The sequence below is a fragment of the Trematomus bernacchii genome, unplaced genomic scaffold (assembly GCF_902827165.1).
Source record: "Trematomus bernacchii unplaced genomic scaffold, fTreBer1.1, whole genome shotgun sequence".
Taxonomy (NCBI): domain Eukaryota; kingdom Metazoa; phylum Chordata; class Actinopteri; order Perciformes; family Nototheniidae; genus Trematomus; species Trematomus bernacchii.
This window is the reverse complement of record NW_022987621.1, coordinates 1,337,707-1,450,770: the sequence shown is the minus strand read 5'-3', so window position 1 is coordinate 1,450,770 and position 113,064 is coordinate 1,337,707. Positions and strand designations below refer to the sequence as shown.

General features: G+C 42.8%; 6 protein-coding genes and 5 non-coding genes across 13 annotated transcripts in view; 9 read left to right on the top strand and 2 right to left on the bottom strand.

Annotated features, from left to right (window-relative positions):
- The first annotated feature begins 15,087 nt into the window (after nucleotides 1–15,087).
- Nucleotides 15,088–20,745, top strand: LOC117484316. Its single transcript, XM_034132792.1, is given in 4 exon segments — nucleotides 15,088–16,021; nucleotides 16,024–16,837; nucleotides 20,047–20,513; nucleotides 20,516–20,745. Coding segments are annotated over 4 exon segments (2,184 nt in total). The 5' UTR covers nucleotides 15,088–15,348.
- Nucleotides 20,746–37,003: 16,258 nt separating this feature from the next.
- On the top strand, nucleotides 37,004–43,251 carry rps3 (ribosomal protein S3). Its single transcript, XM_034132796.1, has 7 exons — nucleotides 37,004–37,115; nucleotides 38,027–38,157; nucleotides 39,020–39,113; nucleotides 40,235–40,329; nucleotides 41,583–41,770; nucleotides 42,375–42,578; nucleotides 43,178–43,251. The coding sequence occupies exons 1-6, from the start codon at nucleotides 37,086–37,088 to the stop codon at nucleotides 42,572–42,574; spliced, it is 738 nt and encodes a 245-aa protein (XP_033988687.1). The 5' UTR covers nucleotides 37,004–37,085; the 3' UTR covers nucleotides 42,575–42,578; nucleotides 43,178–43,251.
- LOC117484338 lies at nucleotides 38,314–38,461 on the top strand. Its single transcript, XR_004556113.1, has one exon. It is a non-coding gene; the product is annotated as a small nucleolar RNA SNORD15 (small nucleolar RNA).
- On the top strand, nucleotides 39,823–39,971 carry LOC117484342. The gene has a single exon (XR_004556116.1). It is a non-coding gene; the product is annotated as a small nucleolar RNA SNORD15 (small nucleolar RNA).
- LOC117484339 lies at nucleotides 40,666–40,814 on the top strand. The gene has a single exon (XR_004556114.1). It is a non-coding gene; the product is annotated as a small nucleolar RNA SNORD15 (small nucleolar RNA).
- On the top strand, nucleotides 42,099–42,244 carry LOC117484341. The gene has a single exon (XR_004556115.1). It is a non-coding gene; the product is annotated as a small nucleolar RNA SNORD15 (small nucleolar RNA).
- LOC117484343 lies at nucleotides 42,742–42,890 on the top strand. The gene has a single exon (XR_004556117.1). It is a non-coding gene; the product is annotated as a small nucleolar RNA SNORD15 (small nucleolar RNA).
- An 882-nt stretch (nucleotides 43,252–44,133) lies between the features above and the next one.
- kctd14 (potassium channel tetramerization domain containing 14) lies at nucleotides 44,134–62,063 on the top strand. Its single transcript, XM_034132786.1, has 4 exons — nucleotides 44,134–44,215; nucleotides 60,483–60,707; nucleotides 60,837–60,971; nucleotides 61,445–62,063. The coding sequence occupies exons 1-4, from the start codon at nucleotides 44,162–44,164 to the stop codon at nucleotides 61,757–61,759; spliced, it is 729 nt and encodes a 242-aa protein (XP_033988677.1). The 5' UTR covers nucleotides 44,134–44,161; the 3' UTR covers nucleotides 61,760–62,063.
- A 3,169-nt stretch (nucleotides 62,064–65,232) lies between these two features.
- On the top strand, nucleotides 65,233–83,790 carry ints4 (integrator complex subunit 4). Its single transcript, XM_034132785.1, has 24 exons — nucleotides 65,233–65,589; nucleotides 66,676–66,870; nucleotides 67,280–67,397; nucleotides 67,906–68,012; nucleotides 68,275–68,389; nucleotides 69,041–69,126; nucleotides 69,212–69,262; nucleotides 69,666–69,754; nucleotides 70,259–70,379; nucleotides 70,859–70,930; nucleotides 71,039–71,213; nucleotides 72,841–73,046; nucleotides 73,314–73,456; nucleotides 75,470–75,585; nucleotides 75,968–76,101; nucleotides 76,184–76,338; nucleotides 76,958–77,051; nucleotides 77,472–77,552; nucleotides 77,667–77,797; nucleotides 77,891–77,950; nucleotides 81,464–81,623; nucleotides 81,705–81,848; nucleotides 82,413–82,533; nucleotides 83,081–83,790. The coding sequence occupies exons 1-24, from the start codon at nucleotides 65,536–65,538 to the stop codon at nucleotides 83,293–83,295; spliced, it is 2,943 nt and encodes a 980-aa protein (XP_033988676.1). The 5' UTR covers nucleotides 65,233–65,535; the 3' UTR covers nucleotides 83,296–83,790.
- A 12,039-nt stretch (nucleotides 83,791–95,829) lies between these two features.
- On the bottom strand, nucleotides 95,830–98,148 carry aamdc (adipogenesis associated, Mth938 domain containing). The gene is made up of 4 exons (XM_034132791.1): nucleotides 98,138–98,148; nucleotides 97,600–97,741; nucleotides 96,844–96,939; nucleotides 95,830–95,970 (listed from the first exon to the last, which is right to left on the bottom strand). The coding sequence occupies exons 1-4, from the start codon at nucleotides 98,146–98,148 to the stop codon at nucleotides 95,830–95,832; spliced, it is 390 nt and encodes a 129-aa protein (XP_033988682.1).
- A 9,002-nt stretch (nucleotides 98,149–107,150) lies between these two features.
- LOC117484324 (pannexin-1-like) overlaps nucleotides 107,151–113,064 on the bottom strand; it is a 9,456-nt gene continuing 3,542 nt past the window's right edge. For all 3 annotated transcript variants that reach the window (XM_034132800.1, XM_034132801.1, XM_034132802.1), the window contains 5 exons: nucleotides 112,576–112,763; nucleotides 111,107–111,385; nucleotides 110,727–110,949; nucleotides 109,200–109,431; nucleotides 107,151–108,601 (listed from right to left, as the gene is read on the bottom strand). In XM_034132800.1, the coding sequence (XP_033988691.1) occupies nucleotides 108,465–108,601; nucleotides 109,200–109,431; nucleotides 110,727–110,949; nucleotides 111,107–111,385; nucleotides 112,576–112,763 (1,059 nt within the window). In that variant the 3' untranslated portion in view covers nucleotides 107,151–108,464. The remainder of the gene's footprint in view (nucleotides 108,602–109,199; nucleotides 109,432–110,726; nucleotides 110,950–111,106; nucleotides 111,386–112,575; nucleotides 112,764–113,064) is intronic.

Sequence of the window (113,064 nt, the reverse complement as noted above, 5' to 3'; positions counted from 1 at the left end):
GATGGCATTTATTAAGGATGGTATTGTTAGATACCAGTACAATTCCATGATTCTCTACACAGCGGATCCTAATTACTTCAATATACACTCCTTTATCTCGTTTGCATACTGTCTAATATCTACTTTATGTTGTAGTAAAACATCTCCTTAATAAAACTGTATTAATTGATATTTCTCGATAAAGACTGCATTTTACTGGACTACATAGAACACATCCTGCTGACGTTATAAATGCATCCTCGCCCAATACACACTTTTACTGAATTGCGCCTGAATGCACCTTAACTGAAGTCACCTCCGTCACTTTCTACTGAGAGCTAACGTTAACTCTCCTGCAGATTCCAACATGGATGTGCATCTATAGCGTTGCATAAGCATGAAAAATATAGTTTGCACTTCATATTGTATAATAACAACTTGATGCTGTAACTGCAGACTATGAGTTTAAATTGGGTACACATCTAAGATTGTAGAAATATAATAAATAGCTCACAGTAAAACAAACGGTGAAATACATACAGAGGAATTCATATCAAATAGGAGCATTGGTAACTTACCCCGACATAACCGCTGGGTTATAAAGTAGTAGGGAATAGTTTTAGCGGAGGTATTTTACCGCACAACATGCTCGAGCCCTGCGGCCGCATGACGGAGCCCTGCCAACGCTACGCAGCGTCCACACGGCAGCGTGCGTTGAAGCTTGCCGGCAGGCGTGTCTGAAGCTCGGCCAACAACCAATCACATGAATCTCCCGCCCCGGACACACAAGCACGCGGTTTGATTGGCTAGAGCTTGTACTGGCATATGATTTGATTGGCTGACGCTTCCGTCGAAGCTTGAAAAGTTGAACTTTTCTCAACTTTTGAAGCGAGCAACAAATGCAAAGCGAAGCGACGGAACCACAATGCAGTTCGGCAAAGCGTGACGTCACCCCATTCAAAGTGAATGGGAAGCTGCGTTGAAGCTTCAACGCACGCCGCTGTGTGGACGGGCCGTTAGAGCGGTACAGGGGAACAGTTTGCGGAGTTGATTCTTAATACTTACTCTTAACTTAACCACTTTTAACAGAATTGTGTCGGTAAGCACTTGATGCAAACTTTGCCAAACACCATTTGCGCGAAAAAATAACTTCACAGTGTATACTGCCACCCGGAGTCCCCGGCCGGAAGTCCCCGGAGTTGGGGACTGGCTTCAGTAGAAGCTGCTGGGACTCCCAGCAGCTTCTACTGAAGCCTTCCGAGTAAATCGCCAGAACGCACCTCCTCATCTCCACCGCTCCCATGTTTTGTTTTGTGTTGCCATAAGTTAGTCTCTCTGCGTTTGTGCGCTGGGCTAATGCTAATGCTAATAATGCTAATGCGAGGATAATAAAATGACGGCTTCACAAAACTTTTTGCGAGTTTTACGGGGCGTGGTTTGCAATTCGCCCAGCCAATCAGAAATAGGAACCTTTTTCTCCCACGAAAGTACATGCTCTCTAGCAAAGGGGGTAAAAAAGGTTCTGATTAACTAATTTTAGTTCCGGCTCTTTTCGGAACTATATCGGAACTAAAGTGGGAAAAGTACTGCGGTGTGAACGCGGCTATTGGCCCACCCAAAATTGAAATCCTGGCGCCGTGGCTGCTACATGAGCACGACAGGGCTGAGTCTAACTTCAACAGCAGTAATGGTGCTGGCATGCATTAAAATGTCGATGTTCCGTTCGAAAAGTGAATACAAGAAAAGTAAATAACACTTGCTAGTTAAAAAGCAGTAATTAATAACTCAGGTGGTATGCTTACTTGTTTTACGATGATTTTAAGTAGTTCAGAAGCAAGCACATGTACAGCTGCCGAAGAATAGCTGTAAAGAGGAACAGGAAGTCTCACACCGCGGTATTCTCGTTTGAGGGCGTGTCATGACCATGGCGTTGACAAAAGCATTTTTATGAAGTTTTCCAAAACGTATTTATAAGAAAGTTCAGAAAATGTGACTATTAATTTATAAATTAATGAGTTCTTAAAACAAGTTCTCATTGTTACTTAAGTGTTACTTATTTAAACGCACATTGGAAAAAAATCTATTAAAGGTGGGGTAGGTAAGTTTGAGAAACCGGCTCGAGATCGCTAGAATTTGAAAATACACAACCGGAAAAAATCTGCCACTTCCTTATAGAGCCCCTCCTCCAACACACACGAACGCGCACATGACCAATGAGGGCACGAGATAAGTTTGTGCACAGATGGAACATGGAAGGCTGACAGGCAGGTAGGCCATCCAGTTATTTTAGCCGGGCCGGCTAAAATGATTGGTCGTGCTTTTTACAGTACTACGGCTTCCACAGATGACATTTTTTTATGGATTTGTTGTCAAAGCACTTAAGATATTCATTGCTATCGGGATGTTAAGAGCATTCCATGGAATATAACAAAAAGTGTATCTCGAGCCGGTTTCTCAAACTTACCTACTCCACCTTTAAGGGCAAATAAATTACATTAGAAAATAGAGTTTTATTGACTTCACCATCGGAACTGTTTTTACAGTGTGTTACTTGTGTTATTTTCTGCTTATTGTGGGCTGATTGCGCTCCTTGGTTGCAGTGTGTCTGATTGTTTGTTGTTACAGTCTCTCTGATTCTACTTACAGCTGAATTGTGCCACTTTGATTCCCAATGGCACCTCCTGCTGCAGAGGAGCAGTTTGTCACATCCTACACACACAACAGAACCGAGCACATAGCCCAGGAACAGCATCTCAGTATCTACAGTGTCTGTAGGGAACTCAAAAATCAACAGTTCAAGTCCCCTCATGGACAGGTACGAAATGTGAAGTGGAACCAGTTTCCCTCCTGAGGCTCTCTGAGCAAGGCCACAGAGCCCCTGTACATTTAATAACTTTACTGTGCTTCTAATACTTACATGGGTTAAACGCAGACTCTAAATTTCACAATCTTTGCAGATTCAATTTAAAGCACCAGTGATGTCAAGTAACTAAGTACAATTTTGAGAGTCTTGTATTTTACTTGAGTATTTCCTAATTAATGCTACTTTGTACTTCTACTTCAATACAATTCAGAGGTCAATTATGTACCTTTACTCCACTACATGTATTTAATAGCTTTAGTTACTTTACAGATGTGGATGAATGATGTGAAATATAATCAAGTGTTAAATCAGACTTTAGTTCCACCTGGAGTAAATTCACAAGCTACCCTGCAGTATACAAAGTCATTCAAACTAGCTGCACCTTTACCAGCTTTGAGAACAATTTAATGATCAATATTTATAATCAACACATATCATATACTTTTACTCAACTCCAAGATGTGAGTACCTCTCCCTCCACTGCAAAGCACTGTAATAAACTGTAATCAAACACAGCGTTTTAACTGTTAGCTGATATCATCTCCAAGCAGCAGTGTTTCAGTACATCCGGTACCTGCTAATACAGTTTTTTAGGAAATGAGTAATGAGAAATGTCTCCTGTAACCCATGAGCATCTGTAGAAACAGTACAGACACTTTGTTGAACTGCGCATAAACCTACTCTTTAGCAGCAATAGCATGTTACCTAAGGTTTTAACTGACAATAACTGTATTGCTGGTACATTTTTAGTTTTCTGCATAATTATAGAGCTTCTATAAACACATAACTAATTATTGTACAAGTACTGATGACCACACATCAGCAATGAAGAGTAAAAGACCCTGAGCTGAGCGTCTGCCAAGGAAAGATATAGGGAGGGAGGTCGCCATCTTGTGGAAGCTTTTATTATTTAAACATTGTTTGAAGCCACTTTTTCCCTCTGCTATAAACACACACAGTAGAGATGCACACATCCACAGGAACCACACACATTAGGTCTGAATACACAAATCACCTGCAATCTTTTATTGATCTGTGTTTGAGTGAAAAGACTCAGGTTCTCCAGGGTGCAGTTGGGGATTTGGTGGCTTGCTCAAAGACACCTCGGCAGGGCCCAGTTGAACTGGCATCTCTCCAGCTAGCAGTCCACTCTCTGTATATGTTTTGGTCCGAGCCAAGTCCCTGCAGATTGAGCTACCGTCACCCCCTTTATTGAAGCTAGTTTGTCCCACAACAGTGCTGACACAGTGTCCAGACATGCTTTTTCAGCACCAAGGCCAATATTTAGATGCCACCACAGTTTAAAGAACAAACAGTCACACACCTAAACCAGCTCTGCTCAGTGTTGAATGCAAGTTGAAAGGGTTTGTTGAAAATGAACAGCAGCATTTGCAAGTCCACATAAAGCTATACCACTCCAGGCTTCTTGAACAAAACGCTAACATAAACTAACCTATTTTTCAAAGTTAGACAGACAAAGTCCTTTATTTATTCAAGAAAAATATATGAACATCATATATTTGGTATACAAAAAAATACACATCAGAGGAAGAGATATAAAATAAGAAGAAATTACATTAAAGAAAAAAAGAAAAAAGAAAAGAAAGAAAAATACAGTTTCATATTTCAGATTAAATATTTGTAAAATACACAATTAGTTTTGATCACGCTATTGCTTTTCTTTTCTTTATTCAGAGTCCAATAAAGACAGGCTGACAGGGCAGGTCAGCGGGACAGCGTCGTGCCACATGTCTATGAAGAAGAGTGAGACACAAGCAGTTTGAGTGGAGGCAGGAAGCAGGGAAACTGTTCACCCCTGGGTGGGTTCAGTTAAGCATTAGCTGAATTTCTTCAAAGGGCTCCCCAACTTGAACGTTTCCCACGTCTCCCTGCTTTATAACAACTGATTAGTCACGCAAGTATTACATTAATAACATGGATGTGTGTGTTTGGATGATCAAATACAAATGTATGTCAAGTCAAAACTGCTATAATACACAATAAATCTTACTTTCCAAGGAAGGTTCATTAGTTTTAGTATTGTAGGGAGAGAGGGAAACACTACGCATTCAGGAATACAGGCTTCTACTAGGATATTAGTTCAGTAACAAACGTTTCTACTAATAATCACCTCCTGTCTCTTTTCCATGAGGAAGAGGATACATTTATCATCAGTATTGTTTTCTTTCTTTCTTAGATGAAGCTTTGTGACTCATCACCAGTGGTATTAGTGCACAACTAGTGCTCCTGTGTGGCAGGGCTGTTTTGTGCAATCAGACACTGGCATTCAGAATCAGAATTCCTTTATTTGTCACACAAAGTGGAAATGTACATTGTTGACGCAAAGTATAGATAGAAACCAAAAAAATAGAACACTACTATATAAAAAGGCATGCACATAGTATTTAAAATAAAACATTATTACGTTGTTCTCTTACATTGTTCTCTCTCCACGATCACCCCCTTCCTCCTCAAATCCCCCATCACCTCTGCAGTGTTCTGATAGGTAACTGGACAGTTGTCATAGAAAAGAGAGTTTTGCAGAGTGTGGAAGCGCAGACATTTTTATTTTGGTCGTTTTGTTAAAGGGGCATACGCCTTTCTTTTCTTCTGAATCTCCACATCTTATTTCTTGGGTTGAGCTGGTGTACTCCTCTCCATGAGCCTCTGTCAGGACAAATAATCTTCAATCTGAATACTTTCGTCTTTATCGTTCTACTAGACAGGGTTGTCCTTTGAGTCCATTGTTATTTGCGTTCGCTATTGAGCCCCTTTCGATAGGAAACCTGCCCATTTCTGTCCCTGCTGCTCTTACCACTCTTCAATCATTTGGTCAAATCTCTGGGTACAAATTGAATTTGAGCAAAAGTGAGATATTTCCTATTAATACAGCTGCTAAGAATGATCCTTTGCACAACTTCCCCTTCAGAGTGGCCCAACATAGCTTTGCGTACCTGGGTATCAATATTACACATGTGCTTGAGGATCTTTACAAGGCTAACTTTGCTCCCTTGTTGACCAGAATACGAGAGGAACGCTGGTCGGTACTCAATTTATCTTTGGTTGCAAGAGTCAATTCCATTAAAATGAATGTTCTTCCCCGGCTCTAATACTTATTCCAATGCATACCACTTTTTCTCCCTCAGACCTTCTTTCGATCTTTTGATTTTGGACTTTGTCTGGAATAAGAAGGTTCCTAGAATGCGCAAACAATAACTGCAGAGGCCTAGGTCACTTAGGGTTGTCTTTACCAAACATCAGGTTTTATTATTGGGCTGCCAATATTAGGATTCTTAAATATTGGCTTCAATATGAGGCCCTCGATCCTCCTTTGTCGAGGCTGGTTATGGAGGCAAACTCTACCAAACCTGTTTCTTTGAAGGCTCTAGTACACTCTCCTATTCATTCTTCCCCTTCTCCGTATACTAAGAATGTGATTGTCAAAACCTCCCTCAGGATTTGGGTCCAGTTTACGCGTTACTTTGGTTTACAATCACTTCCACTTTCTGCAAATCATGTCTTTCCTCCTTCCCTGGCAGATAGTGTTTTCTTAAGATGGTCCAATCTTGGTATCAATACTTTTAAGGATTTGTATATTGATAAGGTTTTTGCATCCTTTCAGCAACTTGCAAACAAGTTTTCCCAAACAAAACATTTTCAGATATTTGCAGGTTCGTAGCTTTGCTCATAGCAGGTTTACTATGTTTCCCAATCGACCAAATGATTCCACTTTGGATGTTTTCTTGACACAATTTCCAACTTTGAAAGGCTCAATTTCCAATATACAACCAAATTCATCTCTTGCAGCCGGAGTCATTAAAGTCTATAAAGACCGCTTGGGAGAAGGATTTGAGTGAAGCAATACCGGATGAGGTGTGGGACGAGATTCTAGGACGTGTACACAAATCTTCAATTTGTGCAAGACATGGTCTTATTCAATGTAAACTACTACACCATATTTATTATACTAAGGCCCGTTTGGCTAGGATCTATGACAGTGTATCACCAGCCTGTGATAGATGTCGACAATCTCCTGCAGACCTCATCCACGTGTTCTGGCTTTGCCCATCCCTACTTACGTATTGGGCAGAGGTTTTCAAAACTATTTCGGAGCTAATTGGGGCCCCAGTGGCATCGAAGGCTCTTACTGCATTGTTTGGGGTCTCCCCCTCTACACCTTCCCTCCCTAAGTCCAAGAGAGACGTGATAGCTTTTACCACTAGAAGGTTGATATTGATTAAATGGAAAGATACTGTACACTGAAAAAAAAGGCTGTTCACATGATTTTAATATGGACATCGGTTGCACATATTAAAAACATGTGTACTTAAAACTATTCCATTATGTTAAAGACACACAACTATTCTATGTCAAAGAAACATTAAATTGTTATGTTAAAGGTGGGGTAGGTAAGTTTGAGAAACCGGCTCGAGATACACTTTTTGTTATATTCCATGGAATGCTCTTAACATCCGATAGCAATGAATATCTGAAGTGCTTTGACAAAAAATCCATAAAAAAATGTCATCTGTGGAAGCCGTAATACTGTAAAAAGCACGACCAATCATTTTAGCCGGCCCGGCTAAAATAACTGGATGGCCTACCTGCCTGTCAGCCTTCCATCTGTGCACAAACTTATCTCGTGCTCTCATTGGTCATGTGCGCGTTCGTGTGTGTTGGAGGAGGGGCTCTGTAAGGAAGTGGGAGATTTTCTCCGGTTGTGTATTTTCAAATTCTAGCGCACTCGAGCCGGTTTCTCAAACTTACCTACCCCACCTTTAATGTGAATATTTCCTTTAATATTAGGTATATTCATTTACCCTATGTTTAACCAACATTACTTTTTTATGTTCATTTTAGGCTTTTAATATACTCAGTATATTTCATTTGTACCTGTTAAAGCCATATGAATGTTTTGTTTGAACTACATACTATAGTTTTCTGTTTAATCTACCTAGCCTGCTCAAGGGGTACATAAGATTATTTATTTCATGTGAATAGAGGCATTTCCTACATTCTTCTACAGGATCCATCCTAATCTCTTATCTACAGCATTTATCATAACATTTTAAAACAAATAGTCAATAAAGGCAAACACATTTCTTTGTATTCATGTATTTTTCTCAAAAAATAAAACAATATTAACAACCACCTACACATCCAGATGAGCTTTTGGTTTTTCCATCATGCAGCCCCAGGAGAATTAACAAATACATTGAAAATAAATAAATAGAAAATGTTTATGATGCATGTATATATACATTATTGTGTTAGAACACAGCAAGGAAGCTTAAAGGAAACTATTCTCCCGACCAAAATAAAGGTTTATTGTGCCAAATGGCAAAGAAAGGCTTATTTCTGTAACTCATTAGTAAACAATTAACAGAAAATGTCAAAGCCGAAAAAAGGAAATGTTCTTGCAAATCCATGATTGAAATAGTAACCTGCTAATATGAAAGGGCACTTTAATACAAGAAAGCAATGGCATTGCTTTGGAAAGATACATGAAAGTATAATAATGGCCTGGTTTCTCACCACATGCAGTAAAGAAAGTATTACAAATAAAAACAAGAACTGACATTTTGAAGTAGCGCAATTAGATAAAGACAATTCTGCAAATGTGACAATCTGACTTCGATGCAAGTGGTACATTCTGAAGCACATGGAAGAACACACCTTTCTGAAACATGCAAATCAATACAGCACAAAGCATGAACAAAGGAAGTGCAAAAGTTGTATCGATGAAAGTCCAGTATAAATGCTGTGAAAGTGCACAATGGTCCATGGCAACAGCTCACTCAAATAGTTTGTTTTTAAACGCTTGGGCTTTCTTGGAGAGCATGTTGCCGTCTAGCTCCATTAACGACTTCTGGAGCACTTCGAACGTGCACTTCAGTTTAGGGGGTAGTTCAGGTTCATGGCATACATTAGTCCAAATAACATGGTAGCAGCTAATGCAATGTTGTCCTCATCAGTTAGTACCTGTTGGCCTTCCAGGACAGTCTGTCCTCTGGTCTCATCTGTCCTCTGGTCTCATCTGTCCTCTGGTCTCATCTGTCCTCTGGTCTCATCAGTCCTCTGGTCTCATCTGTCCTCTGGTCTCATCTGTCCTCTGGTCTCATCTGTCCTCTGGTGTCATCTGTCCTCTGGTCTCATCAGTCCTCTGGTCTCATCTGTCCTCTGGTCTCATCTGTCCTCTGGTCTCATGGTGGAATTGTGTTTGACAACATAAAGTCCCACTGTAATCCCCTGAATGGACCGCAGAATGAAGTCTTCATCTTCTGCCTGCAGAGTGCACAGTCTGCCTGCAGAGTGCACAGTCTGCCTGCAGAGTGCACAGTCACAAAAGGAACAGAGTGAGATCTAACAAATCAATACATATATATACCCATTACTAAATCCCTGTGTTTAACAAGTACACTTGGTCAGATTTCAGTACTTTGAAGCCTCCTTGTTATCTGATATACTCCTGTCTGACCTGATAACAAATGTTTCATTTCCTGTATCCGTTTTAAATGAAAAGCCCTCTAGCTTATCAGTGTAGTCTGGCTATTAAACAAAAAACAGGGATGTTCACATACTTTTGGCTTTATACTATGTGGTGTTTCAATAAATACATATTTTAAAGCCCAAAAAAAAAATCAAAAGGTCAAATATGACTTCTACTGACCACAAACTCTCTCAGCAGATCTTCTGGGTCCTCATTGAGGTACACACAGAGGTACACACACAGAGGTACACACACAGAGGTACACACAGAGGTGCACACACAGAGGTACACACACAGAGGTACACACACAGAGGTACACACACAGAGGTGCACACACAGAGGTACACACAGAGGTACACACACAGAGGTACACACACAGAGGTACACACACAGAGGTACACACAGAGGTGCACACACAGAGGTACACACACAGAGGTACACACACAGAGGTACACACACAGAGGTACACACAGAGGTGCACACACAGAGGTACACACAGAGGTGCACACACAGGTGCACACACAGAGGTACACACACAGAGGTACACACACAGAGGTACACACACAGGTACACACACAGAGGTACACACAGAGGTGCACACACAGGTACACACACAGAGGTACACACAGAGGTACACACAGAGATACACACACAGAGGTACACACACAGAGGTACACACACACAGAGGTACACACACAGAGGTACACACACAGAGGTACACACAGAGGTACACACACAGAGGTGCACACACAGAGGTACACACACAGAGGTACACACACAGAGGTGCACACACAGAGGTACACACACAGAGGTACACACACAGAGGTACACACACAGAGAGGTACACACACAGAGGTACACACACAGAGGTACACACACACACAGAGGTACACACACAGAGGTACACACACAGGTACACACACAGAGGTACACACACAGGTACACACACAGAGGTACACACAGAGGTGCACACACAGAGGTACACACAGAGGTACACACACAGAGGTACACACACACAGAGGTACACACAGAGGTACACACACAGAGGTACACACACAAAGGTACACACAGAGGTGCACACACAGAGGTACACACACAGAGGTACACACACAGAGGTACACACAGAGGTACACACACAGAGGTGCACACACAGAGGTACACACACAGAGGTACACACACAGAGGTACACACACAGAGGTACACACACAGAGGTACACACACAGAGGTACACACACAGAGGTACACACAGAGGTACACACACACAGAGGTACACACACACAGAGGTACACACACAGAGGTACACACAGAGGTACACACAGAGGTACACACACAAAGGTACACACAGAGGTGCACACACAGAGGTACACACACAGAGGTGCACACACAGAGGTACACACACAGAGGTACACACACAGAGGTACACACACACAGAGGTACACACACACAGAGGTACACACACAGAGGTACACACACAGAGGTACACACACAGAGGTACACACAGAGGTACACACACACAGAGGTACACACACAGAGGTGCACACACAGAGGTGCACACAGAGGTACACACACAGAGGTACACACACAGAGGTACACACACAGAGGTACACACACACAGAGGTACACACACAGAGGTGCACACAGAGGTACACACACAGAGGTACACACACAGAGGTACACACACAGAGGTGCACACACAGAGGTGCACACACAGAGGTACACACACAGAGGTACACACACAGAGGTACACACACACAGAGTTACACACACACAGAGGTACACACACAGAGGTACACACACAGAGGTACACACACAGAGGTACACACACACAGAGGTACACACAGAGGTACACACAGAGGTACACACACAGAGGTGCACACACAGAGGTACACACACAGAGGTACACACAGAGGTACACACAGAGGTACACACAGAGGTACACACACAGAGGTACACACACAGAGGTACACACAGAGGTACACACAGAGGTGCACACACAGCGGTACACACACAGAGGTACACACACAGAGGTACACACACAGAGGTACACACACAGAGGTACACACACAGAGGTACACACAGAGGTGCACACACAGAGGTGCACACACAGAGGTACACACAGAGGTACACACACAGAGGTACACACAGAGGTATACACAGAGGTACACACACAGAGGTACACACACAGAGGTACACACACAGAGGTACACACAGAGGTACACACACAGGTACACACACAGAGGTGCACACACAGAGGTACACACACAGAGGTACACACACACATAGGTACACACACAGAGGTGCACACACAGAGGTGCACACACAGAGGTACACACACAGAGGTGCACACACAGAGGTACACACACAGAGGTACACACACAGAGGTACACACACAGAGGTACACACACAGAGGTACACACAGAGGTGCACACACAGAGGTGCACACACAGAGGTGCACACACAGAGCTACACACACAGAGGTACACACAGAGCTACACACACAGAGGTACACACACAGAGGTACACACACAGAGGTACACACAGAGGTACACACAGAGGTACACACACAGAGGTACACACACACAGAGGTACACACACAGAGGTACACACACAGAGGTACACACACAGAGGTACACACACACAGAGGTACACACAGAGGTACACACAGAGGTACACACAGAGGTACACACACAGAGGTACACACACAGAAGTACACACACAGAGGTGCACACACAGAGGTACACACACAGAGGTACACACAGAGGTGCACACACAGAGGTGCACACACAGAGGTACACACACAGAGGTACACACACAGAGGTACACACAGAGGTGCACACACAGAGGTACACACAGAGGTACACACACAGAGGTACACACACAGAGGTGCACACACAGAAGTGCACACACAGAGGTGCACACACAGAGGTACACACACAGAGGTACACACAGAGGTACACACACAGAGGTACACACACAGAGGTACACACAGAGGTACACACACAGAGGTGCACACACAGAGCTACACACACAGAGGTACACACAGAGGTACACACACAGAGGTGCACACACAGAGGTACACACACAGAGGTACACACACAGAGGTGCACACACAGAGGTACACACACAGAGGTACACACACAGAGGTACACACACAGAGGTGCACACACAGAGGTACACACACACAGAGGTACACACAGAGGTGCACACACAGAGGTACACACAGAGGTACACACACAGAGGTACACACAGAGGTACACACACAGAGGTACACACACACAGAGGTACACACACACAGAGGTACACACACAGAGGTACACACAGAGGTACACACACACAGAGGTACACACACACAGAGGTACACACACAGAGGTACACACACACTGAGGTACACACACAGAGGTACACACAGAGGTACACACACAGAGGTACACACACACAGAGGTACACACAGAGGTACACACAGAGGTACACACACAGAGGTACACACACACAGAGGTACACACAGAGGTACACACAGAGGTACACACACAGAGGTACACACACACAGAGGTACACACACAGAGGTACACACACACAGAGGTACACACACAGAGGTACACACACAGAGGTACACACACAGAGGTACACACACACAGATTTCACCCTGTAGTGAAGAGGAGACGAGAGAGAGTGACCGAACGGGCTTACAAAGCGGCGGCTTTATCTGTCAGGGCGCTCAACGTCTCGTCAATGCTGACTGCTTACCAAGCAGAGCTGTGCGAGGACATGGCGAATAAACCTGAGCCTGCTGTGTGGGACGAGATTACCGCGATCACGGGCATTTGCCTCCGCGTGCAGCGCTGTGCGGTCCAAGCCACGGGTAAATCACTTGGGATGATGGTAGTGCAGGAGAGAGCCAGGTGGCTTAACCTGACAAACCTACCAGACAGGGAGAAAGAGGAAACTTTGGACATGCCATATTCGGCACCGCTCTGGCTTCGATGCAGCAGCGGTGTGAGGCCAAAAAGAGAGAAGACGAGGCTCTCCAGCTCTGTCTTCCCCGGAAGGTCCAGCCGCCGCCTCCGACGGCCCCGCGACAGACCTTCGCTCAGGCTGCCTCGCGACCCTCCCAATTTAAGATCCCGAAACGGCCAAAGCCACATCCCGCCCCGGTTCAAAACCCGCCCAGGCATGAGGCGAGGACGAACTGGCCAAGGAAGTCCCCAGTCCCGACAGCAGGTGCACCGCAGTGTTAATTTCGTCAACGAAAACTATGACGAAAAATGTTCGTCAACGACCTTTTTTACATGACTAAGACGAGACGATGACAAGCTAAAAATAGATTCTTGATAACGAAAATTTGACGAAATGTATATTTAGTTTTCGTTGACGAGACGAGACGGGACTAAGGTGTTAATGGTGGACTATCGGACATTCAAAATGCAGGGTATTTCCCCCCAAGTGTCCGTCTTGTCTGTCAAAATGCATCTTACATTTCTAACTTGCAATATCATTATTTCCGCTCTCTTCACTCGAGAAGAGCGATCTCCCTGTCTATCTCTGATCTCTGTGTGTGCGGGGGGCGGGGCCTAACAGACACGCTGCGGCGGCAGAGATCTGCCGGGGACGGAGCGTTCAGAGAGTATAGAGACACTCTACACAAGACTCGATGTGGACAAAGCTTGTTTGCCATGTGTTCGCGTTAGCGCGTTGACACGAGTAGAGTAGTCTGTCCAAACAGCCGGCCAAAAGGCGTCATATTCAGTCGGAGAAATGCACAATTTTCGACTTCCTTAACTCGTAGCTCTGTTGCCCCAATCAGGTGCGCAGAGGTGGGAGAAGTACTCAGATCTTGTAGCTAAGTAAAAAAATACCATAGTGTAGGAAGAGTTCCTCAAGTCAAAGTATGATCATCAAAATATATTTAAAGTAGCGACAGTAAAAGTAGTCATTGTGCAGATTGGTCCATTTCAGAATAATATACATGATATGTTTTATAATGATTGATCATTAAAGTGTTCTCAAAGCTGGTAAAGGTGCAGCTAGTTTGAAGGACTCTGTATACTGCAGGGTAGCTTGTGGATTTACTAAAGTCTGAGTTAACACTTGATTATATTTCACATCATTCATCCACATCTGTAAAGTAACTAAAGGTATTAAATACATGTAGTGGAGTAGAAGTACACCATTTAACTATGAACTGTAGAGGAGTAGAAGTACACAGTAGCAAAACATTTAAATACTCCAGTAAAGTACAAGTACCTCAACATTTTACTCAAGTACAGTACAATATTTTAACATAATTATATATATTTCATTTATTTCACATGTAAATAAAGCAATTAATTCGGTTAACAATTTGTTCGTTTTTTCCTTTAAAAAATAACAAAAAGTACCTACAAGAATACCGTTAAAGTACCGGATCGATAAGCAATATTGATAAGACTAGTAGTACCGTAGAAAACCTTAGCGATACCCATCCCTATATATTACACAAGTAAAGTGTTAAGAGAGTGAAATGTTGCTTTACGAATTTCAACACTTGATGCTGTCACCTTGATTACAATGTCAGAAACCTGTATTTGCCCAACTGAATTGGTTTAAAGAGAGAAAACATTTTGACTAAAAGTTGACTAAAATGTAATTTTTCATCGACTAAAAGTAGACTAAAACGTTTTGAGTTTTCGTCGACTAAAACTAGACTAAAACGTTTTGAGTTTTCGTCGACTAAAACTAGACTAAAACTATGAAGGATAGAAATGACTAAAATGTGACTAAAACTAATAACCATTTTCGTCTAAAGACTAAGACTAAGACTAAATCAAAAACAGCTGCCAAAATTAACACTGGTGCACCGGCACAGCCGGCCCAGACTTTCGGTCATCAAGCGAGGAAGAAGAAGAGAGCGGCCTGACAGCCTTGCCTCCTCTCCTCGGTGGAAGAGCTGGAAGTTCCCCGTTCTCCAGCCCCACCTGTTCTGCGCTGGACTGTGCTTCCGGAGGCCACCCATGCCCCCGACTCCCCGTCGCTTCGTGTGATGTCCAAACGACATCCGGTTCGCGCCATGAGGAAGGTGGACTTTATGTTGGAGACAGCAGATTCTGCTGCCCGTTTAAGTCACACAAGCACATGTCCACGTTCTTTAATAAAGCATATTTCACTGTCATTTCCAGGCTTGAAGCCAAGGGCTGTCGCCTCCCTCAGCAAGCGGACGGTAACCGAGTCTGTCAATGCACTATCACCTCGCGCATGCGCAATGTCGGCCGAGGTTGTCAGTCAGGGGTACGATCATGTTCAGACACTAGAGGGCCCCATAACACAACTAATAAAGGCACAGAGAGCCGACAGCAGGGCAGAGGCTACCTCCCCTCTCACTCTCATGAGCGAGAGGTGGAAAGCGCTCACAAGCTCAGCTTGGGTGTTGAGGACGATATCGCGGGGCTACAGGCTCCAATTCACTGTCACCCCCCCTCACTTCTCCGACATTGTGCATTCACAAGCCCGGGGAGAGTCGGCCCGTATTCTAGAGCAGGAGATTTTCTCGCTGTTAGAAAAAAAGGCCATAAATATAGTGCCCCCCGAACAGAGTCAGAGCGGCTTTTATTCCAGGTATTTCCTCGTCCCCAAACGGGGAGGGAACGGAATTCGCCCAATCCTGGATTTAAGGGCTCTGAACAAATACCTCAGAAAATACAAGTTCAGGATGCTCACTCACTGCTGCGTCTCGTGCGTCAGGGCGATTGGTTCACATCAATCGACCTGAAAGACGCGTATTTTCACATCCCAATATATTATCCACACAGGAAATATCTGAGGTTCGCTTCTCAGGGTGTCTGTTACGAGTACAGAGTGCTTCCCTTCGGCCTGTCTCTCAGTCCACGGGTGTTTGTACGATGTACGGAGGCAGCAATCGCCCCGTTACGACAGCAGGGCATTCGTCTGGCAACATATTTAGACGACTGGCTCCTTCTTGCACAGTCGGAGCAGGAGGCTATTACGCAGACGAATATCCTCGTGAAACACCTGCTCGACCTGGGTTTTGTAATAAACACAGAAAAGAGCATGTTGTCCCCAGCTCAGACTGTACTCTTCCTGGGTTTATGCCTAAATTCAGTGTCCTTCACAGCCCGCCTGTCAGCGGAGAGAGTGAAAGCCTTCAGGGCTTGCCTCGCTCATTTCCGGCCACGCAAATATGTTCTCTTCAGATCATGTCTGCGGTTGCTGGGGCTCATGGCGTCAGCCATCCTGGTGGTACGACTGGGCCGCTTACACATGAGGGATTTTCAGCGCTGGGTAGCTGCCCTCAGACTGGACCCTGTGTGTCATGGCGCACGGAGAGTGATGGTCACTGTGGAATGCGTAATGGCACTGCGCCACTGGCTGCACCCGGTTTTCCTGGTACGGGGCGTGCCTATGGGTACTGTCCTATCACGGAAAGTGGTCACCACAGACGCATGTCTGTCGGGCTGGGGGGGTATATACGAAAGTCGACCTGTGAGGGGTCTCTGGAACAGAGATCTCCAGCGGTTACATATAAACAGTTGCGACTGGTCATTAGGGGCAGGTGGGGCACAGCCCCACCTAGTGTCAGCAGAAAGTATTACACATAATGAAAACAAAAAATGCAAAAAGATGCAAAAAAAGAAATAAAAAAATATATAAAATATATTTTAAGGTCATGTTTAATCATCTGATTCGTCTGTACATTGCTGTTTTAGTCTGTGTTCTTCTAATTAGTGTCTACAGTGCCGTTTTGAGCCATGTGGGACAAAACCTGATTCTGCCCCTCCCTCTCACTGTTTAAGTGAACGGTGACTGTAAAAACTACACTGCGCATGCTCAGAGTATTTTTCAATGGAATGTGTGTGGCAAAAAAAAAAAGGCCAAAGGGGCACAGAGCTGCCATCCCCACCATACGTCAGCTCACATTATTCAGAACTGATTGGCTGTAAATATGTCACGTGTGCAGTGCTGCGAAACGTCACGTGTAGTGTGAAGAGAAGACGAGAGAGCAGCATATAGCTAACATCACCAGCGATTAAAAATAAGTAAAAAACGGAAAGAAAATGAATGAAGTTGACCATTTACTGGAGCACACATTTGAGACACTTAGTCTCGGAGAGAAACTGGAGGTAAAGCGCCTCGGTGCCCACCATCCACCGGATTTCCAAATGGTCCAGACTGCGGGCAAAGTGAACCGCGGGTTTAATGCTGAGTGGTTTGCTAAAAAGAAATGGCTAACGGCGAGCATCCAGAAGAATTCCCTCTTTTGCTTTCCTTGCCTGCTTTTTGGTGAAGATCAAGGTACTTGGTCGAGGACAGGTTACAAGGACTTAAAGCATCTTTCGGAGAGGACAATGAAGCATGAGAGCAGCAACAGTCACTTGGAAAATGCCGTAAAATTGGGATTACTGGGAAGGGTGAATGTTGCAGCTCAGATTGACAGCGCCTACAGACGCGGCATTGATGATCATAATAGAAAGGTGGAAGAAAACAGGTACGTGTTGGGTCGGATCATCACCTGTATTAAACTGTGTGGGAAATGTGAGACAGCACTGCGGGGCCACGACGAGTCGGCGGACTCTCTGAATCCAGGGATATTCAGGTCAATTTTCGAGACAATGTGTGAGGGCGATTCCAGGCTTCGACGGCACTACGAAGCTCAGCCCGTTTTCAAAGGGACATCAAGCACCATACAGAATGAACTCTTGGACTGCATGTATGATGTGTACAGGGAAGAAATATCCAAGCAAGTGGACAACACATCATTTGTTGCCGTTCAGGCCGACGAGACAACCGATGTCTCATGTAAATCGCAAATGGTGATTGTGCTGCGATACATTATGCCTGACCTCACAGTTACAGAGCGTTTTTTGGAGTTTGTGGAAGTAAAGGACAAAACTGGTGTAGGTCTCTCTAACAGCATCAAGGCTGTTCTTGAACCCCTGAAGCTGAAAGAAAAGCTAATCGCTCAGACCTATGACGGGGCGGCCGTCATGAGCGGTAACGTGCGCGGGGTACAGACGATCATGAAGGAGACGTACCCAAACGCTCAGTTTGTTCACTGCTACGCCCACCAACTGAACCTGACCCTGCAGCAACTGTGTTCAGCAAGGATGAGCATCCTGAAGGTGTTTTTTGCAGATCTAACTGCTTTTTTCACTTTTTTCTCCGGTGCTCCAAAACGTGTTGCAGCTCTTGCAGAGGCAACACAGAGACGCATACCACGGCCACCGGCTGTGAGATGGAACTTTAAAAGCAGAACTGTGAACGCGGTTTGGGAGACCCGAGAAGCACTTCTTCAGTGTATGGACCATATACGCACACAACCAGGATGGGATGCGGTCACCATAAGTGAGGCATACGGCCTGTCAAAGAAACTGCGGGACCGAGCATTTATGCAGCTCCTGGAGTTTTTTTCGTTGCTTATGCCAGAAGTGGATGTTTTATACAACACTCTGCAAAAACGAAGCATCGATGCACCTGGGATCAACAGCGCGCTCTGCCGCTTCAAGGAAAATGTCCAGAAAATGAGGCAGCAAACTGATGCATTGGCCGCCACCACTCATGATGGAACAGACGAGCCAGGCCGACGAGTCAGCAGCACAGCGCCGGTAATGAAGGAGGCATGTGACACAGTCATCTCACAGGTGGAACAGAGGTTCTCACAGAGTGACCATTTGATCGCTGCAAAGCTCGTTGACAGCTCATTCTTCCCACAGCATGTCCTGTCATTTCCTACACCTGAGCTTGACTGCGCAGTGAAATTGTGGCCTGCTTTGGGAAACAAGGAGAAGTTGAAGTCTGAGCTGACCACGCTCTACCGCCACAGTGAACTTCACACTGGAAACACTGCCCTGTCTCTGTTGAAATCCATTCACGAGAACAACTTGGAGGATACGTTTGCTGAGACTGTTATTTTGGTCAAAATAATAGTAACAACTCCGATGACGACATCCGAGTCAGAGAGGAACTTTTCCACCCTCAAAAGGATAAAGACTTTCACTCGCAACACCATGGGACAGCTGCGACTTAACGCATTGGCCATGCTTTCAATTGAAAGCCAGTTGATCCAGCAACTACAGGACTTCATCCCCAAAGTGATAGAAACATTCTGTCAGAGGAAGGACCGCCGTGCCGCTTTTCTTTTCAAGTGAGCCTTCAGCTTTGGTAAGTTCATTTATGTCATATATTTTGTTGATCTTCTGTGTTTTGCCTCTGCTGGATCGATTGATATTGTGACCCTCGGTGATGAGTGTCTGTGTTTTCCTTATATTTACAGTCCTATGGTGTTTTAAATGCTAAAGCATTGGAGGGTGGGTTGTTGTTGGGTGGTAAGAATTGCTTTGTGATTGGTGGCCCTTTACTTATGTATTAAGGTGCATTACAATATGACAGATCCCCACGCTGTGTACCGTACATTTACTTACACAGTGTACTAATGTATGCGCGACAGTGTTGCTGCTCACGTGTGGTCTTCCAGTATGCATTTGACACTCCCCCTCCCCCCGCCGTCTCAGAGGAAAAAAAAAAGAGAGAAGAGAGAAAAAAAAAACTAAGGGCTACAAAAAGCGAGAGGCGATAAAAAAAAAGAAAGAAAAAGAAACCTGTTCCAAAGACCAGGCCCTCCTCTCTCCCCCCCCTCTCTCTCTCTCTCCTCCCCCCCTCCCCCCCCCCCTCTCTCTCTCCCCCCCCACCTCTCTCTCTCTCCCCCCACCTCTCTCTGCCCCCCCAGTTTTGTACACATAGAAACGCCACTGCATATAAACTATCTGGAGCTTTTAGCGGTGTTTCTCACCCTAAAACGCTTTCTGCCTTTTCTCAAAGGACATCATGTCCTCGTGAAGACAGACAACACAACCACAGTATCGTATATAAACCGTCAAGGGGGTTTGCGTTCTCTTCAGTTACACATGCTGGCACGCAAACTGATACTATGGAGCTGCGGCCGTCTCCTTTCTCTGAGAACAACGCACGTACCGGGGGTGATGAACCTCGGAGCACCACTATATGCAGATTGGGCTCTGCATCCAACAATTGTGAGTCAGTTGTGGATACGTTACGGCCGAGCCGCGGTGGATCTGTTCGCGTCAAAAGAAAACGCTCAGTGTCAGCTGTTCTTTTCAATGCGCGGTCTAGACGCGCCGTTAGGCGTGGACGCACTCGCGCACGTTTGGCCGCCGGTCCTTCTGTACGCGTTCCCCTGGCTCTAATACCTCCGACTCTGTCCAGAGTGAGAGAGCATCGCCACACGCTGATCCTGATAGCTCCGCACTGGCCTGCAATGTATTGGCTGGCGGAGATATATCAGCTGCTGTGCGGGCAGCTGTGGCATCTCCCGTTACGCAGGGACATACTGTCTCAGGCAGGGGGGACTATTTTTCACCCACACCCGGAACGCTTGGCACTATGGACCGTGAGTGGTATAATTTGAGTACAGTGGGGCTTCCTCAGAAGGTGATAAACACTATTCAGAGTGCAAGGGCTTCCTCCACCAGGTCTCTTTTGGCGCATTTCCACTACACGGTCGGCCTCGGCCACACTCGGTACGGCTCGGTACGGCTTGGCCGCGTTGGGCCTTAACAGGGCCGACTCACTTCATGCTGCGCTTCCATTACAGTTTAGGAACTGGGGTAGTTACTATAGTAACGCAGTGTAGGCGGAGCCGTGACGTCATCTTCAATGAGAAATCCAGAAACACAACACAGCCGTTAGCTGTGAGCACTCAGAACTCACAGCTCCTTATATATGTTCAGAAACTCGACAAAAGTTAAACAAGTACAAACCACAGACTGCCTGTGTCATGGTGAATACAGTCGCTGCTTTAGTTATGTCTGTATAGGCCGTTGTTGTGAGTGTGGACGGTCGGGGCATATACTGCGTTAGCTTAGCCAATCTCCATCTAGAAAAACACGAATTTTAAAAGGTTTTTCGCCTGCCGTCTGTCTGCAGACTTGACAAAGCATAAATTCATGGTTTTTACTAACCGGTATCAGTATGTTGTTACTTCGGCATCATTTTGAAACGTGTATTACAATTAAATCACGGTCAAATATGTCCATCTTGTTGTAGTTCTAGCCCTCTTGCCAGCGCTCCTCTCTCTAGTTTAGCATACTCAGCCCGACTCAGCCCTGTTTGTTGGCCCCGATAGAACCACAATTTTCTAGGGCCAGAAAAGAGGGGAAAAAGTGGCCCCGCGCCGTGCCGCGCCGGAACGAGGCCTAGTGGAAGCACAACCAAAAAAGGGGACGGCACGACACGGCACGCTTAAAGCGAGCTACGCGCTGCAATGGAAATGCGCCATTAATGACTGTAAGTGGAGAGTGTTTGAGGAGTGGTGCCTCCAAAAGGGACACTTTTCTCTTTTCAATGTCCTGTCGGTGTGATTTTGTCATTCCTGCAGGACTTGATTGATAAACACAGAGCTTTCTCTACGATTAAAGTGTACCTGGCTGCTATTGCTGCATGCCATGTGGGTTTTGAGGGAAAAACGGCTAGCCAACATCCCTTGGTCTGCCGTTTTATGAAAGGGGCTCGCAGGCTCCTCCCTGTTTCCAGGTCACTGGTGCCCCTATGGGACTTGGCAGTGGTTTTAGATGGGCTCACTCAACCTCCATTTGAACCCCTGGAAGAAGTTGACATGAAACACCTGTCACTGAAGACAGTGTTGTTGCTGGCTCTGGCATCCGCCAAGCGAGTCAGTGACATTCATGCGCTCTCTGTACATCCTTCATGCACTCAGTTTGCCCTGGGGCAAACAAGAGTGTTGCTGAAGCCTAACCCTGCTTTTGTGCCCCAGGTGGTTGGCTCATGCACCCCCATTGACCTTGCGGCATTTTCTTCACCATTATGTTCTTCTGAAGAACAGCGGTCGAATTTGCTGTGTCCAGTTCATGCCCTGCGCATCTATATTTACAGGTCTAAAGAGTTTCGATGCAGTGACCAACTCTTTGTATCCTGGGCTAACCCTCATAAGGGCAAGCCCGTTACCAGGCAGCGACTCTCCCACTGGATTATGGGAGCAATAGCTCTGGCTTATACGAGTCAGGGTTTGCAGGCACCAATGGGCCTGCATGCTCATTCTACTCGTGGCCTGGCTACGTCCTGGGCTTTGTTTAAGGGTGTTTCCATCCAGGACATTTGTGCAGCAGCGAGCTGGTCTTGACGTAGTCGTCAAGATCACCAGCCAATCAGGATTGGCGTAATGAGATTGATGCTTCTGAGGCATACGCGGGGAGGCGCATCCCATAGTGAGACATCTCACTCATGTTACTCTGAGAACCGGGGTTACGCTAGTAACCTATAGGTACAGTGTGTAGGTGTGTGTGTTGTACAGTGCGTAGATGCGGCGGACAGACGGGTCTCAGTTGGTTTGGTGTCCTATGCTTACTTTTAATACTTGTAAATACAACTTTTGGCCCGTAATTTCAATTCCCCATTTCAGCGACCAGAGAGATGGGGGGATATATCCAGTCTCTGATTGTGTGATTATACCGCACTGTGAATGAATTCAAAGTAAATATATAAGTCATCTTGAACACATCTGTCCATCAGACAGAGGGCTGCTGTGCCTCCTGTCATCATTAATGGACGTCTCTTTAAAATGACCGCTCAGAGGAGAGGAGTTCTCATTTCTCTAACCGCCTGCTGCTTCCCCTCCTCTCTCCTCGGCTCCCCTCCTCGGCTCCTCCGCTCGCATCTCCTGTGGGCGGGACTAAGTCTCGAGGATAGGAGTCGAGGAGGGGAGTCGAGGAGGGGAAATTAGAGTATTGAGAAGCCTTCATTGATACCGTACATGGCAGATTAAAAACGAATTGCAAATGTTATTGTAGCATTTTAAGCAACTATTAGGCTAATTAATAACCTAGTCTATCTGTTTGAGACACAACATTATATGACTTTAAGCACAAATCATTTTGTCTAATTAATATATTAAAACAAAAAGGGGGCTTAGTAAACTTTATTTTTTAGTACATATAAAATAGGTAATAATGAGATCATCTATTAATTATGTTTGTCTAACTGCTACACATGTATTTATACATAAATGTAGATATTTATGAACATCTAAATATAGTTGTTAAAGGTTTTAAAGGCCCTGACACACCAGGCCGAAATCGGCCGTCTTCAAGTCAGACGACGAAGCGTGCCTTGTCGCCCAAACTCAATTTGGTGTGTCCCGAACCGTCGGCCGTGACACGGCTTATTTGGCCGACGCATGGCCGATTCAACATGTTGAATCGGCCATGCGTCGGCCACAGGCAGTCGGACAAAGAAACCACTCTGATTGGCTGTTCAGCTAGCGAATGAGAAGCGAAATGGAAGTGAGGGACGTAAACAAACGATTTAAGAAGGCACAACACAGACGGCTATTCATTTCCATCTCATCGGTTTATTTGTCATCATGGCGATCTGGAATGAAGGAAACGAAGACCTGCTCATCACCTTGATCCAGGAGAGGCCAGCTCTGTACGACATTACAGAGACAAAGTACTCGAACCGAGTAGTGAAAACCGGACTCTGGCGAGAGATTGAAACTCAACTTGGTTTCTCAGGTAAGATTCTCTTTTTTCATCAATTGAGCTCTTTAGCAGAAACTGTTTTTTTTTTTATTGTTTGCCAGCATACGTGAAATGTCATTTGTTATTTCAACCTTGTGTTTTGTTGTTATCTTGTTGCTAGCTGTTGCTAATTGTTTGGCACTGCATATGATTTGGACATGCTAACTAGCCACAATGCTTACATCGTTTATTTGTGTGCTTCAGAGAAAGAGCTGAGGAAGAAGTGGGATTCTCTGCGAACCCAGTACACCCGGAACAGGAGACTTGCCCCTTCGGGTAGTTGTGGAGCACATAGGACCGGCAGACAGCAGTGGATCATGACCAGGCTGCAGTTTTTAGAGCCCTACACAAAAAGGAAGGAGAGTACTTCGAACCTCACCATCACGGTAACTATTTTATTTGTTGAGTACAAATAAGTGTTTCTTGCTTCTCTTACAAAAATATTATTTTCATTCATTTGGTGGTTACAGTGGTAAATATAACAATAACAGAATAATATATACATTATTGTATTATAATTATTGATGTGCTCATCACCTTAATGTTGCAGCTGGTAAAAGGAGGAGCTAATTTAAATTACATTATATACTGCTGGGTAGCTTATGAAATTCACCATGGGATCAATAACGCTTTTATCTTAACCTATAATAATACATGATAAAATATGTCTTGATTATATTTGTAGTGTTCTGAATCTTCTAGAAGTACGTTTTAGCATCTGAATAGAGCCATCACAATGTGTCTACAATGTGCCTCTCACACTTGACCACACCCCGAACTAATGGCACACACATTTCAGGGTATTGTTTTGTTATGAATGCTTAGTAAACAGTTTTAAGAAGCCATGGTATTAAATCCAACTAACTGTGAATTTATTTAACATTTTTTAAGGAATGTCCGGTGGCTGCAGAATCACCCCCCGGTGGCACCAGCAGTGAAACCTTGACCAGCACCACTGAGGAGTCCTTCCACTTTGATGCTGAGCCCTGCACTCCCCTGGCAGAATCCACCATCTGCACCACACCGGCACCGCTCAGAGAGAGGCCAAGCACACTCAGCACTCGAAGGCCTCTGGCGAAGCGCAGGATGATGCAGGATTCGCAGGAGGAGTCCGCCGTTGAGGCGTCAAAAACATTGCTGGAGGAGATAAAAATAAGTCTGGCACAGTTGTCCCCGAGTGGACTTGATGACGTAATCGCGGCTCATTCCAAAGTGTTTGAGCACAGACTGCGGCTGTTGCCACCTCATCAGATTAGACGCTTCCTGAATCAGGTGGAAAATACCTTCTTCGAGTACTTAGAGGAAAATGAAACCTCTAGTCATTTCACTTGTCTCTAGACATTTCACTTGTCTCTAGACATTTCACTTGTCTCTAGACATTTCACTTGACTCGTTTTTTGTACATAAAGTTCACTCATTTTTAAAGATGTGGCTAATTCTTTTTACAGACAGTTGTGGCAATAAAAAAAAAATTCTGTATTGCATAGTATTTTTATTGTATTGTATTTTTGTTGATTGTTTACTTTTTGTATTATTATTGTTTATTTTGATAATAAACCACTTTTTACCGATACTGCAAAATGCAAAACTTTATTTCGTACCTTCATACATTCATACCTCCATACATTCAATTTGCAAGAAGTGGCCATTATTCAGATGGGTGTTTCTGCAGGATAGGCAATGCAAAACTTGATTTCGTACCTTCATACTACAGCCATTAGATAACACAACATAGAATTATTTATTTCTGCTTCAGAGAGCTGAAGTGGAGGAGCTGATTTAAATTACATTATATACTGCTGGGTAGCTTATACAATTCACCATGGGATCAATAACATTTTATCTTAACCTATAATAATACATATAAATAAAATATGTCCTGATTATATTTTGTAGTGTTCTGAATCTTCAAAGTTAACTGAAGTTATCAAATAAATGTAGCGCAGTATAAAGTACACTGAATGAGAGTGGATCAGTAATATAAAATTGCAGGATTAGTCTCAAGTACCTCAACATTGTCCTTAAGTACAGTGCCTAAGTAAATGAGATACTGTCTACCGCTGTTCATTGTTCAAGATTGAAATGTAAATGTACAAGACGGTTTTCTGCCCCTCTATTCACATGTAGCCTTTCATACGTGATGGTTTCTTCATTCTCGAACTGTTGTGGAGCAGAAGTATAAAGTTGCAGGATTAGTCTCAAGTACCTCAACATTGTCCTTAAGTACAGTGTCTAAGTAAATGAGATACTGTCTACCGCTGTTCATTTACCTATTGTGAGTCGCCTCGGATAAAAGCATCACATGGAAATGTACATTTAGCAAGAAGTGGCCATTATTACATTACAGTGTTTCCCCTAGGATGGAGTCATAGCAGCGGTGCTAAGGCACGTGGGCCCAGCATAATGTGAGTGCGGAGCTGAATTTTTTAGTGTGTACACGTGCGAAGTGCGCCCCGCCAATTTGTTTCTATGTGTCTGCCAGCACAAGAAAGGCTCTTGAGGCCTAGTACCAGGGCCGGTTCTAGCCAATTTGCTGCCCTAGGCGAGATTTTATATATAAAGAATAAATGAAAAATCTCTACAAAAGACAAATACACTACAAAAACAGAAACTTATTGACATAGGTAATATATGTCAAAAAGGCTTCAAATGTATTCAGTATTGTATGAACATGTTTGAATTGGGGGGTGGACGTCACATCCTCTAGGGGGGTCCGGGGGTCTGCCCCCCCGGGAAGATTTTTTTGAACATAAAGTAAAATGCTTCAATCTGGTGCACTTTGAGCATGAGACCTGATCTAGGGGAACTCTAAAACACCCATATGGAAAAGATCGGTTTACATTTTAATAATCAAATAAGTATATGAACATAACCAATAACCTACCATAGCCAATAACAAATAAATGTAACTTATTTTATTTTTGTTGTTCATTTATATCTTATTTTACCTAGTTAACATTTATTTATGCATATTTTTGTATCTCTCCAACTTTAAACGATATGTCTGGTTTACTGTCCTATAGTATACCTTGGAATGATTTCAAACCTGTTTTTATTTATCCTAATAATTATAAAGGAGTGCCTTGGAAATATGTGTTTATATTGTGGTCAAAACGTTTGAGACCCACTGAGATAACTTAGACTAAAATGAACTATCAGAGAGTCCTTTACCTCCCTGAGCCTCTCAGTCTGACAGGAGAGCTCTCCTCCACCCTGGTTGTAGAAACATCTACTTCTTATATCCGTTAGCGCAGCTAGCACCAGATTCTAATAACAACAGCGCCGGTACCGGTGCACCCTCTCTCTCTCTCCCTCGCTCGCTCCCTCGCTCCCACGCTCGCACTTTGGCTGTGAGCTGCGGGCGCCTGATAAGCCAACATCCCCCACTTTCATCACTTACAGCGCCCATCGTACAGGGCAAATGAAAAGTGTAACCGGGGTGAAAAGGGTGTTACATTTACTTAATTATGAATGTTGTTACATCAAGGCCGAAAATTAGGATGAGCGCCAACGGTCAAAAATGTTTTTTCCCCTCCCAGAGCTACCAACGCAGCGCTATGCCAAAAATCGGACCTGCCAATGTCTCAAGATTGAGCAAAGATACACCTTTATTGAACATACAGTAACACAAATACTACAAATCCACATAACAAACAATCAAAAATGAGAAAGGGTCGCCAATTATTATTATTTTTGGGTACCTGGCTGGCGCCCCCTAGCAGCGGCGCGCATATTTCAGCAGCGGCGCTGCGCCGCCACTATTTGTATATAGGGGAAACACTGCATTACATACATTACTACATTGCTGACTCTAATAAACGACACACTCAGCAGAATACTGCGATCATCAGGGGCGTAGTAATCAGCAGCGAACCGCTTCAACACGTGTATTTCGGTGTATTCACGGCATTCATTTTGTTATTCTACAGTATTGTTGTTTTATAGTTATTTGTTAATGTAACCCAATTTGTGTTCTTTGAAATTGAAAAGGATATCGCATTGTGTTTGTCACTTTCGTTGCAGTTGTATATGTCTTAAGTGTAATTTGGCTTGGCTTCCTATTTATGGACATGCTTTTATTTTGAAGGAGAGTTAGAGAAAGTAAACGATAACGTTTATGGTTACTTAACCATAAACGTTATCGTTTACTTTCTCCGTCTTTATATGTAGATAGTAGCACCCCCCGAAGAGGCACAAGCTCTTTCGTTGATATTGGAGATTTCAATAAATTCAATTTGAAAAAAAAACGTGAAAAAAACGAAAAAACAAACAAAACGAATATCCAAATAACGAAATTGAAACCCGAATAGCACTCCAACGAACGAATATTCGGATATTCTGGTACAGCCCTAGTATGCACTACAGTTCTCTGTGTGCAGGAAGTTGTGCAAAGCACAGCAAGCCAAAACAATGGCCTTGGCAATGTCTTGAATGTTTATGGTGGTTAGGAAGACCCGAAAACGGTTGGCTAGGATGCCAAAGGCATTTTCTACCACCCTCCGAGCCCGCGACAGCCTGTAGTTGAAGATGCGTTGCTCTACAGCTAGCCTGCGGTTCGGATAGGGCTTCATGAGGTGCTCCTTCAGGGGAAATGCCTCATCTAACAAACCGCCTGGTCAGAAGCAGGAAGTGGTGCAGGTGCAGGGATGTTGAATGTCCTGTTCTCTAAGGCATCCTGCAGTGAGCATCCACCAAACACACCACCATCTGAAATCCTCCCATTACAACCTACATCTACATACAAGAACTTGTAGTTGCTGTCGACCAGTGCCATTAGCACTATGGAAAATGTATGTTTGTAGTTGAAGTAGGTTGATCCAGTACCAGTTCCGAGTCGGAGTGTCAACCATCCGGCAATTCGTTCCTGAGACCTGTACAGCCATTTACAAGGTTTTAAAAGAGAAATACCTGAAGGTATGTGTGGATACTTACTGGTTTTACTGTGCAAACTGTATGTAATACAGTGAGGTCTGTAGGCATTTGAACAGCAAATGTTTGGTTTGCCATATGAAACATGGCTCTTAAAGCTCCGGAGGAAAGGACGTCCCATTGCTCTTAAAACTCATTTCCCTGCTTCTCGTGGTTTCCTTGCGTCTCTCCATGCTTCCCTGGTGGGAGGGACTAAACGCAGGGAAACGACGCAAGTGAGGGACGCAAGGATTCCATTTAATCGACCTGAGAAGCAGCCCTAATCTTTTAAGAAACAAAATATCAACTTTGAACAGAAGGGTTTAAAAACACGTTTTTAATACAAATAAACTTGAAACATAAACCTATTTGTCATTTCAAAATTCACTTTTATTGTCTGCGTGAAAGGCACAGTAGGCTATGAGCGAATACATATCAACATTCAAAAATTACAAAGTCGTACAATATATACCATGTGCTACTGTCTAGGATTAAGTATGATGAGACTTTTCAGCCCGCGACGAGTAGTATGAAGCTGCAGCCTCGGAGGAGGGTGCACTCTCAGGACCGCATGCACTCTCAGGACCGCATGCACTCTCAGGACCCTAGTTGTTTTGCAACATCGCCACCTAGTGAGCAGGAGACATGAATATGAACGACAACGCAGAGAGTGTGAGTAGTGTGAAGTGCTTTTAAAGTTTTATTTGTTTAACATTAATAACAATTCCGGTGTCTTGAAATGAAGTGTGATTAGCTAACATTAACTATGATAGTCTTAAGGCAATACAAACAAACATCTGTTAGCTTATGATAGCTTCTAACAGTATTAAAGGCACTAAAAACAATTATTTGTTAGCTATAGCTTTCGGCAAAAGCTAATGCTAATAGCATTAGCTTCATTAGCATATTTGATTATTTGTTTAATGAAACTGTAGCGTGATTTTGGCAAGCCCAACTAGGTGTCCTACATTAATTGTTGATTTAATCACTAATTACAGTAACACGTGCTAAATGTTATCTGTTAGCCTATGATGACTCGCTGCAAAACCAACTGTTAGCCTTTTTGTTTATTTGTTTAATGAAACCGTATGTTATGGTTATGTTATTTAGCAGAGGCTTTTATCCAAAGTGACTCACAAAAAACATAAAAGAACCATAATTAGCATTAGATTATCAATACAAATAGTTACATAGTCAGTTACATTACGTATTACATTTTTAACAAGGTAATTAGTCATCTGTAACCTACATTTAAAAAAAGTAAACTTCCCAACCCTGATCATTAATTATAGTCAGCTAATTAATTAAACTTCAAAGGATGACAAAAGCATGTCAATATGATCTGTCTGTCCGCTACATTAAATCAGCAGTAGCCTAATATAAGTTCTGTATTCAGTGTAAATGCTTCTTTAATAGTCATTGTATTACTATTTGAATTCATTGTAAATAATCTTAACTGTGCTGACTGCCTGTTTACTGTTTATCAGACAGTCTCATCATTTTGACATGTTTTGTAATATTGCATGAGGTGTTTTAGTCAGTTATTATGTCGGCCTATTCTGTAGGTTAGAATCTGTTGTGTCAGAATCTAACAATTAGGCCTAATTTATGTCTGTCTGTGAAAGTATTTCAAAATGTTCAGTTTGACCAATTAGGCTCTCTCTTTTTCAAGATGCATATTTCAATCCAAGAGGGGAGATCCTTGCCCGATTTACAACGATGCACTACATGTTGCAAAGTCTATAAAGTGTCTTTACTTCTGCCTTCTCCTATCCTAGTATTATGAAGTTGATTGACTAAGAGTAAGGTCAGCTAAATTAAGGAAGGTTTTGTTGTTTTTCTGTCTGAATTGTAATTTTCTTATGACATTCTACTTCAGGTGTCGTCAACTGGAATGTCTTCTCAGAGGGACACAAAAGGGAATTTCGGAAGGAATACCAAATTTCCAGGTGCTTTTACTGCGACAACCTTTATAAGGACGTTGGCACAGGCTACCGGGGAAGTGGACGGCGAGGAGTGTTGCAGGGTTTTTACTCAGAAGAGGGCTTCCCGGGGTACTGCAGCTGGAGCTGTTGTCTGGTGGTTGAGGGAACAGCAGACCCCGCCTCACCCCAGTGAAGAATCCACAGTGCCCAATAAATAAAAATGTATTCTGCACTGAAATTCCTCTCATCAAATTGCATGTTTATCTTTTGCAGCCTGGTGCATAAACACACTAACAGTTGTTTTTGAGTAATCTAGCACCTCTTCAAAGACACATTTGATTTGATTTATTTCGTACGTGTAATACAATAAAAAATATATATATATAATAATGAAATGAAACAAGAGAATTATGATACTGTAGAAACATAAGCAGTATCAAATTGATTCAAAGGAGTTTACACTTATTTAACCCCACCCCTTCTCCCAAAAACTAAATTAACAGTTTTCTTTTAACAAAATATACATCTAAATGTATGTCTACATACAATATACATTTACAATTATAAATAGATTATATCATTATTACTACAATATATATATATATATATATTTATGTTGTATGTCAAATTTGATAAAGACAAATATAAAAGACTATCTTTTTACATCTGACATACAAAATACATTTGTTATTAAAAATCAAAAACATATTAACAACTTGTTGTTAATAATAATAATGTAATTTCAGTAAGAAAAACATATTTTCATGCATTTTTAGATGGTTAATAACAAGCATTACAATGTCTAAAGAGACTCGCAGTGTATGAGACTCAATACTCGCTGGTTGTACTTTTGCGGTCATCCAATCCGCTAGGTGGCGATGTTGCAAAACAACTAGGGTCCTGAGAGTGCATGCGGTCCTGAGAGTGCATGCGGTCCTGAGAGTGCACCCTCCTCCGAGGCTGCAGCTTCATACTATTGCCCGCGACCCCCAAAATAACAGTTCTGTTTGCAGCGGGGTAAAAAGGCTTTAAAAAGGCTCCCGTGTATGAATCTCACCATAGACATTAATGTCTAAAAAGCGATTTTTAATTAATGTCTATGGTGCTATTTTATGCAACATTGCATGGTGGCTAAATATACTGTCTATGCCTGCTGTCCATTCAAACGAAGTACACTGGATATAAACTCCCCAAACAGGCGAAAACCTACCAGTTTCACCCACTGTCTCTGCCACCTCCCTCCATGCCTGGCTCCTCCGGTTTGTATCCCGGTAGGTGAACAGGGACTGAAAGCACCGGGTGATTCCCTACCGCTACGATTATTTTCTCCTCCATTTTTTGGCATATGAGGAAATGAACTGCGGTCTGGCTCTCCCAGCATACACGCGGTTTGATTGGCTAGCGCTTGTACTGGCAGATTTGCATACACGGGATTTGATTGGCTGACGCCTCCGCCTCAGCTTCAAAAGTAGAACATTGCTCTACTTTTGCAGCGAGCACCGCGAGAAAAGCTACGCTTTGCTCCCACAATGCAGTTCGGCGAATCGTGACGTTACCCCATTCAAAGTGAATGGGCAGAAGCGTTGAAGCGTCACCGCACGCCGCCGTGTGTAGGGGCCGTTACGGGCGCATTACGGGCGCATTACGGGCGCATTACGGGCGCATTACGGGCGCGTTACGGCTGCGCCGCGGTGCTCACGGCGATCGCGGCGACTCTAGTCAATGGGTGCTATTCCACCACACGCGGCGCGTTACGGCTCAGAAGCGTCTCGGCGCAGGGCTCCTCTAAAATTAGGATGAATCCTATTTTTGACGCGGCGCAGCCGTAACGTAAGGTCGGGCAGGCAGGAAGTGGAACGTTCAGAGCATATATAGCATATATATATATATATATACACACACACACAAACTCATTTTGCAGACCCTATCCCTTCGTAGTCTTTCAAGTAGGAGGAGAAATGCCAGCGTTCTCCTCCGGTTTACAGGCACTGTGTAAATTATATATATAGAATAATTATGATGATGAATGCATTTTTTTACCACTAAAATACAGCAACACATCTTTGATTCATGTCGTTTATAACTGGAATATTACAGTTATTATTAACTTTGTCTGTACAAAGTAGCCTGTCCAGGAAATATGCCCAAATCAACAAAAACTGCGAGCCGGCAGGCAAGACGCTCCGCTTCTGAAATGCTTCTGAAACGCGCCTGGTAGGGTATGACGCCGGAGGAGGCCGGACCAAAACCGCGGCGCAGCCGTAACCCCTAGATTCCACCGGGTCCCCCCTAGATTCCACCGGGTCCGTCTGCGCCGCGTTGCGGTTTTGGTCCGGCCTCCTCCGGCGTCATACCCTACCAGGCGCGTTTCAGAAGCGTTTCAGAAGCGTTTCAGAAGCGTTTCAGAAGCGTTTCAGAAGCATTTCGCCGCGACAAAAATAGGATTCGATCCTAATTTTAGAGGAGCCCTGCGCCGAGCCGCTTCTGGGACGCTTCTGAGCCGTAACGCGCCGCGTGTGGTGGAATAGCACCCATTGACTAGAGTGGCCGCGATCGCCGTGAGCACCGCGGCGTAGCCGTAACGCGCCCGTAACGCGCCCGTAACGCGCCGCAGACGGACCCGGTGGAATCTAGGGTCTGCGCCGCGTTACGGCTACGCCGCTGTTTTGGTCCGAAAGACGATGCAGCCATCTTCACCGGCGCATCACTTATCAAGCTCTGCAAACTGTTCCCGTTATGATTATAAGTTATTTAAGATGATCAAATGTGCTCAGACTTTCTGCCCTTTACCGTTTGTTTACTCACTAATCACATCTCCCCCTGGATGTTAGGCGTGTGTGTGTGTGTGTGTGTGTGTGTGTGTGTGTGTGTGTCGTTTTTGCTTTCGTTTATTTTACCTTCGTAGTAGTCGTCGTTGGACAATTCACAGGCCACTGAATCCGCCGTTTCACCACAAGTGCCGGAGAATGAGGGTCTGTCGCAGAGCATCCAATCGATCATACCATTTACGGGTCTTCTGGCCGTTACCACTCTTGTTATTATGGTCTTTTATTTGTTTGTAGTCCTGCTTTAGTTTCTTTATTTTGTGCGCTGTGGAAGATTCCCATGTCGGCTAACTTTACCGAACAACGCTGATACATTTTGCAGTTGGAAACTGCCTTCAGTAGAAGCTGCTGGATCCCATCCTTCGAGTAAATTGCCAGACGTGCCGACACATCCTCATCACTCCACCGCTCCGATGATTTTCGTATTCTTATTGTTGCCATAATAACTGCTTTCACAAAAGTACTCTCGTTGGTGCGCTGGGCTAATAATGCCAGCAAATACAATGGCCGCTCCAAAAAAGAATTCAGAGTTAAACGGGGCGTGGTTTGCATTCCACACAGGCACAGCCAATCAGACGTATGAACTATTTTCTCCCACCACAGTCCCTGCTCTCGAGCAGGGACTGAAAAGCGGGTCAGATGAACTCATTTGAACTACTTTAGTTCCTGGGGCTTTTTGGTGTGAACGCAAATATATCATAGTTCTGATTAACTATTGTGGGAAAAGTACTCCGGTGTGAACGCGCCTATTGTCTGCTCAGTGAGTTCGTTCTTTGGCACAAATCACACCTCATACAGGGGACTTGTTACACGGAGCCCATCACCGGGGAAGCTGCCGGACCGAGAGTTTGATCCTGCCTGCGGCGGGAGAAGGCGGTCTGCTCGGCCTGCCCTTGGCTCTGGGGTCCCTCCTTAAACAAATACATAAAAACCTTTTAAATGAAACATTCATCTTAACAGATAAGATTTGATCATAAGCTGCTGACTCAATAGCCGCGTTCACACCGGAGTACTTTTCACCGTACTTTTCACGTTTAGTTCCGTTAGTACCCCTTATGTCGCGTTCACACCAAAAAGAGCACTTAATCTCTGGAACTTTTACCCCCATTTTTAGTGCCTGCTGAGAGATGATACTTTCCTGGGGGAATAAAGTGCCCCAGTTCTGGTTGGCTGGGCGAATTGCAAACCACGCCTCGTACAACTCTGAAATGTTTTGTAGAGCCGCCATTGTATTATCCTCGCATTAGCATTATTAGCATTAGCATTAGCCCAGCGCACAAACGCAGAGAGACTAACTTATGGCAACACAAAATAAAACATGGGAGCGGTGGAGATGAGGAGGTGCGTTCTGGCGATTTACTCGGAAGGCTTCAGTAGAAGCTGCTGGGAGTCCCAGCAGCTTCTACTGAAGCCAGTCCCCAACTCCGGGGACTTCTGGCCGGGGACACAGGGTGGCAGTATACGCCGTGAAGTTGTTTGCTGCTTGCCAGTAAACCCAAAGCAGAAGAAGACGAAGTGACGTCAGCGGCTCATTTGCGTAATCTTCCCTAAGGGAAAAGTACTCCGGTGTGAACGCGATCTGTACTAAATGCCCTGGGGTCATAAGTGCCGGGGCTCTGAGTGCCGGCACTAAATACGGCAAAGTACTTGGTGTGAACGCGGCTAATAGCTGCAGAGTTCCAGCTCTGGCATTAATATCAGCACCAAAACTGTGCGCCGGGAGCTTCAGGGAATTTTGGACAATTCTATGCTTCCAACTTTGTGGAAACAGTTTGGGGAAGGCCCTTTTCTGTTCCAGGATGACTGAGCCCCACAAAGCAAGGTCCATAAAGGCCTGGTTGGGTGAGTTTGGTGTGGAAGAACTTGACCTCAACCTCATTGAACACCTTTGGGATTAACTAGAATGGAGAGCCAGGTCCTCTCGTCCAACATCAGTGTCTGACCTCACACATGCTCTTCTGGATGAATGGGCAACAATTCCCACTCCAAAATCTTGTAGAAAGCCTTCCCAGAAGAGTGGAAGCTGTTATAGCTGCAATTATATTATTTATTGTTTATCACTGTTATCACACTTGCACACATGGGTCATTTTTTACCCATCTGTGCAAACCTGATGTATTACTACAAAAACTGTTTTAGTTCCTACATTTTGAAAGGTTGATTGAAAATAATGATGTGTGGTGATCAAAAACAAGATATTTAATGAATACTTGGAATATTAAATGATTAAATAAATGGATTTCCAAAAATATAGAAACACTCAGCCATGCATGAAATAACATTGTAAGTCAATATGGGTCATTTTTGACCCATGTTGTCCCTTAGAAGGGGTATGCATAGTTTGTGTATCAAATGGTTAATTGTTTGCAAACAGTTTTGTACGTGTGTGTTTTTTAAGCACGTTTAAGTACAGGCATTCGTAATTTCATTGTATTTTATATATGGAGAATAAAGGCTTCTATTCTATTCTTGAAATCATCCCAATGCACTCGCTTGCTGTGAATGTCCCAGAAACAAAATATAACGTCTTGTATGTGAGTTATATCATGATTATATTTGTAAATTAATTGATATTGCTTATCTATTTTATCACCTAGTTTTACTTTGAAAGTATTGGCTGGAAGTTATCATGTCACTTGACATATTCCTCACTCCCCTCACTAGAGGGCAGTATACCGTCACAGCCGGTCACAGTATGATCTCCCCAGAGCCGTATAATAGATAATAATTCTATCTATATGGCGCTGGATCTCCCCATCAACACTTTTTTTTATTGACCCATTTAGAACACCCTCCTCTACATTAGTTCTGAGGACCAGCGGCCTGAGGCCACTGTGTCGGCCAACCATCGTCCAGTGTGCTTACACACCAGTGTATTACCAGATATGACAATATCAGCATCAGCAAATGTGGAGATGACACAACAGTAACTGGTCATATGTGATGAAGACCGACGATAGAGCCATATCGGGGGAAGTGGTAGCTCTAAATGATCAACACGTCTCTCTTAATCCTGCTATATCATCCTCCATTATTAATCTCTTTGACTTGCACTTTGTAGACATTATTAGACATTTTTAATACACAGAAAAATAAAATAAACTTGAAATAACTAATGTCGTTTTGCAGTTCATCACTGTGACCACTGGAGGACATGGGTCTAAAGCATAGTCTAAAGCTTCTGTCAAGACAGGAAAATACCCTACCCAGACTTCCGGCGAATTAATTCAAAAATAAAACAACCAAAGGCGACAGGAAGTTTTCGGTTGTGTTTTTTTTGCTCATACTCTGTCCATTGCAAAGTTTGCAAATAAAGGTTACCGAAAGTGAACACGTTGCAAAGACAATTTAATATTTAGTTTGGGGGTATCTAGCTATATATCTAGCTTGGGGTAGGCATACCAGTAAAGAAATTAAGAGGGTTGCTTCATAAAAAAAAAAAACTACAAGTCCTAGCAGCACACTGGGCATGGCGTCACCGGAAACCAGTCGTTTAGGTATAAATTCATTTCCGCTTATTGTTAAGGTCCTTTCCTGTCAACGGCCTTTCCGAAGATGGCGGTGCAAATCTCCAAGAAGAGGAAGGTTAGCACAATTTTATCCTGTTTTACACCCTCAGTCAGACAGTTTACATAAAAATAGTGTAATGTCGGTGTGGATACAGTTCTCTACGCTACATATTGGTGTGTGTGGTACCCGTCCACCCCCGGTCAGGTGAGGATTGATCCAGATACTGCTGGCGCTGCGTCCTCATTTGGCTAGCTAGCATGGCTTCGTCCGCCGCGGCCTGCGACGAGTCACAAACCGGTACCTCCAGATACGATTCCTCTTATTAAAACACAACGGATATTTTCAGAGCAATTTCAACACTCGACAACCTTATATATCTGCTTACTCGAAACGGTCATGTGTTTGAGGTCTTTGAATGGGGTTAGCTTGATGAGTTAGCTTCATAGTCAAATGAGATAGAAAGAAGTTTAGAAACTCCAAATAGATCGTCGTTTTTTTAATTGTGATCATTACATATTTATAAAGTAACAAAGTTTGATTTATATCAACAGCACAATGCACATTATGATACTAATGACTGACCGTAGCAACGTATTCCAGTGCACCTCTACGGATCCGACATGTGGTTTCAATATTTTGATAAGTTCATGTAAAGGGGTATTCGCAGCTGACTAGAGTTGGAATATAATAATAAATGCTGGGGGTTTATTTAATATCTACATATCTGTGCAATAAATGTTATCATTGCGTCCGTGACTTCTCTGTAAAATGTGTAGTTTATTTCCCTTGCCTGTAACTAACTCACGCGTAATCGCGACATGTGCAGTGTTTGGGCCTTGGATTTCCCCCCTTTTTTATTTGTTCTAAGTCTTTACACGAGCACCTCTTCCCATTCGCTCCTCGGCTCGAGCCACTATTAAGACGAATGTTTTACCTCTGTGTAATCATTCTTTATCATGTGTAAGCTGACCCTTTCCTCTCCTCAGTTCGTGGCAGACGGTATCTTCAAGGCAGAGCTGAACGAGTTCCTGACTCGTGAGCTTGCTGAGGATGGCTACTCCGGTGTGGAGGTGCGTGTGACCCCAACCAGGACTGAGATCATCATCCTGGCCACAAGGTGAGTGCAGAGATTTTTTTTAATCGTTTTTACTATTAACCTATATGGTTATGGTTGACCTGCATGCCACAAGTGTTCACAATAGAAACTGCCATCTGTCGTACAGAGCTTTGGGTTCTATCAGGTAGACGTGTTTGTTCAGGGTCAGTTTGTGTCCTTCAGTGATGAGACGATGACGAGTCGGAGCAGGACTTAATCTGTTTTGGTGGTTACTGCTTCAGAGTCACGTTCTGTGGTTCTGCTGCAGTTCCTCAGAGCAGGGGGTCCTCTTGTGTGAAGACATCGAGGCATTTGTCTGAGAAGGGTTATAGCAGCACATGGGTGTGTGGGCGCTTTTGCCTGCTAAATGTAACCAAGTTTTAAAGTGAAAGCGGAGAAACCGACCATAATGTGTTGAATAGATGGATGAGGCTTCCCAAACGTAAGCTTAGAACATGCTTTTACGGGATTTACTTCAACCTTGTTAAAATTTAAAAAAGGTACATGCACGCTAGTAATTTCTTGCGTTTGACCTCTTAAACCGTCAATATCACTACAGAAAATGTTACCATTGTTGGATTCTTGACGGGAACACACCTGTGCATGTGTTCGCTTCTGTTGTGCAGTACCACAGCAGCTAAGCAGTAGTTGTACACTACGCTGTAGTATGATTTTAGTTTATGTAAATATTCCTGTGCATTTTTTGACAAGAGAATGCATTGTAACATGTGCTCAGAAAACAGCATGACAATGGCCTGATAATGATTTTCAGCAATTCTAAACCAAACTTTTAATAAGACCAAATGTTAGACTTGATGCTTTTGACTGCTAACTAGTATGCATAGGACTACAGTGTAATAATGAGTGTTTAACTTGTCTTCAGGACCCAGAATGTTCTGGGTGAGAAGGGTCGTCGTATCAGAGAGCTGACCGCTGTGGTCCAGAAGAGGTTTGGCTTCCCAGAGGGCAGTGTGGAGGTAAGGGAAATGCAATTACAAGTCAAGTGCCCACTCAAATATTTAAACACAGAAGGCTTAATGACGAACAGAAATCCTTTATTTGTCCCACACTGCAGTAATGTACAATGTTAACTGCAAAGAGGGACAGTGCGGATAAAGACAAAATAAGAGTACATACTTAAAACAAATTAATAAGTACACATTCAGGTTAAAAAGCACTAATTAAAGAAAACTAGCAGCCAGTAGTAAATGGTAAAAAGTATATATTGCGCTGTTTTACAAATAATGTTACAGTTTTTAGTAGTGCAAAATACAGCCAGTAATGACAATATTACATAACAAAATGTGAGTATTGCACATAATTACACTAAGGTAACAGGCTTTTGTGGTGACAAAAGTATTATATGGTTTAGTAAAGGAAAATATATTCATAATGCAGTCAATGATTTATTGCATCAAATCAGTACATGCAGCAAACTTGTGGCTAGCAAAAATAAAATGTTTACTTTTCTGCTAAACCCCTTACTTTTAACACTGACAGAGTGGAGCCCAGAGTCAGCCCACACTGAACTGGATTCCATTAGCCTATTTTTGCTGAGCAATCCAACATGTCTAACTAAACACTTCTACAATTGATAGTTAATGTAATTAAATATTGAGACTCATGCATATTTTTGGAGAATAAAATGTATGCATGTACAAGGCTTGAGAACCTTGGTTGACCCCCCTTCAGTGATGAGACGATGACGAGTCGGAGCAGGACTTCATCTGTTCTGGTGGTTACTGCTTCAGAGTCACGTTCTGTGGTTCTGCTGCAGTTCCTCAGAGCAGGGAGTCTTTTTCAAGTGAAGACATCGAGGCATTTGTCTGAGAAGGGTCAAAGCATCCGGCTGGAATTGTATTTACAAGAAATTGCTAAGAAAGTGTATAATCTCTCACAGTAGTGTTAAGATTTTGTATTTTTGAGCGAAGGATGCTATCAAGTCTGAAAAACATAGTGAATTCATGTCTGTTTTTAAATGAAATTAAAACACTGGTACTCATTCGTCTATGGGTCCAAGAGCTATTTAGGCCCTTACCTGCAGTTTTATATTGTCAGGATGTCTGACCTTTAACCTGTGCCTCTCTCCACCTGTTAGCTGTATGCTGAGAAGGTTGCCACCCGTGGGCTGTGCGCCATCGCCCAGGCAGAGTCTCTGCGCTACAAGCTGCTGGGAGGCCTGGCTGTCCGCAGGTAACAAGTGCCGTCTCTTCCATAACTTTTCAACATGTCTACCTTCTCTATTCTGAAAACATCTGCTGGGGATAGTGGTACAAATTAAACAAATAATGGTTGCTGTCCACAATTTTACAAAAACATATGCAGACATGAACACACTTTTTTGTTTAAATTGAATAAGGAAAACTAATGAGATCAACATAATAATAAAAAACACGACTGACAAGAACAAGGGTAGAAACCGATATGATCATCACAAGCTGCAAATATGATGCATTTCTATTGAAGTGACGTAATGGCATCAACGGGTTCATCCGTCAGAAGCTTGTTTGTTCAGGGTCAGTTTTTGTCCTTCAGTGATGAGACGATGACGAGTCGGAGCAGGGCTCACTCTGTTCTGGTGGTTACTGCTTCAGAGTCACGTTCTGTGGTTCTGCTGCAGTTCCTCAGAGCAGGGGGTCTTTATCAAGTGAAGACATCGAGGCATTTGTCTGAGAAGGGTCAAAGCGTCAGTTACCTGCTGAACATAACATAGTGGTAAAACTGGTTACAATTGTTTAGTATAGATCAGCGGTTTTCAAAGTGTGAGGCGCGCCTCCCCGGGGGGGTGGTCACCAGAGAGCTTCAGGGGGGGCGCAGCGTGAGAAAAAAATTACGGGAAACGGTGAAATCTAGCTAGTTAACTTCAGCTAACTGCGAGCGGCAACATAGATCGACTTTTAGTGAAGTTACCTAAAGTGAGAGAGGAGACAGCGTCTGGCAGAAAGCGTGTGTCACTTGCACACTTTTGGCTGTTTGTGGAGACCGAGTTCCCCCACCTCGCCAAAAAGGTTGTAAAAGTGCTCATTCCCTTCACCTCCACCTACTGATCAAAAGCAAGTACTGGTCAAGGCTGCAGCCAGAGGATGATCTGCGTTTATTCCTGTCTACATTGCATCCCCGCATCAAAGACGCACTCATTGTTCCCACTAAAGTAGGGGTGAGTGTAATGAGGCAAAGTTGATGTTCAGTGTGTTGCCGGGAGCATATAAGGATTTATCCACGATGTTGAAAATGTTAAAAAGTTGTTTAATGTTTTAAGGAGGTGACGCTACTCAGCCAATCAAATCGGTGCAGTCAGTGAGTCAGCACGATAGATTCAAACAGACAGAGGCGAGACAAGAGGAGAGAAACAGTCGGAGTCATTTCAAATGGTGTGCTCAAAAAAGAGAAAGGTAGACAGCGAAAACAGAGCATTTAATGACATGTTCTTTGTTCTCCCCCTTCAGGGCGTGCTATGGTGTTCTGAGGTTCATCATGGAGAGCGGTGCTAAGGGCTGCGAGGTTGTGGTGTCTGGCAAGCTGAGGGGTCAGAGGGCCAAGTCCATGAAGTTTGTGGATGGTCTGATGATCCACAGCGGAGACCCCGTCAACTACTACGTGGACACAGCAGTCCGCCACGTCCTGCTGAGGCAGGGTGAGGAACGCTCCAGCAGACACCAACACAATGCTAAAGAAGCACTTACTCACTAGATCGCTTTGGAAATATTTCAAACCTTTATTTAACCAGATGGTCCCATTGAGATCATAGATCTCTTTTTCAAGGGAGACCTGCAATTTGCCATTTTGAACCCCGATTGTTACTGAAACAATCAAAATTAACTTTGGCAGAGAAGATATACTTTATTAATCACCAACAGGGAAATTACCCTTTGATGGTTTGTTAGACTCATGCATGTTTTTGAGAATAAAATGTGTGCATGTACAAAGCTTGAACCTTGGTTGACCCCCCCCCCCCCCCCCCACTTCAGTGATGAGACGATGACGAGTCGGAGCAGGACTTCTGTTCTGGTGGTTACTGCTTCAGAGTCACGTTCTGTGGTTCTGCTGCAGTTCCTCAGAGCAGGGGGTCTTTTTCATGTGAAGACATCGAGGCATTTGTCTGAGAAGGGTCAAAGCATCATGCTGGAAGAAATGGCAAAGAAAGTGCCTAATCTCATTAAGGCATTTGGTTTGTCCTCTGTGCTTTGTAGACTTAGTTTGTTAGTGCTAATCTTTATTGATGTGCTTCTCATCCTCAGGTGTGCTTGGCATCAAGGTCAAGATCATGCTGCCCTGGGACCCCAGCGGTAAGATCGGCCCCAAGAAGCCCCTGCCCGACCACGTCAGCATTGTGGAGCCCAAGGATGAGCACCTGCCCACCACACCCATGTCAGAGCAGAAGGGGGCCAAGCCAGAGGCGCCCGCCATGCCCCAGGGAACACCTGTACCCACTGCATGAGAGGGTGAGCACATACCTGAGCCTTTTATCCAAGCAGGGTTTGTTCAGTTAGCATACTGCAGGCTTCAGAGGTTGGGAGAATAATTGGGTGTCCACTTATTTTGAAGATATCCTTGCAAAATCAGTATACTAGCAATAAAGACAAGAATGATCCTCAGTTCTTGACCCTTCAGTGATGAGACGATGACGAGTCGGAGCAGGACTTCTTCTGTTCTGGTGGTTACTGCTTCAGAGTCACGTTCTGTGGTTCTGCTGCAGTTCCTCAGAGCAGGGAGTCTTTATCATGTGAAGACATCGAGGCATTTGTCTGAGAAGGCGCACACAAACCTGGTTGAAATGATTTAGGAAAAGTGAATCTAGTGCCTCTAAATAATGGCCTTAAAATAGCCTACTGACCAGAGCAAGGTGGATCCATGTTTAAAAAGAAACTAAATTATAAATTAAGCTCAACAAAATCAGTTTTTACCATGAAAAGCTGAACCTGTTCACATTGAGTTGTACTTTTGGGCCCAATCATCAGAGGGCTTGACTTTTCATTGTACAGTCATGAAGAAATGAATGCACCATTATTCATGTATTCATTATGCATCATGTCTTTTTCAGGTTTTGGAGTGTTCTACAAGATGGAAGCAAGATCTGTTTTTTGTGTACAAAAACAATAAAATATTGGAAATACACTTATAGTTTTGTCACTTTACTACGTGTTGGTGAATCGCATCTAAAGTTGTCTGTTCCTCAAATGTTTTTAATGCTAGGATAAGCTCCTTTTTGAACCACTTTGGTTCACATTTTCACTATTTTCAAAAGGCATTCAATCTGTGCAGTAGACCCCGGAGAGAAGCATTGTCATTTGATCGTCATGATCAAAGACAATTTAAAATGTCTACATGATCAGATCATGCAACCCAATATATAACAAGTTACACATTGTCTAAGGGGGCATGACATACTGTAGCACTGGAACCCCTCTGTCCTTAAGACGTTTGCAGCGCACAAGGAAAATAATTATTCATACATTTCTATTTATCTTATCCGGTTGGATTTCTCAGGAATGACTTGAAATTTGCCACAATGTCAGCTTAGCTTCAAGGTTAGTTACTGCTTAGATTTTGGTAGGCCATAGAAACTACTGTTCTGTCCCTAAATCGAGAATCAAAATGACCATTTTCACAAATGTCTATAAAGATCAAATGAAGTATTGCCTCTTGGGTACAACCAGCAAAAGCAATCATTCTAGTGTATATTTTAAGTACAGCATCTGTATGTTTATAACAACAGTTAAGAGCATCCATACATGTGAAACCATAACGTACAACATTGAATTACCACCGAGTGGTCAAACTTAAAAATAACACCCACAGCGTAAAAAGAGTTGAGAGTGAATGTTATCAGTCTGGCACATTTATAGCGTAGCGTTCACCAGGTCTAATTTGCAAAAATCAAACGTGACTCAGAAAAAGGCTATAAAAGTAGTCGAAGATTTGATTACCGAGTGACTCATCTTCTCTGCAATAAAGCATTATATCCGGGTTAGGCCACGCCCCCTGCCTCCCACCTGCAGAGCAGCTAGCAGCTGGACACGTCAGGATGAGTCTGCCGGACTACAAACCCTCAGAGAAACAGTCTCTACCCACTCTCCCGGTAAGAAAATATACTTTTGATTCTGCCAGTGAGCGCTGAAGGGAACTTTGTTCCTTCTGAGTGAGCAGGTGGATGCGCGCTACACGGTTTTAAGGATAGGAAACTTCCTTGAGCGTGCAGTTTCTCCCGGACTGCTGTCGATGTCTCCAGTGTCGGTCCTTGGCATGAGACTAGGGGAGAGTTTGTTTAAGGCGGGTTCTAATTATACATCCATGGTTTACGGCCGCTCTGACAGAACATACAGTGAACTGCTGAGACCGGAGAAGCTTTTGTCTCGTGCTAAAAAAACGTGAACTCCTAAATCGTATAGAGTAGACAGAAACGTACGTGTATTTTTTTAAATAAATGCATTTGGGTAAAAATAACATTTGTTTTTTAATTTTGGGGATATAGAAAATTAAAGTAATATATAAAGCAATTAGGGGAGAGTGGGGTAAGTTGAGCCATTTTTTAGTTATGCTGTCCTCTAGCAAGGAGAAATGACAACCGCGGTGAAGTTAGTTTTAGGTTGGATATTCGACAGACATTCGCGTGAAAAAGTGTATGAACCCTGATGATTACGACGGGGAGATCTTCTCCGCAAAACGAGGCTTTCACTTAGGGACCGTCAACAAATGACTTTTCAATTACACAAGAAAAATGTTCTTTTTAATAAATCGACAGCTTCCCGATCGAGTTAATGTGAAGCAAGTCCACTCTAGAGCATACATTTGTTGAACACACCTCTTTTTATTGCATTTTAATACCTAAAATACGTTTTATTAATATTTTTTTTATAAACATTTGCATATTTCTTCAATCACTTCTAGATCATGTGACCTAATGACTCAAAATCAGTGCTGGATAAAATAACTAAACTTGCTGCATAGGACACACCTCTTTTTATTGCATTTTCACCCTCTAAATATTTTTATATTAACATTTTGATGGAAAAATTAGCTTATTTCTTCAATACCTTCCAGGTCATGTGACCTAATCACTCAAAATCAGCTATGAATCAAATAACTACACTTGATGCATAGGACACACCTCTTTTTATTGCATTTTCACCCTCTAAATATTTTTATATTAATATTTGTATGGGGAAATTAGCATATTGCTTCAATACCTTCCAGGTCATGTGACCTAATAACTAAAAATCAGCTATGAATCAAATAACTACACTGGCTGCATAGGACAAACCTCTTTTTATTGCATTTTAATACTCTAAATATTTTTATATTAATATTTTTGATGGACAAATGAGCTTATTTCTTCAATACCTTCCAGGTCATGTGACCGATTCTAAGGAACTGTATTGTCCATGTCACTGTTTAATTTTGCGAGCATTCTGATTGTGTTTAAGAATATGGCACGACATTTGGTAAAGATGTGAGTTTTTTTGAAACATTTTCTTAAGTGTATGTGTAATCAAAATAGTGACTTTCAGATCCCTAGCGACAAAAATAAAAATGAATGAACATTTGAGAATTATGATCAGGACTGAATTGGGTTAAAAGATGTAAGTAATTGAAAGTGGAAAAAATATATTAACATATATCTTTATTACAGTATTTTTAGATGCGGACATTTTTGTCGTTAGTGTTTTCAGAGTAACGTTTTTAAAAGGGTTGCACAAGGGTTAAGCTTCAACTTAAAAGCCTCTGGGGCAGAGTCCTGCATGGGTCCAGTTTTGCAAATCCGCACCCACCCGAACCCTCGCAGCTCAGTACCACGAACCGACCCGTTACACGCAATTATCTTCAAGTCAAATCTGGACCCGACCTGTTGATATAAGACCCACGACCCGACCCGTTGTGAATTTTGGAAAGGATTACATCTATCTTTTTTCATTAAATCTTGACTTTTGGACTGTCGGTTACATAGGAGCACTGCTGTGTGTGTTTGAGAGAGAGAGGAGGTGGACTATTGCATGCGATGTTGCTGTAAGTTATTAATAATAATGATTTGAATGAATGAATGAATGAATCTTCATTTTTATTTCTGATTTCTCCAGAGAAAAACCACAATATATTTTTGTTCCCACCCGCTGCTCGCCCGCATTACGTTTTTTTTTTTTACCTGTCCCCGCACCCGTGGTTAGATAGAGGCCTACATGTATGTTTTGCCCGTTACACAACTATTTTGCGGGTTATCCGCCGGGTATCCGAGGAAACTCGACCCGGTGCAGGACTCTGCTCTGGGGCTCATCAAAGTTATTTTTTAACAGTAACTGCTTGAAGCACTTCAGTCCGGACTCCGCGTCGGTCTTTACCCCAAATGACCCTGACCCTCAACCACTTAAGATGCTCTTTGTTATTACTTTTAAACACCGTAATGGCACGTTTCCACTACAGCGCGGAGCACGGTTTAAGAGGGCTGTGACGTCAGCGGCCCGTTTTTGGTTGCGTTTCCACTTGGCCTAGTACCGGCTGGCGGGTCCTAATTCACAGTTTTTCTGGCCTCATAAAATAGTGGTTCTAGGGCCAGAGACAACCGGGCTGAGTGTGTGACGTCAACACTCTCGGCTGCTGATTGGTCGGAGAGAATCGTCACAATCGGCGCGCAAGATAATCCCTAGCGTCGCATATATATAGCGATGCTTGCAGCATTTTTACAAACAGCATTTTTGTTAACAGAGGAGCTCCAACAATGGCGAAGAAAAGCACACCATGGTCGGTCGAGGAAGTGACGACGTTCCTCCATTATATTGCAGATGATAAGATCCAGCGGGAGCTCGACGGGACAACTCGAAATATTAAAGTATTTCAGGAGGTCTCTACACTGATGTCCACAAGCGGTTACTCAAGGACTGTCGTGCAGTGTAGGGAAAAACTCAAAAAGATGAAGAGTGAATATCGCTTGGTAAAGGACAATAACAACACGAGTGGTGCCAGTAGGAAAAACTGGAAATGGTTTGACCTAATGGACAGCATTTACGGCCATAGACCGGCTAGCGTTGGGAGGGAGGGAGGCCTGGACTCTGCAACCGCGTTACTGGAGTCCCTGCATGGTAAGTTTTTGCTAACGCTCTGTTATTTGCTTGAAACCTTTGTGTCCCTATCTATTCTAAAGCTCACTTCTAACAAACAAGTCTATTTTATCCTTACATTTATATTCTACAACCCATGCTTTTATGGAGCCCCGAAGAGCTACATAGCTAGCTAAGGCAGATAGCATTAGCTAGAGCTATTGTTTGCTAACACCATATGTGCCATTGTTTATGTTCAGTTTGTCTTTTCTATAGTTGTTGTTGCTATTTATAGTATTGTGCTGCAGTAGTTTGTGGAATTTACAAGTCATGTTTCTGTTCTAGATGATTACATTGGGACTAGCGAGGAGGAACAGTTCCGAACAACGTCCTCTGCATCGACATCCTCCACATCAACAGCACAAACTCCAGCTCGACCACAGACACCAACACAGACACCAACACGAGCACAGACACCAACACGAGCACAGACACCAACGCCGAGTGCCAGCTCGACACCGCTGCGTGCCATGTCTTTTTATGCTGCTGCAATACAAACATTTTTCTTTATTTGTATTGTACAATGCCATGCCTTTTTTATGCTGCTGCGCTGCAACCAACATTTCTTATTTTTTATTTGTAAGTTTATGCCATGCCTTTTTTATGCTGCTGCAAGAAAACACTTCCCAAATTGTGTTAAATAAAGTACTTTGACTTATCTTATTGCTTGTTGATAAATAATTGCACCCAACAGCGATCACACAGAAAGATGGCATCATCTAGGCGTCCCTCTGCAGTCAGAAATATCATAAACACCATCATCGTCCACAAAGCACTGCACAGTGAAACCTTTATCATCTGTTGCAATTAAAGCAAATAAGAGAATAAATACTTGGTTAAATAATACATTTTAACTCTTTAGCAGGACAACTCTGCATACTGTTTGAAATTGAGTTTGCTAGCTTGAGGTCCTCCTCTAAAACATAACATTACATATTTTGTAATGGTATTAAGAATACATGATAAATACATGTAGTAAAAATTACTCAATTGTAATACCCTCGTTGTGCTAGACTCAAACACATTGCTTATATATTTCAAAGAGAAGAGAACAAAAGAAAACACCTATACAAAGAGAGCGGTGCACAGCGCTTAATATTTACTTGCACTATATTTCTGTTGATCTGGGTTATTGTGTTGCACTGTTGGAGGAGCCTGTGACCTAAGATGTTCATTGTCATAACTACACTGTAGCTATGTTCGTATGACAAAATAAAAAACCTTGAACCTTGAGCCTGTGTCTTTCAGACAAACCATCATAATCATATTATTTTATGCTGTGGATACTTTAGCCTCCATCCATGTTAACAATTTTTTACACTTGCATTTATGAATATAGTTCTGTTGTGTTTTACACTTTTGTATTTATGTTTATAGTTTGCTTTGATATTTGCTTAATTTATTAGATTATTATTATTATGGGGGCAGTACTGGTGCTTGAAATTCAAATATTTACTAAATAGTCAATTCTGATAACATTTTTTTGGTTTAAATAATTTGACAAACACATGTATGTGAAAAAGAAAAGATGTATTTATGTTCAATACAATACAATGAATATTTAGGTATTACATTATACATTCTAGGTATTCAGGTAGCACATCAGACCCTCTCGTATGTCCCTGCCCTCCTCTGTACCTTGTGCCACTGCTACCCCTGGTAGACGTAGGTTTCCTCAGACATCCTGAAGTTCTCCACCCACTGAGTGTCTGTGAAAGATGGAACAATCACATTCCACCACTCGGTAGCTCGGTCGAGCATCCAAACACATGGTCTAAGGCGGCGACGTAACTTCTGAAATACACGCAACTTCTGAAATCTCAAACTTACCTACCCCACCTTTAAGTTTCGATAAATTATTGAGCCCACGTACATTCCATGAAGTTATCTTAAATTCTGTATTGGAAGTCATATTCTGTTATCTAAACAAAAATACAACAGTATTTAGAAGAAACAGAAAATAACAAAATCCCATAAACACCTGACTGAAATAAAACTGCCTATCAGACTGCTTAACACGACCCCATTTGCTGACCGCAATATGAACAGAAAATAAACACACCATGACATAAAACGAATAAAACAAAATACCCCATGTGAAATTCCCCAAACGAACCTCACCCCTCCCTTTGCTCAAACGATGAGCATCCCTTTCCCTCATAAAGACTCTAATCATGGAGCTATCTGGTCCACAAAACTGAGGAACAGAATAAATGTCCACAAACAAGTCCCTAAAGTGTCGCTCCGCCCTAATTTCCATACAAATTATAGAAATGTTAACAAAGGGAATGAATAAAACTAAAAACTTCTATAAAATATTTCCACTTTAACTTGTCGATGTTTTCATTCACCAGGCAGCAAGTTTAAAGCTCTTAAAATAAAATGTATTCATAAGTAAACACCAAGTTTAGCTGCCATTATTAGGATCTAAAATGTGGATTAGTAATTTGTTTTATATCTAATGAAAATTATATAAAATGTGATTTTGGGAGTGTAAAGGCATAACTTAGATTTAACCGTTCACGGACAGCACTTATAGCGACAGCAGGAAACAAACAAAGTCGCTGAGAGGCTGAGGCCGGGCCTGTTAGATATTGTGTGACACGCTACAAAAAAGTACTTGCTGAGATCAAAAACTCTGTTGCAAAATAATGTGGTTTAATGAAAAACTGGGATGATCAACTTATTCTCCTTGGACATGTACATCGTTATATTAATCAGAGCAATAATTTCAACTTGCGGTCAACAAAAAGTACAACGACCCTGTGTCACCCTCTCTTCCACACACACCTCACGCAGGTAAACAGGATTATAATGAGTTCCGCCCATATCCATGTGACCCAAGCCAACCAATCAATAGAGATCAAACAAATATCTTATATTAAAACAAAACGCAATACTATACATGTTTCATGGCTCCTACAGCACTTATTCTTAACAGTATCAATAACAGAAAACACACTTCTTCAACAGCGTAATATAATAAATGTAACACAGATATACCAGTGTATAGCCTACATAAATATTATTACTGCTAAATACTGCAAAGACAAAACTTTACTTTGACAGTGTATATATAGCAGATTTTGTCCTTTTACAGTAACAAGTAATATACTGTCGGCCATTCTTTATGGTAATCTCACCAGGTGCTTTCACAGAACTGTTCAATCTCTGGGCCTCTCGTGGATCTTTATCAGGAACGTGTGTACATCCGTAGGAGAAGTGAAGAGGTGAGAGTTGCCGTCATGTGTCACTTGGAAAGAGGATGGATATTGTATTCCATACCGCAGACCCATGTCTCTGCACCTCGTTTTAACTCCATCGTAGGCTCTGCACTTTTTATCCGTCTCCTTGGCGACGTCATGGAAAAACATTATATGATGTTTGTCAAAGTTGATTTTACCCTTTTCATATGCAGCCGACATCACTTTGGTTTTGTCCTTGTAGTTTAAGAACTTAATCAGAAGTGCTCGAGGCGGTGCGTTTGGCTTCGGTCTGCCAGATGGAACTCTGTGCGCCCTTTCAATAGCGAGCGGTGCTGAAAACGATCCGGTACCCAGAATTTCATGGATCCATTTTTCCAGAAAGGTGCATGCATCCTTCCTTTCAGCGTTTTCGGGCAAGCCTATCAGTCGCACATTAGATCTGCAGCTACGATTTTCCAGATCTTCCATTTTCGCCTCCAAACTTTCCACCTGTTGTCTCAGCTGTTTCGTTGTTTTATTCAGCGCTGAGGCATCGTCTTCCACCGCTCCAAGCCGCTCCTCAGCCTCCGTTAATCGGCCAGAGTATTGTTTTAGTTCGCCTTCGATAGATTGTATTGAGTGTATCACCGTATGACATTTTGATGCAAAGTCTTCCTTCAGGTCTTTCTTTAAATTGTTGATTGCACTCAGAATTCCACCTGAGGATTTATCCTGCGACAGGTCTTCTCCCTCCTCGTGTTCCATGTCGGGAGTAAGGCCAGGTTGAGACAGCGGTGGCCAATCTTCTTCGGATAAAGTTTCCAAAAGGTTGTCCTTTCTAGTTGTTTTCTTGCGTGGAGGCATTAGTAACACCGTTATGATGTGTAAATTGCGTTTTCCTTTTACCTCCCGCGTTCCAAATAGTTAATTTACAATATTAGGGCAGAGCGACGACTAAACTACGTCTGATCAACACCGCGCCATAACCGGAAGTCCTCATATCTATATTTACCATTGGAAAGAGCCATGGGGGTACACTACTGAATGGATTTGATGGTGAAAACTCTAAATCCTGCATGCTGTATGTCCTTATTTTTCCTTTACTTGTCCATCCAAACCCACGCCCCTGGAACTTGGAATATTCCCAGCACTCCTGTAATGTTTTGTTTGTGATATTTCCTTCCCCACTTCATTTTAACCTGACCCAATAAGCAAGAGCAATTTTCTCTCTTCTTAGCTCCAATGGAGTCTCTCCTGCTTCAACTAGTATTGCATTAATCAGGGTTGACTTAATTGCACCTATACACAACCGTAACGCTTTATATTGTAATCTATCCATTTGTAATGACGTTTTTGCTGCTGCTGCATATATTATACACCCGTAATCCAGTGTTGTCTCATAATTGCCCTATAGATGTCAATTAATGCCTGTTTGTCTGCCCCCCAGTCACATCCAGCCACTGCTCTTAATAGGTTCAAAACTTTTGGGGATTTTGTTTCCAAATGTTTAATATGAGTTTTCCATGTACATTTACTATCTAACCATAGCCCCAGATGTTTAAATGCATTGACCTCATTCATCGGCTTTCCATATAATGTAAGCTTCTCAGTCTCCATCTTGCGTTTATTTGTAAATGTCATGAAGCAAGATGTGCTTGCTGACAGCTTGAAACCCCAGTTGTATGACCACTTCTCCACTTTCTTTATAGCTTTGCCTATCTTTTCAAACACATATGGAACATTTCTTCGCCTTATCCATATGGCCCCGTCATCTGCATACAGCGCAGATTTGATGCATCCATCCAAATGACTAAATATGTCATTTATCATAACGTTAAATAATATCGGGCTGATTGAACTCCATTGAGGAATACCATTTTCTATACTGAACTCTTTCGAAACCTCTGCCCCTACTTGAACTCTGAATTTCCAGTCTGATAAAAAAGCCATGATCCAGTTAAACATTCTCCCTCCAACACCCATTTCACTTCATTTGATGAGTAACCCATCCCTCCACATAGAGTCATACGCCTTTTCAATATCAAAATATACTATTGCCATACCTCTTTCATTTTCAGTGTTTTTTCAACCTCATTGCTTCCTCTAACCAAAGCATCTATTGTGGATCTTCCTTTGCGAAAACCACTCTGAAAATGACTCAGTAACCCTCTCTGTTCTAAGACGTGTGATAGTCTATGCACTATCATCTTCTCCATCCATTTACACAAGTGTGATGTAAGTGCTATGGGTCTGTAGTGACTGGGATTAGAAGGATCCTTCCCTGGCTTATTAAATGGTAAAATGACTGCTGTTTTCCAACTACTTGGCAAGACTCCGTTTCTCCAGATTTTATTAAATAGTCTCAGGACTCATTTGAATGTTTCCACAGGTAGCTGCTGGAACATGGCAGAGCATAGCTGGTCTTGTCCTGGTGCTGAGTATCCTGTACCTTGTAAAGCTATTTTAAGTTCTGCTATTGAGAAGTCTACATCAAGAGCTGAATTATCATCCCGTCTCTTTTCCCTCACATTTTCATTTTCTCTTAAAACACACTCTTTGTGCTGTCTATGTTTGTCATCCAGGTGCTCCCCACTATGCACCGCGGCAAATGCCCTAAACATTCTGCCTTCTCTTCATTTGACACTGCCACTTTCTCCCCTTCAATCAAAGCGGGAATTTTAACAGACTTCCTTTTCCCATTCATCCGTTTAAACATAGACCATACATCCCCTAACTTTACTCCTCTTCCAATGGTGGAACAAAACTCTCTCCATGACGTCTTTTTTGTGTATTTTATTGTTTTACGGGCTACTGCCGTTTTCCTTTGATAATCTGTAATATTGTCTTGTGACAAGTCTTTCTTTAGAGACCTGAATGCCTTGTTTCGTTCTTTAATAGCTCTGCTACATCCCTCATTCCACCTCGGCACCACCTTCTTCCCCTCTGAGGTTCTTGTTGGTATAGTTTTATTTGCTGCTTCTTTAATGTGCATTGTGACTTGATTTGAGCACTCCTCTATACTTCCTTCTAATGCTAATAATTGTGCTGACTCCTTACAGTAAAGCCTAAATGTGTCCCAGTCAGCTTTACCAAAGCACCACCTGGTGAATACACTCCCTTCCTGTCTACATACATTTGTGTTGATGATTGTGAAAACTGGGTAATGATCACTTCCTATGGTAGAGTCACTTTTTACATACCATTCACATGATGTAACTAAACGACCCGTCACCAGTGTGAGGTCCAAACATGACTGTGTCCCCATTTCACGCCTATTCTTGTTTTCTGTCCATCATTAAGGCAAAACACTGATCTTTCCTCTAGCATTTCTTACTGTCTGTTTGAATGCTTCCCCACAGGCTATTGTGAGCATTCAAACCACCACACCATACTTCCCTTCTATGAGCCGTCCCTGCTATTGTCTGTAAAGTTTCAATGTTCAGATTTTTACACGGGTTATAGAAATTGATAAGCTTTATGTTTCCTTCTTTCCTTGGGCTGCACATTTCTACTATGACACATTCCTTGTCTTCCGGGGATGGGACTAGCCTATAGGCCAGCCCATCCTTTAGGAAAGTAACACTACCCTATAGGCCAGCCCATCCTTTAGGAAAGTAACACTACCCTATGAACATATAGATTCTGTAAAGTAGCATGTAACCGTATAATAAACGTATTATATTCTTTGCAAGCTCTTGCGGGGCCACATAAAATGAAGCCGCGGGCCGGATTTGGCCCCCGGGCCTTGAGTTTGACACCCCTGCTATAGGCCATCCTTTAGGAAAGTAACACACCCTATAGGCCAGCCCATCCTTTAGGAAAGTAACACACCCTATAGGCCAGCCCATCCTTTAGGAAAGTAACACTACCCTATAGGCCAGCCCATCCTTTAGGAAAGTAACACTACCCTATAGGCCATCCCATCCTTAAGGAAAGTAACACTACCCTATAGCCCATCCTTTAGGAAAGTAACACTACCCTATAGCCCATCCTTTAGGAAAGTAACACTACCCTATAGCCCATCCTTTAGGAAAGTAACACTACCCTATAGCCCATCCTTTAGGAAAGTAACACTACCCTATAGCCCATCCTTTAGGAAAGTAACACTACCCTATAGCCCATCCTTTAGGAAAGTAACACACCCTATAGCCCATCCTTTAGGAAAGTAACACTACCCTATAGCCCATCCTTTAGGAAAGTAACACTACCCTATAGCCCATCCTTTAGGAAAGTAACACACCCTATAGCCCATCCTTTAGGAAAGTAACACTACCCTATAGCCCATCCTTAAGGAAAGTAACACTACCCTATAGCCCATCCTTTAGGAAAGTTACACTACCCTATAGCCAGGGGTGCACATAACTGGTACGCAGGTACGCATGCGCGGCAACAATCTGAAATGCGTAACGTCACTTGTGTCACAACGCGCCTTTGCGTACCTGATAGGTCATCAAAACAAAAACACATATTTCGTCTATACGTGTTTCTTGTCAACACTCAGTGGAGTAAATTATTAGACATGTCCAAAAAAAACAAAGACATAAAGCAGCCACTTTGCCGTTTCGCTCCCTGCAAAAATCTTTGGACTTTCTATGACTGATTGAACTGGGTGCTGGCTGTGCCGCGCAGGACATAACCGACGGACCTGTGAAGCTTCACAGGAGAAAGAGGCTTAGATCACTGGACGACAGAGTTGGTCGCCGTGTGCACAGACGGAGCTGCTGTTAACGTCGGTGTGTACAACAGAATTGTACCAAAACTACATCAACTGGCTGCAGTGGGAGACTCCCCTGTGCACATTCTGTGCCCCGCGCACACACTGGAGAACTGCGCAAAATCAGCTGATCACAACGTTCACGCTCTGTGGTCAAGCTGCTGCAGTTTTATTTACAACAGTGGAGTAAACACACAGCTGCTTGCAAACTTACTCAGGCTGTTAATGGAAGAGTTTGAAATCAGACAGGGTTAGGTGGATGAAGTGTTACTCAAGTAAAATTAGAAAAGTATTATCATCAACACCTAGTTAAAGTAGCGACAGTAAAAGTAGTCATTTTGCAGATTGGTCCATTTCATAATAATGTATATGATATGTTTTATAATTATTGATCATTAAAGTGTTTAAAAATTAGTTTGAATGACTTTGTATAGGCTACTGCAGGGTAGCTTGTGAATTTACTCCAGGTGGAACTAAAGTCTGATTTAACACTTGATTATATTTCACATCATTCATCCAGATCTGTGAAGTAACTAAAATGTATTAACTACATGTAGTGGAGGAAAAGTACATGATTTACCTCTGAACTGTAGTGGAGTAGAAGTACAAAGTAGCATAAATTGTACCTAAGTACAGTATACTTGAATAAATGTACTTTGTTACTTCCCTCCTCTGAAATCAGATATGACTACAAGTCATGTGATAATTTCTTAGTATTTGATCCTTCAACTTGGCCTCAGGAAATGCAAGGACTTCACAGTTTTGGCAACAAGTTTTGGAGAAAGCAAATCGGAGGCTTAAAAAGAGACAGGGAGGTGCATCTTCATCATCTAGCATGCAAGAAGTGTAAATAGAGGACAGTGAAGGAGACACTGAGGAGGACAGTGAGGAAGACTGCACTTATTAAAACCACGCTTCATGTGGGGTGAGTACCAAACGCTGTCTCCTGGTACTCATCTGAGTAACTCACTAAAAAAGTTATGTGCACCCCTGCCTATAGCCCATCCTTTAGGAAAGTAACACACCCTATAGCCCATCCTTTAGGAAAGTAACACACCCTATAGCCCAGGGGTACTCAAACCTTTTTATTAAAGGTCCACTTGTGAACTTTATACAAGGTCACTGGTCCGGATCAATGCCAGTAAAGTCACCCCCCCCCCCCCCCCCCCCGGTGCGGAGCAACGAAACTGAAATTAAGAAAATGTTTCTTACGGCGCTCTATGCATGGGGCCCCCTTGAGGGGGTTTCCCGACATGTCATTGCAGTAAATTAAAGGGTGTTTCATGTTGTCGTTGCTGTGGACCTTCTTAATCTACTTTCTTTGGGGGCCCCCCTTCTGGTCCAAGCACTTGCCTGCCTTGCCTGTCGGCAAACGGCGCCCCTGTAATATACACACACACATTCAATACATACATACAGTATGATGGCTTGAACTAGTGGGAGAAATGGCACTGTTTGTCTGTAGCCAATGCCTTGAACCTCGGCAAAAAAGGCATTAGAAGCATTAGAAAGTCAAGGTAAACTTGCGGTTAACTTGCGGTCTGCAATGCGTGTCACACTCGCGCACACAAGTAAATATATATGCACGTTCTTTCTCACAATCAGACACGCGTCAGACACAAGACGCGCGTACACAATGATGTACATATATTTATCAGAATCAGAATTTTTTTTTTAATACTTTTTTTTATTTTTTATAATGGGACACAGGGTTTGGTCCGGATTGATTTGCAGTTCGGTCCGGATCCGGACCTTGGTCCGGAGTTTGAGAAGCCCTGCTATAGCCCATCCTTTAGGAAAGTAACACACCCTATAGCCCATCCTTTAGGAAAGTAACACTACCCTATAGCCCATCCTTTAGGAAAGTAACACACCCTATAGGCCAGCCCATCCTTTAGGAAAGTAACACACCCTCCACCATTTTGATTGCTAGCTCTATCATATCGTATAGAGCTGAACCTGGAATCACAAAGTCTAGATGAGGTTTTAACCAAGACTCTTGCACACAAATGACATCTGGCAATGTTTGTAACTCATAGACATATTTTTTAAACTCCTGTCCATTAGCTATGAGGCTTCTAGCATTCCACTGGAGTATGTGAATTACCATTAGTAACGTGCTAACCCTCATCCTGATTGTCCGTTTCTCCCACTTCGTTTGTTGCTAGTAATTCATGTATCTGGTCTGCTTTTATATCTCTAATGTTAAGGAATGTCCCCGCAGCCTGCACTATGGTTTTGATTCTGTCACTTTTCTTCTTCAGCTGTGCTGCGACATTAATGGTATGGCAGATGAAGGCCATAAAATTGACTTTCTTTACCACGAGAATGCTATCATCTTCTTTATTTTCCACAGGTACTTGGCTTTGATTTGTAACCTGACTTTCTGTAATGTTTCCACTCTGTACTAAGTTTCTTTGAACCCTTCCACTAGGAGCCTGATTGTTTGCTTCCGTTTCCCTAACCTTCTTTAGAGCTTCTGCATATGACACTTTGCTGAGTACTTTGACCCTCTGAGCTTCTCTGGCTTCTCTCTGCACTACACATCCACCAAACGCCGCACTGTGCTCTCCTCCACAATTACAGCATTTCATCTTTGCCTCTTTCTCACATTTCCCATACTCATGCTGCCTCCACATCTCGCTCACCTTAGTTTTCCTTTACACTGCTTTGCTGTGTGTCCCATTCTTTGGCATGCATAGCATCTTAGTGGTTTTGGGATGAATTCCCTCACACTGTACTTCATGTATCCTATTTGCACAGATTTCGGTATATTTTTCTCAAACTGAATAACTACTGAAAGTGTTTCCTTCAATGTACCATCTCGTTTGCTCATAAGTCTGTTGGCCTCAATAACTTTTCCTCCTTTAATCTCCTTTTTAACATCCATAGTCATATTTAATGGGACTCCAGATATGACTCCTCTCAACATTGCCATTGCTCCTGGGATATGAGCCTTCATTTTTTCCCCACTGAGTGTCGTCATTTTAAGTATTTCTTCTTGCTGCTGCTTGCTGGTTGCTTGTATCAACACTCGTTTGTTGTTCATAAACTTGGCGAATTTGATTTGACCAATTTCTTTCTCAATTCATTTTGTCAGTTGTATCGGGTGGTAATGCCCACCATCCTGATTGAATTCTAATATAACTTTCCACTCAGTGGTTCAGTCTGTAGGGGATTGGACTTTGGACCGAAGGGTCGCTGGTTCACGTCCCGATCGGACCAAAAAATACGGAGTGTGGATACTGGAGAGGAGCCACTTCACCTCCTGGGCCACTGCCGAAGTGTCCTTGAGCAAGGCACCTAACCCCCAACTGCTCACTGGCGCCGGATAGACTGGCTGCCTCCGCTCTGACCTCTCAACTGTGTGTATTTGTATATGTATGTGCATGTGCATGATGTAAAAAGTGTGTACTGTGTGTACTGTATGTACCTGTATAAAAACGCATGTGTGTGTATGACAGAGTGGAAACTGAATTTCCCCCTCGGGGGATTAATAAAGGTCCATCTTCTTCATGGTCTAGTTCTTTATTCGAAGTTGCTTGGTTTTCATTTTGACTGACTTTTGATTTTTTGTTTAGGCTAACCTTGTCTACTCCACCCGACCAATCCGACCAACTTTGCGCTCTTGCTGAGCTATCTCTTTCTCTCAAAGACCTTTTCTTCCTCCCGGCTTTGGATACCTTCCATGCCATATCAGTTCTGTGGTTACCATATGAGCTGGTTGACATGATTATACAGTCAATGTACAGTTTATGCAAATCCGCCAAAATAACAGTCCAATGCTACCGTTTCTGTATGTTTTCGATGTTTTCCGATTCTCTCTGAGCTTTCTGCAACGTGTCTCCGACTTCACTTCCTTCTTCCGGTCCGACCTGGCGCCAGGTCCCTCCGACGTAAACTTGACGTATGACGCAGAGAAGGTGAGCGGATGGTTTCTGCATGTGTGGTTCCCACCGTGAAGCATGGAGGAGGAGGTGTGATGGTGGGGGGGGGGCTTTGCTGGTGACACTTAAGCAGCATGGCTAGTACCACAGCATTCTGCAGTAGCAGCAAAATGTAAATCATATTCTGGATTTTTTAACACTTTTTTGTTTTTTTGTTAGATAATTCCTATGTGTTATTTTATAGTTTTTTATGTGGAAAAAGTAAAAAAAAAAGTAAAAAAACTTCGAGTGAGGTGTGTCCAAACTTTTGACTGGTAGTGTATATACTTGTACTGTGTACTGAATTTCTCCCTAGGGGGATAAATAAAGGTTCATCTTCTTCTTCACTGGAATTTGATCTACAGTATCAGTTATGTTCTCTGTTTTTATTTAAAAATAATGTAACATAGCCAACGCAACTTCTTCTGGTCAGAATCTACATTAAACCCAAACTATTCATTTCAGCTTGACATAAAACAAAGACATGTTTTAAAAAAATGGCTAGATATGAATGTTTGGCTTTTATGTAGCGCTAAAACTAACAATTGTTATTGAAAACTATTCATTTCTCGATTGATCCATAATGATATAAACAGAGAAGCATCTCCATTTTAGAGGCTGAAAGCAGCATTTTCTGCAAATTCTGTAATTAAAACACTGATTTTTTGTTTCCATGCAAAGATGAATTCAGTCAATACTTCATTTCATTTGCCCTCAGTGTTTGTGTGTAATGCAGTAAATACATTCAGATACCACTTTTCTGGTGGCATACAAAAAAAGAATGTCATGCACAACTATAACAGTTCTCCTATGATTTGATAATAAAATACAACACAATATATTGCTTTGTTTTAAAGTAACTCAGTCACCTGTATAATAATACATATTCTATCTACAGATTATTTCTAACACAGCCCTGCTCAACTGTCTCCAACAATAGAGGTGGATGGTCACAAGGCCAATACAACTTAATGGAACTGGCAAAAAGAAATGGTGTTGATAGGTGTGAGTGGAAATGGCCATATGTGGAAATGGCCATATTAGTCTGGATTTCATTGTATTTACTATTGTCTATTCCCAGTTACTCAGTTTGACTTTGTATGTATTTAGGTTAAGGTATTTTTTATTATACGTTTCCTTTCTTTCACATCTATGTTTATTTTTATCCATCTACTGTGTATTTCACAGCTATAATTTATATGTAGTTACAATTACTGTTTATGGTATATTGTGTTTATTTATTTTCAGGGACAATGCAAATCGATCCACATAACTGTAAATGTGCCGGTGCAATCTATTTACTCACTTGCAAATGTTTTCCCTCAGACTCCCAACATGAACATGATAGGACAAAATCAAACTGAATTTTAACGTTATTCACATTATTTAAAAGTTAATTATTACAGTTTACATGTTCTGTTGTTTCCCTCAGCACTCTCCTGTGGTGCAGCTGAACGTGGGGGGGCACCTGTTCAGCACCGCTCTGAGCACGCTCCGTAAACACCCCGACTCCAGGCTGGCTGAGTTGTTCAGCTCTCCGCCCAAACTACGCTCCGACCCTCAGGGACGCTACTTCATCGACCGCGACGGGTCACACTTCGGAGCCGTCCTCGACTTCCTGAGATCCGCCTGCCTGCCAACACACAGCACCAAGGAGGTTGGGGGGTGTTCCATTCAGTGGGCTGCTTTCTGTAGGAACCCGGCTGCCACTGACGTATGTGTGTGTGTGTGTGTGTGTGTGTGTGTGTGTGTGTGTGTGTGTGTGTGTGTGTGTGTGTGTGTGTAGGTTCACAGGGAGGCGGTGTACTACAACATCAGACCCCTGGTGAAGCTCCTGGAGGAGAGCCCTCCTCTGTTTGGAGAGCTGGTGGGCCGGCAGCAGTTCCTCTCCAGAGTCCCTCACTACAGGGAGAACATCGAGGTCAGACACTCCTGCTCATCTTGTACATTGTAAAGCATAGTTCAAAATTTGCACCGCAACATCTCTTAACCTTCTTTTGTGTGCGGACTTTTTTGTGAGTACTTTAATTACTGCAGATACCTTAAACTACACATTAAGTGGATGCGAAAGAGTGGTAAAGAAAATAAATGAGAGCTCATGATAGCCTTGACATTATTCAGTCTATATTGGATTTGTTTTCTGGGAAAGTGTTTTGGTTGAAATTTGCCTACAAATACGTGAGATTGTTACCAAACAAGCTATTCTCTGATCAAAGGGAATTATGCCTCGAACGTTCCCATTTATTTTATCCATGATGGCACATTTTTTCTCAGTTGAGCCTTGCAAAAACGTGTGCATCATGACGTCAAACTCTTACTAGGAAGTAGAAACATGTAACCATAATAGAAATGTATTTGACGAATGATAAACATATTGTCACTGTTTCCCTCCAGGTGCTGATTCGTATCGCTAGAGCCGAGGCCATAGCCGCCCGCCAGTCCACCATCATGATATGCGTGCTGCGCACAGAGGAGGACTTGGGTCTCTATGACAACGCCATCAACAGCCTGGAGTCAAATAAGGAGTCGGTGGTGACGTTCGGACCCTGGAAGGCCGCGCTGTCCGTCAAAGACCTGCTGGACTGTGTGAAGCTGGACATCGAGAGTCAGGGCTACAGCGTGAGCATCCAGCGCCACGCGGTGGAGAGGAGCTTCCTGTCCTCCAGGAACTACGACTACTTCCACAAACTCATCTTCACCTGGTGGTGATGACAGGGGCTGCTTTCAGCTGCTTCTTAAGAAACTAGATTAAAAACAACAGACAGCAATTTGATATTTTACAATTTGGAATAGACCAAGTTAATCCAAGTAGTTCCTGTCAGGGAATAATTTCCATACATGTTTACCTTTCGCCCTCTGACGCAGATGCCCAGCCTTGGGCAGCATGCTATCTCCCATACGGAGGGGCTGCCCTAGCAAGTTGTTGTTGTTACCAGTTTATGGACGGGCAACTCTCGGTCAGAGATAGTTATTGTTGTGGGACACCTGGAACACATCCTTCTCAGGGTGTAGATGACCCCGAGCCATAAGCGACAACAAATGTGATTCAGTGTCCTCAGCTGTTTAGTCTATCTATTGAAGAATGTTGATTATTACACTCTGAACTAGTTCAAACCTGGAGCTACAGGAGGGCTCTTCAGAATTGATTGTGGCATCTCAACCGTGTGGTCAACTCGTGGCCCGTGACATGTCTTGTGAATTCTCCGGCCGAAGCTCCAAATAAACCGTCAGTGTTCGCCATCAAAGCTCCAGCTCTCCTCGTGTCTCTCTGAGTCCTGACTCCATCAAAGCTCCAGCTCGTGTCTCTGAGTCCTGAGTCCATCAAAGCTCCAGCTCGTGTCTCTCTGAGTCCTGACTCCATCAAAGCTCCAGCTCTCCTCGTGTCTCTCTGAGTCCTGACTCCATCAAAGCTCCAGCTCTCCTCGTGTCTCTCTGAGTCCTGACTCCATCAAAGCTCCAGCTCTCCTCGTGTCTCTCTGAGTCCTGACTCCATCAAAGCTCCAGCTCGTGTCTCTCTGAGTCCTGACTCCATCAAAGCTCCAGCTCGTGTCTCTCTTGCCCCTTTCACACCAACGCAACTCCGGTTCAAGCTCCGTGCTAGAGCTTTTCTGGTTCAGAACCGGTTCTTCGGTTTAGCGCCGGCTCTTTTCACACCGCTCAGAGCCCGACTGGTGCTGCCGCTGCTGCGTCATGACGTCACAGTTTACGTCGCTGAGTTTCTCCCCAACGCCGGAGCTCACCTCACAATAACAACGGGCCGGGGACTGCGTTGCTTTTAATCATACGAAGCCAGATTAAATTAAATAACGACTTCTCCAACCTTATACTTTTCTCCAGAGTGCCGTGGTTCATTGTTTATTAATGTGTTTCAGCGGCATTTACCGACCGCTGCAGTGCTGGCCGGCTGCTCTTCCACGAGTGTATTCTCCCGTTAGCTCCGGGTTAGCTCACACGGCTCTAAAGTATTCACTGTCTGACTGTCACACAAGCAGCTGATACATATCCCCAGTTCCCCTTAAGTGAATGTGTGTCAGTCTGAATTGACGCTGTTTGGTGTCAGTCTGAATTGACGCTGTTTGGCATCACAACGCTGTTATGAAAGTTTCTCTGGTATAACATGGGTGATGTTAGCATAGCAACCGAAGCTAAACTGACTACTTGCTAAGCAGTTTTCTACAGGCACTTTTTACCGACGTATTTTTCATTATGATTCTACTTGTGATAGTCGGACATGACAACCTGTGCAGCCCATGTATTGATTCCATCCGATAGCTGCTATAATAACAAACAAAACGTCTGCCTGCTCTCCACAATGATCAATAACAGCGAACGGATGGTCAAAGTAAGGTACAAATAAACAGAATCACACGAAGCCTGGTTAGTGTTGCCTGACTTTATAAAGTGTGTTTTTTTTAACAAGTGTGTGGTTGCGTTCTAGTCACTTTGCTCAGCACTACTGCTTGTTACAACTTTTATTTGCCGTACTCGCCTTAAGTGTTAGCTCAGGTTAATCTCGCCCCCCTCCGACGTAAGCGTGACGTATGCGGTTCTTGCTTCTAGACGGACAACTTTTTGGTGCTCGAAACGAACCGGATTCCGGAGCTATGACGCTGCTCCGCTGCGGTGTGAACAGGAAAACCCGGTGCTTTTCAAGCACCAGCACCGAACCGGCCCTGAAACACCGTTGGTGTGAAAGGGGTATCTGAGTCCTGACTCCCTATACTTTTAAAGTCTGGGAGCATGTTTAAGCCTCCATGTGAAAGGGTCGCTCAAGCACGTTTATATAGTCACTATTATCATTATGTAGTAAATGTTGATTGCACAATGTAATGGGTATAAAATAATGACACTTTCAGCTTTTTGATTGGTTCCTATCAGCCCCGCTTTCACTGTAATTCTGTCTGCCTCTGCGTTACGCTCTTTTTTTTTCTCTTTTTTTTACACTTTTATTGTCATTACACAGTAGGCCTACTTACTATGTAACGAAATTGTTTCTCTGCATTTGACCCATCCTAGTGTTCCATTCACATAAAAACTCCTACACTCATACACTGCACCAATGCTCCCAAAGAGTAGTTCGCTGAGAGGCAACTCACTGCTTATCCTCAGGTAGCAGAAAAAACGTAATATTAGCTGTGGAAAATAAACAGAGCCCTGTTGAGGAAAAAGAAGGCAAAGAGATAAAACATTATTTCTGATTGCATAAATCAAGTAACAAACCTGACTACTTATAAACACAACCAATGTACTCTGCCTTTAATCAGCACAGGATTGGGGTTTCTAGTTCTTCAGCATTCTAATGATGTTCCTTGCTTTCAACAGTATCGTTAGCCAAGCTGTTAGCGAGAGCCATGTTGAAAAGTACGAGATCAACTGGCAGAATATGTCTTATGAATGTATCTGTTGCACATTTAGTGCTGTCTTTTTGTTAAAACAAACACTTGATTTTAGCTGCTTTATTATTGTACTGTTTTGTATTTTAAACTTAAATAAAACAACTACCCAGTTATATTTCTTTTTCACTCACAAACTTTAAATCTGGTTGTTTATTTTGTGCATTGACCATCTACAGGGGTTGGACACATACACACACACACACACACACACACACACACACACACACACACACACACACACACACACTTCAAAGTAACAGCACTGCAATGGAAACGACTTTAGTGCAGTGGTGAAAAAGTGTCCAAACCATTAACTGAAGTACAACTGCAGAAGAATTGCTAACAACATGAAGCGCTTCAAACATATTACAGTAGTTGGTCGAGGTGGAGCTGCATCTCTTTTGTAGTCTAGTTTGTAACAATGGTTCATGTTTGGTTTGGCAGATCTTAACTTAAAACATAACTAGTGAATATACAGTAGATCTTAAACAAATGAAGCAAGAGTACAGTAAAGACAGCAACAGCTGACAAAATCTTTGCTGAGCCTAAAGATAATCATAAATAAATAACATAGTGAAAATAAATATATTATGCTCAAAACAGCAGCATCCAACCGTCTCTAATCCTTGGATATTACATGTCACTGCATGCATGCACGGGCCAGCTGTTGCGCGGAGATCATCATATCATATCATTCTGTCTTGTATTACAACAACAAAAACCGGCTCGTTCGCGGGCGCGAGTCGGCCTCCGTCGTTCACTCGTTCGCGACTGACACGTCACATCCATCCACGGTGGTTGTTTTAAGAAACATGAGGATTCCATGCTCTCCTCTAGTTTTTTTTTTAACAAGTCTGTGTTTTTCTTAAACGAGTATCCAAACAAACTAGGATCCAGTTAAACATCAACTACAAGGACAAAAGTAATAGGTTCACATTTGTCAACTTAACCTCAATATATGCAGCCTACATTTAAAAAAAGAAAAACCGCGTTTTGGTTTTACCTTTTGACCGTAGCTACGGAAAGTGAAAGGGGACAAATGTATGTAGCTAGCTGAAGCATAGCTTAGCGAACAATATTTCGCCGAACATGGCAGCACACCTGAAGAAGCGAGTTTATGAGGAGTTTTCCCATGTCGTACAGGTGAGCACAACGCCCCCCTCTGTAGTCTCTTATCCCAGAGACAGCTCTCTGAGAGCTAGCTAGCCTGTTAGCTAATGCTAAATGCTAACAGTCACTAACACAACAACGCAGGTCATCTGTGTAATGTTTGTACAAAATAAATATTATTTATAAACGAATTATACATGGTTGTTTGATGAGACAGTTAGTCGGGTAACGTTGGTATAACTACATCAACCTGTACTCTACTGAGTTACGATAGCAGCTGTTAGCAAACATGTTTTTAAGCATCACAAGTAAGAGTAGTGATGCAGTAAAATATTCGCTATTCTATAAATGATGGCTTACAATTAATGATAGTCCTGCATTAATCTACATGTTGTATTTAACTGGTGTATATGTTAATGGTTGGACTATTTCATAATCAGTACATTAAGTACAGTAAGGGTATGAACGATTCTAATCTGCAAGGTAACTAAAGTGTCAGATAAATATGATGTTATAAACAGTACAACACACCCCTCTGAGATGTACCGGAAAAGAAGTACAAAGTTGCATAAAATGGAATTATTTAACTACCTCGAGTTTGTTCTAAAATACAGAAGTAGAGTATTCACCAGTTTCACTCTTTCCACTTACTGCTTTTAGGTTCTTCAGGTTCTATGTATCACTGAAGTATTATATCGTTTTTCAGCTTGATACTTTACAGTTTATTTGGCATGATAATGTTAAGATAGCAAAAGTTTAATGCTGAAGAAATATTTTCTTAGGTTGGAGTGGTTTCAGTTTTGACTTTAAAGAGCTCCCTGTGATTTGAACCTGTGAATGTGTTGTCATCATCCTCTCTACAATCAATGAAAAATAAAGCCACGATTCAGTGTAGGTTGCACTCAATACAGTCTAAGAAAAATAAATAAAGTCACTGTTGGGGATCAAACCTCCATGTTTGTTAAATGTTCACATATGATGGAATAATTCTGAACTATTAGATCAGCTTGAAGGTTTTGTCTGAAAAAGAAAGAGATCCCACACCATGAGGTAAAACAATATCCCCCTGCTTTTGTAGACATTAGGGTTAGATACATTTTTGTTGTTTTATGTTAACAGATTCCCCATGAAGAGGCGCCGGCCAAGAAGCTGCGTCTGTCCAAACCCAGTAAGTCTGCAGCGCTGCACATCGACCTGTGTAAGGCCACCAACTCCACCGACGCCCTGCAGTACCTGCTGCAGTTTGCACGCAAGCCTGTGGAGGTGGAGAGCGTGGAGGGTGTGGTCCGGATCCTGTTGGAGCACTACTACAAGGTAAAGAACTGGGCTGATAACCAGGGGCATGTTTGAAATACTCATTACTTTATGGAGAGCTTTGTAAATAAAATCTCTGCAAATGGGTAATAAAGTAGCACAGTTAACAAGGTCTGACAGTTACATTCTCAATAAGTCTTAGCTAAGTTGTATAAAGAAAACACCTGATGCTGCTGATACCTTAGTTACTTGTGTCACTTGTTTTTTTATTTAATTGCTGCTACTCTTTTTTTAGCCATGGTTGTGTACTTATTTGTCTTCATTTAGATTGTATTACTAATGTCTGGTTTTCTTCTCTGTATATAATAAGTTCGATATTTCTTTCTTTATTGCATGTCATTTTTTTATATGCTAAATTTCCCCGCTGCGGGACTAATAAAGGAATTCTGATTCTGATGTCCCTCCCCAGGAGGCGGACAACTCTGTGAGGCTGAAGATCGCCTCTCTGCTGGGTCTGCTGTCCAAAACACAGGGCTTCAGCCCCGACTGCATCGTGGACGACGCCATTAACACACTCAACAATGAGAGTAAGATATTTATACACTCTGTCCGAACCTTGGATTTGGTACATAATTACACAAATGCACTTCTTCCCTTCAACAAGCCATATTTACACGTTATTAAAATGTGTATTTTGGAAAGAGTTGCTTGAAATGTATTCTCTGATTTTCCTCTTTTTCGCCCAGCACTGAATAAACAGTATTTGTTAAGAAAAGGCTATATTGTTTCTATACACTGTACAGGGCTTTGTGTTTTCACAGAATAATATAATATTTTTGAGAACAGCTCTAATATTTTCCCCTTTAAAATGTGTAATTAACGATGATAATACAACTTTTAAAAAAGAATAAATTAGTTACTTTTTTAATGACTTCTCTTAAAATAAGAAATTCAATCTGCGGAATAGCATCTTTTAACTTTTAACATCTAAAATAACTTAAATGTTATTAGGAATCTTTGGCCTCCCCATTGAAAAACATAACTGTGAGTAGTTAACAAAGTACGTGTTTGCTCCATCTGTTTCTCTGTCTGCAGAGTCCCATCAGGTCCTCGCCCAGCTGCTGGACACTCTGCTGGTCATTGGAACACAGCTGCCTGAGAGTCCTGCAGTCAGACAGAGGCTCATAGAGATGGCTTGCAAGGTGACACTCACTCACTCACTCACTCACTCACTCACTCACTCACTCACTCACTCACTCACTCACTCACTCACTCACTCACTCACTCACTCACTCACTCACTCACTCACTCACTCACTCACTCACTCACTCACTCACTCACTCACTCACATACATAGAGTTTACTACAGTACTTACAATTAAGTCTTCCTTACCGACTCAACAGGACATTCTGGAGAAGGCAGCAAAACTCTTTATGTGTTTCTTTTCTCTGTCCTCCTCTCAGCACCTGTCTGATACGTATTTTGGGGTCAGGAACAAGTGTCTAAAGCTCCTTGGATGTCTCGGCATGATGGACACTTCATTGACCAAAGACAGCGAGGGACAGGGCACATCATCAGGTTTGTGCTGTCGCTCAGTATATTTAGACGACTTGGCTGTCACTGTTGGACGTAATGATGATGTCGTATTTTACTTATCAAACTTATCATAGGCAGTGTAGGTAGTCTACATAACTGCCGGCAGCAAGCTCTACTTTTGGAAAAGTAGACACAAGTTAGCGCACAGAAGCAAAGTGATGTGCTGCTGTGGAGGGGGGCAGCCGCACAGTGTAAGATATCCACCTAAAACAAAGCCCCACTTAAAAAATGTATATCAATGCCCCGGCCCGCATTAATAATATGCTGGCCCACCTGCCTGCATGCACTCTGCCTGTTCAGTGCACGTGACAGGAGTCTTTCACAAGCTGCTAACTTATCAGTTATAAGCACTAATAATAGCATTATGTTTGGAGCTGGTGCAGCTAGCTACTTTAATTGGAATTGGGTTTGCAACATTAGGCTGTTTTTTTTCAGTTGGATCATTTTCAAAATCAAGTTTACTCTTGGTGGCTTCTGCAAAGTTTATCTCCCTAAACTTTAACTGTTTTTGAAACAGTGCCTCCAATTTACTAGGGTGTTAAATTCACATTTGTCGGGCATGATTGTTCTGTGTGAGTTTTTGTGTGATCTGTTATGATGTTCCTGCTGTGTGATTGTACATGTTTGCTCCAGGAGGAGCGAGGGAAGTCCAGAGTCTCATCAGTGATTACTTTGGAGACCAGGAGCCCAGAGTCCGCACGGCAGCCCTCAAAGCTATGGTAGGACACTGCCAACACCAGAACCTTAACACACAAAATGCAAATAGAATCAGCAGTAACAAAGCACTGTGTGTTTGCTCTCCAGCTGCAGCTGCACGAGAGAGGAATAAAGATTCATGAGATCATTTATGACCAGGTAACAGCCCCATCTGTACTCAAACCGGCTAGAATAACGAAAAGAACACCTTCCTCACAGGGAGCATGTTATGTGTATGTGTGTGTGTGTGTGTGTGTGTGTGTGTGTGTGTGTGTGTGTGTGTGTGTGTGTGTGTGTGTGTGTGTGTGTGTGTGTGTGTGTGTGTGTGTGTGTGTGTGTGTGTGTGTGTGTGTGTGTGTGTGTGTGTGTGTGTGTGTGTGTGTGTGTGTGTGTGTGTGTGTGTGTGTGTGTGTGTGTGTGTGTGTGTGTGTGTGTGTGTGTGTGTGTGTGTGTGTGTGTGTGTTGTGTGTGTGTGTGTGTGTGTGTGTGTGTGTGTGTGTGTGTGTGTGTGTGTGTGTGTGTGTGTGTGTGTGTGTGTGTGTGTGTGTGTGTGTGTGTGTAGGCTTGCAGGTTGCTGTCAGATGATTATGAGCAGGTGCGCTCTGCAGCGGTGCAGATAGTTTGGGTGCTCAGCCAGCTGTACCCAGAAAGGTGAGAAGATGCTGATACTCATCCTTTAAGAAAAAAAATTGCCTGAATGAGATTCAACAAGCCATTTAGATTTTGCTCCCTTCTTAAGTCACATGCAGGTTCACTACAATACACTGCCCCCGCCCCCCCCTAAGGGAGCTTACAAAGACAGAGATATTCAGGAAGAGGGTGATACACGTATAAAAGGTGTACAAATGTTCTAGTAGAAATTTGAAATAATTGTATGAACCTGAACATTAGCATTACCTTTAATCAGAAGTCAGAAACTCAGAGCGTCTTTTGAAAGATAAATCAATTGTGTGACATTCTTCATATGCCATTACCTGACATTTCCCATGATGCCACTGTTTTGTTATGGTGATGGCTGGTATTTTGATTTAGTTAGTTAGCTACTTGAACCCTGAAGGGTAGCGAAAATAAGTGTCTTTACTTTTTTTATTTGCTATACCCGTTATAGTGGCCTTGCCTGACTTCTAGTTCACCGTTTGTTTTCTTTCCAATCAGCATTGTTCCTATCCCTTCATCCAATGAGGAGATCCGACTTGTTGATGATGCGTTTGGAAAGATCAGTCACATGATCAGTGACGGCTCCTGGATGGTCCGGGTGCAGGCCGCCAAAACACTGGTGAGAGGGATCAGAGAGTGTTCACAGCTGTTTCCACCTCCAGAAGAGAGAGAGAAATGGACACAAAAAATGACTGATTTTACGTTCTAGCATGTCTGGCTCATTTTAAAGCAGTTTGTCAAGAGAGTCCAATTAAGAGTTGCACTTTATTATAGTGAAGTCATATCAGAACCGTCCCTTAACATAAAGGTCATTATAGCACCTCAACGGGTCAGACATTCATAACGTTTTCCTAACACTTCCAAGTGAATCACAGCACAACATTAAATACACAGTCACATTTTAAAATGTAGGATTACAAAATGGGTTGCAAGTGGCCCTTAAAATATTAAAATGTTTAAAAAAAAAATAGAAATACATATTATCTAAGAATATGGAACTCTGAGGAACGCAAATTATTCTTGGACCTTATGTTGAAGACCCATGCTTTAACTTATGTAAGGTACCATATCTGTAAAGGAAAATGTCTTGTGTCTCAGGGCTCTATGCTGCAAGTTAGTCCTCACTTTCTGGAGCAGACTTTGGATAAGAAGCTGATGTCAGATCTAAGGGTGAGAATACAAAAAAGAAATCTACAATATATCTGCCTGTGAGTAGGATAAGCACTTCTAATATTGTTAATTAGCACACCTCCCCTCACTCTTCTTTTCTGTGTCCAGAGGAAGCGTACGGCCCATGAACGAGCCAAAGAGCTCTTTACTTCTGGAGAGTTCTCCTCTGGCAGGAAGTGGGCCGACGACGCCCCCAAGGAGAGACTGGACACAAACACTGTGAACCTGATCGCCTCGGGGGCCTGCGGGGCCTTCGTCCACGGCCTGGAAGACGAGATGTTTGGTACGTAAAACATGGTGCAGCATGTCTGTGTTTCTCAACAAAGAATATCAGAGCTGATGTAAACAGAGCCTGAACAAAAGGTGTTCAGCCCGCTCCAACTCAGGATGCTACTCATGACCAATGCTGATATTTAATCATGATTACGTTGAATTATTGTCAAGTAAGTAACACAAGATGGAGTTATCTCAAACCGCTTAAGTTATTTTCTTTAAATAATTTAGAATTCAAACTCTAAATATGTTTTCATGTACCCCTGAAAGAGAGACTTTTGGGTAAGGTGTTTAACCTGTTAAGCCGGAGAGACCCCGGTACCGGGGTACTGCCGCAACATCTTGCAGGAAACAGTGTCTGAGGGCATGTTCATTTAATAAAACTATGAATGTTTTATATCCATGTAACGGGAAGAAACTCATCTAACTGATCATTTTAATTTATTTTTCAAAAGAAAACCCACAATGCTAACACTGAGCCTCTGAATTAGCAACGAGCGAAAAATGCTAACACCTTACTGCACCGAAAATCACTCACAAAACCTTATTATTTATCTTTTCACCACATCTAACACATCGATTCACATCGTGAGGTGACACAGAATCGATTGACACCGACATTACCACTGAATTATACGTATTTGCGACATTATAAGCAAAAACGGACATCAAAACAGGTGACGCTAGGTAGCTAAAAATGCTAACATTTTTACCTTGGCTCTGTAGTCTCTCCAAAGTGGTCTTCAATGGCATTAAAACGATAAAAACGCTGCTGAAGTTAATCCATAGGTTAATCTAATGTGTCTGTGTCCTCTTTGAAATGATTTCTGATAATCCATAAGCATTAAAACTGCTTTTCCGTTTCCAGAGTTCAAAGCTAGAGATAGGTCCACTCTGATGCAAAACTGCATGCGTGAAGCCCCCACCTTTTCTCTTCACAACGTGTGTGTGGGACTCCCCCTTCGATTCTATTGGCTCTAACGGTCAGAAAGAGGTGTCAACCATCAAAATCGAGCAAGGGGGGCCAGAGATATGGAAAATCCACCCAAATGACCCCAGAAGTGGTTTCTTTTTGCTAAATCTCTCTAAAAAGGTCAAATGTCACTTGTTTTGCATCAATCTTGATACAGGGTACTTATTATATGTTGTACTTTGGATTCCTAAAGCTTTTAGTCTACCTTACCATCATCCAAGGGTAGTTTTCACTATAAGTAAAAAATAATATTTGGACGGACACTATAATTTACAGTTTTTTACGATGTAAAATCTGAATTTTCTTTAAAATAAAAAACATCTATATTGATTCTGACTTTTGAGTTTTTACTTTGAGAAAAAAGATTATTAATTTAACCCTTTTAGAAGGGAAGATATGGTCATTTGTTCTGGGAATGTCATTTTTGAGCCTGAGACCTGAAAAACAGGCTCAGGGCTTAACAGGTTAAGGCGTTTTATCACATGGTATGTTTGGCATGATTTAACAGTGTAACGTGTAAGAAAGTCAAATAATATCTTCTCCATCTTTCCTCTTTGCTATCCTTCCTCTCTTCTACTCAGGATTAGTTTTGTTCTCTTGTTGATATTCATGTAAAGCCCTTTGCTTTTCCCACCGTGTTTTCTCCATCTTCATATTCCTTCAGAGGTGCGTATTGCGGCGGTGGAGGCGTTGAGTCAGCTGGCTCGCTCTTCTGCCAGCTTTGCAGAAAAGTGTCTGGACTTCCTGGTGGACATGTTCAACGACGAGATCGAGGAAGTGAGGCTGCAGTCCATCCACGTGCTGAGAGAGATCTCCACCCATATCACCCTCAGAGAGGACCAGCTGGACACTGTACTAGCTGTGTTGGAGGTAACACACACACACACACACACACACACACACACACACACACACACACACACACACACACACACACACACACACACACACACACACACACACACACACACACACACACACACACACACACACACACACACACACACGTCAGACAATCCATCGCCCTGCCCTGAAATATGTTTTTGTCTTAATCAAGTATTTTGTGGGGAGTTATGAACAACACTTGTTATGCATGCCTGATATAGTCACGTATTGATGAGGTCACTGTGTGTGCAGGACTCGTCTCGTGACATCAGAGAGGCTCTGCATGAATTAATCTGTTACACCAACGTCTCCACCAAAGAGTGTGTTCAGCTGGCTCTGCTGGAGCTGCTCAAGAACCTCAACAAGTATCCCACTGACCGCAACTCTGTCTGGAAGTAAGTGTGTGTCTGTGTGTGTATTCTGCAATCATTATGAGCAGTGACGGTTGTTAACGGTCTCTAAAAAGAAAACATTATGGATGTTCATGTTCAGGATTATACCTAGGTGCATCCTGCGGGACCCTGGTGGCCTTAGGGGACAGGCCGAGGGTTTAGATAGATTTAGATTTATTATGTCATTGTACAATTTTAAAACTGTCCATTTACACTTCAGTTTACATTGAAGTTCATATATATATCCTTTGTTTAACCAGGTAAAAGTCTCATTGAGATTAAAATCTCTTTCTTAAGAGCGACCAATGGGAAAGTCTGCGTGCAGAGAAAGATGGCCAATTAGCAGCAGCATACAAAGTGCAGTGGTGTACACTAGGGCTGTGCATCTTCACTGGTCTCACGATTCGATTATGATTATCCTGTCAACGATTCGATTCAATTCGATATCCCGATGCATCACGATTCATACCAATGCGTTGCATCCTCAATTTTCTATATTACTGCACATGGCTTATTTTTCATCAATGAATACATGCAGTAAGATAAATATGAACTCTCTTTTTATTATTTAGAAAGTGCTTCAGAAATCAATAACATAAATGTCTTGACATTAATTTATAAACCAAAATAAATGAATTGTATAGCTCTAGCATGCCTACAGTATCTGTCTGTGAAATTGTTCCATCCTCAAAAACAAAAAACTAATACTTCTGCAGTCTAGCTGCAGCTTCTAGCAACGGTCTTCTGTTAAAAAAAGGACACTGAATGTCCTGAATGTGGCATCACACACAGGACTTGAGTCTGAACACAGCAGACAACAGGAGTATTTACAACAGCATATCAAAAATAGTGCATGTGGGTGCACACTTACATTCTCTGTCTTACTGTTACATAAATCCCATGATTGTATGAGATTAAGTTAGCTTCATTATATCTCAATCAGTGATTAAGTGAATAATAAAGTTTCTATCGGGTCACTATCAGCCTGTCACTCATTATTTTCAGGGAGGGGGCGGGGTTTGGAGGAACGGAGAGGAGACGGTGATCGCGGAAGCTTTCCTCCTGCCTTCACAAACTTTACACGCGTATATATCGTCTGAAAATAGCAAGAGGACATTCATACTCTGCAATCCAAGACTTAATTAAATCCACCAAAAACCTGACATGATTGTAACGCGAGTATATTTGAAAAACATAAATCCTTGTGTGTCTGAGCCGCAGCGACACGGACTGATTCAGAGCGGGTCCTTCTGCTGTTGGTTCTGGACTGGTGTTCTTGTGTTGGTGGATAAAGCAGACTGCTCCGTGTTTGGTGTTGCTGTGCCGCTGTCACGTCTGTTCCCTGATCTCTGCGTCACCGACCGATTTGATATTAAAGTGACAGAAAAAAAAAACGTTATAGTAAAGCTGCGGCCGGAAAATCAGGATGCAACGTTACTACGCTATAATCGATTATCTTCCGTCACTGCATCGATACCGAATCGTCCACGTCCGCATCGCAATGCATCGTAGAAACGATTATTTTCAACACCCCTAGTGTACACGATAACCACATCCAGTAACAAAACGTAATGCACGGTGGTACACAGTATCCAGACTCTTTAGTCACCGGTCAGAGGCACTCATGTAAAGCAGACAGTTCAGACATATTATACAAATTATTATTGTAAAAAAGAAACAACAATAAACATTGATGTCAACATTATAAAACCCTGGTAAATATTCCCGTTTGCTGCAGATTGGTGACACGAATGTTTAGGGCTGCATTTTCTGGCAGAGAAGTAACTGTACATAAAGCAAAAATAAATGTTAATAAGGGTTGATCATTAGCACCCAAATACCGCTACCACTTATGTAACGTTATGAAACAATGTCATACATTCAAACTTCCTTTTCAACATGAAAAAACGTCTTGGGAACAGTTGGTTTAAGATTTTCATAACAAATGGTACTTTAAGAGAGAGAGGCTATGAGATGACTGACGACTATTCTTTTTTTTTTCTCCCTTCTCCTCAGGTGTCTGAAGTTCCTGGGTTCCCGTCACCCAACGCTGGTGTTGCCGCTGGTTCCTGAACTGCTCAGCACACATCCGTACTTTGACACCCCCGAGCCGGACATGGATGACCCGGCCTGTATCCTTCACACACCTCAAGCTCTCCCAGCATGAGGACGAGAACGTGTCATCGACACTCTGCTGCCGACACTCAACTCTCAGAGAAATGTATCAGTACTATAATAAGAAACACATGGACAAAACTAAGAGTGTAAGCGAGTTATTACATTAACTGTCTCCTGCTGTGTTTTATCAACAGAATAGAACAAGATAAACTGTGATCAAACAGACACATGGGACTTTACCAAGACTGCCATTTAAATATTCAGAAAAAAACAAACCTTGACATGAGTTGTGTAGCATTAACACAACACACTTTTCCTCAAACTGCTGATATTTGTTCTTTCTAACAGCAGGCGGACCTGTGAGCTGTTTTCTTTCCTAACTCTAGCTGTTCTCAGACATCGCGGTGCTGGTGTTGGTTTTCAACGCGGCCAAGTCGTGTCCCACCATGCCGGCGCTGTTCTCCGACCACACCTTCAGACACTACGCCTACCTGAGGGACAGTCTGTCTCACCTCGTACCCCCCCTGCGGGTGAGAACTGAAACAAATGGTATTACTATTGTCCAGGTCAACAAGAAAACACACACTCACGTCTCCTGTAACTGTCTTTCAGTTGCCAGGCAACGGCCTGGACTTGGTGGACTCTCGCTGTGGTTCAGGTTCTGTGGAGTCAGCTCAGCTCTTCCTTCAACAGAGTCTGAACAGGGTCAGCACCATCCAGAACCTGGAAGCCCCCGGAGCCCAGGACCTGCTCAACTTTACCATAAGGTACACACACACACACACACACACACACACACACACACGCACACACACGCACACACCACACATGGTCCGGCAGTGGCTCAGTCAGTACGGGCTTGGACTGAGCCGTAGGGTCGCCGGTTCAAGTCCCCGAACAGACCTAAATATGGAGTGTGGACTGGTATTTGGAGAGGTCCCAAGTGGTGCCCTTGAGCAAGGCACCGGACACTCCCCATTGCTCCCCATAATTTTCACTTTGTAACATTTCCTTATGGAGCAGCTACAGAGCTGTCTCACGTTTTATGTTGTCCTTTCAAGACATTCTCAATAACCTATCAAGTCCTGTGTTTAATGCTATTTCCCCTTGTTGTTTAAATTGTATTTTTGGTAAGGCTGTTTGATATTTTTCACTGTGAGCTGTGTTTGCAGCACAATAATATACTTTAAATATACAGTGTGTAAACACACATACTAAATGTGATTGATATTTAATTCCACAATGAATTGATACAGAATGTATTCTGCCCACCACAAGAAAAAAAACAGCACTTTAAACAAAGTTTGGCATTTGTTTTGTCCCATGTAAGATGTGTTTATTTAGAAAAATGCTAAATGTTTGGTGAATTTGTGTTGTGTATGTCAGAGACCTGCAGCGGCTGGGGGAGCTGCAGACGGAGCTCGCTGGAGCGGCCGACTTCTGCGCCACATACCTGCGCTGCCAGCTGCTGCTCATGAAGGTGTGTGTGGTTATGTCTATTACACTATAATTCCATTTGTGAAGACTGATGCTACTTGAAATTGGGGGGTCATAACATCAATTGAATGCAACATTATGCAGTTAATGGCATTTTGGGGTTTTAGCAGCCCTATTTTGTCAGAATTTGTTTCCCTTATAACTGGTCCCAAATATGGACGGCGATAATGTCATATGTGCATTTGTTATGGTTACATTTTATAAAAAAACTAGTGCGAGTCAACAGCTTTGACAAAGAAATACACAGCTCATATTACCAACCAGTCCATCTGCTACCAGGCCATTGTGTCCATGCTGTCTGCTCTCTGCCAGCATTCTCCCGGCTCTGAACCGTTTGGTGATGTTGCCGTGGGAAACAGGATGCTGCTTTCAGGACCTTGATGTCTGTGCTTTATGTGACCAGGCTCTGCAGGAGAAGCTGTGGAACATGGCTGTCCCTCTCTGCCTCAAACAGAACGTCACAGCCACCGCTGCAGCTCAACAGGTCAGCACACTCACTCACTCACTCACTCACTCACTCACTCACTCACTCACTCACTCACTCACTCACACTGGTCTGACATCACCTGAGATGGTTGAATGTGTGTTTGTGTTTCAGATCTTAGAGGAAACCTACAAGCTGGAGTTCCTGTACAGCGGTCTGGAGAGCAGGCAGGTGGCCACCATCCATCATGTCCGCCTGCAGGCCAAAGCTCTGCAGCTTATCCTCACTGCTCGCTCTAGGCAGGGGTCAGTACACACACACACTCATCACATCAATGTAATACTTAATGTGGACCACATACGTATTCATATAAATCTTATTTTATCATTTCTCTTCAGGTTGGATCCTCTCATCAGCAGCTGTGAGAAGTTTCTGCAGGACATTGTGTCATTTCAGAAGTAAGATCTTCATATATCTGGGTTTGTCTTTCAAACTCTTAACCTGTTAAGCCCGAGAGACCCCGGTACCGGGGCACTGCCGCAACATCTTGCAGGAAACAGTGTCTGAGGGCATGTTCATTTAATAAACTATGAATGTTTTATATCCATGTAACGGGAAGAAACTCATCTAACTGATCATTTTTTTTTTTTTTTCAAAAGAAAACCCACAATGCTAACACTGAGCCTCTGAATTAGCAACGAGCGAAAAATGCTAACACCTTACTGCACCGAAAATCACTCACAAAACCTTATTATTTATCTCTTCTCCACATCCAACACATCGTTTCACATCGTGAGGTGACACAGAATCGATGGGTACCCTCATTATCACTGAATTATACGTATTTGCGACATTATAAGCAAAAACGGACATCAAAACAGGTGACGCTAGGTAGCTAAAAATGCTAACATTTTTACCTTGGCTCTGTAGTCTCTCCAAAGTGGTCTTCAATGGCATTAAAACGATAAAAACGCTGCTGAAGTTAATCCATAGGTTAATCTAATGTGTCTGTGTCCCTTTGAAATGATTTCTGATAATCCATAAGCATTAAAACTGCTTTTCCGTTTCCAGATGTCAAAGCTAGAAATAGTTTCACTCTGATGCAAAACTGCATGCGCGAAGCCCCCACCTTTTTTTCACAATGAGTGTGTGTGGGGGACTCCCCCTTCGATTCTATTGGCTCTAACGGTCAGAAAGAGGTGTCAACCATCAAAATCGAGCAAGGGCGGCCAGAGATATGGAAAATCCACCCAAATGACCCCAGAAGTGGTTTATTTTTGCTAAATCTTGCCGTATTTAGCACTCAGAGCCCCGGCACTTATTACCCCAGGGCATTTAGTACAGATCGCGTTCACACCGGAGTACTTTTCCCTGAGGGAAGATTACGCAAATGAGCCGCTGACGTCACTTCGTCTCCTTCTGCTTTGGGTTTACTGGCAGGCAGCAAACAACTTCACGGCGTATACTGCCACCCGGAGTCCCCGGCCGGTGTCAGTACCATATGTGTTCGCCCTACCATATGTGTTCGGGGTCCGTCGCTTACCAATGACGTCACCCATTGTGATTGGCTGTACGGAATCGTAGTAATCAGCAGCGAACCGCTTCAACACGTGTATTTCAGTGTATTCACGGCATTCATTTTGTTATTCTACAGTATTATTGTTTTATAGTTATTTGTTAATGTAACCCAATTTGTGTTCTTTGAAATTGAAAAGGATATCGCATTGTGTTTGTTACATTCGTTGCAGTTGTATAGGCTATGTGTTAAGTGTAATTTGGCATGTCCTATTTATGGACATGCTTTTATTTTGAAGGAGAGTTAGCGCAGTTGACAGGAAGTTGTTGTTGCTTTGGAAACAACGTGACAGAGATTAACGGAGAAAAGTAATATCTACATATAAAGACGGAGAAAGTAAACGATAACGTTTATGGTTAAGTGTTAGCACCCCCCGAAGAGGCACAAGCTCTTACGTTGATATTGGAGATTTCAATAAATTCAATTTGAAAAAAAAACGGGGAAAAAAAACAAAAACGAATATCTGAATAACGAAATTGAAACCCGAATAGTACTCCAACGAACGAATATTCGGATATTTTGGTACAGTAGGGCTGTACCCGAATAATATAATAAAGTTATAGTAAATAATAACAAATTCCAGTGTTAGAATTCCATAATTCCATATTCATAAATAAAATGATATGCAAATAACATTTTCTTGGCTGTGGACTTGTACTCTACATAATTATGTTGAGCTCATGGTAATCTAATTCAATAAACAATAACTGCAATGAACAGATAGCATTTTCTGACTCGTAAAATGATTGGATATGGTGTAATTTGGCAAATGATTCTGTGTTGAAAAATGTATATCTTTAAAAACTGCGTTGGTGTATTAGGGCGGGCCATACTAATTTTTCTTGTAAATCGATCGAGAGGGGTGTTCAAATAACGTATTTTGGTGTGTAGAACACAAATCTATTTAGATGCTTTTATTTTGAAGTTGTTGCTATGGAAACAACATGACGGAGAAAAAAGTAATATCTTCTACATATAATAACGGACAAAGTAAAGAATGAAGTGTATGTTTAAATGTTAGCACCCCCCCGAAGAGGCTCAAGCTCTTACGTTGAGTCTGGAGTTTCAATACATTCGGAATTTGACCGTGTAAAATGTCCTCTTGGGTTACCGTACAGCCAATGCGTGACGTCATTGGTAAGCGTAACGGACCCCGAACACATCTGGTAGGCCGAACACATATGGTACCTACACCGGAAGTCCCCGGAGTTGGGGACTGGCTTCAGTAGAAGCTGCTGGGACTCCCAGCAGCTTCTACTGAAGCCTTCAGAGTAAATCGCCAGAGCGCCGACACCTCCTCATCTCCACCGCTCCCATGTTTTGTTTTGTGTTGCCATAAGTTAGTCTCTCTGCGTTTGTGCGCTGGGCTAATGCTAATGCGAGGATAATACAATGGCGGCTCTACAAAACATTTCAGAGTTGTACGAGGCGTGGTTTGCAATTCGCCCAGCCAACCAGAACTGGGGCACTTTATTCCCCCAGGAAAGTACCATCTCTCAGCAGGCACTAAAAATGGGGGTAAAAGTTCCCGAGATGAAGTGCTCTTTTTGGTGTGAACGCGACATAAGGGGTACTAACGGAACTAAACGCGAAAAGTACGGTGAAAAGTACTCCGGTGTGAACGCGGCTAATGTCTCTGAGCCGCAGCGACACGGAGTGATTCAGAGCGGGTCCTTCTGCTGTTGGTTCTGTACTGGTGTTCTTGTGTTGGTGGATAAAGCAGACTGCTCCGTGTTTGGTGTTGCTGTCACGTCTGTTCCCTGATCTCTGCGTCACCGACCGATTTGATATTAAAGTGACAGAAAAAAAAACGTTATAGTAAAGCCGCGGCCGGAAAATCAGGAAGCAACGTTACTACACTATAATCGATTATCTTCCGTCACTGCATCGATACCGAATCGTCCACGTCCGCATCGTAGAAACGATTATTTTCAACACCCCTAGCGTCCACACAGCAGCGTTAAAAAAATCTTGGAGGTGGGCGTATCTGAAGCTTGGGGATTTTTTGCGAGCAAGGCACCAACAACCAATCACATGAATCTCCCGCCCCCGACATACGAAGCAAAAATATGGAATATGAGGAAATGACCTGCGGTATGTCTCTCCCAGCATACACGCGGTTTGATTGGCTAGCGCTTGAACTGTCAGATTTGCATACACGGGATTTGATTGGCTGACGCTTCCACCTCAGCTTCAAAAGTTGAACATTGCTCAACTTTTGAATCCTGAAAATCCTGAAAATCTCCGCTCTGCTTCCCACAATGCAGTTCGGCGAAAAGTGAGGCAAAGTGACGTCACCCCATTCAAAGTGAATGGGCAGAACCGCTCCAAGATTTTTTTAACGCTGCTGTGTGGACGGTCCGTTACTGTTTCTCCTATTTTCTGTGTTGATCAGGCTGTTTCTGGCAGAGCTGCCCTACCTGCAGGACAGTTTTGTGGATCAGCTGTTGGAGCTGCTGCCCCGGCTGTCGTCCTGTAAGCCGGTGGAGCTGGTGAGGATCCTGCAGAGCACCCTGAGGCAGAGCGGCCTGCTGCAGCTCCCCCTGCCGGAGCAGGTACACTGAGCAGTCTGTCATGAAGTTTGATAAGCAAATAGCTTTTTCCTATTAATGAAATCTCCCCCCGCTGGCCGACAGATCCACCGGGCGACAGCCACCATCATTGAGCCCACGGGAGAGTCTGACAACCCGCTGAAGTTCACCACCGGCCTGGTGGTGGCCCTGGACATCGATGCAACTCTGGAGCACGTCCAGGACCCCCAGAACACGGTGAAAGTGCAGGTCAGTTCATAGTTCTCACTTGAGCTTGTGGGCTTTTGTCATCTTCAAAAATCTGGTCTTCAGTGATCTTAACGAGCACTTTCTGCTACCTGCACCTTTAAATGTACAATATATTGAACCTTTCTCATATATCTGTATATATGTACATTCACCTGATCAGAGTTTAACACATTTCAATGTTGTTGTTTCTCTTCATACTGTTAATACATGTGTATTCCTCTATTTATCTTTATTTTATTCTTAATATCCCTGTGTGTATTCTCATGTGTACTCTGTGTTTCTCTTTATTCTGTTGCTGCTGTAACACCTGCATTTCCTTTGGGGATCAATAAAGGTCCATCTTATCTTGCCTTTTATAGACTGTAACAAGCTGTTAGATATTGGAGGTGTCTAAGGTAAATGGTAGTGGGTCATTGCTTCTGAGTTTGTAACAGTGATTTAGAACCAATGATGTACAGCTCTGTTGGTTCAAGGATCTGACATTTAGAGCCGCCTGGGATTGGTGGTTCCTGGTCACATGACAGACGTAAAACTGCTGGTTGGATGAACTGCTTGTGTGTGCAGGTTCTGTATCCAGACGGCCAGAGTCATGTGATCCATCCTAAACCTGGAGACTTCAGGAAGCCGGGCCCCGACAGACACAGACTGATCACTCAGGTGTACCTGTCCCACAGCGCCTGGACAGGTCAGACACACAGCTCAGCCTCTGTTCACCTGGCATTTAAAGAGTTTCTTACTTGAAATAGATGTGTTAAGATTAAGACTGCCTCATGAATCAGGCACATGTCTGCATCAAAGCACAGCCATTGATCCTACTCAAATGTTGCTTATAAATGTGCTGTCCTAACAGCTAATGTTCTCTGTTCCTGCTCTCCTGTGTGAAGCCTCTGACTGCTGGATACTCTCTCCACGCATTAGCAGCAATCAGAGGTGGAACATGTCTCTTACTTATTTTTTACTTAGATACAATATTAAAGTCCTATAAAATGTTACTCAAGTGGAGTAAAAGTAGCAAAAAATGTAGATCTCAAAATTGTACTTAAGTACAGTACTTGAGTAAATGTACTTAGTTACTTTCCACCCTGGAAGCAATGCTACTTTCACCTAGCTAAAAGCAAAACATATAAAGTTACTTTTGTTGAAAACAGTGATTCTCAAGAGTATAATGTTTAAACTTGCTATTCTTCATCAGTGTGTTCAGTGTGACTTCATCTTGTCCTCCTCTCCCTCAGAGCCGTCTCAGATCGAGGTGCGCCTCCTGCTGGCCTACAGCTCCTCCTCCACCTCCCTCTCCTCCTCCAGCTCCCTCTCCTCCTCTCCGGCCTCCAGGCTGGGATGGAGCGACAGCATCGACGGCCTCCCCCCCCCAGAGCTCGCCGTAGAGGGAACCATTCCGTTCAGCAAGCCCGTCAAAGTCCTCATCATGCCCAAACCAGCCCGGCGCTGACACGAGTCAACTGAGAACACACACAGAGACACACACAGAACACACACAGAGACACACACAGAACACACACACACACACAGAACACACACACACACAGAACATACACAGAGACACACACAGAACACAGACACACACACACACACAGAAAATACACAGAACATACACAGACACACACAGAACAGACACACACACACAGAACATACACAGAGACACACACAGAACACAGACACACACACACACACACACACGGCTTCAACTCTTTTCAGATTTGGCGAGCAAGAGGCACCTGACAAGAGGATTCTAGCTGCTTCACTCACTAAATTCAAACCTGTACCAGAAAATGTTTTGGCTTCTTTTAGAATTTGTGCACTTTTAAAAATAATTCCTGATGAAGTATGAGGAAGCACAAGAGTAGTAATGGTGTCATTTGTTTTGGAAATATTTTTGTACTCAACAATTGTTTCTGATAAAGACAAAGAACTGTGTTGGAGATGATTCATGTTTCAATTGAATGTTGTGTTGCATTTAGTCAATTTGATCTAAAAGACAAATCTGGAGTTATAAGAATACATTGGACATTTATTTGTCTCAATCAGTCTGTTAAGCTGAGGTGTGTGTGTGTGTGTGTGTGTGTGTGTGTGTGTGTGTGTGTGTGTGTGTGTGTGTGTGTGTGTGTGTGTGTGTGTGTGTGTGTGTGTGTGTGTGTGTGTGTGTGTGTGTGTGTGTGTGTGTGTGTGTGTGTGTGTGTGTGTGTGTGTGTGTGTGTGTGTGTGTGTGTGTGTGTGTGTGTGTGTGTGTGTGTGTGTGTGTGTGTGTGTGTGTGTGTGTGTGTGTGTGTGTGTGTGTGTGTGTGAAAAAAGACCACTGCATAATTATCAGTTTTTCTGCTTTTACAATTTATAGGTTTTTTGTTTTTTTTAAATGACAACTGGTCAAACAAACAAAAGAGAGGCTGTGTTTTTAGACCTAATGCAAAGAAGACAAATAGATTTTCATTTTTAAACCACAGTATTTAATACTTGATGTACAATCACAGCTCTCCTGTGTGGGCTTCCTCTCTTCTCGTGGATGCTGGCTGACTTCCTGGGTGTTTCTCAATCGCGAGTACGCTTGAGTCCAGCGTGGAGGAGGGAACCTGAGGAGAGAACACACACACAGGGGGTGTTTCTCAATCGCGAGTAAAGCTGCTTCCGAGCCACTATTTCAAGCATACTACGTCATCGAGTGCCGCCGAAGTACTGTTCCAATCTCCAGCATACTTGGAAATCTACCGAGCCCGGCGTACTCCGTTTGGAGAAATATCGAGTGTGCACATGAGTAGACTTCGCGGCCTTAAAATCCCCACAATGCTTTGCGCACGGACCAATTTCCCCAAATCTGTGGCGGAAGATGTAAGGCGGACACACTTGCTAGCCTGTTCCACTCTTTGTTTTCCGAATGGCAGGAAGTATTCTTGACTCGCTTCTGAAGCAAGATGCTCGGCAGACATGTGCTACCAAGCAAGCGTACTCGCGATTGAGAAACACCCACAGATTGAACACACGGCTCTCTTCCAGCATGTTCCTCATGCTCCCCTGTATTCACTTCATGTGCTAACATGTCTGCCGAGCATCTTGCTTCAGAAGCGAGGCAAGAATACTTCCTGGCATTCGGAAAACGAAGAGTGGAACACGCTAGCAAGTGTGCAGGTGTGCGTCATATGAGAGGCCCCGCCTTACATCTTCCGCCACAGATTTGGGGAAATTGGTCCGTGCGCAAAGCATTGTGGGGATTTTAAGACCGCGGAGTCTACTCATGTGCAGCCTCGATATTTCTCCAAACGGAGTACGCCGGGCTCGGTAGATTTCCAAGTATGCTGGAGATTGGAACAGTACTTCGGCGGCACTCGATGACGTATGCTTGAAATAGTGGCTCTGAAGCAGCTTTACTCGCGATTGAGAAACACCCAAAGAGTGGAACAGGCTAGCAAGTGTGCAGGTGTGCGTCATATGAGAGGCCCCGCCTTACATCTTCCGCCACAGATTTGGGGAAATTGGTCCGTGCGTAAAGCATTGTGGGGATTTTAAGGACGCGAAGTCTACCCATGTGCAGCCTCGAAATTTCCCCCAAACCAAGGACGCGGCCTCGGTGGAATTCCAAGTATGCTGGACATTGGAACGGTCCTGCTGCGCCACTTGATGACGTAGTATCCTTGAAATATTGGCTTGGAAGCCAATATCCTCGCGATTGAGAAACGGCCTGCGTCTCAGGTCGACTATTTTCATTTCCTCTGTCGTCGGTCCTCTGTATCACCGGAAGTTGATTTGTCTGCGCCATCTTGAGTAGCGTCCCATGGCTCTTATTTCTGCCGGAGGACCGAGGAGCGAGGAGCGATAACCGAGGAACCACCAGACCATCCTCCGGTGAAATCCTCTGAGACTCTCCCCGCCCCCTTACTGTGTATCGCTCACTGATTGGACGATGCAGCGCATGCACTGATCTGATGCTTCTTGACATGAGAGCAGTTTCCCAGCGGAGTGAAGAAAACTCACGGGACTCACTCCTCAGTTTATACTGTGTTTTGTTTCAATTAATGCATCATTCAGTTACAATTATGTGATATATCTATGGGCATAGATATGTCTCATAATTATTTGTGTGTAAATATGTGATTTGTAAATGTAAAACACCATCCACAAATGCATTTAAAAGATTTGCAAAATCACAAATAAATTTGCAAATGTAAAACGGATAAAACAACGGGGACAGAGCTGCTGTCAGACATCAGGCTTGTTTGAGACGAGCTGCGGCTCGCCTCGAAAGTAGACGAGAATAGCCGATCGCAGCCGGGGGAGGTCTCAAAAAGCTCGCCTGAAGTCGGACAGCTCGGAGTCGGCTTCTTCCTCTTCTTCTTCTTCTCTCGGTTTTTTGGCGGATTGCAAACAACTTTAAGGTGCATACCGCCACCTCCGGAGTCTGCTTGACTCGGTTTGCATTTATAAAGAATGCACAAATGTGTTTAATCGTTATTGTCAGATATGTACTAAGTAAATACATTTGTTCCTGCTCAAAATTAGATTAAACTTTATTGTTATTGCACAGATTACAGGTACTGAGACAACGAAATGCAGTTTAGCTTCTAACCAGGAGTGCATAAAGCAGTAAAGTGAAAAGTAATGTACACAATCTACAGAATAAAATATAGAATGAATTGAATGATGAAAAAACAGTGAGGGGTATGAATACCAGGGCCGTTTCTAGCTTTTTGGGGGCCCTATGCAAGATGCTGTTTGGGGGCCCTAGTTTTGACAGTTTTTTAACTACAATGGGGGGGATTCCGAAGCCTTTAATATGATCTGTGGAGATGCATCAATCTGTTACACTTTAATAGGAAAACAGGCTAATTTCACGAAAACCAAGCAATTGAAAATTACAAAAAATGATATTAAAAAGGTAAACAATAAGGCTCCTCTATATCAATAAATGCAAGAGATGCAGCATTTTCTCAACAATGTTTAATTTACATTTTTCATCTTCCTCAGACGTCACTCATTGGCTGTCAGCCAAAAACACAAGCCACAGCTTTGCTATCATTGCAGTTTAGTCGTGTTAATATCCTACATTGGATTTGTAAGCATATAATGCTTCACCGAACACAGGAGGGGGCTTGGCTGTCTACAAATAAAGACGGCTCATTTGAATTCTCCCCAAATATATTGAGGCTGAACCTGAACTTTGAATTCTCTGCTCCCATCATAATCTTGGCGATCTTGTTAAAATTGTGAATGCAGAATTAGAAATACTATGTAACTGGTTTGCAGTTAATAAATTATCCCTTAATGTGGCCAAAACAAATTACATGTTATTCAATACAAAGTCTGAGAGTAGAAATGACTGCATTATACGGATTTGCAATACCGAGATAGAAAAAGTTGGTGCATGTACATTTTTAGGACTGCTTGTTGACGAAAAACTTAATTGGAAGCACCATATAAATGATGTACAGACTAAACTGTCAAAAACAATATGTATTTTGTATCATACTAAGAACATTCTTGAAGAAAAAATACTCTTTATAACAGTCTATTTCTCCCTTACCTTTACTACTGCTCTGAAATATGGGGAAACACGTACTCAACAAATCTACAAAAAATAATAACATCCCAAAAAAAAGTATTACGAATAGTCTGTGGGGTAAATATGAACACACAACTCCCATATTTAAAAAAACTCAATCTATTAAAATGTGTTGACATAGTACAGCTTAAAACAGTACTGATTATGCACAACATTTTCCATAACAAAATGCCTAATAGCATTCAAAAGCAGTTCCAAACCACAGCGTGAACATATGAATGTAAAAAAGGTCACTTGAAAATAAGTGTTCACAATGTTTATATGCAATTATGCATATATTATTATTATTATTATTCATTTGCCAAGTACATATGTATATATTTATATATAGTATTTTCATTTCCAAAAAAAGATAGTTGAAACTGCTATTGACATGTGCAGAAAATGACCCGATATCTAGTTTTCGTATATATGCATTTATTGTTTTCCTGCCCTAACTTTTATTTAATTTTTTCTCCTGTTTTCTTTATTTCTTTGTACTCCTTCATTTCTATACGTTTTTGACGCAATAATGCCGCTGTATTAGGATGATGCACGGGAGGGCTACTTTCCACAAGCTATGCTTCAGCCCTCCCGCTTCTACTAATTTTGTTCATCTTTGTGTGTATGAATTATACTTTTTTTGTTTTTTGGATGAATAAAAAAAAAAAAAAAATTACTTTCAGCTTGGGGGCCCCCTAGTGGATTATCCCTAAATGCCCCCGCATAGTCCGCCTATAGGAAGAAACGGCCCTGATGAATACACTATATACACAGTAGCCTAGCCTAGTATTAACAGTGTGTTGTATGAATATGCTAAGATATATAAAGTATGACAACGGTAAGCAGTGCAAGTATAGTATAAAATATATAGATATTAATTTAATGATGATAAACATTGTGGAACAATGATGAAAAATGTGAATGGAAGTGGCGACGTAAAACTTTTGGTAATAAGTAGTGAATAAAGGTTTTGATTTGCAATATTTATACAACATACCGATATGTGTATGTATTTACATCGATATGTTTTAAAAATAAAATAGAATCTGCTAATATTTATGGGTAATATTAGGAATAGTGTGAACAGCTAGTTTACTTGTTAACATATACATGTTAGGCTGTTGCCTTGGTTAAAGAGCCTGTTGCTGTTGTGTATTGCTTTGAATTATTTAAAACAAATATTATCTTCTTAAACAGGTATGGTAGTCAGGAGCATCACTTCCTAATGTTTATTGATATATTTAGAGGGAGGCATGGCAAGGAATGCTTTAAAATTTAGATTAGATTCATTTCTACCATTTTTTTAATTCATGGTGGTTTCAGTAATCCCATGGTACTTGAGGACATAAGTAATCTAAATGACTAATGTAATCTTTATGACTTTCAGGGTGAGGTCTCATTGCAGGTCTTCAGGCTCCATTGAATCCCCCTGGGGTTCTTGTGCTGAAAGAGGGAGACAAAGACAGGAGAAAGGGTTAGATACATATATATAGCAACCTATAGGATGGGACATTGCTGACCTATTTTAAACTTACCTTGTGTTTTCACTCTCACTTAAGTCCCTCTCCCTTTGCCATCAATCCAAAATCAGCTGAGCTGCAACATAATACAGACTGGTAATAATCAACAGTGCTAGGACTGTTTTAGGTACTAAAGCTTTTATGTGCGCTCAGTGGCGGCCGGTCCATAGGGGCGCTAGGGGCGCCGCCCCACCTCTTCCCATATTAAAAATAAAAATAAAAATATATATATTTTAAAAAAGATATATATTTTTATTTTTATTTTTAATGAACAAGGTAAATATTATATAATTGGTATCAGTAAAATGTATAATCTACAATAAAATCTCGTTTAAAATTGTGTTACGATGTCTAAAGTTACTGATAAGTCACATGTTTCCTGCCTGGCCTTGCCCGTGTACCTTCTCTCGTCTGGGCGCTAATGGCGCATTTCCACCATGCGCGGTTTAAGCGTGCCTTGTCGTGCCGTGCCCGTTTTTGGTTGCGCTTCCACTAGGCCTAGTTACGGCCCGGCCCGGCCCGGGGCCACTTTTTCACCTCTTTTCTGGCCCGACAAAATTGTGGTTCTATCGGGGCCAACAAACAGGGCTGAGTCAGGCTGAGTATGCTAAACTAGATAGATAGATAGATAGATCGTACTTTATTGATCCCAAATTGGGAAATTGTTTTTGTTACAGCAGCATAAAAGGCATTTTACAATAAAACAAAATATACAAGAATAGAAATAAAATAAAATAAAATATAAAATATACATGTCAAAATACAAAATAGAAAATATACATACAGATATTATATATATATTCAAAATATATGGAATTATGGAGTATTAAATATGAAACAGATTATGTGTGAGTAAAATGTACAACGTGGTTTTATTTCTAGAGAAACTATGGAGCAGAGAGTTCTCTTCCAGCCAGAGGTGATTTATTGTACAGTGTTATTGCAGTGGGCAGGAATGTTTTCCAGTATCTGTCCTTGTGACAGGGGAGCTGCAGCAGTCTGTTGGAGAAGGAGCTCCGCTGACTGTCCAGCTGCAGGTGGAGAGGATGGGTGGGGTTATCCATGATGGACAACAGCCTGTTCAGTGTCCTCCTCTCCACCACAGCTTCAAAGGGGTCCAGCTTGATGCCGATGACTGACCCAGCTTTCCTGATCAGTTTATTGATCCTGCTGGTGTCACCGGCTCTGATGCTGCCCCCCCAGCAGACAAAGAAGCAAAGAAGAGTGCACTAGCCACAACAGACTGATAGAAGATCTCCAGCATCTTACTGCATACGTTGAAGGATCTCAGCTTCCTCAGAAAATAGAGTCGGCTCATCCCCTTCTTGTGCACAGCGTCAGTGTTGATCCTCCAGTTCAGCCCATTGTCTAAGTGCACTCCCAGGTACTTGTAGACCTCCACAACTGCCACATCCTCTCCCAGAATGCACAGGGGCAGAGGAGGAGATGTCCTCTTCCTCCTGAAATCAATGACCATCTCTCTGGTCTTGGCCACATTCAAAAGCAGATGATTTCTTCCAGTCCACTCAACAAAATCACCCACCAGCGCTCTGTACTCCTCCTCCCGTCCATCCCTTATACACCCTACCACTGCAGAGTCATCCGAAAACTTCTGCAGGTGTCATGACTCTGAGTTGTATTGAAAGTCAGAGGTGTATAAGGTGAACAGGAAAGGAGACAGCACAGTCCCCTGTGGGGCTCCAATACCACCAACCACCACATCAGACAGCACACTGCCCAGCCGGACGTACTGTGGTCTGTCCGTGAGGTAGTTGGTAATCCAGGAGATGGTGGACGAGTTTACCCTCATAGCCTGCAGCTTGTCACTCAGTAGCCGAGGCTGGATCGTGTTGAATGCACTGGAGAAATCAAAAAAGGTGATTCTCACAGTGCAACCCGATCCATTCAGGTATGAGTGAGCACGCTGCAGCAGGTAAATAATGGCATCGTCCACCCCCAGGTGAGGCTGGTAGGCAAATTGCAGAGGGTCAAGGAATGATCTCACCTGCGGTCTGAGATGGGCCAAGACCAGTCTCTCAAGCACCTTCATCACATGAGATGTGAGTGCTACAGGGCGATAGTCATTGAGCCCAGAAGGAGTCGTCTTTTTAGGGACCGGAACAACGCAGGATGTCTTCCACAGCACCGGGATGGTCTCCAGGTGCAGGCTCAGGTTGAAGAGATACTGGAGAACAGGAGCCAGCTGGCGTGCACAGGTCCTCAGGACCCTGGGGCTGATACCATCAGGGCCAGCAGCCTTGCCTTGGTGGAGTTTTTCCATCTGACTCTGGACCTGTCCTGTGCTCACAGTGAAGCGGGGGGAGAGGATCGCTGGCAAGGGGGCTACAACTACAACAAGATGGACATATTTGACCGTGATTTAATTGTAATACACGTTTCAAAATGATGCTGAAGTAACAACATACTGATACCGGTTAGTAAAAACCATGAATTAATGCTTTGGCAAGTTTGCAGACAGACGGCAGGCGAAAAACCTTTTAAAATGCGTGTTTTCTAAATGGAGATGGGCTAAGCTAACGCAGTATATGCTCCGACCGTCCACACTCACAACAACGGCCTATACAGACATAAATAAAGCAGCGACTGTATTCACCATGACACAGGCAGTCTGTGGTTTGTACTTGTTTAACTTTTGTCGAGTTTCTGAACATATATGAGGAGCTGTGAGCTCCGAGTGCTAACAGCTAACGGCTGTGTTGTTTTTCTGGGGTTCTCAATGAAGATGACGTCACGGCTCCGCCTACACTGCGTTACTATAGTAACTACCCCAGTTCCTAAACTGTAATGGAAGCGCAGCATGAAGTGAGCCGGCCCTGTTAAGGCCCAATGCGGCCAAGCAGTACTGAGCGTGGCCGAGGCCGACCGTGTGGTGGAAATGCGCCATAAGAGAGGAGCCCTCAACCAGTGCAGCAGCAGCCACTAGCAGCTGACTGTTGCTATCTGTAACGTGTAAACTATGCCGCGAAAACATAATTTCAGCCAATCAGCGTCGTCAAATATGATGGTCACAGGGCTCCTACGTGAGCGCCCGGTGCAGTCTGTGAGTTGTTTGGACTCGTATCCAAGGAGACAAAACAGGAAGCTGTCATACACTCTGGAAGCTACCATTAGCAGCTAATGAAAACTCCGTTTTTGACATAAAAATGGAATTATGGATCATCAATCATTTTTCAAAGTGACAGACACATTGGATTAACCTATGGATTAACCTTCAGCTGCGTTTTTCTCGTTTTTGATCAGAATTGTTATTCTGCAAAAGGTGAGCATATCTCCATGTTTTGCTACCTAAAGCTACGTCATGTGATGTCTGTATTTGCTTCCCCTGTCGCGAGTTCTGATCGCTCAGTGATGATACTTATATTTCTAGAATATGTGGAATCTCAGCTTGTAAACTTGTTTGTGCATATCCGATAAGTATATCGATTGATTTATACCTAGAGTGCGTTAGCATTTTTTCGCTCAGGGCTCATTTAGACGCTTCTTGTGAGACTTGTGTTTTGTTTCGGTAAACATGGTTCATATCATCAGTTAGATGCGTTTCCTCTGAGTAGGACACATGAATAGTTTATTACATTTTAAGAAGCCCTGAGACACAGTTTCGTGAGAAAAAAAACGGGGGAAAAAAGCCCCTTAACAGGTTAAATGGGAATTAAATCAGTGTTCCCAAAGCCCCGGTGTTCTGCAGTTTGTGTGGGCCTACTGTACTGTTGCACAGTTTATGCTGTAGAAACTATGTCCAGGACAAGGTGTTTGGAAGTTTTGGAAGATTCATAGCTAACCACACTGAAGTTATGGAGGTATTGATCAGTCTTCTCATATTTTTAAGCCTCAAATTGTCCTTCTTCCCCCCCCCCCCCCCTCCCCCCCTCTAACATCACCAGAAGTCATGATTTAAGGGGTCTTTTCTCAAAAAAAATTACCGGGGGAGCATCCCCCCAGACCCCTCTAGTATTGTTTGATCACCATTTCCACAGCCCCACCTAAAATATTTTCCACCAGCCGCCACTGTGTGCGCTGCTCCTCTAGCTTGGAACACTATGCAAAAAACATTGAAACTGAGCATTTTGATTCCCTTGCATCATTTTAAAGCACGGCTGGATGAAATGTTATTGGATACCTGTCACTGTGAATAGGTTGCTAATGTATACCCCTGTAATTATGTTGTGATGTCCTTTTTGTTTTCTGTTGTTTTTATGTGTAACTAATGTACCGCAGGTCTCCCTTGAAAAAGAGATCGTTGATCTCAATGGGATTTTTTAACCTGGTTAAATAAAGGCTAAAGAAAGAAAGAAACAGAATCACAAATATGGCTCTGCTAAAAACACTCACCCATAAGTTACGTTTTTGTTTACTGTTTGGAAGTCTCAAATATGCACTCTAAATCCATATCAATAGCGATGTATCACAAAAATAGCTCTCTTCCTTATTGTGTAACGTTAACTATATTATACTAGCTTGAACTCCAAAATGGATATCCTCATTTCACCACCTCCACCCACTACAATCACACGCCCCAATGTTATATTTAACTAATATTTAACTCCCTCCACCCCGGATAAAAGCACGTTAAGAAGCCCTTTTTCTCTAATTCCACAACGTTGAAATACAAGGGTATGAAAGCCAATATGTGTGTTTTCATTTCAGTAACACTTTATTTTGAGGGTCACTTGTAGATTATCTACAATCTCTCAACAAACTCAGTAGCATGTCAATATAACATCTGTTAGTTATATTAGGTTAACCATCTACAGATCAGTAGACCATCAGTAACAAGAGCTGTAAGACTCTGGATGGCAATATCTGTTGAGATTATTAATGCATATCAATTGTGCACCAATGCCTTAGCCTTTCCCTATGCAATACTTTAGATTACATCTTGTTCTTATTGTTTCAAAGGCATGGCCAAAGGTTTGCCTTCTGGACTCTGGCCAGAAGCTTGCTCGAGGGAACCCTTCAGCAGTGTTCAGAGTGCCAGAATGGATATCTCCCAGGAGAAGGTGGTCAACAGCAGATTGAAGAATCCACAGTGTGGAAATTGTGCCCAATAAATGTATTCTGCACTGAAATGCCTCTCGGTCAAATTGCATGTTTATCTTTTGCAGCCTGGTGCATAAACACACTAACAGTTGTTTTTCAGTAATCTAGCACCTCTTCAAAGACACATTTGATTTGATTTATTTCGAACGTGTAATACAATAAAAAAATATATATAATAAATGTATGTCTACATACAATATACATTTACAATTATAAATAGATGATATCATTATTACTACAATATATATATATATTTACGTTGTATGTCAAATTTGATAAGACAAATATAAAAGACTATCTTTTTACATCTGACATACAAAATACATTTGTTATTAAAAAACAAAAACATATTAACAACAAATTGTTGTTGTAAAAAATAAATAAAATAAACAATAATAAATATAATAATAATAATAAAAACATATTTTCATGCATGTAAATGTCTACTTTTGCGATTTTCATGCATTTTTAGATGGTTAATAACAAGCATTACAATGTCTACTTTTGCGGTCATCCAATCCGCTAGGTGGCGATGTTGCAAAACAACTAGGGTCCTGGGAGTGCGGTCCTGAGAGTGCAGACGCTGCAGCTTCATACTATTGCAGATTTGGGGAAATTGGTCCGTGCGCAAAGCATTGTGGGGATTTTAAGACCGCGGAGTCTACATATGTGCAGCCTCGAAATTTCTCGCCACGAAGTACGCCGGGCTCGGTAGATTTCCAAGTATGCTGGAGATTGGAACAGTACTTCGGCGGCACTCGATGACGTAGTGTGCTTGAAATAGTGATGTGTCGGTCGCGAACGAGCCGGCTCAAAGAGCCGGCTCTTTTAAATGAACGACGGGAGCCGGCTCGCACGCGCGAACGAGCCGTTTTTTTGTTTTTGTTATTTTTTTGTTAAGTAATACAAGACAGAATGATATGATGATCTCCTCGCTACAGCTGCTCCGTGCATGCATGCAGTGACATGTAATATCCAAGGATTAGAGACTGTTGGATGCTGCTGTTTTGAGCATTGCAATACATTTATTTGTATTATGTTTTTTTATGATTAGAGACGGTTGGATGCTGCTGTACTGAGCATTGCAATATATTTATTTTCACTATGTTATTTATTTATGATTATCCTTGGGCTCAGCAAAGATTTGATGTCAGCTGTTGTCTTTTTTCTATAGTTAATACTGAAATAGAGCCCTGCTGTTTTGTCAGGGCCTTTTCTTTAAATATAATTTTAAAATGTCGATACAGTAGCCCCTTTTTTTAAATGTCTATGCTTTTTATAGGTGTTGCTATCTGCTTTGTGTAGCGTGGTTCTACAAGCAAGTCAGTGCATTCTTTGGGTGGTATCAGAGAGATACAAGGGTCTGTAAATGCAATGAAAACAATTGGCCACAGCAAATAATTGATATTAAACATGTAATTTTTACTTTTGAATACTTCAGTACAAAGGATGTATTGAATAATTTAAGTGATATGTGTACACATATAAATCATTAGTCAAAACAGGGCTACATTTGATTGAATTATAAAAGGTATAATATGTGGTAAACTGAAGAGCCGTTTGGGAGCCGAAAGAGCCGGCTCTTCTTGGTGAGCCGAGCCAAATGATCCGGCTCACCAAGAAGAGCCGGAATTCCCATCACTAGCTTGAAATAGTGGCTCTGCAGCAGATTGAGAAACACCCCCTGTCTCTCCTGTGTGGGCTTCCTCTCTTCTCGTGGATGCTGGCTGACTTCCTGTCTCTCCTGGAGCAGAAGTGGCCTTCCATCTTTATAGGGATCATTGAACTTCTGCTCCAGGAGAGACATGAGGCCCTTCTGTGTCCTCTCAGTTGGTGCAGTAAGGCAAAGGTGACATCATCAACAGGTGGAGGGGAAGACCCCCCCCACCTTGGCGCCCTGGCCTGCCAGTTTGTTGTATTCAGCCACGGCCTCCTGCGTCTGAAGCACTCTGACCTCCACACCTTTCTGCCTCACAAAATCCAGCGTGGAGGAGGGAACCTGAGGAGAGAACACACACACAGATTGAACACACGGCTCTCTTCCAGCATCTTCCTCATGCTCCCCTGTATTCACTCAATTTCACAGGAAATTCATTCATATAATAAAAACTCATCTCCTACCAGTTATATGATAGAAGACAGTTAAGCCCCGACACAGATTCACCTCACTACACTATCCATTACAGGAAGGCACAGGAAGTAGGATTTCTTAAGTGGATATTGAGGATAAATTAAGAAAGAGATCACCCGAGGTGGAAATACTCAGATGTCGTACTTGAGTACAAGTAGAAGTACTCAGATGTTGTAAAAGTAGAAGTAGCGGAGTGTAATACTCTGTTACAAGTAAAAGTCCTGCATTCAAAATGTTACTCAAGTGAAAGTAGAAAAGTATTATCATCAAAATATAGTTAAAGTAGCGACAGTAAAAGTAGTCATTGTGCAGATTGGTCCATTTCAGAATAATATATATGATATGTTTTATAATGATTGATCATGAAAGTGTTCTCAAAGCTGGTAAAGGTGCAGCTAGTTTGAATGACTTTGTATACTGCAGGGTAGCTTGTGGATTTACTCCAGGTGGAACTAAAGTCTGATTTAACACTTGATTATATTTCATATCATTCATCCAAATAAAGTAACTAAAGGTATTAAATTAAATTAATGTATTTGAGTAAAAGAAAATGATTTAACTCATGATTAGCAGTGGGGTGAAAGTACGAAGTAGCAAACAAAATACTCAAGTAAAGTACTAGTATCTCAAAATTGTACTTATGTGCAGTACATGAGTAAATATACTTAGTTACTTTACACCACTGGTGACGAGTGGGACTCCTCAGTCACTGTGAACAGACGGACAGTTGGCTCAGTTTACCTGCAGAGCTTCACTCATGCCTCTGCCGATCACCAGCAGGTCGACCCCTATCTTCAGCACCTCCTCCAGATCGGCAGGCTGCACTCCAGGATTATGCTTGGGGTGGGGGGTGGGGGGGATAATGTGTGAGCACTGTCATGGGTAGATTAAAAGAGACAGAAGGGCCCACCACCTCTCCTCCAGACAGATACAGACTGTGTAGATGTAGGTGTTGTGTAGATATCGAGCACCTGCGGCTATTTGGGGTTGTTGTGTCATATATACAGTCTATAGCCGTGTTCACACCGCAGTACTTTTCCCACTTTAGTTCCGATATAGTTCCGAAATGTCGCGTTCACACCAAAAAGAGCGGGAACTCAAATTAGTTCATCAGAACCTTTTTCCCCCCTTTTCAGTCCCTGCTAGAGAGCAGGTACTTTCGTGGGAGAAAAAGGTTCCTATGTCTGATTGGCTGGGCGAATTGCAAACCACGCCCCGTAAAACTCCCAAAAAGTTTTGTGAAGCCGCCATTTTATTATCCTCGCATTAGCATTATTAGAATTAGCATTAGCCCAGCGCAGAAACGCAGAGAGACTAATTTATGGCAACACAAAATAAAACATGGGAGTGGTGGAGATGAGGAGGTGTCGGCGTTCTGGCGATTTACCCAGGAGGCCTGTTCAGTAGTCCGTCCCTGAGTGGAAACCTCAGCTTGCTGTGGCGGCGTCACATGTAACTATATGTATTTGTGGGCACTGCGGTTGTGGTTCCACTCACGTTGGTCCCGGTCTCTCTCCAGTCCCAGGCCCGGCTGCCTCCAGGCCACACCTTACAGTCCTTATAGCTGCAGGAGCAGCCCTGCACCTTCATGTGGCCCCAGGAAAGGGAGCAGAGAGCCCATGCTGCTGAACACTCCCAACTGTGAGGAAGGTTTTATAGAAATGTATAGCTTACTTATTCTTTATGACTTATATAAGAATCTTTCATAAGTATTCTCTTCAATAAGGGCAATTATTTTTATTTCTCAAGTGAATGCAGCATTATGTTTCTGCATTTAATGTGCAAAATGCAAAGTAAAATGTAAAAGTTCTACAAATCTCCAATGTAAAACGATAAAACAATATGTCGGCAAAAACATCATAATTGTGTTCCATTCCATTGTTCCAATATGAATATATACAGGGAACCAAAAGCGCTATACTAAACTCAGATGTTTGTTTGCGTTGGTCAGAGTGGATTCAAGGTTTGTTTGTAGCCTTTATTTATCCAGGTTAAAAATCCCATTGAGATCAACGATCTCTTTTACAAGGGAGACCTGCCGCACATTGGTTACACATGTAACATACAACAAAAGGACACATACAACATAATGACAGGGGTACAATTTACAAACTTATTCACAAAGACAGGTACCAGGAGTATGACAAATCATTTCATCCAGCTGTGCTTTAAAATGATGCAGGGGAACCAAAATGCTCATTTTCAAAATGTTTTGCAGAGTGTTCCAAGCTAGAGGGGCTGCGCACATAAAAGTTGTAGTGCCTAAAACAGTCCTAGCACTTGGTACATGTAATAAGAACACATCCTGGGATCTTAGGCAATAGCTACTGAAGTAAAAAGATATGATTCTACACTGTATTTTAGTGAACATGTATTGTTTGAACTGTTTTAGGTAATCACAAACGGGTTTTGATAAGTCACTTAGAATAGGAATGTTATTCTTACTTTCAAACTCACTGATCCAGAGATTCTGTGTTCCAACACACCAACATCGCTTCTTATCATCCATAAAAGCCAGATGCTGTTGTTAAGTCATTAAAGACATCGTTAAATAGGTGGAGAAGAGTTTGAATGTCTGAAGGAGGATAGTTTAGGTGAAAAGATCCCCTGGGAAAGGAATGTAGAGTAAGATAAGGTAAAGATAAACATTGACTTTTGACCTGGTGTGGCTTGGGATCTCACTCTCTGTTCGGAACTCTGATTGACCTCGGCCAGAAGCGAATCCAGCCAATCAGGACACTTGGGGGAGGTGAGCAGTTTAAACAGCTCCTCCCCAGGGGCTCTCTAATTCGCTTGGGAGGAAAATGGGAAGGAGGAGTCGACAAATCTCCGCCCCAAAGACAGATATGAATACTGATGTTTTTGAGTGTAAAAATGCTTTTGGGTTTGGTGAGTTGGTTTGATCCCGATATCTGTGTCCGAATCGCATCACAAACCTGAAGTCCAATTTCTTTTTGGTTTGATGAGTTGGTTTGATCCCGACGCATTTATCCGAATCGCATCACAAATCTGAAAGCCCGGAGTACCAGGAGTACTCTGTATAACTTGTATACTTGTTCTATTTCCTACCAGTAAACTCAGAAAATTGTTATAACTTTTGATTCCGGTGTTTTCAATTCCTTTCTGATTTAATAGAGGCCAGCCTCATTCAACGAACGGCGCGGAGAGGGGGGGGGCTATTCAGCCACCAGAAAAGTGTTCTACTCCAACACTACTTGCGACTCTCTGTGATATCAGTGAGCAGATGTAAGGTGGTAGTTTACCCAGCATGGCTTTATAGATGAACATGTACCAATGACTGAGCAGTGAGTGAGTGATGGCAGACCTGCCTTGGCATACAGGGTACAGTGATGAGCAGTGGCGTAACAAGGTTGTGATTGGCCCCGGTGCAAATATTGTTTGCTGTACATTATCAGGGTTCCTGCAGGTTTCACCAACTCAAATTTAAGACTTTTTAAGACCTTTTTAAGACCACTTTGAATAGAATTTAAGACCTATTTCACGGCAAGAAAGTATGAAGGAAAATTGCTATGAAAGAAGAAATACGTCCCATAATTACTTACAAAGTAAATGTATTCATGTTCAACATAAGAACGATGACTGAACATAACAGCATAACAGTACAGAACTGTGTTAGACAAAAAGTGTGTGTGTGTGTGTGTGTGTGTGTGTGTGTGTGTGTGTGTGTGTGTGTGTGTGTGTGTGTGTGTGTGTGTGTGTGTGTGTGTGTGTGTGTGTGTGTGAGTGAGTGAGTGAGTGACAAGAGCTATATTCAGAGCTCTGCTGCCTTCATGCTGGTGTATGATTGGTGTTTAGCTACGGTATTTAGCGTCCACAGCACCTCCGCTTTTAGGGTTGACGTAGACTGCTGCACTAGCTAACGCTGCATTAGCAAAACAAACGCTAATTTTGTTTGCAAAAGGTGCAGCGGGCTTCAAACACGTTCCCCTCCACTGGTTTCAACCAAGCACTAAATTCGATGTTTTTCAACCAAATACGGTTGAACTTACACTTCCCTATATTTATTTTAAAGTAGATTAGAAGATACCTGAGTTTCTGACTGCCGCTAGCTGAAGCTTGGTTGGTTGCTAGGTTACTAGCTGGGTGTTCTCCGATAAGGGGCCGGGGGAAACAAAGTTAGTGATTACTGGTTCCATGTTGATTTATTTCGATACAAATTGTTGTGGCGAAGTCACGCCCATCTACTTCCGGTCCATGGGACCTTATTTCTGAAAAATAATGTATTGAAGTCAATGGAGAGAGAAAACGTATCTTTCGATCCCGTTTGAATTGTGCCATGAATTACACATATGATGTTTGTCAATCTTAAAAAATTATTTCCATGTCAAAAAAGTCACAGTTTGTCGTAAAACTGTTGAAATATAAGACTATGAAAAATACGCAACTAGAAAGACTACAAATCCCAGAGTAAGAGTAAGTCATGTCATAACTGATGTCACAATTGTTTTTCTCCACTAAATACGAGATAGCTAAGATAAGATAACTTTAACAAGATGCCTGTGTGCTTAGTACCAGGTTGTAATCATACCAGCAATGGGTCTTGCTCGTTCTTTTGCTTCCCGTCTGATGAAAGGACCAGGAGTGGCTGGATCAAGTTAGCTACCTAGCTAGTAGCTAGCACGTTAGTTAGCATTACAGCCTTAGCCTTGTCATTTTTATTAGCCTTAACATGAAGTAACATTAAGTAACCCAGTTGAGGTTGGGGTTGAGGTGACGTGCAACAACATTAACATTAACCTTTCTGTTGGTCGCTTGTTAGCAGACCCTTCACGCGATGGCAGAGCGAACAGGTACAGGCAGGGCCCATAGTGATAGCCCTATAGTTTAACTCTACGACATGGGTTTCTATTTAAAAAAAAATGGAAATGTATTTAGGAACCTATCAATGTGATTTTAAGTGGGGGTGGACCTCAACTCCTCTAGGGGGGTCCGGGGGCATGCTCCCCCGGTAAGATTATTTTTTACATTTTGGAGTTAAATGCATCAATCTGGTGCACTTTGAGGGGCAAATAAAGAGACTAGATCTATGGGAACACCTATATGAAACAGAACTGTATACATTTCAATAATCATAAAATCATGGCCATAACCAAAAACACACCATTTCCAATATGAAAAAAACACTGAAACTTGTTTATTTATTTATTTTCCTGAATCAGCCTCTCCTGTCTCCCTCCTCTCCTCCCTTCTCCTCTTTGAGGCAGCAGCAAAGACTAGTTTTAGCGTATCTTACCTTTTTTCACCTAGTTAACTTTTTATTTATTTATTCATGCATATTTTACTAATCACTACCCTCTCAAATGGAAATATGTGTTTACATAAAGGGTGACCAAACCGTTTGAGACCCACTGAGAACTTAGACTAAAGGCCCTGACACACCAGGCAGTCACCAGAGAACTCGCCGACGCCGACGCCGACTGTTGCGTCGCCGTGTTCTCCTGCGTCTTGGCCATGTGTCGCACTGGAACACACCGCAAAGACTTCAGCCGAGCACGTACGAACTGCGCATGCGTGAGTGGCAATAACTCTCCTTACCAGCAGGCGGCGGTAGTGTGTATTCGTCATTCAAAAGAGGCAACAACCGGAAGACAGAGAAGAAGAACAGACTGCGTGATCTAAACAAACAACAAATAGCGTGTGCGTTCCATTTTCACTCTCGTCCATCGAAAACATGTTTGGTGCGGTACTGGAGCTATCAGCCATTGGAGTGTTGCTTGTGGAAGACATTCTCAAGCAACCGTTTCGCTTCTCATGCACTGATTCGCTAGCTGAACAGCCAATCAGAATGATTTCTTTGTGCGTCGGCCATGAAAGGCCAAATAAGGCGTGTCACGGCCGACGGTGCGGGACACACAAAATTGAGTTTGGGCGACAGGGCACGCTTCGTCGTCCGACTAACGAAAACGGCCGATTTCGGCCTGGTGTGTCAGGGCCTTAAGTTACCTCACCTGAGCTGAGGTTATCCCGAGCTTGAATGACACAAAGAGACCAATCAAGGGCTTTGATTTATGATTTGTATGACAGTGGCCATGTCGGCAGGCCACATCATGTAGACAGCCAGTCACCCTGTGTGAGGCAGGCCACTTAACAGGCCAGGCCATCGGGAAACCCCCCGGTCCTCCCGATGGCCAGTCCGGGACTGGGTACAGGAGGCGTAGAGCGAGGGATCATTGTCCACAAGTTAATCGATCGCAGATGGCGTTGTGGTCGCGGACGAATACAAAAAAAAAGAATTATAAAAAAGAAATAAAAAAAAGAACCTAAATGGGTCGCGAAATATACTTGGGCGGCCGTTAATATACCTGGGCGGCCCGCCCAAGTATAGTCTATGTGTGGGAAACCCTGACATTACATTACATGTTACTTGTTAGTCGCTTTTATCCATAGCGACGTACATACTCAAAACTGTGGGCAATCCCCACAGGAGCAATTTGGGGTGAAGTGTCTTGCCCAGGGACACAACGACATGCTGACTGCAGTGGGGTTTGAACCTGTGCTCCCTTGATCCGAACACCAACGCTCTATCCAACGCTCTATCCACTGCGCCACACACCTCCCGTAATAAATCTCAGCGCACTGTGATAGGCGGCATCTAACTTGATCAGGTAATGGGCAGGTGCATTCATATAGACCAGATCACCATAGTCCAGCACAGGTCAAAAGGTCACAGTGACTAGCCTTTTCCTGGCCTCAAGTGAGAAACAGGACTTGTTTCTGAAGAAGAAACCTAGGCTAACCCTCAGCTTTTTAAGCAGGTTATTGACCTGAAGTTTAAAAGAGAGACAATCATCAAGCCAGATACCAAGGTATTTGTAACAGGTAAACACTTCAAGTACTTGTCCTTGCATAGTAACAATATCCAAAGCAGTCTCTGGTGTCTTTTTGGCTTTTGAAAAGAGCATTAACTTGGTTTTCTCAACATTTAAAAGAAGCTTAAGCTCAGCGAGCTGAGTCTGAATAATATTAAAAACAGCCAGTAATTTAACACCAGCCTCCTTAATGGAGGGACCTGCACAATACATCACGGTATCATCCGCATTAAAATGTAAAGTAGCTTCATCCACATTTTGACCTAAACTGTTGATATATATGGAGAATAAAAGTGGACCTAAAGCAGAACCTTGGGGAACACCATTAGCAATGTTTAACCACTCAGAAGTGAGCCCATCAAAGTGAACACATTGGGACCTTTCAGAGAGGTAGTTCACGAACCACCCCACTGCATGGCTGGATATGCCAATACTGAGTAGCCTCTGCTTTAAGATGCGATGATCGACGGTATCGAACGCTTTGGAAAGATCAATAAATAGAGCTGCACAACTCTGCTTTTTATCTAAAATACTCGTAATGTCATTCACCACTTTCATTGTGATGGTGCTAGGTTTCTTTCTGAAACCTGACTGATATTTAGACAGGATGTCATTGTTACATAAAAACACCTTTACTTGTTCACTCACTAGGCGTTCAAGAACCTTAGCCAGAACTGACAATTTAGAGATTGGCCTATAGTTATTTAATAAGGTGGCCTCCCCTCCTTTTAGTAAAGGCAGGACATACGTTGACTTCCATATTTTTGGAATTGCATTTGTGCTGAGGGAGAGGTTAAAAAGAGAAGTAAGAGGTGGAGCAATAAAATCTGCAGCTATCTTTAAAAAGAAAGGTTCCACGAACAACATCAACAGTAAAAGGAGTAAAACTGAAAGGGTTTTCCAGACCACATTGTTCAGAGTCACAGACTGTGGTGTTCACAGAAGCAGAGTTAGTCACAGAATCAAACAGAGAGCCACAGGACACAAAATGCTCATTAAAACAATTGAACATAGTAGCCCTGTCCGATATAGAGCCAGATGCTGTGGTAATGCACGGAGGTAGCTCATTTCGGATCTCACCGGTGGATAACGATTTTATGGCTTTCCAAAATGTTCTAGGATTATTTAGGTTTTCTGTAGTAACTGACAAATAGTACTTCGACTTAGCACTTTTGACATGTGAAGTGAAGCTATTTCTTAGCTGCCTAAAACGCAGCCATTCTACCTCTGAGCCTGATTTCCTAGCCTTTGCCCAGGCCTTGTTTCTCTCATGCAGGAGACTGGACAGTTCAGCAGAGAACCAAGGATTGTCTCGTCCCTTTACTCTAAATGTACGTAGGGGTGCATGTCTATCTATGATCTCCATAAAACCAAGATAAAAATAAGACCATGCAGTTCATCAGCACACAGATCGATTTTTCCTCAATCAAAGATCATGAACAAAACCCTGCTCCACAAAATGTTTTATGTCTCTCTTTATGACAATGCAAGGTTTACCCTTTTGGACCTTAGTGTCCCTAATTGTGTCTACAGCACAGTGGTCACTCACATCACTAGCAAATACTCCCACAGATGAGTATTTATGGGGAACATTAGTTAGAACGAGATCAATTAGGGAGGATTTATTAGGGGACTTAACGTTAGGGCGAGTAGGACTGTCTATAATCTGAGTAACATTTAAAGAGATACAAAGGTTTTTAAAATCCTCTGATACTGTAGTTAACCAGTCCCAGTTCAAATCTCCAAGTAGCACTATTTCCTTGTAGTCAAGTTGAGATAAAAGTTTTGCCAACGAAGACAAGGAGTCCTTGACAGCTGAGGGGGGTCTGTAACAGCCCACCACCATGACCTGTTGACCCTTTGCTACTTCGATATTTAAGGCTAAAAATTCTAGTTGTTTACCGATTGATTTGGAAACCATCTTGGTTACACAAAACTTATTTTTCACATAAATTGCAACGCCACCACCTTTATTAAGTTGGTCGGTACGATATACATTGTAACCATTTAAGGATATGTCAGAGGCCAAAATAGATTGATAACACAATGACGTCAGCGTCAGTCGAGCTCGCCCAAATGCGGACAAAATCTAGTTTAGGTAAAAGACTGCGCACATTCAAGTGGATGAAACCCAACCCAAACCTAGCTTTAAAATCAGCGATCTGACTACTACTACTGGGCGGACCAGGGTTAGGTCTTACATTTCCTGACAGTAATAACAAGAAAACCAGGCATCTTTTTCTCTTAATCGACACACATACATTGTCATCTACTTTAAAATCACCAGAAAAGTCTGCGAAAGTGTGATTTGAGCTCAAGAAGCAGTCCTGAAGAACCATCATAGCAGGCAAATAAAAAAGACAAACATATTTTGCCGAACTGATTGTCTGTGTTCTTAACAACAGTCCCTTATGGAGGACGGTTCTATTCACCACAGAGACAATCTGCGGGACATGTCTGTCCCGCAGGAGCTCCACACAGTGCCTGTGGTGGCAGTAAACTTCTGCAGTTCTCCAGATAAACTGAAGGCCATTCAAGTTTTTAACCCCCGACAAAGCTCTGCTCCCTGAGCTGTCTCCTGCTGGTTGCCCCGCCATCACAGTATCAACATCTCTGATCACTTTATTCAAAGATCATGCATATAATTCTCTGTCATCTACAGAGCCCCTAAAGATTAATGGAAAAGAAAAAAAGAGAGAAAGTATCTCGTTCGCACGATGCACAGTACGTTCTCGGTTACCAGTTACCGGTCCGCCAAGTTGGAAGTGGAGCATGCAGGAGATAACCGTTCCATTGCAGACTGTTATGTTTATGTGGGGAAATGGCAGTGCATACATTATTTGAGATATATTTAGAACTCGGACTTCATTTTAGGGACATTTCGGCCAGGGGTGTAAAGCTATTTGTTTAAGCACCGGATTGTCAAAACAGGAGTCTGTAAACCAGCCTGCCTTGATCCATGAATTCATGTCCGTGACTCCCCCTATTACTCGTTCGAACAAACACCTGACCTACAAGAATTAAGTATAATTAGCGCAACTGATTTGAATATTCTCCAATTCCTGACCCAGTTGAAAACCAGTTGAATTACCAATATGGAGCTCCTAGTTACTGATAAGAGTTCCTCACCTGCTACAGACACACTCTGCTGCCTGAAAGCAACCCTGACTGGGAGTTATTTCTGTTCTCTGGCCCTGTGTCGCACATACACAGGGCCGTCCCTCCCTACAGGAAGATCACGCAGACTGCGTGGGGCCTCATCTCGCGGAGGGGGCCTCATCTCGCGGAGGGGGCCTCATCTTGCGGAGGGAGCCTCACCTCGCGGAGGGAGCCTCACCTCGCGGAGGGGGCCTCATCTTGCGGAGGGGGCCTCACCTCGCGGAGGGGGCCTCACCTCGCGGAGGGGGCCTCATCTTGCGGAGGGGGCCTCACCTCGCGGAGGGGGCCTCATCTTGCGGAGGGAGCCTCAACTGAGGCCCCAGGTGATGTGTTCTAGGTGGTCTATTTAGTCTAAATGATGTTCCCCTTAATTTCCCCAAAAGTAAGAAATGGGTCCGGGTTCTTATGGGTTAAAGTGGAACACCACTCACTTATATAATATATATCCACAATTAAAAGTGGATTCACAAACGGCTGGTCGAATCTTGTAAATGTTAGAAAGACACTTAGGAATGCTTTTTTACTTGTAAATCAATTCCATGTCTTCACGAGTGTTTTGTAATGTGATAAGTCTAACTTTGAACAACATTCTGTTAGAATAGCATTTTCTGCTTCTTTCTATTTGTTCTCCCCCACATTTCAGAGGGAATATTGTAGGCTACTTTTTATTCCTTTATATTTGTTTGTGTCTAGTTTTAGATTTACTACGCAATGATTGGCTTATAATAATACAGTTCTAAAGTATAAAACTATTCAAATTAACTTCACCTTGACCAGCTGTGACAATTACATTTCAATGCATTAAAATGAACAATCTAACATTATAATATTATAGCATAATAAGGCTGACTTTTGTTATGTCTTGAATGCACTGCCAGCATTTTTTGACATATTTTGTCCTGTGAAGAGTTCCTCTGAATGTGTCTGTTAGAATCATAAACTCACTAAACATTTGGGAGGTTATCCTCCACTTCACTGAATACGATCTGATCCTCTTCATCCAGACGCTGCGTAAAGTCCACTCAGTCAAACCCATACAGTAATCACACGACTCAGCAGTAAATCTACCATATTTATTTCTTAGACTGCAGACAGTCCTACACGTGTCACAATGAACATTCATGGCATCTCAAACATGACCTACAGCAGTTTCCAGCATCAAAGTCAGGAATGAAACACTGTTTTCTCATAGAACAACAAGCATCAGTATCTTTCCACGACTTCACATTCAAATGGCCAAATGCACAGAAATTGGACCCCAATCATGTAAAAAAAAAACTGCAGAAAAGTGATACAAAAAACACAAGAGAGATATAACCTCAGCAATTTCATGATATGTAAAAAATGTTCCACTTAGTGCAGTTCATATATACAAGCAGTGGAAGAGGCTCAAAGTAGAAGAGTAAACTGTCATGTGACTGCCCCTGAGATCCCCAACAAGCTGTACATGTTCAATTCCAGGTGGAGACATCCAAACATCTAAAAAGAATAAATAAACTCCCATGGATCAACATAAAGCCCCCATCTGAATATCCTTTGAGCTCTTACCTTTGATGTGCTGTTGCCTTATACTTATTGACATTTAAACATTAGGAATGAACAATTTGAAGCATTCTTGTTGAAAAATGGATAAATGTCACAAAGCTTGTGTTTGTACCGCTGTTAGCTGTAGCGTGACATGTAAAACAACTTCTTTGAATAAACTATTCAAAGAAACAAAACATTGAGAACTCTCCTCTGAAATGAAGCTGCATCACTGCGTTCCTCTGTAGTACCGCCAGAGTCTTGAAATGTGATCATCCATCTCATCAAAAGTACATAATCCCACAATGACAGTGCAAATAAATACATCACCTCTTCTTTTTGAAGGGAACTGTACAACTGCAATTTAGACCATTTCATACTCTTAGTTTGAATGTAAAGTTGACGCATGGTGTTAGACACTAACTGTCCTACACATCCTGCAGGTTAAGGCAGCCGGCTCTACTGCACACTCACTATCCGGCTTTATTTAAAGTAGTCAGGAAATATATCAGACATGTGATTAACATTTGAAGCAACAGGCAATATTTAAGAGGATCATAAAAAAACACGCACCTAATATCTGAATTAACATGAACATATATATATGACATCATGGCATTTCAAATTGGCAGCAATAGCTACTTAATTAATTAGTCTGACGACATAATTGCCCACAATTCATAGGGCAGAACAGTGGCATCTTAGTACTGTAGAGCTTTATCCTGAAACTCCAAAATTGTTTGAATGACAAATTCAGTGATTCCTGAAAGCTGTCCCCACAGGAGGATCACACGCCTCGACTCTTCCTTTGAAGGTAGAAGATGAGATGCTGATGATTTCAGTGCAGCATCACTGCGCTCGCTGGCGGACAGCCCCCCCCTGGTGGTCGCCCCCCCCCTGGTGGTCGCCCCCCCCCTGGTGGCCCCCCCCCCCCTGGTGGCCGCCTCCCCCCGTCACGTCGTTTCCTGGCAGCAGAGGAGTGAGCTCTGAAAACACATCGCTGCATGTTACTGAATATTATTTAGGCTTTTGGTGTTAGGTTCATTCAAGTTAAATTATTTGGCAAGTCATCTTCCCAGAGGGCTTCACAGTCTGTACAGAGTGAGTCTCTAACTTAAGGCCAGTTAGCTTAGCTTAGCATAAAGACTGGAAACAGACAGAACTATTCATGTAGAAATCACAAGTGATTGTTTGGCTTTACCCAGCATCAACCTGTGTAGAGTTGTTTTGTTGTGATGTCTAACTGTAAGGAAGGCTTGTGACTCTCCTAAAGCCTACATAAAACAAGACCATAACAAACATTTAGAATATAGGACATGGCCCATTGGTTTTTCTAAAAATCCAAATCCTTTCTGAGCCCTGCCGGCACAAACAGCCTAAAGTCAAACACTGAAAGTCAAACTTTATTTTGTATTATTAGATGAAATATCATTTAATGACACAATGCCATCAGGCCTGCAGGCGAAGGGCACCGGTTCTGTTTTTAAACTCATTTTAAAACCTTCCCTCCAAATTTACTTAGATTAACAAAAAATGGAAAATGACCCCGAAACAAAAGAGTTCTTTTAGATTAAATGTGCTCACCTCTCATCTGGGTCCCCCTCTTGCTGTGGGGGTCTGGGTTGGAGTTGGGACAGCTGGAGCTGTTGGCAGCTGAGGGGCTGCTGCCAGAGTTCCTTACTGCATCCCGTTTGCCTGCAGACCCCCCCTGCTTGTTCCCATCCACAGTGTCCATCTTCACCAGGCAGAGAGTCTGCAGCAGCCCCATGGCATCGAAGTCCTCTCCGGAGCACTCTCTCCTCAGCAACTCCAGCACCTGCACACGCAGGGGTTACATTGGGATTTGATATGTGGGGGGGCTCTGTTTTAAGGTGTGAGGGGGGGGGGGGGGGGGGGGGGGGAGTTCGACGCTCGTGAATTGTCAAGGGGTGTGGTGTGGTGTGGTGTGGTGTGGTGTGGTGTGGTGTGGTGTGGTGTGGTGTGGTGTGGTCTCTCTCTCTCTCTCTCAGTGCCAGGCATGTTGAACATTCATCCCTTAAAGGGGACCTATCAGGCAAAATGCACTTTTGTACGTCTTTTCTACATGAATATGTGTCCCCGGTGTTCCAGGGAACTCACCAAGTGTCAGAAAACACAACCCTCTCTATTTTCCTCCATACCCAAATCTCGAAAAAAGGGGCTGCAACGGATCCAGATTTGAACACTGTCCTGACGTCAGGACGGTGGCGCTACGGCTATTGGGCCAACTCCACCAATCAGGAGGAGACAGACACGGCCATTGCCGTACATATTGCCGTACATATGCCAGGCCAGTGCTGTTCTCACTGAATCTGCCCTTGCTAAAACAGAGCTAGAAATTGTCAAATTGAGCAAAATGAGGCATGGCTAAAATGCATGATCTGTTTGGTATTTTGAAAAAAAAAAAGTATAAATATGCCTTATATAGGTATGGTCCTACACTATATTATTATAATATAGCATGATAGGTCCACTTTAAATAACATTTATTACCTTTAACGTTTTGAACTGACCTTACTCAAAGACACTTTACAGAGAGAATTCATAAAAACACAATTAAAACAACACACTTGGGTGGGTTGTCCGGTGCCTTGCTCAAGGGCACCCCGGCAGGGCAGGAGGGGAACTGGGACCTCTCCAAGTAGCAGTCCACACTCCATATTTAGGTCTGGTCGGGGACTTGAACCGGCAACCCTACGGCTCACAGTCCAAGCCCCTACTGACTGAGCCACTTTTACACATTACTTTCACTATTTCAACCATTGGCAGTTTAAAGCAAACTATTGTGACCTCTCTGTGAGAGTCTATAAAAGGTAGTGAGCCATCTAGCAAAGTGCTGAGGTTCAATTTGTTGAAGTTAGCAGAGCTACAGTCCAGGAACACCTGGCAGCATTAGAAGTAGCCCCTGGGAATCGCTGTATACTCCAAAGTCAGATATAAACTGAGACTTCTGATCGTAATAAATCATCATGTGGTGTCACGAGCTGTAACTGTTTTACAGCTATATACTGTGACCAATATATAGCTCCCCTGCCGTGGTGCCCTTGTGGCCTTGTTGGAGGACATGGAAATGAAACACACACACTTGCAGACCTTGATGTATTTGTAGGACTTGAGTTCGCTGATGTTCTCCTCCAGGAAGAGCAGATACAGAGAGAGGTCGTCCCAGCGGCTGCTGGGGGCGGGCAGGATGCTCACGGTGGGCAGTGATTGGTAGGTTTCCAGGAAGCGGGCATGTCCATTGCAGAAGAGGGGGCGGAGACTGGCATAGATCACCGCGGGAACCAGTGCAATGAACAGGACCAAGTTCACCAGGCTGGAAGCAGAGGGAAGGAAACAGACTGCGGTTAATGGAGAAAAAAACATTTTAAATAAAACTGCACCCTAAAAGTATCAAATCAGTCACAATGGGCCGATTCATATATCATTATGATAATTGTTAGTTTCATTAGCTGCACTGCACAGACACGTACCTGAGCAGAGAGAAGACCCCCACAGCAATCAGCTTACACTGCACCTTCTCCGGGACCGCCGGGTCCGAGGCCAGCAGCCCCACCCGCAGCTCGCAGCCAAAGTCGTCGGTGACTGAGGCCAGGCGCAGGTAGTAGCCCAGGTACACACAGGCACACAGCAGGGTGACCAGAGTCAGCCCCCGGCACAGCAGGTAGTAAAACAGCATGGAGCGCGAGAAGCGCTTAGTCATCAGAAACTTCTCCACCAGAGGGTAGTTAAAACATCCGTCAGTGGGGTCGCTGCGTGGGGGGGAGAGAACAGCAGAGGATGAGGATTTGCTTTTGTTGATTACTTGATAAATATAGAAGTACAAATGATTGCAACATATTGCATCTTCAAAAAGAGGCAACAATCGTATTTGGTGCTCAGTCCCTGTCTCTGAAATCATTCACACATGAACCAACCTCTGAGTTTAACTGTCACTCTTGAGTTGTAATTTGAACGCTTAAAGGGGACCTATCATGCAAAATGCACTTTTGTACGTCTTTTATACATGAATATGTGTCCCCGGTGTTCCAGGGAACTCACCAAGTGTCAGAAAACACAACCCTCTCTATTTTCCTCCATACCCAAATCTCTAAAAAAGGGGCTGCAACGGATCTGATAAAAACTGATCCAGATTTGAACACTCTCCTGACGTCAGGACGGTGGCGCTACGGCTATTGGGCCAACTCCACCAATCAGGAGGAGACAGCCACGGCCATTGCCGCTGGAGACGTTGTAGTACATATGCCAGGCCAGTAGGTGGTGCTGTTCTCACTGAATCAGCCCTTGCTAAAAACAGAGCTAGAAATGGTCAAATTGAGCAAAATGAGGCATGGCTAAAATGCATGATCTGTTTGGTATTTTGAAAAAAAAAAAGTATAAATATGCCTTATATAGGTATGGTCCTACACTATATTATTATAATATAGCATGATAGGTCCACTTTAAATAAAACAGTGAGGTTTAAACTTTTCAAGGTTTTAAACCAAATTTTGAGTGTGACATTAATAATAAATCAAATGTTGTCGTAGTACACTCCTACCACTCATCTGGCTGAAAGTGAAGCTGCCTTCAGATAAGTGAACAGCAACAGAGGGTTGGAAAAGTAAATCAATAATCTCACAGTATAAACTGTGTTTTGGAGAAACATATGATAAGATAAGATAGTACTTTATTGATCCCAATTTGGGAAATGTTTGAGTTGCAGCAGCATAAAAAGACATGGCCTTGTACAAAACAATTTAAAAGACTAGAAATAAACAAGAAAGTAGAAAATATACAGAAAGTAGATAAAGCAGAGCTCTTGACGCTGTGCCAGCTGTGTATAAAATGCAGGATTTTCTTTCTGTTTCTGTTCTTCACTTTGCTTCTACTGTTCTTCTGCAATGCTCTATCTGAGCCGGCTGCAGCCTGACCTTTGACCTGCCTCCAGCTGTTTCTCTACCTGTCGGGGCCGAGCAGGCCTGCGGTGGCCAGGCGTTTGGCCAGAGTGACGGCGCGGTTGTAGCAGCGATCCAGCTCCTCCATGATGAAGCTGAGGTCTGACTGCAGGAGGGGGGCCGCAGTGAACCTCCAGAAGAGGGCCGGGACGTACATGAGCACCGCCACCAGCAGCAGGATGTACGGGAAGAACTGCACAGGAGAGACAGGAAGTGAGATGGCTGAAAGTCTTCATCAGGCACAGTGTCTCTGTCCTCTCTTTAGCTGACACGTGATCTCACTTCCTCAGGGAAGAGTTCAGAAACAAGCACAACGTGATGCGACCTGCTCATGGCCAAGAACTTCATTTGAATATGAAGACCACTTTAAAAACATGTTGGGTCAAAGGCTTAGATAAGATAGGACTTGATTTATCCCTAAGGAAATTGTTGTGAGTAAATAAACACAGCAGCAGTTTAACATTAGACCCGAGTTGAACCTCTTGGTTTAATGA

Coding starts and splice junctions, on each gene's coding strand:
- rps3 (XM_034132796.1), top strand. CDS start 37,086: ATGGCGGTGCAAATCTCCAAGAAGAGGAAG. Junction 38,158..39,019: donor ATCATCATCCTGGCCACAAG/GTGAGTGCAGAG, acceptor ACTTGTCTTCAG/GACCCAGAATGTTCTGGGTG. Junction 41,771..42,374: donor CCACGTCCTGCTGAGGCAGG/GTGAGGAACGCT, acceptor TCTCATCCTCAG/GTGTGCTTGGCATCAAGGTC.
- kctd14 (XM_034132786.1), top strand. CDS start 44,162: ATGAGTCTGCCGGACTACAAACCCTCAGAGAAACAGTCTCTACCCACT. Junction 60,708..60,836: donor CAACACACAGCACCAAGGAG/GTTGGGGGGTGT, acceptor GTGTGTGTGTAG/GTTCACAGGGAGGCGGTGTA. Junction 60,972..61,444: donor ACTACAGGGAGAACATCGAG/GTCAGACACTCC, acceptor GTTTCCCTCCAG/GTGCTGATTCGTATCGCTAG.
- ints4 (XM_034132785.1), top strand. CDS start 65,536: ATGGCAGCACACCTGAAGAAGCGAGTTTATGAGGAGTTTTCCCATGTC. Junction 69,127..69,211: donor CGGCAGCCCTCAAAGCTATG/GTAGGACACTGC, acceptor TTTGCTCTCCAG/CTGCAGCTGCACGAGAGAGG. Junction 70,931..71,038: donor AGCTGATGTCAGATCTAAGG/GTGAGAATACAA, acceptor TTCTGTGTCCAG/AGGAAGCGTACGGCCCATGA.
- aamdc (XM_034132791.1), bottom strand. Junction 96,940..97,599: donor GGAGAGAGACCGGGACCAAC/GTGAGTGGAACC, acceptor CCCCACCCCAAG/CATAATCCTGGAGTGCAGCC. Junction 95,971..96,843: donor GCATGAGTGAAGCTCTGCAG/GTAAACTGAGCC, acceptor TTCTCTCCTCAG/GTTCCCTCCTCCACGCTGGA.